Consider the following 106,519-nt stretch of genomic DNA (forward strand, 5'->3'; position numbering starts at 1 on the left):
ACTTGGAGACATTATGTAACGACCTAACTCTCTGGAGAAGGCTCTAATGCTGGGAAAAATGGAAAGAAGAAATGATGACTACCAGAAGCATGATGGTTGGAGTCAGTTATATTGGTAACAATATTGAAAGACCAGGTTAAGGAGAGATCATTATGGGGGAGAAAAGTGGTCTCCAAGAGTAAACACTGACTTGAGGACACATAATTAATCAATCAATCAATCTGTGAATCATCAAAGTTTTTCTTTTACACTACTACATGGAACATCCATAGTCGTAACAGTCACATTTATTTCTATTATATCATAGATATATCAACATCTTGGAACAATTGTTATTCCATACAAATTTTCATGGAAGTTGACAAACTGGATTATCGCATTGTGTTCAAGCACAGTTTGTTGAATCTTGTATCACAATAAACTGGGTTTACTAAATTTACTAAGCCAAATCATGGACTATACAACACAATGTCTGTCAGACTACACTTTTACATATTGCTGACGATGCTGTTAATCATGCCTAATATGTCTCAGCAATTCTGTGGACCAGCAGTATTGTATGGTTTATTTCACTTGTTTTATTTTCTGGCTGGTGTTAATTGGATATTGTTATAGCCACTGCGTTTTTTGGGCAGCCTCATTCCTTTTTACCATTGACCACTCTGAGCATAACTGACTTTTCCAGTGAATTTGATTACATGACATAGCTGAAATAAGACAGAATTTTGTGAGTTGGCCTTACTGTGAAATGTCTGGTTTTATACATCCTGTAACTTGGTTTGTCACCTTTGCTGTCCAAGGAATGCACAAGAGCCTTCTCCAACACAAATCAAATGAGTTGATTTTTCTCCTGTCTAGTTTTTTCATGATCCAATTCTTGCCCATGATCCAACCATAGGTAGCGATTGAAAAACATGGATTAATTGATGGGAATTAATAATCCTGATGAAAGCCACAATTACAACTATATGGAATATAATCATAATGTCACTCGGGTGGTTGTTTTTACTTTTATATATATATGAGGATATTCATTACTGATGGGGGCAGATGATGACTGAAGATTTTGAACAAACTGTTGCACCAGGATGCTATGTTACCCTATTATGGATGATGGACTCAACAATCCAGTGGAAAGACATCAAAGAAGATATTATATGGATTATAAATTTAAAGTCATTGTCTTTTTTTTTTTATATAACGGAATATGTATATATATATATATGTGTGTGTGTGTGTGTGTGTGTGTATTAGCAGAGTGGGCAGTGGATTAAAGATATTAAGAATTGTTGTGCATGGCAATTTTGTAGGAAAGTGGGTGGAAATAGGTTAGTTTATTGATTGATTAGTTTAAGAAAAGGGATGTTTAAGTGATATATTTAGGGGAGTGGAGGAAATGGATAGAGTTGAATAAATGTTAAATTAGGATTTATGGGGAAGGCTGCTTTGAAATGTTATATTAATATACACAAAAGATTAAATGTTAAAGTAGGATTTACTATATAGTTTTAAAGTGGAAGGTTGTTTTGAAATGTTGTAATAATATACAGATATAAAATGTTTATTATTTCTTGATAGGGAGGAGAAAAAGGGCAGATTATTGCTAAACTGGGAGTTATAATAATATTATGCTAAATTAGAAGTTATCATACAATGTTATAGTAGAATGCTTTTTTTGAAATGTATGGTAAAAGGGGGAAGTAACAATATTAATAATATTTTTAGTAAGTAAGGGTCAGTATTTAGAGGAGGGAGTAAGGGGATGGTAAAATATTATGTAATCTGTTATGAATTAGGCTTTTGTTGTGAAGAAGTCACAGGGGGGGATGGGTGGTGAGGGGGGGTTAGGGAGGAGGGGGGGAGAAAAAAGGGGGAAAAATTTGTATTTGAAAACTTTTTCAATAAAAAAAAAAAAAGAAAGAAAAACATGGATTAATCTACATTTAGTTTCCAGGCTGATGTCCTTCTTTTCCATGCTCAATTATTTCTGCTCAGCTGTGTGACCCAGTGTGATTTGATGCTTTATTTCTGGACTACATTCACAGCTTTGATCTTTCATTTGATTTCCTCATTGTCAGTTGTCATTTTGACATTTCCATTCCTCACAGAAATCACAGGCTTCATTTTTCTTTTGATATTTAAGAGGAGACCCAGTTTCTCACTTTCTTTTTTAATCTGTTTGATCAGATGTTTCAGGCCTTATTTGGATTCTGACAGGAAAGTTGTGTCATTAGAATATCAAAGATTGTTGACATTTCTTCCTCCAAATTTTACTAGCCAAAACAAATGCCATTTTAGGGCCTGGTTGAAAAATGCCCAAGCTTTTCAGGCCAGTGAGCAGCTTTTGACAGTATGCTTTCAGCACATTCATAAAATTATTACCATAATGGAATAGTTCTTCAGAAAATACACATTTTAATTAGAAAACAAAACAGTAAAATTGGTCCCCACAAATACTTGCTACCTTCCAGGATATCATTCTACCATTGAGCTTCTATAATTCATGCTTTTTCTAGGCAAGTAGATAGTCCTTCAAATACTACAGTGGTCTGGAATATCATTTTTTTTTCTAACTCCACTTCTGGGGTATATTCAGATACCATGAGCATTCTTAAAAATAAAGAGGATATTTGAGGTGGTGCTTCAGAATGCTAGCATTCATTTTAATTTACAACAGTGTTTTAAAAATTAGGAGATAGCCTGGGATTAGTTTAATGAGTACCTAAATAAGTCTAAAGAAGAATTTAGACTTTAACCTCATCTATAAGTTTATCTATGGCATTCTGAACTACAGTCAAAATACGTAAACACTGGAGGGCTTTGACTCTGGGATAATGTCACAACCTTCCCCTCAGCTGTCTTTGAAAACTGATACCAGAACATTCCTTACCTGGAGAAACAATGTCCCTGTGACTCTGGAGATACAGAAACAACAGAGCATGTAAGTCTTCATTGTCTGTACTTCAGAGACATTCATAATAGTCTCATTTTACCATTATCCATTAAATACCCAGAGTGCATAAAACCATGCTAGACCTTCCTGCTGCTTTCAGATATCAACCATGCTACAACATACCTTTGTTACTAGGTTCTGTGCAACACCACTTAAAATTTATTGGATTACTGTGCCATAAACTAGACTTAATAATCACTCAGTTTGACATACTAGAATGCTCTGTAATTTGATAAATATAATCTTCTGGGTGCTAATCTTTATATTCCCCTATATCCATCCAATGTTCCTATCCCACCTTTTAGATTTTTAGGCTTTTTTTATATATATATTTTAATATATTTTACTTCTTTTAGCTTTTCATAATTGTTATTTTTAGACTCCCATATATCTTCTATGCTTTTTAACTCACTGTACCCCATCCTTCTTATGCTGGTCTATGACCATAATAAAGATTTGATTTGATTAGGCTGATTATAAAATATTTTTCAAATTAATAACAAAGCTTCTTCTTGCTTAAGCTTTCACAGCGTCTATCTGCTTCTTCAGGTATATGAAACATTAGCCTTAGGAGGGATTTTTTTCATTCATCTAATGCTGTAGAAAGGGAGAATAATCAAAGAAGTTCACTGTTTAATTTTTAAGAAATTGTGTTAAGCTTCCAATCAATTCAGGTGGAGCAGTCTCGTGATAAAACAAATCTCTTTGTTCACAAATAAACACCTGAAGGACAATAACAGTTTGTACAATGATTACATATACATCTCTGGTGTTAAATTTGTGTGTATACTTTCATTCAACTCTGGCCAGTTTATCCTAAGCCAGTGATGGCTAACCTTTTTGCCGTTGTGTGCCAAAAGCGGGGGGAACGCGGGGAGGTCGCCCACGTGCCTGCCCCCACCCATAATTCAATGCACTATGAGCACATGCCCTCCCGCTTTTAGCATGCGATGGCCCAGTGGGCCTGGTAGGCTGGTTTTTCACCCTCCCCAGGTGCCAGAGGATTTCTAGGAGCCTGGGGAGGGCGAAAACAACCTTCCCCACCCTCCCAGAGGCCCTCCGGAGGCCAGAAATAGCCCATTTCCCAACTTCCAGTGGGACCGGAAGGCCCAAAAATCAGCTGGCCGGTGCACAGATGCACGCTGGAGCTGAGCTACTGCAACGCTCGTGTACCCACTGATATGGCTCTGTGTGCCACCTGTGGCACCCGTGCCATAGATTTGCCATCACGGTCCTAAGCAGAGTGGAATGTGGCAGGAAGATTATGGACTGCATTAAAATAGAAAATGACCTAATATATCAAGTCTTCTCTTGATGTAATAATGTTATTACATCCTGCTGCCAAGGTAGACATAGCAAGGGAGCTGTGTAATTTGAAGAACACATTCTTCAGTTCCAGATTTTATAATTTGAGCCAGCAAAATAATAATGATTAATTGGCAATTAAATCATTTATTTCATGATAATATATTGCATTCTCATGGTCATTACTGTATACTTGCTTCAGTAAGATGCTGTACAATCTAGAAGTACTGCTCTTCACCATAGGAATCTGTTTCTAACCATCGTGATCCCCAAATGATTATATATGCATCATGATCTTATAATTCAAGCTCTGCTGTTTTGTACTTGTGTCACCAAGTCAAAGTCAAATATTCAAGGAGTGGAATTTTTGCTGCAGTGTCTGGTTTGTCCTATGCCCATCCTTGCCCTTCTTCCATAGATGTCTATACAGTATTCTTTATTTAATTGAGGCCCGGCAGTAAGATAATTGACATGAGAGAATTTTGTATTATTTCTGAGATCCTCTTTCTGGAGCAGGAGGGTTGAGCATGGTTTGCAAAGCAGATTCAAAAAGGTGTTTTTGAAAATGTAATCCATTGCTCCCAAGCTTCACAAGCCCTACTTTTTTTTTTCTATAAATTAATAAACTGCAAGAAATTCAGAGAGATTATATTTTTTTTCATCACTTTGTTTTCACAGCAACTCTACAGTTAAGTTGCCCCAAGAGGTAGTGAGTTGCTTAAGACTTTCAGTCAATTTCAGAGTTGTGTACAAATGTCCCAGTCCTAATCTGATTCTCTAATATATGGTGTATAAATTCTGCTTGCAGGACCAGAAACATCCATAGACTTAGGTGGCTTTCTAAAGTCAAACAACAGTGATATTCAGACTGGCTGTCCACCCCGCTTCCCCTTTAGCAGCCTTATTCCGTGATTTATTCATTAGATCAGGAGTGTTCAAAAAGGAAGTGAATAGAGATCATTTATGCACTAGCTAACCAAGAACAATGCATTCTTTCTATTTCCTGCGAGAAAGTTGGAAAGAAAATCTCTTTTATGAGTAGCTAGACAATATTGATGGCTTGTGGAGAAAATTTAAATGCTCTTCATGTTGCTAAAAATTGTCTCCCAAACCCAGACTTTAGATTTTCAAAATTTGGAGATGACCAGGTTATTTAGCTTTTGCTTAAAAGAGGCCTGTGAGAAGAAGTCTAGTCATAATCAGATGGTCCACTGCAGCACCTTCAGAATTTCCTACAGGTAAAGCCCAGTTTTGTTTCAATATGTTAGAAACAGTGTCAGCAAAGATTTATTTTTAGAAAGCATTACAAAAATAATTGCTTTAAGTAGTTGATTTATCAGTAATTCTCATCCTTTTTTTCTTTTCTTTTTCCTTTCTCCAAACGTACATACTTAATGTAGCAAGGCTTTAGTCAGACAACTGTTTTGACCTAGGCTTGCCCAGCAGCACGAAGCCAAGTCCTCCTCCTGATAAACCCCTTTTATTTAATTTACAGTGAATTCCTCTCCAGCAAAGTCTTTCCTCTCCCACAGTCTTTCAAGATAGTTGACAATTATCGACCTTTATCAGGCTTGTAGAGTGGCCAGGCCGATATCTTTCAGACTCCACACTGTAACCGACAATACTTGGCAAGAATGCAGGAACAGATCTTCACTCAAATGAACTCCCCTCCCCTTCACTCAGCTTTATTCCCTATGGGAGGGGCCATTCACCATTCACCTGTGGCTTTACTCCTGAGTTGACCCTTGTTCCTTAGCTGTTCCCTTCTCCTGGCAATTCTGAGCATGTGCATACTGGGAACAGGATCCAGCTGTTCTTCTGCCTCACTGATGTCCGACTCCAAAAGCAGCTGACAACTGTCAGACGGCCCTGGTCCCATCTCTGCCTCCGATGCAGAGCCAAACTCCAGGACCGGCCCATGTTCCTGCTCAACCTCCTCACTGTCCAAATCTGCTGCCAGATCTGCTGGCTGCTGGCTGGCCACAACAACAGAAAAATTGAACAGGTTTGTCTGTTTAAGTTGTGGGTTTGTTTGTTTTTTACCATGTGGGCTCTAATCACATAGAGGATTTGTGTTTAGGCTATTTAACATTAAGAGTTTAAAGCATGGGAAAATACATATGCAAAATGTTACAATATGATTTGAGTGCCAGTTGGTTTCAAGACAGGATCTCATCTCTTTATTCCATTCTCAAATACCTAAGGAGGGCCAGGCCAGTTGCTATCTTGGCAGGAAACTACCAGAGACTGGGAAGTTGCAAAGAGGCGGTGGTGAGGCCTCTCCTCAAGAAGCGTCCCTGGATCCGGCAATATTGGCCAACTATCGTCCTGTCTCCAACCTTCGCTTTATGGCGAAGGTTGTTGAGAGTGTGGTCGCGCGACAGTTTCCGCAATTCCTGGAGGAAATATCTTATCTAGATCCGTTCCAGTCGGGTTTCAGGTCTGGACACAGCACGGAAACGGCATTGGTCGCGTTGGTTGATGATCTCTGGAGGACTCGGGACAGGGGTTGCTCCTCTGTTCTGGTCCTGTTAGACCTCTCAGCGGCTTTTGATACCATCGACCATGGTATCATGCTGCACCGGCTGGAAGAGTTGGGGGTGGGAGGCACCGTGTTACAGTGGTTCTCCTCCTTTCTCTCCGACCAGTCGCAGTTTGTGTTGGCAGGGGGGCAGAGGTCGACCTCGAGGCCTCTCATTTGTGGAGTGCCGCAGGGATCGGTCCTCTCGCCCCTTCTGTTCAACATTTATGTGAAGCCACTGGGTGAGATCATCCGTGCTTTTGGGGTGAGATACCACCAGTACACTGATGACACCCAGCTGTACATCTCCACCCCAGGCCACCCCAACAATGCCCTTGAAGTGATGTCCCAGCGCCTGGAGGCTGTGCGGGTCTGGATGGGGAGGAACAGGCTCAAGCTCAACCCTTCCAAGACTGAGTGGCTGTGGCTCCCGGCATCCCGATATAGTCAGTTGACTTCATCACTGACTATTGGGGGCAAGTCGTTGGCCCCCACAGAGTGGGCTCGCAATCTGGGAGTCCTCCTGGATATGCAGCTGTTCTTGGAGGAACATCTGACGGCTGTAACCAGGGGGACCTTTTGTCAGGTTCGCCTGATTCGCCAGTTGCAGCCCTTTCTTGATCGGGATTCCCTGTGCACAGTCACTCACACCCTCGTCACCTCTCGCCTTGACTACTGCAATGCTCTTTACATGGGGCTTCCCTTGAGGAGCACCCGGAGGCTCCAGCTGGTCCAGAACGCAGCAGCACGGGTAGTGACGGGAGCAGCATGGCGCTCCCATGTAACACCGCTCCTGCGCGAGCTGCACTGGCTTCCGGTGGTCTTCCGGGTGCGCTTCAAGGTGCTGGTTATCACCTTCAAAGCGCTCCATGGCATAGGGCCTAGCTATCTTCAAGACCGCCTGCTGCCACCGACGACCTCCCATCGACCCGTGCGCTCCCACAGAGAGGGCCTCCTCAGGGTGCCATCAGCCAAACAGTGTAGGCTGGTGACCCCCAGGGGGAGAGCCTTCTCTGTGGGGGCACCTACCCTCTGGAATCAGCTGCCCCCAGAGATAAGGAGAATCCAAGACCTCAGTGCCTTCCGTCGTGCCCTTAAAACCCATTTTTTCAAGCAAGCCGGGCTGGCTTAAGAAGAAATTTTTAAATGTTTTTAAATGTTTTAAATGTTTTAATTGGTAGTGAGTTTTAATTGGGCCAAATTTATATATCTTTTAATTGTTTTTTAATATCTGTACTGCATGTTTTTTAATTCTGGCTGTACACCGCCCTGAGTCCTCAGGGAGAAGGGCAGTATAGAAATTCAATAAATAAATAAATAAATAAATAAATAAATAAATAAATAAATAAATAAATAAATAAATAAAAAAAAATAAATACATACATACATACATACATACATACATACATACATACATACATACTTCAAATCATGTCCACATTTTTGCCAAAACTCCCTACATGGATGTCAAGCTCAGCTTAAAGAAGATTTGACCCATACTTTTTCAGGGCTACCTAATTTTGCTGCATCAAGGGACAGTACCAGGATGACCTTATCTGAAGCTAAGCAGGGCCAAATATGGTTGTTTTAATACATAGATTACCAACAAATCCCAGGCTAATTTAGGAATTTGAAATTATATTATAGAAAAATGCAATGGCAATTTTTTTTTCTTCCATTCAATCGTGCCCAGTTCTCCGAGATTGCCTGGACAAACTGCCTTGCAGGTTCCTTGGCAAGGTTTTCAGATGCGATTTGCCTCCATCCTAGGAGGCTGAGAGAAATTGACTTGCCTAAGATCATCTAGCTAGATTTGTGCCCAAGGCAGGACTAGAAGTCATGGTCTCCCAGTTTCTAAACACTACACCAGAGGTGGGTTTCAGCAGGTTCTGACCAGTTCTGGAGAACTGATAGCAGAAATTTTCAGTAGGTCGGAGAACCGGTAGTAAAAATTCTGACTGGCCCCGCCCCCATCTATTCACTGCCTACCAAGTCCCAGCTAATCGGGAGCGAATGGTGATTTTGCAGTAACCTTCCCCTGGAGTGGGGTGGGAATGGAGATTTTACAGTATCCTTCCCCTGCCATACCCACCAAGCCATGCCATGCCCACCAAGCCACACCCACAGAAGTGGTAGTAATTTTTTTTGAAAGCCACCACTGCACTACACCAAACTGACTTCTACATTATTACTTCTACTTTATGGCTAAAAATCCCTACTTGAACCTAACTGTGAATTCAGCTTAACTCAGAGGAGGTCTACTCTGTGACCGATTCCAAATGTCAAGATAACCAGAGTAGAGTGTGGTAAGAAACCATCCCCTTCCTCTGCCCCCTTCTGTATAGTCACAGGAAACAAGCTTTTGTTTTCAACCCCATATTAAACCAAAGCCTGTTGTCACCACAATGAAATATGACTTTGACCAGATTTCATTTGTTTGTTTGTTCATTTTAATAAAAATAACCACTGAAGACAAATTGCTACATGCCTCCTCCACCTCCTGAATAAACTACAGCAAAGAGAGATTTCTCCGGGACCAAATAGAAAGCATTACAGAGATGGTTCTTCCCAAGAGCTGTGGGAGGATTTAGAATTCCTGGAGAGCCTGCAAGGCCAAATGCACCACATACCATAAGGAAAAATGCATATGTCTAATACAACCTTTCCTTTATATCTGATTATTCCGTCAATATCTAAACTTAAAGGTAAAGGTTCCCCTCGCACATATGTGCTAGTCGTTCCCAACTCTAGGGTGTGGTGCTCATCTCCGTTTCAAAGCCAAAGAGCCAGCGCTGTCTGAAGATGTCTCCGTGGTCATGTGGCCAGCATGACTAAATGGCAAAGGCATACGGAACACTGTTACCTTCCCACCAAGGGGGTCCCTATTTTTCTACTTGCATTTTTTACGTGCTTTCAAATTGCTAGGTTGGCAGAAGCTGGGACAAGTAACAGGAGCTCACCCCGTTATGCGGCACTAGGGATTTGAACTGCTGAACAGTCGACCTTTTGATCGACAAGCTCAGCATCTTAGCCACTGAGCCACTGCATCCCAACTTATGATATACTAATGACATATGTCCATATAAACAAACCCAGAATTTGTCTAGTTGAAGGACCTGTTTTAGGCATCTCTCATATCTGCCAGGTAATAGCATTTGACTGATCTCAGAAACAGCTGGTTGGGGAATTCTGGGAGTTGAAGTCCTCCAGGCTTAAAGTTACCAAGATTGGAGACCCCTGCTCTAAAAGACCATAAATATACTTTGCTTTTAGGAGAACTTTTAAGACATTATTCTTCGCTGGGCTTTCAATCCTTGATGAGTTTTATTTATATCCATCTTATGGACTTCAGTTGCTTGATATTGTTTTTATTATTATTGGCTTTTTAAAAAATATATTTTAGATTAGTTCTATTGTTATATTTATAACAATAGATTAATTATAATTAATAGCCAGCTGGAGACAAAGCACTGACTGATTTGTGTACTCAGAATCCCAAAGTTATATGGCAGAAATCAATTTATATCCCACTTTAGATTGCTTTGGACAAATTGGGATGTGAAAGTTGTATTTTGTGGAAGTGTCTCATCCATTCTCACTGTAGATGATGGCTAAAAGAGGACACCTTTAAGGAGATGTATCAAATTTAGCAAAACAACAAAAAAACATAAAATCTTGAGTTAGTAACTCATAGAAACTTTGAACAGTAAGACTTATATAAAAGCTGTTAAATGTCTTTTTTTTTTTGGGACAGGTGAGTAATCTTGGAATGGAACGCAAGTACTGAGGTGAGATAAATATTGTAATAATACCTTGGCAGAATGTTTGGGTATTTTACTTCTATTCATGATTTTTTTAAAAAAAGGAATTAGCTTTTAAAGAAATAATTTGGCATGCCATGTGAGACATTAACATGACGGGATCTACAGGTAGGTTTCCTGCATCGAATAATTCCTGTTTATTTGACAGCCCTGTGAAAGTAAGTTGGTTACTCATGCCAGAACAAACATCCAGGAAATTATTTTGTGTCCCAAGGACACAAAACTAATGTTATTGTTAAACATTGGATCAAGCAGAACCTATCAGATATAGCACACATTAAGATAATGAGCTGCAAAGATAAACTCTTAATTTTTAAATACACACCCTTGTGTATAAAAGCTTTAATAAATCTTTTTTACACTTCTTCAAAATGTGTGTTTCTTTATCACCACCATAAATCATGACCAAAAAAATCATATAGAGCCATAAATGCTTGGCCTTCTCAAGACGTTTAGTATAAGGTGGTCACATTAACCTTTAATTACTGTTAATACTACTTTATAATGCCTTGGTAAGGCCACACTTGGAATACTGCATTCAGTTTTGGTCGCCATGATTTAAAAAAGATGTTGAGACTCTAGAAAGAGTGCAGACAAGAGCAACAAAGATGTTTAGGGGACTAGAGGCTAAAATATGAAGAATGGTTGCCGGAACTGGGTATGTCTAGTTTAATGAAAAGAAGGACTAAGGGAGACATGATAGCAGGTTTCCAATATCTCAGGGGCTGCCACAAAGAAGAGAGAGTCAAGCTATTCTCCAAAGCACCTGAGGGTAGGACAAGAAGCAATGGGTGGAAACTAATCAAGGAGAGAAGCAACTTAGAACTAAGGAGAAATTTCCTGACAATTAGAACAACGAATCAGTGGAACAACTTGCCTCCAGAAGTTGTGAATGCTCCAAAACTGGAAGTTTTTAAGAAGATGTTGGATAACCATTTGTCTGTAGTGGTGTAGGGTCTCCTGCCTAAGCAGGGGTTGGACTAGAAGACCTCCAAGGTCCCTTCCAACTCTGTTATTCTAATTAAATAATAGACAGGAACAGCTTCTTGGCATTATTATTTATTTTAAATATATACATAGATATCTCCACTGTTCCTTACATAATTCCAGATAAATTGTAATAGGTAGCAATATAGCTTTAGCCTAAATACAAAACATCAGCAGGATAACCTATCATTCCTGATGCTGTCTGTTGGTCTAGCTAGACCAGTCTCAACTTTTGACAGCTGAGGAGTGTAGACTTCAACTGCCAGAATTCCCCAGCCAGCCAAATGCTGGCTGAGGAATTCTAGAAATTGAAATCCAAACCTCTTCAAGTTTCTAAGATTGAGAAACACCAAAGCTTTATCCTTTGACAGCAGCTCTTCAAATCATATTTCTTGCCTGCAGTGATATTATTGGCAATGCTGAGTTTTTTCTAACCATTTCTTAATCTTAGCCCAGAATTTTTTTTTTGCAGCTGGACACGTCCACCAAAGATGGTAATATGTTCCGTAGCTCTTATTACATTTCCAACATACATTTCCGAGATTTATTTGGAAACATCTTCGCAAGTCTAGCCGGAGGTAGATGCCATCTATAGAACATCCTCAACTGGTTTTCCTTGCATGCCGCGGACATGGTTAATTTTGTATTTATTTGCCACATTGTTTCCCATCTCTCCAATTCTATTGTATGATTAAAAAATTTTGCAGGGTTTTTTTTCCATACTAAGAAGTAAAGTTCTGCCTTAGTTGATAACTTGGACATTACCAACCACACAACTATATATTTTCCAAAAAACACTCTGAAGGCATATATACCTCAGCTACATAGCCATTTATTTCTTTACAGACTACTTCAACCACCAGATTCTACACAGTGTATAACAAAGCCAGAAAAGCAGAAAATAATAGAAACAAATGATAATCCAAAAATGAAATGATCACAATTAATTGATTAGCACCAGTAGCACAGTGGAATAAGAATGTTTTCACCAGCTTGTGGAATTCAAGAAAAAAGCACTACATATACTTCTGGGGAAAGATTTTAGAGAGTATTGGGGCCACCATACACATCAAGTCTGCCATCTGATTTAGGTCTCATGTGCTTCTGTGAGCGAGAGGTCTCTTGGAAGACTCACTTGATGTATTTGGACCAGATGGATGAGATCAATTTGAATAACACAGATGTAATCCATTAATATGCTGCAATAGGTCTTTGTGGGCAATAATTTTGAATTGGACACAGAAGCTTATTAGAAACCAATGCAGGAATGAAATCAATGTTATCTTGCAATGGTGGAGTTGTGCGCCAGCTGTCTGGCTACCACAGCTTCCACATTGCCTTCAAAAGCTGCCTCATGTGCATTACAGTACATTTGTTTGATTGTTCATTTATTAAAAACATTTCCATGCTACCACAGTGAAAATGACTCTTGGTGGCTCACCTAGAAAATACTATTTACTATCAAACATATCCAATATAAAATAAAAGCACAACAACATGGTAACAATACACAGACAGAAGAAGCTAGAAAAGATGGCAACATCAAATCAAATCAAACCAAATCAGATTGTCTAAAATAGGTTGGGATTGGATTAGATTAAATTAAATTAGATTAGATTAACAGAATTGGAAGGGACATTTTGTAGGTCATCTAGTCCAACCCCCACCCAAGCAGGAGACCCTATACCATCCCCAACAAACGGCAGTGCAATCTCCCCTTGAAAGCCTCCAGTGATGACGCTTCCACAACTTCCAAAGGCAAGCTGTTCCATTGGTTGATTGTTCTTATTGTCAGAAGATTTCTCCTTATTTCTAGGTTGAATCTCTCCTTGGTCAGTTTCCATCCATTATTCCTTGTCTGGCCTTCAGGTGCCTTGGAAAATAGTTTGACCCCTTCCTCTCTGGGGTACCCCTCAAATATTGGAACACTGCTATTATGTCTCCCCTGGTCTTTCTCTTCACTAGAATAGCCATGTTCAGTTCCTGTAACTGTTCTTCATATGTTTTAGTCTCCAGTCCCCTAATCATCCTGGTTGCTCTTCTCTGCACTTTTTCTAGAGTCCTAACATCTTTTTTATAGTGTGGTGATCAAAACTGGATGTAGTATTCTAGGTGTGGTCTTACTAAATCTTTATAGAGTGGTATTAGTTTCCAAGAGGTTTTGAATGACCATCAGAGAGGAAGCTAACCTGATCAAGAGGAGGCCATTCCATAGTGTCCATGGCCAACAGAAAACCATTGCCTTCTTGCCTCAGCTCCCTGAATCTTCTGAAAGTGTAGGTTTTGCAGAAGCTTCTTCCTGGTAGATCTAATCAGGCCAAAACTGGTTAGTGAAGACAGTTGTGTAGTATCTGGGAACCAAGTCCTTTAAACTAGGCCCAGAAACTAATTGGTAACCAATGTAGGGTCAATAAAGCTGGTCTTAGATACTCTCAAAATCATGTTTCCAAAGCGGTATGAGCTACTTCATTTTGCACAACTGTAGTTTCTGAACAATATTTAAGGGCATCCCCATGTAAAGTGCCTTAAAGCAGTCTAGGCCGAGGTGAGGGTAATAATGGCATGGGTTTGCATGCCAAGAAAGAGCCTATCATGTAAGGAGCAAGCATATTTTTGGCCCTTTTGAATGTAATTTCATTTCCTCCTCAGCAGCTGTTGCTGATTTTAGGGAAGTTAAAAAAAATAATACAACACAACTGGAAAAGAGCAGAGAAAATGGACTGTAGAGCACGTTTAGGTTAATAATTTAAGAAAAATGTGAGGTTTTCCTGCTTTTTTTTACCATGTTCATATCAATTTTCCTTCTTATCTGTACGCAAGTGACATATGTATGGTGGTTGATCAAAAAATATCCTCTCATTGACCTTCACGGTGTTCTCCAGTTACTAAATATATTGCCTCTACTCCATGCAGGGAAATCTGTAGTTCAAAATTATTATTTTTTCTTAATAATTCACCCTAACAGAACAGTGAAATTCAACTCTTCCTCTGATTCTCTTGTATATTACCTTTTAGCCTCAATTTAATTGTCCAAATTAAATTAAGTCCATAGTCACAAAATCCCACCAATCCTGCAAAGATATCGGTACTTTGCAAACAACTCACAGCCTGCATAATGTTTTAATGCACGATTAATTTAATAGCTCCCCCCTGAAGAAATTAGAAACCAGCACTGCCGTTCAAGCAGCCATAATATCTCAATTATAAACAAGGCAAGCTGATAGAATGGTAGATGGAGGTGGCAGTTTCATTCAGTCATGGTTTAATGGTGCTCATAAATACTGTAATAAAGTCAATGTGTCTGGCTTTTATGTAAATTGCTGCCCAGGTTCTTTTCTGCCTTTAGCTTGAATTACATAACACTTTTTAGAAGTATGCTAGATTATTCTGCAAGAGCACATGGGAAATACCCTGTGGTTAATACTGCCCATGTCCCCCATTAAATATGAAGAATTAAGTGTGTCATCTGTCCAAGGAAATTTCCTGTAGAGATTTGCAAATTGTTTTTCCTGGCTCACAACAATTTCTCAACTGGTCTAGGGCAAGGGTAGAGTAGAGTAGAAAGACTTGAGCTGCCGCTGCAATATATTCATTTTTTGCCATGTATAAAATCTGTGACATTTCTGCTTCTTACTACATTTGTCTCCCTGTCACAATATGATTACACTCCTGTATGTTCCTGCATTGTTATAATGCAAAATTGTAACCTGGTGTCAGAATTTTGGATCTAAAGCAACATGATTCAACATTTGGCTCCACGCAATTCATAAAGTTCACCTATAATAATAATAATTTTTTTAAAAAAAAAAACTGCTTATTTAGCAGTCTGGAAAAAAAAGTCTAATCTTCCTTATTCTTGCAATTAATCTCAGCCTGATTTGGGGTTATTGAAAGGAATGAAGAAGCATCTGCTTGCCTAGAACCTTGCATATTTCTAGAGTTTTGACTGAAAGAACGTGTGTTACAGCAATGACTATTTACTTGTGATTATGGTAAAAAGAACACTTAAGAAACGTAAGCTCTTTAGAAATGTCAACTGAAGCCCGGCACAGCATTCAGCATGCTGAAGCCTATTCAGATCATGATTCTTAAGCTTAAATCTTAAAATATACAGTTGGGAACTATATGCCTGAGGAAATAGCCTCATTAGCAATTTTTAGAAAACCATTGCAGTTAATGTACATCTATTAGAATTAATGTTTCCAGAGTTATTGCTTCACTTAAATTGGGTATCCTTTTATATCAACGGGGCACGTTCACAAACCAATCCAAAACTATGAAAAATAAAACTTTTTTGGTTTTAGAAATTTTATCATAATTTTTTATTTTAAGTTGCTGTAAATGGAGTTTATTTCTTCAAACTTATATATCCTCTGTAGCAGCCTCTCTCTCTCTCTCTCTCTTTCATTTTTTCTTTTCTCCTTCTGAGAGAAAGGAAGAGAGACAAAGAAGGGAGAGACACAATATTCATGAGTGCCCAGCATTTCTTCTATATCCAAAATAACTATCTTGGGACTCCATGAAACCTTTTTCTTTGCCTCTTCCAAAGCCTCTCTATCTCATAGTGACTAAAAGTTGATGGCACTTTCTTCTGCCGTTTTGGGTATAAAATATCATTCTAAAAACAGTTCTAGGGACACGGTGGCTCAGTGGCTAAGACGCTGAGCTTGTCGATCAATAGGTTGGCAGTTCAGTGGTTCGAATCCCTAGTGCCGCATAATGGGGTGAGCTCCCATTACTTGTCCCAGCTTCTGCCAACCTACCAGTTCGAAAGCACGTAAAAAAATGCAAGTAGAAAAATAGGGACCATCTTTCCATTCCGTTCTGTGCATCTTTGGCATTCAGTCATGCTGACCACATGACCACGGAGATGTCTTTGGACAGCGCTGGCTCTTGGGCTTTGAAACGGGGATGAGCACCACTCCCTAGAGTCAGAAACGACTAGCACATATGTGCTAGGGCAATGGTTCTCAACCTGTGGGTCGCGACCCCTTTGGGGGTCGAACGACCCTTTCACAGAGGTCGCCTAAGACCATCGGAAAATACATATTTTCAATGGTTTTAGGAATAATTTTATGGTTGGGGGTCACCACAACATGAAGAACTGTATTAAAGGTCATGGAAGCTTGAGAACCACTGTGCTAGGGGAACCTTTACTTTTAAAAACAGTTTTACTAACCTTTAAAAAGACAAAAGTAATCCATCCTCAGTTCAACTCACTTTCCATCATTCTTCTTCTACTATCATCTTCATTTCAAAGCACAGTAACAAGAACCACATAATCTTCATTATCTTGGGCAAAGATAAAAGGAAAATCAAGCAAATGGGCCTGCAACTCTTACAGTAACTCTTTAAACAATAGTTGAGGAGGAAGAAAATAGTCTATGATAGAAATAAATGAATTTTAATTCAAAAGGTTTAAAAACTGGTTGAGCCATTAAAGAACTAACCTCCCATTACTGCAAGACAAAACTTAATCAAGAAGTACAATTTAAGAAATACTGTTGATTTTATGGTATCTTTCGGTTGTATCCTTCATCCAAAAATACCCAACATATAAAACAAGTGAAACTATGTTATGTTAAAGCCTTATTCCCACCAATAAAGGAAATAAGAACATCAGGACATTGATATTAATGTCAAAGTATTGGATAACCTAAAGAGAAGAAAGGTTGTGTGGCTATGTGCATGGGTGTTGGGTATTCTTTGAACTGATTCCATTTTTTAATACTCATATATAATCCAGATTTAACAGACATACTTAATACCTATCTACACCGTTTGCATATAGTGAGAAATTCTTAGTATACTGTTTTGTATAAAGTTCCTGTGTTAGTTCATGGTTTATGAATGCGTCTTGTGTATCTGAACAACTGAGTAAAACATAATTAGATTAAACAAGGATACCATATCATTTTAATAGGTTGTGGATATCAAAAAATGATTTTGACAATTATGAAGACAGTAATCAAAAGAAGAAAAGATAGATATGGTAAGTTATTATATAGATGCACCTAGGTGCCATTAATTAATCATGGACTTTAGGCATGTTTAAATACTAACATTTCTAAAAAAAAAAAAAGAATATATGCTAATTAAATATAGATGAAAGATTCAGATGTGCATCTTTTAGATATAGCTCGATTTGTTGCTCTGGAGCATTTTCTCACCTTCATAAATGATGATTTAAAAATCCATCTACTGCACGTAACATATCTTTCTAAGACCACATATACAGTGAGAGTCAGGTAGGTCTGTATAAATTATCATAAATATTGTGTAACACAACACCGTGTTCCTTAAACATATATGTATTCTACTTATTTGTATACCTCCACAAATATACCAACAACTTAGGAGTAATAGCTTACATGAAAATCCATTATTGCTGCTTTTATGAATTTGGAGCATAACAAATAATTTTAGAAATTGATGCATTAACCTGTCACAAGAAGTTTCCAGAAAATAATTCTCAACAGAAAATCTTTTGACAACTCAACAGACACTGAACCAAATATATCCATGTGACTTTAGCATCTGCTCTTCACATTGGTTTGATCATTCAAAGGGAAGGGCATTTCTCCAAACATTAAGTCCATTAGTTATCTTCGCATATGGTACTCATGTGATTCACTCAAGATTTACGAGTTCCTATTTTGCTATGATTCTATAAGCAGGACAACCAAATATGGAAGCAATTCATGCCTCTGTGAGTTACATTTTACTTTTTCAGAGGCCAATCTCTTTCAATTCATTGCTATTAGAAGCAGCAACCCATATCTTTATTGGGGAATTGTTTCCATCTAGAAAATAGTTAACAGTCTCTGCCTATTGAAAGAGGAGCCTGATATAGATGAGGTGTATCAGGGCTGAATCATAACACCTTCATCTTGAATTGCCTACATATTACAACACAAACATGACATTCCTAGCTGATCTTATATTTTATTCACTTCAATAGAAACCCATTAAGTGGAATTAAAATTGAGTAGATTCATTGAAAAGTCAAGGAATATATAAAAAAAGTATACATTCTTATTTAATTAAATAATTTCTAAGTCTGCACTACTATTAATCATCTCATCGTTCCTATCACCCATTTCCTTCCACTTATGACTGTATGACTGTAACCTTGTTGCTTGTACCCTTACGATTTATATTGACTGTTTCCTAATATGATATGATTGCTTATTTGTTCCCTATGACTATCATTAAGTGTTGTACCTTATGATTCTTGATGAATGTATCTTTTCTTTTATGTACACTGAGAGCATATGCACCAAGACTAATTCCTTGTGTGTCCAATCACACTTGGCCAATAAAGAATTCTATTCTATTCTATTCTATTCTATTCTATTCTATTCTATTCTATTCTATTCTATTCTATTCTATTCTATTCTATTCTATTCTTAGCTTTAGAAAATATAAACATGCATATAGTTTTCATATAGCATGATCAAGGCATAATTTAAAGAGGGTATTATTTAATACTGCCAGCATAATTCAGGAATAATATAGAAGTATTTGGCCAAATATGAAGCACTTCCTCATTCTATATCCAGATATCAAGTGAAGATTTCTTTCTCCATTGCTCTTGATAAAACCAATTCACTTAAAGAGGATTTTGGGCAGGGCTGTTCTCCTGTATCTTGCATTCCAAATCTATTTATTCTACAAAATGCTTCGTTTACTCCATTACAACTGTTATTACGTCAAAAATGTTAAGTTTTTGTAACATATTCAACGCTTTCAACTCTGTGAAAGAGGACAAAATTCTTACTTTTCCAGAGTCATAGTTGATTATCAGATATGTAAATCCACTGACACTGAGTACCACTAGTTTGATTCAGATTTGCATGTCTATCTTCTCTGCATTGTAGTGTGTAACAATAAATCTGTGGTCTCTGGAGCTTCTATAGAGCTGTACATGTGAAAAGGACTTTAAAAATCAGTTTCAGTTTATAAACATGTAGCTTTTGTTATTGTTTCATTTGATATAGAAATTTAAATTGATTTTTTCTTTTAATGACCCTTTAATCTCTTGCATCTGGTGGAGTATGGGTGACTCAACAGAGCTCAAGCATTTACTGGCCAGATGCCTTTCCTGACACCTACGTGGAGTTCACAGCAGACAATTATTTGTTGCACCCAGAGTGTGATGACCCAGGGCAGGGCACAGAGATAACACAAACAGCTGGCAGCTCCTTTACTGCTCCAAATCTCCCCAAATGCTCCCACATTACGGACAAGTCCTAAAGCAAAGTGAGAACAACACCCACACAAACCTCAAACAGCCTCTGGCTGCAATTAATCCAGCCTAGCGCTGTCTGCACCAAGGCTACACAACAATAAATCCCAAATGTATTTTGGCAAACCAAGAGCCAAGTAAGGAGTTCAGGGAGCAGAAGATCCAGATAATTAGTTCAGAACGCCAATAAGGAATGCAAGGACTCTTGGCAAGTTCAAAAGTTGGCACACAACACTTCAGGAACTCGGTGTTTGTTCCCGATAAATGCCCCTCCCCTTAAGTCTCCTTGTCTCATTTCCCAGGTGTTCCTGGTGAAGCTAGGTGGGGCACTCTCTTCGCATGTTGCCTTCTCTGCCTGCACTGATCCCGCCTTCTCTGCACTCTCCTAGCCCTTGCATCAGGAGGGAGTGGTTCTTGCTCCTCGTCTCTGTCTATCCTCCCTCCCTGCAGGCCTTGCTAATTCCGAACAGCCTTGCCTGGACTGACTCTGCCCTTCCCCAGTTTCCTCCAAGGCCAATGGAGCTGCCCTCTCACTCGCTATCAGTTTTTGTTCCAGCTCATCTTCCTCCACAGATTCAGACTCCGATGGGGGCATGACACACAGAGAGAAATATCTACCACTACCTAAGATCGAACACACAGCCTTCTGATTGTGAAGCAAGAGCTCCACCTCTAGGCTACCATGCCCTCATAAATTAAAATTGATTACAAGTAGTGTTTTACTATATTACTATTACAACTCTAACTCCAAAGGAAATCATTAGTTATATCTGTAGAGGGGTTCATTTATCATTTTTAAAGATTTACGCTTGATGGTCTTGTACTATGACAATATTGAAACATAACAATTTTACTTTTCTTAAAGTTTTAAAACAAAAATTCATTATTTGTCCAACTGAAAAAATACATTTAGGATATCAGTTTTTTCTTATTTAAAATAGCATCCTTTTGATCAGAGAAATGTAACTTGCCATATTGACATTCTACATGCCGTATTGTAGAAAGCCATACAATTAGAAGAAGAAAAATCTTGCCAATAGCTTGAGTAGGTCTAAGACAGGGGTGTCAAACTTGCGACGACAAATTGTCATCACGTGACGTATTGCCACATTTTCCCCCTTCGCTAAACTGGGGTGGGTGTGGCCAGCGCATGATGCACTGTGGGCCGTGAGTTTGATCCCCCTGGTCTAAGATATTTCTGCTAAAAACATTGGCTTGACTAAACAGGCAAATTGCAATTACAACTGGGGGGAAAAAACTGCTCAGCTCTTCCAACGACTGTAATGGAATGTATTAAAGATCATTGATTTACTTTTATAGTAGTTCTTTTCAAAGTAGTATGCCTTAATAAACTCTTTTTCTGTCAGAAATTATCATATCTATAAATGGTTTAGTCTGGATGTTGCGAACTTTTAATAAGTGTAAAATTTTAATGACTTTAACTCTTAAGATACCCTGCAATCTTATCCAAGAATGCCCCTGTGAACTAATTAGACTTTGATCCTTGAATATATTTTAGAAATAAATATATATAATTAATTGGGTGTGAGGGGTGGTTGAACAGCTTTTAGGGGCACCATATTGTTGACCTCTGGTGTATTGTGAGAAATACAGGAAGAAATCACATGTTAGTAAGAAGCAACTTCAGATATGGAATAAGTTGAGAAATAGAGCTAAATTATTTTGGACTTATAAAATGGGATAGGTTGGCCACCTGTTTTGTTTCTATCAAGCCACACTGGGAACAGCTGAAGATCTACTCATTTTGAGGCAACGAAAAAGAGGATTTTCCATGGCAGTCCCCACCACCTGGATAGCTTCTTGGGGAGATTAACATGCCAGCAATGCGATTGCCATCTGGATGCAAGGGGAGACTTTTTAAATTTTCCATTTTTGCAAATAAGAATTAAAAGATCCAAATTCTAAGTCATCGAAAGCTCTCTTTGGCTTTTCTACCTCATTCAACTGCATTTTTGTTGTGCGTTTTTCTCTATGCTATACTGTGCAAGACGGACTTTTAATCAATCTGAAACTGAGCCATATTGCAACCCTCCTGTTATGTTCAGGAAACAATTTTTCTTCCTTATGATGTGGATTAAATCATCTGCCCAGAAATAAAGACAACACCGTCTGAAAAGAGGACACAGTAGATAGAATTTATGCAATAATGTACAGGTAGTCCTCGACTTACGACCACAATTGAGCCCAAAGTTTCTGTTGCTAAGTGAAACTTTTGTTAAGTGAATTTTGCCCCAATTTAGGTCTTTTCTTGACACAATTGTTAAGTGAATCACTCCAGTTATTAAGTTGTTAAGTGAATCTGGCTTCCACATTGACTTTGCTTGTTAGGAGGTCGGAAAAGGTGACACTGCAACTGTCATAAATATGAGTCAGTGGCCAAGTATCCAAATTTTGTTCGGGGTTGCTGCAACACTTGTAAGTATGAAAAATGACCACGAGGCACTTCTTTCAATGCTGTTGTAACTTTGAACGCTCATTAAATGTACTGTTGTTAAGTTGAGGACTACCTATATAATTCTGGTTAATACATGACCAGTCATTCTGCGTTTCTTTGCTTATGAACCACAAAACCTATTTTGTTTCTTACTAGCATATGAATAAGAGAGGAAAAATTGCTATCTGAGAAACTTTCCTTGAATATATTAAAAAAATTAAAATCCATCAAGGCCAAGTTGAGCTGCTGATACCAGTCATGAATGCTTTTCTTTTCAGAACAGGATTGCTGAAGTCTAATTCTCCTGAATCTGGTAATGCTTACATTATATTCATTTTTGCAATCATGTAAAATATTCTACTGTTTGAGTTTAGAAAGGCAAGGAACATTGCCGGGTCTTATATATTTTAAAAAGAACTGGCTATTGGACTACCAGCCTGTTTTGCTGGTTTAACTGTAACGTGCGCAAATGCTATTTCATCTTACAACTAGAGTTTGCAAATATACAACATATATAAATACATTAATAATAATAATACATATTTATACAGAACACAGCACTACCTATATTAAGGATTGCAGTGCTACTCTTTAACTGCCTTTTGCAATAAGATAACGGGATAAATGTTATTTATACACACAGAGACACACAAAACACTCTACTTTAAAAATTGATGCAGTACAATAATAATGAGTGTAACTTCAGTTTGTGACACAAAATGAACCATAATCATCCAATGGAAAACACAAAGAAGACATGGATTCAGATGTTGACTCTTTTTGAGGACGTTTAGGCAGTCTTTTCTTCATAAAGGACATGTATATATCCTCCATTCAGAACCTCCTACAGCACAGGCAATGTTAACCAATGTTAATGGCTTCTTCTGTTTAAGCTTTCTTTGCTAATACAGAAAATCTGAATTATTTATATGGAGATCCACTGTGATTTCACAAAGACAAAGGAGAAGTTATAAATCATCCACATGTCTCAAATAATAGGCATGGACAACGAAAGTCTGTTCTCTTCACCCATCTGTACCACTAATGGTCCTGAGAACATCGGCCTTTTCTCAAACTTATATCATCCAAACCAATTTCCCCAGTTCTTCCTTTTCCTTTTTCGCCTTTAAAAATAACCTGAGAAAGGAAAAAAAATAATAATAAAACAGACATATGAGATTGATTGGGTTCATGTATCATGTTAAGCGGTTGCTTACTTAATAAGTAACAATGGCTTTAGCTATGAACCATGATTTATGAAACACAACAATTATGCTCACACTTATACTAAGCCACACTGAATTTTGGATAAGTGTAATGTGTGAACTTGGCAACTTTCAGTTTACAGACTTTTGTTCCTTTAGTTTGTTATATGATCTAGGATGTTTAGAGAAATATGGAATATAGCAGCCAAATACATTTGCATTTACTTATATATACATTTATTTAGGTTTAGCTCTAAATTAATCACAGATTATGAATGGATTTATAACAATAAGGGAGGTTTCTAAACCTTCTTTATAAAAAGATTAAACTAGGAAAGGTGTCTGGACCAGATGAATGATCAGGTTCTTATTATAAATTATTGGAGGATGAACTTTTACAACCTTTACAAAGCATGATTAATCTTACAGAGAGGAAAGATGCCAGAGAATTGGAAAGAGGCCAATAGAGCATTAACATCCAAAGAGGGACAACATTTGCCTTTAACGAGAAACTATAGGTCGATATCATTATTGAATAACAACTACAAGTTGTGTGCAATTATTTTGGTTGATAAAATAATTTTCAGTGATTCACTGAAATAATTTTCAGTGATTTTCAGTGATTCACTGAAAATAATTTTGCAATAATTTATTCATGGAGATCAACATGGGATTTTACTTGAAAGAGAGTTAAAGGACAATTTTAGAAAACAACCCACCAAATCTTTCCATATGCATGCGTGCACTAATTTTGCTGAGGTTTTCATATGCAAGGTTCCCTTAATTTTTTCCAAATATTGGTCCATTAGTCCCAAAAGAAAAACCTTTGGTCTCAAATGTATATTAATCTTTAAAATATTCTAAATCGGTTTATATACTTGAATCCACAATATTGTAGGTTTTTTTACATGTCCACCAAATACGATAAAATGTCTCTGCTGTTCATATTTCCAACATGTATTTGAAATGCTTTCACACATTTCTATACTTCTAGACAATTTTTCCACTATCATATACCAGCAGTACATAATTTTGTAAAAATTCTCTTTTAAGATTATAACATAATGTAAACTTCAATCCTTTCAACCACTTATTTATCCCATTGTTCCATGTATATAAATTACTCTCAAAAGTTTAACTCCCTGTATACAGTAATTCTTTTCATCATTCTTTCATTTGCTCTGTTTCAAATTTCAATTGAAGTGTATACATTTTAAAATTCCAAGTCCATCTTTTGTACACAATTCCATTTCAAACTCTGTCTTACAATATTCAAAAGAATTAACTCCTTTTTGTCTACTTTAAATATTTCTATCAACTGTAAATAAGAAAACCATTGGCAACTGTCTCTCTGTCACCGATTGCTCTTTTGATTTTATTTTGTATTCTCCTTGACAAGTTTCTAATTTTTCACTATAAGTTAGCCATTTATATTTGTTTATTTATTATTTCTTGTCTATCAAATGCTTCTTATGCTGAGAGCCACAGAAGTGTTTTCAGGTACTACCTGAATTTTTATCTATTCAATTTTCTCAATAGGGCACATCTAACATAATGATTTTTAAAATCCACATTAACCTTCCTTCTATCATACCACAAATAACCATGCTACCCGTAGCTCTGTAGCCACATGTGGCTCTTTTATCCCTCTGCTGTGGCTCCGTCACTGGTTGGTGCCGCAATTTAGAGAGGAGCTTCCGGTTAAGGGGAGGAAAGCATGACGTCCCAGGAGAAGACTCTATGGCCAGGGGTGAGTTTTCTGGTCGGCTCCACAATTGATAGGGCTTTTGGTTAGGACAAGTAGAAGAAAAAGGGCACCACACTAGGAGGAGACTCTATAGACTCTATAGTGGGGGACCCCAACTTCCGGTCGGCTCCAGAATTGAAAGGGGGGGTTCCTGTTAGGACCTTTGTGGCTCTTTGAAGGTTTAAGGTTGCCGACCCCTGCCCTATGACTATCATTAAGTGTTGTACCTTATGATTCTTGACGAATGTATATTTTCTTTTATGTACACCGAGAGCGTATGCACCAAGACAAATTCCTTGTGTGTCCAATCACACTTGGGCAATAAAGAATTCTATTCTATTCTATTCTATTCTATTCAGTGCAGATATTAGTTTGATAATTAACATTAAACAATCAAGACATTCATTGAAGAAATTGTAACACATATAGAGAATAGAAGGAAATGTAACTATTGAATATACTAAATATAAATAATATTGTTCTCTCCCCCCCTCTCTCTCTGTTTATTTTTTCCCTTAGATCCCAGAACTATACTCACACTTTTGATGCCAGGTCCTTTCAACGTTATATGCGTCTGACTCCAACCATGACCTCTGTTCCTTCCCCAAATTGCTGGCCCATGAATACCGGTCTTCCTTAGGAAGACTTGAAGCAAACCGGAGTGTAATCCAGACACTTTATGCCGAAAGGATAAGCACAGATCTTCGGAGCGAGCTAAATGGCCAAGTGGGAGAACCAAGCGGGCAAATCGACCTGCCTTCCCTTTGGGTTGAGAAATAGATAAATATTGTCCACCTGTTTAAAACAGAGTAGGAGGAGAAAACAAATTATTTCAACATGCCCTTGGAAAAAAAAGGAACGTGATAACAAGGAATTAAATTTGTGGCTGCCACAAATGGCTAATACTGACCACCCAGCTGTAACACTGTAAGTAATGTGAATGCAGCACTGATTTGATTGATTGATTTCAAATTATTTATACATTTCCAGGATATAGAAATAAAATAAAATAAAATAAAATAAAATAAAATAAAATAAAATAAAATTAAATTAAATTAAATAAAATAAAATAAAATAAAATAAAATAAAATAAAATAAAATAAAACAAACAAACAAATAAATAAATAAATAAATAAATAAATAAATATGGTCTACCCTAAAGTGTATGTGTATGTATGTATATACTCTTTTGGATGTATATATATATATCCAAAATATATACACATACATACATACATACCAGGGGTGAAATCCAGAAGGTTCTAACAGGTTCTGGAGAACTGGTAGCGGAAATTTTGAGTAGTTTGGAGAACCAGAAAATACCATCTCTGGCTGGCCCCAGAGTGGGGTGGGAATGGAGATTTTGCAATATCCTTCCCTCGCCACGCCCATCAAGCTACGTCCAAGAACCGGTAGGGAAAAAGTTTGAATTTTATACATACATACATACATACATACATACCAGAGGTGGGTTTCAACAGGTTCTGACAAGTTCTGGAGAACCGGTAGCGGAAATTTTGAGTAGTTCGGAGAACCAGTGACTGGCCCCGTCCCCATTCTCTGCCTCTCAAGTCCCAGCTGATTGGGAGGAAATGGGGATTTTGCAGTAACCTTCCCCTGGATTGGGAAGGGAATGGAGGTTTTACAGTATCCTTCCCCTGCCACGCCCACAAAGCCATGCCATGCCCACAAAGCCCCACCCACAGAACCGGTAGTAAAAAATTTTGAAATCCATCACTGGTACATATGTATACATATGCCCTGTTTCCCCCAAAATAAGACATCCCCTGATAATAAGCCCAATCGGGCTTTTGAGCGCATGGCAATAAGGCCAAGCGCTTATTTCAGGGTTCAAAAAAATATAAGACAGGGTCTTATTTGGGGGGAAACACAGTACATAAATTCAGTTAAAAATAATAGAAAAATTGACTCAGATATTAGAAAGCGTAAATAGAATACTGTATATATGAGTGCGATTATCTACGTTTTTCTATAATTTTGCAGAAGATATTTTATCCAATTCAGATAATTGGTAAATGATAAACACTTTTTTAAAAAAATCCAAGCTGTAATAACTGAATGTTGGGTCTTGAGAAACATTTTTTTTGCAAAAAAAAAAAAAAATTAAATAAACCTTTTCTCATCAATATTCTTTAATTATATTTGATCCTATGATTTTCCATTGATGGAAGGACATTTTGGGGATCATATTTCCCAAACAAAACTAGGGCTGCAACTAAAGAAATGATACCAAAGTATTAATAATCTGGACTCATTCAATGAACTTCCATTGTTTACTTTAGAATGTTCATACACCATTCTAAGAGGGAAGATAAGAGCTTTGCATTTGAAACTGTAATCTTAAAATATTTCTTGCTGGAACAATTCATGTTTCTGAGGAAGTTAAGAGTACAGAAAATCTTCCACTTTCTCTTTTGGATGTATGCAGGGTTGTATCCATAGATTTCAGATAACTTTAAAACACTGGTGGGTTTCAAAAAAATTTACTATCGGTTCTGTGGGTGTGGCTTGGTGGGCACGGCATGGCTTGGTGGGCGTGGCAGGGGAAGGATACTGTAAAATCTCCATTCCCACCCCACTCCAGGGGAAGGATACTGCAGAATCCCCATTTCCTCCTGATCAGCTGGGACTTGGTAGGCACAGAATAGATGGGGGTGGGGCCAGTCAGAATTTTTACTACCGGTATTTCCGCTACCGGTTTTCCAGAACTGGTCAGAACATGCTGAAACCCACCTCTGCTTTAAACGTGTCCATTTATGTAAACATCATCCCACTTCCTGTAAACATAGTATCTAGAGCCATAATTCCAGAAATAAACCTAACATTTGCCATTAGTTTCTCATCCATATACTTCTTCATGCCAGGATAAATAATAGGTTGTGCAAAAAGTATCAACTGGAAGACTGGAATGAGTCAAAAAGGTAGTAATTTATTTCACTGTCTTTTGAGAATTGAGAATTCAAAAGTCTATTAAAGTTGCCATGCCACATAAGCATGCTATCAATATAATATATGAATTTATTTTTTGAATGTATTTTTAATATTTCAAGTTAGAAAAGTTCTTCAAAGAATGTATACTTTTATACAAATGTGGTACTAACAAAACAAAGGCATATAATTAAAAGGCCTAACATCTTAACTAGCCTTCCATACAGTGTATACTGTACATACTGTACTTGTAGTGTGGCTATATTATTTAGTTGAAATGCCCAAAGTGATTCTTTTCCAAGCCCTATTCAAGTGATTTGAGATGTCTCAGTGCAATTAATTATATAAATCTGTATTCAGAATCACAAATTATTAGTAAGTAGTTTTCCAAAGCTTCAGCTTCATAATAGGCCATACATACAGTATTTAGATTTAGATATATAGCCCTCATCAAACACTGACAGTTACAAAGAAAAAAAGTAAATGTTAATATGATTTAGGAACAAAAATATGAATGAATATGCAAGAAAATTGCCTTAAGAGCAGTGGTGGAATTCAAATTTTTTTACTACTGGTTCTGTGGGCATGGCTTGGTGGGCGTGGTGTGGCTTGGTGGGCATGGCAGGGGAAGGATACTGCAAAATCTCCATTCCCACCCCACTCTGGGGGCAGCCAGAGGTGTTATTTGCTGGTTCTCCGAACTACTCAAAATTTCCGCTACCGGATCTCCAGAACCTGCTGAATAGTACCCCTGCTTAAGAGGTATTACCATGTTCACACACTGCTTTTCAAATGTTTTCCATTCAGGGAGCAGTCCAAAGAAAATGGCCCTTGAAAATTTACATACACAGGAAAGCTAAAACAAAACTTTACATTCTATCAGAACACTCCTCAACTCCAAATAAATATCAATTGCCAGAAACTATATGCCAATATTTTTTTTTCTTATCTCTGATTCTTTGCTTATCATATAGCACTATCTTAACTGGAAGGAAATCGAGCAATACCTGAGGAGTCTTTAACAGGTTCCCAGTGTAAATCATCATTTCTTTGTTTGATCCATCCACACAAACCACCATCAAAGTTGCAACTATTGATCAGAATACCTACAGAGATAAAAAAAAAAAAAAGGCCTTCAGACTTGAGACAGGTTAACTCACTCCTCTGTAAATATGCTGGAACTTTCATTCCAATACTTTGAAGGTCCTAGATTGGTAGAGGCTAAGCTGAGTGTGAGGTTATTTATGTGTAGTCACTTTTCACACAAATAATGTAAAAATATGTCAATCACATTTGCAAAAAGGAGAAGCTTTTATTAATCCATCAGTTGATGAAGACAAAGGAATTCTAAGCCATTTTCCTGCTGTGCTCTTCTCTTCATTTCTGCTTTTAGAAAAGTATGGGATACCCAATTTAGTTAAAATTTACCATATTGGTGCAAATTATAAAGTTGTGTAGATTTCATTAGATTTATCTTACTATTTTCATTCTATCATACCACAAATATCCATCCCACCCAAATTTTGTGCACAAAGAGGAAATGTTCGAGATTTTAAAATCACGAATTCTTGCAATTGATGTGAGGAACTTCAATTAGTGGACCAGAGGAATGCTGTCGATATAATTTACTTGGACTTCAGTAAAGCATTTGATAAAGTAGACCATAACCTACTACTAGATAAAGTAGAAAAATGTGGGTTAGACAGCATCACCACCAGATGGATTCATAACTGGCTGACCAAGCTGGCAGGAATAGCCAACATTCCAGAAGATAGGCTCAAGATACAGAAGGATCTTGACAGATCTGAACATTGGGCACTATCTAACAAAATGAAATTCAACAGTGAAAAAAGCAAGGTTCTACATTTAGGGAAGAAAAACAAAATGCACAGGTACCATATATGTAGTACCTTGCTCAATAGTAGTAATTGTGAGAGGGATCTTGGAGTCCTAGTGGACAACCATTTAGATATGAGCCAGCATTGTGCAGCAGCTGCCAAAAAAGCCAACACAGTTCTGGGCTGCATAAATAGAGGGATAGAATCAAGATCACGTGAAGTGTTAATACTGCTTTATAATGCCTTGGTAAGGCCACACTTGGAATATTGGATTCAGTTTTGGTCACCACAATGTAAAAAAGATGTTGAGACTCTAGAAAGAGTGCAGAGAAGAGCAACAAAGATGATTAGGGGACTGGAGGCTAAAACATATAAAGAATGGTTGCAGGAACTGGGTATGTCTAGTCTGATGAAAAGAAGGACTAGGGGAGACATGATAGCAGTGTTCCAATATCTCAGGGGTTGCCACAAAGAAGAGGGAGTCAAGCTATTCTTCAAAGCACCTGAGGGAAGAACAAAAAGCAATGGGTGAAAAGTAATCAAGGAGAGAAGCAATTTAGAACTAAGGAGAAATTTTCTGACAGTTAGAACAATTAATAAGTGGAACAACTTGCCTACAGAAGTTGTGAATGGTCCAACACTGGAAATTTTTAAGAAGATGTTGGATAACCATTTGTCTGAAGTGATGTAGGGTTTCCTGCCTGGGCAGGGGGTTGGACTAGAAGATCTCCAAGGTCCCTTCCAACTCTGTTATTCTATTCTATTCTAACTGCAATTTAAGTAGTGCTTTCAAATCTAATCAATACCTGAAGAAAAATGATTATTGTGGAAAGACCAATATTTTGAGGAATCTGGGGAAGAAGATATGTTTTATATGTTTCTTTTACTACTTTCCTCAGAATTCAAAGAATGGCTTTCAGTAAGTAGAGTTCTCATTTTATACTGCAAGCACACAAAAAGAGCCTTGGTACTACAGTGGTTTAAAGCACCCTGTTATTAACACAGCTGCCTGCAATTTACTGCTGGTTCGAATCTCTCCAAGGCTCAAGGTTGACTCAGCCTTCCATCCTTTCTAAGGTAGGTTAAATGAGGACCCAGTTTGTGGGGGCAATAAGCTGACTTTGTATAAATATACAAAAGTATGAAGGCTATTGCTTAACGCACTGTAAGCCGCCCTGAGTCTCCGGAGAAGGGCGGCATATAAATCAAATTAAAAAAAAAAAAACTGGTTTGTACACATTATTAAAGTACACATACTGTATGCTTGATGGTGCACATATTCTTAGGAATGTGGTACATAACAAACAGTAATGTTTTCCGCTTAACAGTGCTTTATAGAATGCTAGCTAGAATCCAAAGTGACAAAGTGCTTACCTGGATCATCATTTGCTTCATCCTCATTGGCACTTATCCCTTGTTCAATTTCAAATGTTTCTAAGAGATGATTGTTCACTCCAGGCTGGCGGGGAACTGGAAGAGGAAACCATCAAGACATTAAAGAAGAAACAATAAAACAGAGAAGGAAGTAAACCGGAGATTATTACATAGATTACCTACCAACCTATTGTCAAGCTTCACTGCAAAAGCCATTTGGGTGAGCTTGTAAGAAATACAAGGATTTCAGCTAAGTAATAATTATAGAGGCCACAACCAATTAGTATGACTCATGAAGAAGACTATAGAGCATGGGTGTCAAGCTTGCGGTATCATGTTGCCGTCATGTTATCGCGATGTTTTTCCCCTTCACGGAGCTGGGTGGGCATGGTCTGCATGTGATGCATCCGGCCTGTGGCCCGCCATTTTGACACCCCTGCTAGAGAAGAGAGCCATATTCAGGTCCTCTTGTATTTCCTTCCTAACAGCTTTTGAACAGGCTAGTTCACTTCAATCATTGTTTCTGCTTCCATTGTCTGCTCTGTTTTCATTTTTTTTTCTTAATATCCTACCACATTACAGATAATCAGCCATATTGCTAGAAATATTTTTATACAAGTGAGATGTGTCTTCTGATCTGTTTGATGCTTCAACAACTAAGATGACCTTTTCTCCCTCTGAAAGAGAAGCGATGATATGAACTCCCAATTTAAACAACACAATAGTGATGTTTTAATGAAATACTGAATATTGACGTAGACATTGCTTAAGAATTTTGAGCTTGTCAACACAAAGGAAGAAATTCTTGTACTTATGCCATTTTAATTTTCTGGAAAAACATAAATACTATAATTATAGTACAGTAATGATATAGAATTTATTTTTAGTGGCACATAGCATTATTTATTTCTTAGATATATGTGCTGTCAGCACAACCCACAAGGTAGTTTGCAATAAATATAATTGATACTAAAACCAGAAGTAAATAATAAAATCAACCTCTGGTATTTAAAATGATGGAAGATGTGAATCATTAAAAAAAAACCTGAATAAAATATCAGTAATTAGCCTGTCTTAAAAGCATTGTAGAAAAATATGTTTTTAAAGATCCTTTTTATTGGGGGAGAAAAAATCTGGAACATCTGCTGTTCTCACTGCTAAAAAGAAAAACTTGAAGGATGCCAAGGCCCAGATAATTCATGGAAACTGTTCTTTCACTAAGATAGTTTTGATTTTTAGTTGTAACTGTTCAGACACAGGCCTGATTGAGAGTAGTCTGCTTGAACATCTAATATGTGATAGGCTTTTATTTGGTATCTGGGTCAGGGGTGAAATCCAGCAGGTTCTGACAGGTTCTGGAGAACTGGTAGCGGAAATTTTGAGTAGTTCGGAGAACCGGTATGGGAAATTTTGAACAGTTCGGAGAACCGGTAGCGGAAATTTTGAGCAGTTCGGAGAACTGGCAAATATCACCTCTGGCTGACCCCAGAGCAGGGTGGGAATGGAGATTTTGCAATATCCTTCTCCCAGGAGTGGGGTGGGAACGGAGATTTTGCAGTATCCTTCCCCTGCCACGCCCACCAAGCCACGCCCATAGAACTGGTAGTAAAAAATGTGGATTTCAGCACTGATCTGGGTAAGAATTTTGCCCTTCAGTATCCCCCACTGTGATGTGATATGAGGCACAATAGTTTTATTTTCCATTATTTTGTATAGCATGCATTTATGTTTTAAAATTAAGACATGAAAGACAAAATGCACATCCAATGAGCCATTTTAAACGGCAAACTTGTTCTAGCAAAGGCTATCTGGTGAGCCATCACTGGAGAATCAGTTGCCTGTGGGCCTTCTCCCTTCCAGGACAATCCCTCCTCTCTAATGCTCCTTTCCAATTTTCAGGAAAAGGAGAGGGACTGTCATTGTTCCTACTCTACTCCATATGCAGGAATGATCAAATCCCAATCCTGCAGTATTCCTCAGAATTTCTCTTTAGTTTCTCCAATAACAATTAACAAATGGATTGTCTACAGGGAAAAGGAGAATGGGAGGGTAGCTACAGTGACCACTGCTACTTTTCTCTTTTGCCAGTAATGTCTTGAATCTTCTCTAGAGTAAAACTGTAGTTGGAGTTGGCAACCAGACATTTTGGAATTCAATTTATATCAGCTAGTACAAGTATCCTTGTCTTACAACCATTTGTTTAGATCCCTGGTAGCACAGTGGTTAGAATGTGATATTGAAGGCTAACTCTACCCACAGTCTGGAGTTCAATCCTGATGGGGCTCAAGGTTGACTCATCCTTCCATCCTTCCAATAAAATGAGGACCTAGATTGTTGGGGACAATATGTTGACACTATAAATCACTCAAAGAGTGCTGTAAAGCACTATGGAGTGGTATATAAGTCTATGTGCTATTTGTTTAGCAACCGTTCAAAGTTATGACACAGTTGAAAAAAATAATTTACAACCGATCCTCACACTATATGATTGTTGCAGTGTCCCTGTAATCATGTAATCAAAATTTAAGTGCCTGGCAACCAGCATGTATTTACAATGGTTTCAGCATTCTGGGTTCATGTGATTGCCATTTGAAACCTTTCCAATCAGTTTCTGACAAAGCTTTGCTTCTGATTCAAGGCTAAGTTAATGGAGGAAGCCAGTGTGGGTGCTCCATCACTGGAAGATTTTAAGAAGAGCTTGGATGGCCATTTGTATAGGGCAGTGATGGTTAACCTTTTTGGTGCCGAGTGCCCAAAGCCTCCTGCACCAATCTGGAAGCCAAAACGGGACTCGGGGGCATCGTGTGAGGCCCCCTGCGCCCCATTTTGGGCCTGAAAAGCCTCCTGCACCAACCTGCACCCCCCATGCATGCATCCCACCCCTCCATGCATGCACACGCGCGTCCCCGATGCACCCCGCCCCCCACGCAGCATAGACCCGCTGGTCAGTGGTGGAATTGGGCTGGGGCAACAGCTGGCATGCCCGCAGAGAGGGCTCTGCATGCCATAGGTTTGCCATCATGGGTATAGGGTCTCCTGCTTCAGCAGGGGGTTGGACTAGAAGATCCCCCAAGCTCCCTTCCAACTCTGTTATTATGTTATTTACTTAACAATTGTGTGATTCGTTTAACAACCAGGGCAGAAAGGTAACAAAAACTAGTGTGACCCACTTAATGCCTGTCTTGCTTAAAGACAGGAGTTCTGGTCCCAATTGTGGTTTTAAGCCAAGAATTACCTGTATAGAAAACCTAACCCTAACTGTATGTAACACATACCCTTATACATAGTCATCATAAAGTTTGTGACTTTGTTGGGAATCAAGATCTGTGTATGTACAAAGTATGCTTCCTAAGGCTACATTCTTGTTGACAATACAATAGAAGAGGCAAACAATATGCATACTAGAGGTAAGTAGAGAGAACATCTTTCCCAATTGAATCATTATGACATTTCTCTTTGAAAAAAAAATCTAATTCTTTGTAACAATAATAGCATCAATACACTTAAATTTAAAATTACCTTTCAATGACCACAACTTTTATCTCAAAGTCCCTTCTAATTTGGAGCTAGGCCTACAAAAAGATCCAAATCTTTTGAAAGAATAATGCCTTAGGGCCTTTGCCACATGAAAGCTTGACAAATTGATGTAATCCAAAACACGAAAGGAATTTCACGTGCAAACTGTAGAGCTGGGCCTTTGATTTCATGTATAACAACTAAAGAATAACATGCAATTATTATAGCTTTAGACTACTCATATCAATATCTCTAAAAGCCAAACTATTTGTGCTGTGTAACTAATATTTCCCAGACAAACCAGCAAAAACATGAGTGTTGAGCCCTTGATATTAAGGTTGTAATTCTTTCAGATTTACAGTCTGGATTTTTTAAACTTCTGAGCAGACATGCCGAGGATCTTACAAGATAGGGACAATAAGCCTATGCTGATATGTATATATAATGAAGCCTTTACAGAAAAAGGAAAAAAAAAACCTTTTCCTTTGGCTATAAAGGTAAAGGTTCCCCCGCACATGCATGCTAGTTGTTTCCGGCTCTAGGGGGCGATGTTCATTTCCGTTTCAAAGCCTAAGAGCCAGCGCTGTCCAAAGACGTCTCCGTGGTCATGTAGCCGGCATGACTAAATGCCAAAGGCACATGGAACACTGTTACCTTCCCACCAAAGGTGGTCCCTATTTTTCTACTTGAATTTTTTACGTGCTTTTGAACTGCTAGGTTGGCAGAAACTGGGACAAGTAACGGGAGCTCACCTCATTACGCGGCACTAGGAATTCGAACTGCTGAACTGCCAACCTTCTGATCAACAAGTTCAGCGTCTTAGCCACTGAGGAATTCACTATTCTACACTAAAAACCACAGTAGGTAAAGAGCACCTAGCTATATATAAAAAGGAGAAGACTGCAGAGTGAACTAATTTGAGTGATTTATTAGCTAACATTCTGTGGATTCATTAAAAGGGTTTCCTCAATTAATTAAGCATCCTTGCATCTCTAAGCAACTTAATGGATTTCTAAGTAGCAGGCCATCTCTTCTCCCTTCCCTCATTCCCCAAGCCCTGTTATTTCACCTCATTCTGGTAGTCAAGAATGACTAGTTTCTGGGGATATGAATGAAAAACACAAGGACTATATACCAAAAATAAAAGCTGGTATAAGAATTCACCTACAGTATAAAAGTCATCCCAGCTGCCTAGCTAAAGCAAGCAGGCAACCATATTGGACAGTAGCAATATGGGAAGATGAAGGAGGTATATGATCTTTTTAGAGACAACAGCAAATCTATTATTTGAATTGGTATGCTAAGAGTCACAAGGTGCATGATTCAGAGAAGAAGAAAAAAATCAGGATGGAAGAATGGTGAAATTCTGTATGGTAGAGATGTCAACATCCAAGATACTTTAGAAGATATTCCCTATTCACAAGGACCTGTACAAGATGAAAGATGAAATTTGACCGACATTTTTATTATTACAAAGTTGATGACGGGAAAGAACAGAATGATCAACATCAAGCTACATGGATATAATTACAACAGTGATAGGTATATTGCAGGGGTGAAATCCAGCAGGTTCTGACAGGTTCTGGAGAACTGGTAGCAGAAATTTTGAGCAGTTCGGAGAATCGGCAAATGCTACCTCTGTCTGGCCCCAGAGTGGGGTGGGAATGGAGATTTTGCAGTATCCTTCCCCTGCCATTTCCACCAAGCCATGCCCATCGAACCGGTAGTAAAAAAATTGGATTTCACCCTGGTATATTGTGAGGAAACCTGAAAAATTAGGATGGGAACAGATTATCTTGGTGGATGGCTACATGTGTGGTTATTAAGATTAGATGCTGACTTGAGGATGCATAATCAATTGATAAGTCAAAGCATTTCCAGTTCTTCCAAGCTCATCCTAGTCTGCCTGGCTAAACAGAAAGTGACGAACCTTAATGTTTATCCATTATGAAGCAGGAACATCTGTACACATGGAATTGGAAAGATAAACCACTGTCAATTGTAAGCACTTTCAAAAGCCAGAATATAGTTAATTTCACTGCCCTTCATTCTGAAGGAAAACATTTGCTTAGATTCATAAAAGTAGTCAGAAACTTAAATTGTGAGTTCCAAACCTGTTCCAACTTGATATGTTCTCAAAAACCTTTCCACAGGCTATAATATGTATTATATTGAGACAAAATGTGTGTGTGTGTGTGTGTGTGTGTGAATTATTTTTAACCCAATATAGTGCACGTATCTTCCTTTTTTTCCTGTTCACTTACGTCCAATTCTCAGAGACCACCTGGACACATCCCTGCAGTTTTCTTGGCAAGGTTTTTCAGAAGTGGTTTGCCATTGCCTCCTTCCTAGGGCTGAGGCAAACTGACTGGCTCAAGGTCACTCAGCTGGTATTGGGTCTAAGGCAGGACTAGAACTCATGGTCTCCCAGTTCTAGCCTGATGTCTTAACTACTACACCAAACTGGCTCTCTGTACCTATCCTGCCCAAAAAACATGATTTACAAACCAGTGGATATGTTTATACAGCATGGTAAATAGAAAATATATATATTGCAAACTCAGTCCTTGATTTTAATACATCACTTTATCATTTGAAGATAAGAAGCTATATATTAAATTCTGGAAAACTGAAAGAATGATTGCAAGATATGCACATGATGAAAGATTAGAGCAAGTAAATGAAATTGTGTACCTAGGTGGGATGCCTATTAAAAACAGGGAAATGGGTAGAGAAATTTTCGAAGATGTGTCCATATTGATAGAAAAGAATGGGTCGCAACAACAACTTATTTGATTTATTATTTATGTATCGTCCAAATTCAATATTGGACTAAAATAAAATAGTATTATTAGCATGTACTGTATGTATGCAAGTATAATTAAAGAGAAGGAGAAGAGGAGAAATATTGTGATGCTGTTGCATCAAATGATGACTTCAGCCTAGAAAATGTTTTATAGTCTTTAGATTTTAGCTTTACAGATAGATTTATGTCCGTCCATACGTCCATATGTCCATCCATCCATCCATCCATCCATCCATCCATCCATCCATCCATCGTTAACCATCCATCTCACAAGCAAGTGAACCTGAGTGGTATACAACAAAACTAAAAAAAACTTATCTAAAAACAATTTAAAAATACTAAAACCATTAAAGAACTGTAAAAACAGTAAAAACAAGACTGATAGATGCTGGGATGTTAATAGTAATGGAGGTACCTCATTAGTTCACCTGTCTCCTGCGGCCTTAGGCCTCCTGGCATAACTAGATCTTGAGGGACCTTCAGAATCTTAGATGTGATGAAGCCATCCTCACCTCAGGAGGGAGGGAGACAGCGTAGGGATTGTAAATATTCTAACAGATTTTCTGAACATTAGGTATTTTGTGAATGTGCCATATTGCCAATCATAGTTCAGATTTGTTGAATAGGGAGGATCTAGCCCAATAACTCTCGATGCAGATTAGTATTTGTTGAAATTTATTTTCAGCTTAAATATATCACAGGCTTAAACATACAAAGTAACTGACCTAAGTCATTTCCTTTCAGGTGTGTATCTAGAACTGCCTGATGTCCATGTGGCTGGTGCTTTTGTACCCAGAGGGAGGAGTTAAGGTAAGGTGGGATTGTGGGAGTTATGGGTTATGTGGTGATGTTAACCCTTGGTGAACCATGGAGTAGTGGGAATATGTATAGGTTAGACATTTTACGTGACAAGATTTTTTTTCTATCATAAATACAAAATAAGCATCCACTCGCATTGCATATTAGACAATATGAGCAATGCAGAACAAAACAATGATATCTGTGCAATTTACATATTATTCACTTTTTCATTCACTGGATTTATGTACAGTATTTATTTATTTATAAAATATATTTGCTGCCCATCTTGTATCCAACAACTCTGGGTGGCAGAGTCCTATCCTGAATGTTTGGTAACAATGTTTGCAAAATAATTTCTAAAGAACCCTTAATAATTCTTACAGAGGATTATGAAGTAATACATCTTTTCCCCCCGAAAACACTGAGTATTCTTAGATAATGCCTTCATCTTCCTCAAGCGGAACTGCTGCGTTTTCTGCCCCTAATTTATGAGGAGTTTATACCTATAATATATATTAAAGGTGGGAGATTCAAACAAACTGCTTTTTTGGGGGAGGAAGAAAACTGTCTTAAGAAAGTATTTTACTAGGAGTTGCTGAAATCCAGCCAAAATCACTCCCAAAGTTATTCAGGAATGCACTTGTCCATGCAAGATAACAAAATTCATATTCTATTAGCTATGCAATGTAACTGTTCTGGGCACCAAAGACTTTTCGAAATATACTACAAACTCTATAATTAACATCAGTTGAGATGCTAAAGATGAAACAGAGCACTGGAGTATTTCTTGGCATGCATTCCAAAACATGCAAGTCATCAAATGTAATTTGTGGCACGAAGCTGGCTTGGCATGAAAGTACTGTAATATTTGTAAGACATCTCTCTAAAATGATGCTCCCTAATGAAGGAGCACCTTTGGAACCACCTTGGGAAGCCTAAATGTCTCCCATTTGATGAGCAGATTTCATAAAGCAGAAATCAACAATTACCGGTAGATTTAACTTGACTTTACATTTGATTCTTGAGCAAGTAGCCACAAGATGGCTTTGAAAATTGTCATGAAACAAACATGTTTCTCAAAAACTAAATTAAACTTGGGTCCAAAATATTAACCCATTACATACTTGATATTGATTTTTTTTATTTAATTCATAGCCAAATTTCCCATATCACAGAATTCCATTCAATTTTCAAATGTCCATCTTATGATTGGACATGTTGAACTAGATTTTCCTAGAACAGACCACAAGCTACAAGTCCAGCATTCTATTTCCACAACAAACAAATGCCCAATGTCGGAGAGAAGTCAACATACAAACAAAACATGATGAAAGTAACAGCATCCCCCAACACGTGTCCCTTACCACATAATATTCACATTGCCTCTGATAGTGGAAGTATATAACTATCATGATTAGCTGCTATAGATTCTCTTATTCTCCATAAATTTGTCTACACTGTTTGTGGCAGTATGGGAAATCTTATTTTGAGCATCAGGAAAACATAAAGTTATACAAAATCTTGTGATAACAATATTCCAAATAGTAATTATGTGCTTTTAAAACCATCCTTCAGTGCATAATCCTGGTATGTACTAAGAGGGATAGAGAAAAGGTTTTTGCTACACCAGACATAAATATATTCATTTGTATTATTCCTTTCTTATTCACTCTTTAAAAGTAGTTTATAACAATAAGTGATAGTATAGAAATACCGTGAGACATAATTTAGAATTTTAGATTCTAAAATGTCACCTTGTGGATCAATATTAAAAACAGGTTGTTTAACCCCCACAAATAGTTTTGTCCTAACCCATAACTTTCTCCCTCTCTTCTATTCCTGCTCCTGACTGATGAATTTAGTCTAGTTAATAAACTAGATTTCACATGAACACATAAGAAAATCTAGCCTTACTTACTAAATACATCTCCTCGGGGTTTCTGTGGCTCAATTGGGATCCAATTGTCAACTGTAAATCCAGGTTGTGGTGTTGTTTCAGTAGGAAAAGGCAGAGGCTCCTCAGTTACTACTTGTGGCATTGATGTTGTTATTACAGGCTGAAATGGTACTGTGGGTTGTTGGGGAGGACTTGTCACTGGTGGAGATCTTGTCACTGGCCTGAAAACTGGTCTTGTCGTGGCAGGTTGTGTTGCCAATCTGGTATATGGTTTGTATGTTGGTTTCACAGTTGCTCTAGCTGTTGTCTTCACATAAGGCTTTGGTGTAATTACATATGGTATATATGGCAATTGGATGGGATATTTTGTACCACCAGATTCAGGTATTCTGTTGGTCATGCCACTGCTTCCTTTCAGAAAAGTTGAATTGCTTTTAAATACACTATAGGGGTTAGATGGATCAATCATAACTTTAGGAATCCCTGGAAAGAAAGAACCGAAAAATGTGCAAAGTTAAGAAATGATGCAGTGTTAACTCTAACAAAAGCAACAACAAAACAAAACAAGAAGCAGGATTTCTAGATTAATATCAATATTATGATCCTTGCTTATAGCTCTGTGGATATCATTTTCTATCTTTAATTCATGAGTACAATTTTCATATCTATATGGGATTATCAAATATTCAAAGGAATGCATTTTCCCCCGTAAATTGGATATGTAGTCTTCAAAATAAATAGGACATCTGTAGTTCCAACAAAACTAGATAGTACCAGTTCGTAGAATTTTCTTGAAAACTACTGCATTTTAATAGTAACAGAAATTATTCAGATGTATCCTTGTAAACATGAGGCTTCACAGTTTTAAACTTGTAAAATGTATAAGCAAATACACATGGACTTAAATCAGTGGTGGGTTGCCCCCGGTTCGCAAGAACTGGTAGTAAAACCGGTGGGAGGCTCTGCCCACTGACCCGGACGTCATCATAGGTGATCTGCACATGCGCAGAAGAGCACATGCGGGCGCCATGCGAACCGGTAGTAAAGGTAAGTAGAACCTACCCCTGGCTTAAATATTATGAAATATGAAATATTAAATGGTTGAGTTATTGGTTCAATAGAAGAAAGCACATTCTTCTTGGCGCATACATTGCTCAAAATACCTGATCACAGAACCTTAGTATTCCAGCCACTACAAACATCCTACCAACTTTGAAAAATATATTTTTACACCAGCCTTTTAATATGGCTACCAAAATGGTATAAATGTCCAGGTGGCCACCGGATAGTGGCAAAGATTTGGGAGTTTACAGTGTTTTCCTATGACCACCCAGTGGTTATCTGGATTTAGGTAGTCCAAATGTCATAGTCTAATATTAAGGCTCTTAAAACTTTCAGAATACTCTTCTTTTCTTTACCAGTGTTAGTGAAACTGAGATAACCACAAATGGATCTAAAAATTAGCTTCACAAAGAGGTCATGTCTAATTTGGATTCAGAATACAAGATTAAAAGGATCATTACATACTTATGCAGTTTAATCCATCACCTCTGTACCCTTCTTTGCATTTACATTTGTAAGACCCTAGTGTATTGTAACACTGGGAATAACCTCCACACTGATATTGGCCAAGAGAGCATTCATCTATGTCTGTAAACAGAAAAAAAAGAGATAAATTCCATTTTAATGATAACAATCACGCATTTGCATTTTCAAATTAACATTCTTTCTTGTAAAAAAAATTGAAATAAATCCCATTCAGTATTAAAATGCTGAAATGCTAACAGTGAAAATTAAGACAGTAGGCAAATTATTTGAAGAGCCTTGAATGAATCTGAAATTTTAAGAAGGTCTCAGGGGACTTATACAAGCAACAAAATAATAAAAGGTCAGAAGTTTTAGATAGTTGAGTTTTGACTTCTAAGCTTTTCTGTGATAATAGAATACTACAGGCTACAAAAAAGAACCACATATTACTGGATGGATTCACATTGCTTGAAATTAATGGCCATACTGTCTGGTGATCTTAAAAGTTGAATCCTAAATGTCTAGATTGCTGGGAAAAATTCTATGAACTATGGTTTACTAAGCATAGTGGCTGGGTTTCCAGTTGATGGTATGCAAAATTAAATATAACCACGCTTTATCTTTTTGAAATATTTGAATCCAGCCAAAATTACCTTATCCCCATCAGCCTGGTTCTAATAGGACTAGTTTTTAAGTTCCCCTTCACTTTCTCCATAATTCAGGTCTGTGAGATCTGGGCAGAAAAAGCCCATATAATCAGTAAAAGGTAAAGGTAAAGGTTCTCTTCGCATATATGTGCTAGTCGTTCTCAACTCTAGGGGGCGGTGCTCATCTCCGCTTCAAAGTCGAAGAGCCAGCGCTGTCCAAAGACGTCTCCGTGGTCATGTGGCCGGCATGACTAAACGCCAAAGGCGCACGAAACGCTGTTACCTTCCCACCAAAGGTGGTCCCTATTTTTCTACTTGCTTTTTTTACGTGCTTTTGAACTGCTAGGTTGGCAGAAGCTGGGACAAATAACGGGAGCTCACCTCATTACGGGACACTAGGGATTCCAACTGCTGAACTGTCGACCTTTCGATTGACAAGCTCAGCGTCTTAGCCACTGAGCCACTGCGTCTCCAGCATATAATCAGTAGATGATGGTAATGAATATAAGTCTTCTATAGCCCAAATGACTTTCATGAATTTTACAGAAGATAAGGAAGTTACCTCCTACAGCTCTCAATTTAGTTCTGGCATAGATAAATGTGAGTTCACTTTGATAATTCAAAATACTGGCTATAGTGGAGATCCAAAGAGCATAGATTCAGAATTCTACAGTTCCTGAAATGTGAAGTGAAGTTGCAAATGCATTTGGCTAAACATGGTTTCTGAATTTTTGTAGAAGAGATGTCTGATACAAAATAGGATGACAATATTCAGGCAAATACAGGTGCCAAATCCCTTCAGAGCTTCCCTGTTGCCCATGGCAGTTGAAGAAAGAGAGAGCAGAGCAATCCTGCTTCTCTTTCTGACTTATATTTTTCAAATGTGTGAAGTTGACTTTGGTGCAACAAATGTTTATAAATGGTTTTCTTTTATGAATGATTTTCATTACCATGGCATTGGTATCTGCCTCCAATGTACATCAAATCAAAGCCTTTATGACACTTGCAAATATAACTTCCAAAAGTGTTGACACATTTCCTGAATCGGGGACAGGTAACGCTTCCAGTGATGCATTCATCCACATCTACAAACAGAAGTCCATTAATAATCTGTAGCAATGAGTTTGATGTATTCAAATTCAAAAACACATTTATCTTGGATAATCTAAAAGGATAATAGTCTTCTGGGACATTACTTTTTAGTGCTGTGCAAAAATTACAGTTAAATTGTAAGATAAATATACGGATAACTCTACTTTTCCTCCATAAAACCCATCTTTTCAAATGGAATCTCTCACCCCTAATGTGGCATAACTTTATAAAAAGCAGGTTTAAATCCTGTGAAGAACAATTGTGTGCAAAACATTCTGAATGTTAGAAAAGGAGTGGTAAAGGAAGAAAAGGATCGTTGGTCTTACCTGATATGTTCCTTCTCGTTGAGTGGAGACAGCAGCCAGCGTGGGTAGTGCCCATCCAATCAGCTAGAAGGACTGAGCCTGCCAATTATTCTTAGTCCCACCTCTGTTGCAGGGCAGGCCAGCTTTGGCGAAGACTGAAGACAGACTCGGTGTGTGGGACCAAGAAGAAACCAAGATAGAAAGACAGAAACATGCCGAGTCCAGCTCAAAGACAAAAAGGGGAGGGTCTGGCTGCTGTCTCCACTCAACGAGAAGGAACGTATCAGGTAAGACCAACGATCCTTCTCCATTGAGAGTGGAGACAGCAGCCAGCGTGGGACATACCCAAGTTCACTGTCCCGATGTCAGGGGGGGGTCACGCTGGACCGCATTGTCCTCTCTGGCAACAACCCATTGTAGAACCCGGCGACCAAAGGAGGCTTCGGCCGACGCAAACTGGTCGAGTTTGTAGTGCCGGATGAAAGGGCTAGGAGAAGTCCACGTGGCTGCCCTACAAATTTCTAGCAAGGGAGCCTGAGTTGCCCAAGCTGCCGTCGTAGCTGCGCTTCGGGTGGAGTGAGCTGTCAAACCTGAAGGACGCGGAAGGGATCTAACGTCATAGGCTGTGGCAATCGTCTGGCGAATCCAACGGCCGATAGTTGAAGACGAGACCTTACTGCCTTGAGATGTAGGTAAGAAGGAGACAAAAAGCGACTCAAAACGACGGAAAGGGGCTGTCCTCTTTAGATAAATTCGCAGAGCCCGCCGGACATCAAGGGAGTGCCAACGACGTTTCCAAGGATGAGAAGGTCGGGGGCAGAAATTTGGCAGAACTAGCTCCTGTGCACGATGAAAGATGGAATTCACCTTTGGCACGAATGTCGGGTCCAAACGGAGTACCACTCGGTCTGTGTGGAAAACACAAAGGTCCGAACGAGTGGACAAAGCGGTGAGCTCGGATATGCGGCGAGCCGAAGTAATGGCCACTAGGAAGGCAACCTTGCAGGTGAGAAGTCTGAGACTGGTAGTCCGAAGTGGCTCGTACGGAGGACTCGTAAGAGACTGTAAGACCAGAGGGAGATCCCAGGTCGGGTAGCGATGCAGAACAGGGGGGCATAAGTTCTTTGCTCCCCGGAGAAAACGCCGGATCAAAGGGTGATGAGCCAGAGACGGCAAGGAGCCGCAGGTAAGTACTGAAGATAAAGCTGCAATGTGACGGCGGAGAGTGTTGGGGGAGAGACCTTGGAAGAGACCCTTCTGCAAAAACATCAGAACATGTATAATAGACGGTTGTAAGGGCGAGACACCAACCCGACTACACCAGCTGTAGAAACTCCGCCAGGTGGCAGAATAAATGCGTTCCGTAGAAGGCCGTCGGGAGGATAGTAAGGTATGCACAACATCTGCCGGAATTTGAACTTCCCTCAAAGTGCACCGCTCAACCTCCAAGCGGTTAGATTGAGCCAGGCCGGATCTGGGTGCTTCAGGGCGCCTTGCGAGAGAATATTGTCCGAGAGAGGGATGCGCCACGATGGGGTCACCGATAGGGACACGAGGTCCGCAAACCAGGGTCTCCGAGGCCAATGAGGAGCCACAAGGATCACTTCCGCTCGCTCGGATAGAATCTTGCGTATGACCCTGGGAAGGAGGGCCGTCGGGGGAAATGCGTACAGAAGGCCCGGCGGCCATGGAGTTCAAAGAGCGTCGACGCCGGCTGCTTGAGGATGAGGGTATCGCGAGAAGAACAGCGGAAGTTGGGAGTTCTCGTGAGTCGCGAACAGGTCGGTCACAGGATGGCCGAAGCGGAGAGACAGCTCCCGGAAGAGGAGCGGAAGGAGACGCCATTCCGCATTGTCTATCTGACGGCGACTCAACCAGTCCGCTTGAACATTCTGAGCCCCGGAGATGTGTTCCGCCCGAAGGGAACACAGGTGACGCTCTGACCAGATACCCAACCCGACTGCCAGGGTTAGAAGAGACTTCGATATGGTGCCCCCCAGTTTGTTCAAATGAGCCTTTGCGGCGACATTGTCCGTGAGGACGAGGACATGAGCTCCGGCGACCAGACTGCGGAACGACTTTAGAGCCAAGAAGACCGCCTTCAGTTCCAGCCAATTGATGGGATGTCGAGCTTCCGAGGGACTCCATGTCCCTTGAGCCAGTTGACCTTGGCAATGGGCTCCCCAGCCCAGGAGGCTGGCATCTGTCGTCACCACCACCCTCGCGGGCTCGAGGAAGAAGCAACCTGCTGAGAGAGCGGGGGAGCGCCACCACCGAAGGGATCTTCGTACCGCAGGAGGGAGAGGGATCGGCTTCGATGAAGTGCCTCTGCCGGCCTTCTGCAAGGGTAAGAGAAACCATTGGAGTTCCCTAGCGTGCAGTTGAGCCCAGGGAACAATAGCTATTGCAGATATCATCTTACCTAAGAGTTGAGACAAAACATAGGGGGAAACCACCCGACTCCCCTCAACCCGGGAAACCAACTGCCTTAGACTAGCTTGTCTGTCGGGAGAAAGAAAAACTTTGCCCTGAACAGAGTCAATCAGGGCACCCAAATGCACTAATCTAGTGGAGGGAGAGAGATGGCTCTTTTCCAAATTAACAGAAAATCCGTGAGCCACCAGAGTCTCAACCGTCAGACGAATATCTAAAACAGCTTGCTGTACAGAAGGGGACAACAAAAGAATATCATCTAAGTAACACAGGAGACGAACTGAACGGATATGGAGTTGAGCCGCCAAGGAAGCCAACACCTTCGTAAAGGTGCGGGGGGCCGAAGAAAGGCCAAATGGGAGAGCCCTATATTGGTAGTGAGCCCCGTCATAACAAAACCTTAAAAACCGTCTATGGGAAGGGAGGATAGGGATATGAAGGTAGGCCTCGGTTAGGTCAATGGAGGAGAGGAGATCGCCCCTCCGAACACCGTCCAGAATTGATTTTAATGATTGCATTTTAAATTTTCGGTACACAACGTATCTGTTTAAAAGTTTGAGGTCCAGAATGGGACGCCACCCCCCCGATGACTTAGGGACTAGAAACACCCTTGAATAGAATCCAGAACCCTCTTGACCGAGAGGCACAGGTTGGATAGCCCTGATGGTCAGGAGATGCTGAACCGATGAATCCATAAGGGACTTCTTGACTGGATTACGAGAAATCGGACAGCGGACAAAGGTGTGAGGGGGGGGCAACAAATTCAATGGCCAAGCCGGATCTTAAAGTGGCGTGGACCCACTTGTCCGAGGTGGATTCTTCCCAGATAGCGGCAAAGAGACCCAATCTACCGCCAATGGGAGGATCCAAAGGGCAATCGGGCGAAACGACCTCCTCCCCCTCGAAAGGGCCGCTTAAAGTTAAAGGGACGTCCTCTGAATGATCTATCGGAGGAACCCCTCTGCCTGCTGAAAGACCCATCTCTCCTAAAGGTGGGAAAGGGAGAAGAAGAGGAGGACCCCCCATCCGCACCTCTGGAGTAAGAACGAGAAGGGTAGGGTGAGAAACGGGGCGCTCCTCTCCGGAAAACAGCAGCTAAAACCTTCTTTTTGTCCCTGGTTTCTGTGAGGAAAGGATCTAAAGCATCCCCGAAAAGCTTCGTGCCTTTAAAGGGGACCGAGGCCAATCGCCACTTATGTCTGGCATCAGCCTGCCAGTGACGGAGATACAACAAACGCCTAGCCGTGACTGATGAAGCTAGGGATTTCGCTGAAAACCTGGCAGCGTTCAGAGTAGAATCAGCTGAAAATTGGACGGCAGCTACGATTTTATTCAAGTCTTGTCTGATACGAGCATCTCCGGGGGCAAGCTTATCTTGTAACTGACGCAGCCAAAGCAACGTTGTTCGATTAAAGAAGGATGCTGTAGTGGTAGCTTTAATCGCCCAGGAGGAGCTTTGAAAGGCCTTTTGAAGAACCTGATCAGATCTGCGTTCATCAGGACGGAGGCTTTCGTCCGGCTCGCCTGGAACATTGGAGTTAGGAAGAAGAGCTGCAACCGGGGCATCCACTGAAGGAATTTGAAGAAGCGCTTCCAGATCCGAGGAAACTTGAAAATTTCTCTTGTCATTAGCCGAAGGTAGGGGAGCAGAAGCCGGAGATTCCCACTGTCGTTTTACGACGTCCAGAAAGAGGGGAGGAGTAGGAACGGATGTTATAGGCCTAGCTGGTTCCGCGAACATCGGGTCCAGAGATCCAGAGGAAGACGAGGGAGGTACCGGATCCGCATTCGGAGAGGATAAACGGGCCGTATTGACAGCCTTGAAGAGCAACGATTTAAACAAGGCTTGAGGAAAGAGACCTGTGAAAGCCGGCTGATCCGGGGGAAGGTTCTCATCCTCCGACAGGTCGGAATCAGGATCTCCTTCATCGATGAAGGCTGAAGGATGGCTGTAATGGGAAGAAGTAGGAGAAGCGGAGCGAACAGACTGTGAACATCCTTCGTCACTGCGGCCAGCCGAACAGGGGGAAGTCTCTCTCACCGAACCATGTCGACTGGATAGGCCCGAACGGGCGGCCAAGGACCGTTGAACCGCCGCCTCGATCATTTGTTGCAGCTGATCTGGAAGAATGGAAGGATCCAAGGAGCGGGCAGGAACAGGGTCAGATGAAGGAGCCTCCTGTACTATTGCTGGATCAGGCACCGGCTGTTGAGAAACAGAGTCAGGACCCCACAAATTTTCCTCGGAAATAGTCACTGGACAATCTTGCAGGGAAAGCTGGTCAGGAGAAGGCGAATGAACGGCGACTGGAGGTTGATTAGAAGAGGCAGGAGGTTGAAGAGTGGATGGAGACAACTGGGCACATGCCTTGTCACATAACCTGGTCAAAACTTTGTCTCTACGTTTTTCCACTTTAGAAGAAGAGGATGACACGTCACGAGTGGACGACTTGTGATGAGAACGTGAGGATTGAGAAGTTCTAGAATGAGATCTGGAATCTTCCATGGCAGAATGCTGGGTAACAGACGTGGAGTCTGATTGGCCAACTTTACCTGCACTGGCCTTACGGCCGTGCTTAGACTTAGAAAGGGCCTTAGGCATGGAAGCCAATAAGATAGGTAACCCCTCACACACCAGACTGTGTCTCACTTATCAACTCTGAATAGATAAGAGGGAGCGAGAGGAACTCCACACGAGGAAGCTTCGAATAAGCTGTCAGTAATTATTATAAACCAAGGTCAGAGAGATCAGAAGGGAGCGTAGCAACTCCACGGCCTGGAAGGGTGTGGGAGGGGAGAGGGCCTGTAGAAGCGTCTCAGGAGGAAGAATATTAATCAATCCAGCCAATAGACCAATCAAGGCCACAATCTTGTGACCGTTATAAAACAAGAACACAAGCGGGGGCGTGAAGCTCCACTAGTCTGTTATGGCAGACAGCGCCCCAAACCACAATGGCTGCAATAAAGAGGGGGCGTAAAGCTCCACTGGGCAGAATTGAAGGCCTCCGGATCAGGGCCTCTGTAGTAACGAAGGGGGGGGGAGGGGGGCGCGAAGCCCCTCAGCTGCAGAGCGCAGCCAGCAATCCAATTAAATTGCGCAGAGTGGCCACGAGGTAATTTCAAATAAGCCGCAGAAGCCAGCCGCAGAAGCGCAGAGGTGGGGGCGCGAGGCTCCTCAGCAGAATAAATAGGCCCGCCACTCTTAAATCTTTAAAGTAATTCGGCCGCAAAAGGAGCGTTCCAGGAGGAAATGAGGCTAGCAGGCCGCAAAACTGGTGCTCTCCCCCCAACGGATTGAAATTTAGAAATCCAAAATGGCGGGCGCCACTGATTGAAAGCCCGCCGAAACTGCCGATCACAAAAAGGGGGCCAGGAACGGAATTAAACAAGGGAATGAGGAGATCCTAATAGGGAGACTGTCCCTCGAAGCTCAGATTACCGGACAAACAAGATCTTCCTTGAGAGGATAGAGGGAGAGGAATCCCACGCCCCTGGCAAGGCCAGGGGAGGCCGATGTTAACGAGGCCTATTATAGTACTCACAAAACCTTCAAGCTCGATGTCAGGACAGTCCAGGTCAGCCGAAGAATGCAGATAAAGCTCAAATCGAATCACCAGAGAATAGTCAAACAGTCCAAGTCAAGAAAACCAAAGAAAATCCAACACAAAAGAGGTAAAAGTAGATTTTTAGCAGAGAGCAGTCCCACACACCAGCCAGCGCTGAAGGACTGAGCCAAAAGCTGGCCTGCCCGGCAACAGAGGCGGGACTAAGAATAATTGGCAGGCTCAGTCCTTCTAGCTGATTGGATGGGCACTACCCACGCTGGCTGCTGTCTCCACTCTCAATGGAGAATAGGACACTGAAATGTTTAATTTAGGAAGAGGTAACTAAAATCTAGTATCCTTCAAAAGCACAATTTCTTCTGATTTATTATAATTTATCCTGTTGCACAAGTGAACTTTATTGGCAGATCTCCATGCTGAAAATAAAATTCAGCCAAGGACACTAAATGGCTATTGAAAAGAATTGGTTCAATCCAATCATTGGGAGGTTACATACCCAAACTATAATGCTTGTCAAAATCTTTATTAATTGTTTCTGGAAACCATTACAAAATGGAACTATGAATTCACATAATGATTTATAGAGAACATTTCCAAGACTCCATGCATACCAGATTCTAGGGATCAATATATGAAAAAGATACATTCATGATATATATATATATATATATATATATATATATATATATATATATATATATATATATATATATATATATATTTCACAACACTGAAAGCAGGGATTTTGGCTACTGAATTCAATTCCCTGCTTTATTATGAATCCAACTGAAAATATCTGCGATAGATCTTTATCCAGTTTCTGTCTGAGTACAATAATATTAACCCCATCAAGTGACAACATCTGACTATAAATCAGCTGTGGTGGTCCCCGTGGCTTTTGGCACACTGGGTGCTATAATAAATAATCTTAGATAGCACTTAGAAAATCAGTGTATTGACAAAATTTCCACCTGTCAATTACAAAAGGCCATACTCCTTGGATCCGTACATACAGTATACTGCCTCGATGCATTATGATATCCTAGGTTCTTGGAAAGAACTTGGTAAACCAATACCAACTAAAAAACTGGCAACTCTGATTTCACATTGCTGTGTATATAATATAATTTGGCTAACAGTGCGACCAACCACAATAATTTTTTTTTTAATTTGATTTATATGCCGCCCTTCTCCGGAGACTCAGGGCGGCTTACAATGTGCTCAGCAGTAGCCTTCATCCTTTGTATATTTTATACAAAGTCAGCTTATTGCCCCCACAACTGGGTCCTCTATTTACCTACCTTAGAAAGGATGGAAGGCTGAGTCAACCTTGAGCCTTGGCTCATACAATTTAACTTGTATGCCATCTGATTCTAAATGACTCTGGGCTGCTCATAACAGTCACACAAAGGAATTACAATAAAATCAATAAAAAATAAAGATATAAGAGGGCTAGAGCGATGAAAAGTGGGATTTCACTTTTCCTCACCAAAGAGTCCTCCACTCCTCTGTTCACAACAGAATACCTTATGCCACCAGGCTTGAAATTTTGGGCTTAGACAACTTAGAACTACGCCGCCTTCGGTCTGATCTAAGCTTATCAATTATCTGCTACAACGTCCTACCTGTCAATGACTACTTCAGCTTCAATCACAATAATACACAAGCACACAATAGATACAAACTTATGGTAAACTGCTCCAAACTCAATTGCAGATAATATGACTTTAGCAACAGAGTGGTCAATGCCTGGAATGCACTACCTGACTCTGTGGTTACTTCCCCAAACCCCCAAAACTTTAACCTTAGACTGTCTACTGTTGACCTCATCCCATTCCTAAGAGGTCTGTAAGGGGCGTGCATAAGTGCACCAACGTGCCTACCGTCCTTGTCCTACTGTCCTCATTTATTCATATCCATTTCCTCTACTCATAATCATGTTTATACTTATATCTGTTATCTTATACATGCTTGACAAATAATAAAAAAATAAAGAGTCATGTCTTCATGTCTCTATTAATCAAGAGCAGGTGGGGGTATCTTTGGAGGAACCTCATTCCAGAAAGCAGGGCAGCTACAAAGAAGGCACAACTCCAGGGTTCTAAGAGATGACTTCATTTAATTGAGGGAACCCACTGAATGGTTCCTTCAAAACTGGTCCATTATCAAACTGCCCTTAGCATCAAGTTTTTCCCAATTTTCAGTCAGAATCTGCCTTTCTGAAGTTTAAGTTCACATTGTAATTGTAAATGGCCATAGTAGGAAGCAATGAGGAGGAAGGTATAAAATGAACCATACAATCCCAAAGCAAACTCTGCTTCTTGCATACTACATCACAACACAAGTATAAAAAGGCAGCGATTTCGTCTTGATGATCCAACACACATTTCATCATTTTGGCATCATCATAGGAACAGATACCTATTTCTGTAATAGTTTCTAAAAACAGTTAAGTTTTACTTCCGATAAATATTGTGATATGGAGAAAGTACTTAAAATGATGTGATGATTTCCTATAATATTTAAAGTGAACAAATTCATTTCACTGGTCATGAGATGTTCTCCTTTATATTCTTTCAGTTGCAAAATGCTCTTTATTTCCAAAATCTATTTCTGAATGAGCTGTTGAAAATCCATGAAGATTCTTTACACCAAGAGCCTTGGTGGCACAGCAGACTAAAGTGCTGTTAAATAGCACCAGCTGCCTGCAATTACTGCAAGTTCAAATCTCACCAGGCTCAAGGTTGACTCAGCCTTCCATCCTTTTGAGGTAGGTAAAATGAGGACCCGGATTGTGGGGGCAATAAACTGACTTTGTATAAAAAAGAACACCACTTAGGGGGGGCCGAAAGCCCTACTAAGCAGGTATATACAAAAGTATGAAGGCTATTGCTTAACGCATTGTAAGCCGCCCTGAGTCTCCGGAGAAAGGGCGGCATATAAATCGAACCAATAAATAAATAATACTTCTTAAAAATCTTTCAGGTAATTTAACATTTTCAAGAACCGGAATGATTTTTTACTTCTCTCTTTTTCCGCCCCACATCATTATTGAATTTAAAACAAAAATGACACTTTTTTCCAATCTTTTTTCACTACAGATATCACTAACTCTAAGAATGTTAGTATGCTTTTTTTCCATTTTATTCTTCTATATTGTTTTAAAAGTTCAACATGCATAATAATTAACAGAATTCTAACGCCCAAGAATATTTAAAAAATCCCACTAGTATATAAGGAATAGAGAACTGTTGTTTCTAAGAATTTGACTTTGCTTGAATATTATTTTGACACAAGTGTGATTTGTGCTTAACGTTACCTAGTAAATATATTATTATAAAGGAGGGATATCCAACCTTGGCCACTTTAAAGTGTGTGAACTTCAACTCCCAAAATTCCCCAGCCATCATGTCTTAAAGTCGCCAAGCTTAGATACCCCTGTTATAAAGGCTTCTTTAGTTTCTAAAATTCCCTCCTTCAAACAAACTTTATACTGAAAGGCTGACCAGAATTCCCACATCTTGTGGAAGAGAGAAAAAAAAAAAATTTTTTTGACTCACCAATGCATGTTCTGCCATCTGGTGCTAGCTGTAACCCTGGTGAAGGACAGCGACAATGTATTTCCCCCTTAACCACATCACAGCCATACTGACAGTTTGCCATTGAACACGTGAGAGCATCTGTGGAGAAATTAATATGCTAATCAAATGCTTCAGAATGTTCCACACTGTCAAGTTATTTTTAAAATAGCGTTGCCATGCACTTTTCCAACAGAAAAAGCCAATGGAAATATTGCTGTGCTTAGTTTGCTGAGATCTTTCCTTCCTGATTGCAGACAAAACTCTGTTATTTTTCCCTGATGTACTAAAATATAGTAGTCAAATTTATTATTATTTTAATAATAGAAACATGGAACTTCCTTTCTACTATTAAGACTTGTAATGGTGCAGGGGTTAGAATGCAGTATTGCAGGCTAACTCTGCATTCCCACTTCCTGAACAGCTCAAGGTTGACTCAGCCTTCCATTCTTTTGAAGTCAGTAAAATGAGGATCCAGATTGTTGGGGGAAATATACCAGGACAAAATTTTCATGTCATACTGCATTGAGTACCAAATTTGATGAGTTTCAAAGCAGTTAAGTAACAAGGTACCAATGTATTCTGGGAGAAAGGAAAAATTAGAGTAGTATGTTATTTTAAACATTCAGCACAGGTGGGGCAAGCCTGAATATTTGGAAAAGCTACAAGGACACAGAACATTCTTGGCAGAAAGTAGAAATCAGCTCTTTTGGTAGATCTGTTTCTGATATCCTCTCAAGTCAAAATTACCTAATTGGTTGAGCTTTAAAGTTTTTAAACCTGATTTTGACTCTGATCAGGGTGAATAAAGATTGAGAAGAAGCAGGAAAAGAGAAATAATTGCAGAGAGAAATACAGGGAATGTTTCACCTGAGACTGAAAGTCAAATTACTGAAATGTGTGTAGTGGGGAGGAGAAAAATAGAGATGGAAGAAGGGGACAAAGGAAAATAGAGATGGAAGAAGGGGACAATCCCTCACAGCCAGAAAGAGGGACAGGGCGAGTATTTTGTGAGTCATACGGTGGTGGTGGGGAAGTCAGAGATAGGGAATAGATTTGAGGGTAGACAGTAGTTAGCGGTTTACGTGCCGAATATGTCAGTCATTATAATAGAATTCCTTGGGTTCAAGGCTACGAGCACTACATTAAGAGCCTATTAATTCTTGGGTTGGGCAGGAAGAAGAAATAAATTTATATTATTGAATGTATATACATAATTTGTGTAGTCTGACCAACAATGATTAACTATTTTGTATGGTTTCATTACTGTCTGCAATAAATATTTATACCTAGCGGAGATGTGTATCTACTGCCAAGATAAACTAAGAAGCCAATCTGTGTCAGAAGATTAATCAATTATTGTCAAGACCTGGCCATGGAATTCTGACAGCAATATTGCAACTTAACAAACATCATTAATTCTTGCTATGTTATTGCATTCCAAATATGGCAATTGTGAGTCACATCAAAAGTGACTCTTGTATCTTGTGAAAATAAACCAAATGGAATGCTATTTCTTCTTTTTGTTTTGTTTTATGGTCTCATTACTAGATCCTTTGCTTAAGGCAAATTAACTCCTGCTTCCAAGGAATTCCACTGTAAAAAAAAAATTGAAACTATAAGAAGTTAACCTACTAGAACAGGATCCATCAGGCATAAGCATGTACCCATTTAGACAATAACATTTGTAGCTTCCATAGGTATTCATACATCGATGTTTGCAAGGCCTTGGTTTCAATCCACATTCATTGAGATCTAAATAGGATATAGGGAGAGTGAGGAGGAAGAAATAAAAACAAAGAAAACATTAAATGTAAGCATTTTGAAGTTTTAGGAGTTTCAAAGTCAGTTCTTTTAGAAAAACGAGCCTGCATTACATAGTAGCTGAGGTTTTTTTTTTTTTTTTATGTATTTATAGTTTGTTGAATGGACCAGAGTGGGCTAGCTTGTACAGGATCTTAAGCAGTAAATGTTGGCTTGTTTAATACAGTAAATGTTTGCTTGTTTAATTTTATTTTTTATATATTGTTTTTATATTTTGAAGTTTTATTGTACACCGCCCAGAGTCCCTTCTTGAAGGAAATGGGCAGGTCAAAAATGTGAAAAATACATACATACATACATACATAGATACATACATACATATATAAACCAAGCAAGCCACATAGTATCTTAGAATGACATCATCTGAGCTAAGGCAGTGAATAGTTTTAAGCTTACTACCTTTGTCTAATATTCCCAATAACAAATGCTAATAAAATGTCTTTTATGGAAGTTTTTTTTTTTTTAATGTTTGTTTAATTTGATTTATATGCCGCCCTTCTCTGAAGACTCAGGGCGGCTTACAATGTGTTCAGCAATAGCCTTCATCCTTTTGTATATTTGTACAAAGTCAGCTTATTGCCCCCACAAACTGGGTCCTCATTTCACCTACCTTAGAAAGGATGGAAGGCTGAGTCAACCTTGAGCCTTGGCGAGATTCGAACCCTGCAATAATTGCAGGCAGCTGGTTTTAATAAGCTTAATAACAGGGTGCCTTAAACCCCTGTACTACCAAGGCTCTTATTTCTAGTTCTGTTATTTATTGTTAGAACCAAGCATACATTTTGATTTCCATGACTATGTCTAGTTAAACTGATGTAGTATGTTCTTTTTAGAAAAAAACTTCACTTTGGTTAAGTGGTTGTCATGAGGAATTTAATCATTACTGGACAACATAACCCAAATTTAGTAAATAGATATGAATATATACAATATATTGTAGGAAAAATGCAATAGTTTATTGAAACTTTTACACTTTTCAGATTCAGAAAGTGTAGATTATGACACAGTTTGCTACACATGGTTTGGTACATGAATGTAATGATTTTGGCAGTTTTAGGGCACAATGTTAAAATAAATCTTAATAGGGGAAATATATTAACACTATTTCATTAAGCTTTTTACTGCTTGCTTAATTTAATTAAACATTAACTGTATATTTTTGCTGACTTCATTCAGTAACTTTGAGAAGAAGTCGAAAGTTTGGATTTTATTGTTTTAAGGTTCAAATCTTGCAGACTGCACTGGAAATAGGACGTTCCACATCAGCTTCATTGTTTCTGTACTGGTATTCCATTCAAAGGCTAGAAGCATTGAATTAGGGTTCTCAATATAACTTCATTAAAGGGAGTGGTGTGGTGGCCTAGAGGTGGAGCTCTTGCCTCACAATCAGAAGGCTGTGAATTCGATCTTAGGTAGCGGCAGATATTTCTCTCTCTGGGCCAATGAGTAATTGTCTGCTGTGAACTCCACGTAGGTGTCAGGAAAGGCATCTGGCCAGTAAATGCTCGAGCTGTGTTTAGTCGTCCCTACTCCACCCGATGCAAGAGATTAAAGGGTCATTAAAAGAAAAAATCAATCACAGAGTGTGTGGGTTCAATCCTGGTAGAGGCAGATATTTCTTTCTCTGGGCAGAATGAGAATATATCTGCGCATTGGCGTCAGGAAGGCATCCGGCCAGTAAACACTCTGCTAGCTCCATTCAGTTGCCCCGACTCCACCCCGCAAGGGATTATAAGGTTGTTAAAAGAATATAATTTCATTAAAGAAAAAAAATCCTTTTTTTAAAAAACCCAACTGTTTTACTGTAACAACATCTCTAATAAACTGCCTTTCTGTTTACATTCTGTAACAGCTTTCTTAGATTGGATATATACAACAATATTTTTATCAGCAATATGGTATGATAATAATATGAATATCAAATGTTCCACTGCAAGGGATTTCTCAAGTAGAAACAATTGTCTATAAATGGGCCATAGACTTATTTTGAGCATTCGGAATATAATTTAAGGCCATTAAGGCAGGCATAAGGTCGCAAAGGGTTTTATACAATAACCAGAGGGCAACCTTTGCTCTGAGTTGTGTTTTTTTCAGTGACCTCAGTATCTTTGATCATTTACGTCAGAGGTCTTCAAACTTGGCAGCTTTAAGACTTGTGGACATCAACTCCCAGAATTCTCCGGCCAGCCAGTTGCTGGCTGGAGAATTCTGGAAGTTGATGTCCACAAGTCTTAAAGCTGCCAAGTTTGGGGACCCTGTTTTATGTGAACCATGCAGACAAAGCAACAGGAATGCACACATCTTCACCTGCCTTACAAATACACTGAATACACATTTTAGAAATACACAATCTTGTGCAGCGTTCCGATTACAAGCCAGCCACTCTCAGAACTAATTTTGAAGCCTGTCCAATCTACACTAGTTATAGTTGTTATCTACACCATATAACCCTGTTTTGTTTTGTTTTTAAACTCTATTCACGCACAAAACTGTAAGATATATCACATTCTTCTTCAATTCCAAGGTTTGCCTAAGATTGAAATAAGAATGATTAGGGCAAGATTAAACATTTTTATGATACAGTTTCATTTTCTTGTCCCCAAAGTTTCCAATTTTAGCTCACTGTTTTAGCCAGTGATGTTATACCAGTAGAGTGGAAACTATATAAAGGGAAGGACTAGTTAGAGCTAAACACGTCAGTAATTAGTTTAGCCAAAAAAGTGTTAGTATTTTAATAAACTGGCATACATGTTGCATTTTTCAAAACGATCAGAAAATGTGTTCCATAAACATATTGCTTAGAACACTCTATGAACTAAAAAGGGTAAATCTAGCAAGTTGGATCGAATGTAACAAAAAGTTACAAAAACATTAATTATCAAAACCTTTTTTAAAAATAATCCACTTCAGTCTTCCATATTTCTTTGCACTTTGAATACAATTTAATGAGAAGTGCTTTAGCAAGCTTTGTTTTTGTTGGTCGCTGACATTTTTCTTCATAACCAGAGGCTACAGATACACACAAAAAGGGTACCACTAAAATAATAACATAGGAATATTGTCATCATTACAACTATATATAGAGAAAGCTAGGGGTTGAAGCAGCCCTTTAAAAAAGCCAGTCTCAAAAGCGCAGGCTGCCAAGCTTAGCTACTGCATTATAGGAAAAGGAAATGGTTAATGCTTTTCTTACAAAGCAAAGGGCTTACATGTGCTATCATTGCAGAGCAGTTCCTAGCTAAAACATACAATGAAGACTTAACAGTTACATCTAACAATGAGATATAACAGTTGCCTCTAACAATGAAATATAAATCTGCTTTTCAGATTTCATAAAATCAAAACTTTTAATCACTTTCAGCTAGATGAAGTGAAACTGTGCTTCCAGGATGAGGCTTGGAGGCATCATAAGTGCTGAGATCCACCCACAGAGGTGTGGAAGGACATGGCAACTCTGCAATATTTAAATTCTTTTCAACTTCTCTTTGTTCTTGCCTGCCAATATTTCTGCACATGCTCCAAACAAAAGTTCAGCTAGGGACAAGACAGCCATCTTCCCAACCATCAAAGGGATCTAACTGTAGGGACCATTCTCCCACTGATAATTACAGACTGCAAGTGCAGCAGCGGAAAACAAAGGAGCTATTACCCTCAGTTCAGCAGGTAACAATAAAAATGTTTAAAGAACCTTAAGGACAATTTCCACACCGGAAGATGTGGTAAAATATTGATCCCGGGTTAATTATTTATAATTAATAACTAACATGGGTTATAACCTGAATCTTGTGAGAGTGATAGTTCCAGTCAATATAATAACCCTTAACAAGCCACACTGTCTGATAGTTTTCCTGTTGCAAAAGTCATATGTTCTGAATAAACTCTATCAAACATGCAGCATTATTCTAAATGAACTTGCTACTCTCAAGATATGATGGGACTCCAGAAAGCCCTACTGGATGGGATTTCTAGAAGTATAATCCTAACATCTATAGTAAGATAAAGGTAAAGGTTCCCCTCGCACATATGTGCTAGTCGTTCCCGACTCTAGGGGGCGGTGCTCATCTCAGTTTCAAAGCCAAAGAGCCAGTGCTGTCCAAAGACGTCTCTGTGGTCATGTGGCTGGCATGACTCAATGCCAGAGGTGCATGGAACGCTGTTACCTTCCCACCAAAGGTGGTCCCTATTTTTCTACTTGCATTTTTTACATGCTTTCGAACTGCTAGGTTGGCAGAAGCTGGGACAAGTAACGGAACCTCACCCTGTTATGCGGCACTAGGGATTTGAACCGCTGAACTGCCGACCTTTCGATCAACAAGATCAGCATCTTAGCCACTGAACCTCCGCGTCCCTAACATCTATAGAACTTCAGGCCTATAAGCATTCAGCCTCTGATTACTATTGTCCCATGTACATTGTGCTATCTGAAACAAAATGCACCAAGGACCTGCTCAATTGTCACAGCTAGCAGACTTCTGAGAATAATCTAATTATCTTCTTGAATAATATATTGCAAAGCGCTAAGAAGTCTGCTGTACCTCTTAATCAAATATATCAAAGATCAGATCTATCCATTCTTCCAGCTCAAGTTTTCCTATTCTGCGGCATCTTAGGGATACAATAGTTGTCTTTCTTATCTTTTGATATTTGCTAGGTCTGACATTATCCAGGTGTAGCACTTTCTACTTATGTTCTTCTCAATCTCTAGATGGAGCATCAAATCCTGGATTTTCTGCCAATCATAAGCCTTTTTCTTAAATGTGTCAAGAGATGTTTACAGTAAACCTTTAAAGCTTCAGGATTGCCTGTAAATTATATTATTATTGCCATTGCTCATACTATATTGTGCATGCATTTTACATGCTAATACTAGCACTACTGTTCCTGGAAGAGAGGCTGCCAGAGACATTAACAATTATTACAATTATGATGTTTACTTAATCTTATATAAGCAAGCAGCGTTTTATCAATTAAAAAAGAGTGTAGAAAAAGTAGCATACATCTCAAAAGCTCTGAGCAGGAGAACTACCACAGGAAGAAAGTTGCGGAAGAGAATTGTTTGGAAGGTAGGGTAACCGTCTTAAGGAAGTGTCAATGCTCAGTCTAATTGCATGCTGCCTATATTGCAGGCTTCCTTGTGGCAGCCAGGAGTTTGTTATCCTTTCAGCCTGTTTGCAAAAGAGGTTTCCATTGGTATTGAAGCCGTGCAGGTGGACCACCTGAAATAAAAGGATTGTCCTCACCCCTCCAAGGCAAATATGTGGCATGATCTTCCGCAGTGGTGAAAAAAGGTGATTCACTGGACCAGTGTGCAGAGGTTGCAAACAGGTGTGCAGCTTCACAATGAAGGAGAAGGCATAATAGAAGTCAAATGACATGGCACTTTATTAGATGAAATACCATTTTTGCATGTTACATTCAACTATCTCGGTTCTCTTTAAAAGAGGAGCAGCAGCAGTTTAGATTCAGGGGAAGAGATAATCTAGCTGAATTTGCAGCATTTGCCTAAAAAAGCTGAATGTTCAACTGAGGTATAGAGAAGTCGCTGCTATACAAACCTTGAGAAGGTGAATCTTCTTGTAAATCCAAAGTCAGAAATTATTTGAACAGATGAGCACATCTACTACTGGAGCACCCACCAATGATACACAGTGCAACAGTTCAGACTTAAATGAATTGAAAGCTTAAATTTAGAGAGAAACACAAGCTGAAGTGGTAGAGAGTACCTGCTACAGAAACAGTTTTGTGATAGGCCCCATTGCATGCACTCAGAATTTCCAAAGTTCTGGGAATTCCTTTAGCCCCAAACTTTTGGCAATTCTTACTTAGATTAGAAAGAAGGCTACAGTATAACATTAGTCATACTACCAAAAGTAGAAGGAAATATAACAATATGATGTATTATGGGAAGGGGAGAGGGAGGGGATAAGGCAGGGAAGAGGCTAGGACCGTGATGGCGAACCTATGGCACGCCAGAGGTGGCACGAAGCGCCCTCTCTGATGGTACATGAGCCGTTGCCCCAGTTCAGTTGGTCAGCTGGTCTTCGGGACTCTGCCGTGCATGCACAGGGGGCAGGGCATGTGCAGAGAGGCCGCATGTGCATGCAAGGGGGGCTGGGGTGCATGAGGGAGTTGCGCGTGCATTGGGGGGGGGCGGGTTGGGGGGCCACACATGCATGCAGGGAGAGCAGGGAGCTTGTAGGGGGCCATGCACACATTGCATTTTGGGGGTTTGGACATGCGTACACGCGCACTTTCGGCACTCGGTCCAGAAAAAGTTAGCCATCACTGGGCTAGGACAAAATGTGAGATCTCACAAGAATCTTTCAGGCAAAGTTTAATATATCTGAACAAGTAAGTTTTTAAAAACATTTAGAATTCACTAAGCTATGGAAAGTGGGAAACAATTCCCAGGAAACACATTTCCTGTTTCACCAACTTTCTCAAGCTGTCAGATATTCTAAAATGTTAATTTGATTTTCCATCAGTAGCTTCAGAAAGCTTTATTAGAATTCATGAGTGTAACTACACCTTTAAGCACTTGAAAACAGAGAATAAACAGGCATACGTGTCACTTGGTTGGACTTTTCTTCATTTGATGGAATGAATTTTATTTCTATTTAAATTATTTTAGCATATGGGTTTCTTTCCTTATTTTTTGAGAAAGGAGTCCTGATAATAGCAATTTGTGTTAAGTTCCCACAGCTTGCTTAAACTCTAAATATTTGTAAAGGATTGTGCTTGGCTGATCTCAGCAACAAAAATTTGAACAAATTTTTCTAAGAGATAATACAATTTCTCACTCAGTTCAAATTGGCCAAGGAGGAAAATAGTGTGGCCCATAAGCCACATATATCCTGCCAAAATCCCCCCTTTTCTGTCCCAAGATTACTAAAAAGTAGGTAGATTTCCCTTTAAAAAAATACCCCCTTTTTCTATTTGGGGTAATCAGGATATTTTAAATATAAATTACTTTTCCTTTATAATTCTGATAAGGACCAGGCAATAGCTATTAAACAAAGCAATTAACTGAAGTTTCATAAAGGAGTTTGAGTTTTATTTGTTTTTCTTTCCGTTTTTTTGTTTCCTTACCTTGGTTGCATATTTTCCCAGTGTATCCTGGATGACATTTGCATTTGTTTGGACCAATACATTCTCCATGCTTACATCCAGGTTGACAAACAGCTGTGAATACCCAAAAAGAAGGCTATTATTTTTCTTTCAAATCAAAATACACACAAAATTAAAAAAATATTAAATACATTTTCACTGGTCTTTGTAGCTGTTGTATTTTGTTACCTGCTTTTATTGTTCTTGTTGTTTTAACTTTGTATTATTTTGAGAAGTTAAAAAATAGAACAGCAAGTCTTCACTAATTGTTATAAAAATATATTCAATAGTAGCCTTTATTAGAGTTAGAGCAGTGAAGTAGTACAGCCTTCCAGTACTGTATGTTTCTACTACAAAACTCCACCGCTAGACACATTTTCCCAAAGGAAAAAAAAAATAAAGCTGAGTTATTTATATAACAAAAAATCATAAACAAAACTGGTCTCTTGCCAAAAAATGTTATCTTTTTGCCACAAAAAGGAAGCATCTTTTTGTGGTATATGTATTTAAATATGAAATCTTAGCTATATTTTGCCATGTAAAGAAATAAAAAAATTGTAACCAATGCAAGTTGATAATCAAGAGTGTCAGAATTAAGACTCCTTGAGTTGAGTGGGTGGGGGAGGCAGAGGCTGCTCCCAAGAAAATTACTATAAGGTTGCAGCCTTTAGTGCATAACTAATCCTTCTGCCATGGTGAATAAACAGAAACTGCAAGGAGACTGCTTTTAATTAAATGCAAAGTAAGCTTATCCTTCAACGCCACTTTGTTAGGCTCGCATTTTACAAGGTGGCAAGTTCTGTCAAAAACATCCCAATATATATGATACGAACAACAGAAAAAAATAGAATGCTGTGTAAATATGACTGTATGAAGAATCATACCTCCAGATTAAAGGATTACTGTAGTGTGGGAGCAATTTAAAGCAAGGACTGACCTCTGAAAACTAAATGTTCTTTCTAATTATGGAGCTACCTGATAATCTTTGCTTGCTGACAAGAAATACTAATATAACTAATAATAATTTGTTTTACTGATTACATTTTAAATGGAATGTATGACCTTATCAAGGGTATTCTTTATTCCAGATAAGTTTATTATCCCAAAATTACAATGGCTGGAAGTGCACATTTACAGTTTGTTAACATGCTTTCAGAAATCTTTACTGTAGGCAGGTGGTTTTTAATCTTTGAGCAGTTCAATATGCAATCTTTTCTTCTATCACCTTGGAATGACAGTGCCAAATGCAGGGAAAATAATATTCTGCCTATTTTAAATATAGCAGACATTAGAATTCCAGAGAGATTTTCAACTGGTTAAATCACTGCCACTTTAGATTAGAATTGTGTATGAACCAGTCACTGCAAATAATGCACTGCTTTACATTTTGAAAGTGTTATTTTCATGGACAAAAATACCTCCAATGCCCAGAAGTTAAGCTACTTGGATTTTTCATGTAATAGTACATCTATGCCGTAAATCAAGATAATATATGATGAACATTCCTTAGTGTAGTACATAATATTGGAATGCCTCCAGAAAGTTCAGTGGAATTATTCAGACAGTAATGTCTGAAGCAGATTCTCAAATACTATGGCAAGCAAACAAGTTGCCACAAGGGAGGTTGACACTGATTTGGAAATAAAGCCACCCATAATTTTGGCCTGAGAATTGGAAATATCCAGATAACTTAAAATCTAATTTTCTCTTGAAATATCTGGGCATGGACTTCAGCCCAGATAAGCCCTGGGCTGAAGTCCATTCTAGAATTCCTTGCTCTATTTTCTGCAACAACTAGAAGCTTGGGAGAAATCTCAAAATTATCAACATAGCCCATAAAGGAACAACATTATTCCTGTAGAGAATCCTCATTTAAACTTCTTTATTATGGTAAATATCAATGTAATTTTTTAAAGAATGATTATTATAGTAACATCCTATATAGGTGGAAGTATAGGGACTGGCATTCCACTCATAGGCAGTCTCCTGCCCCAGAAAATACTGGGTATTTTACATTCAGTCCAAATGGCACCCTTTGTGGTAGCAACCCTATTCTATACATAATTGTATGCTTGTAAGCCAAATTCCAATATTCACTTGGATGTATCAAAAGAATAGTATAAAGAATCTTTCACAGGAATATAACCCAGATATCAAATCTGTTGGATACCTTAATCTGAAGGAAACGTATTGAGAAGTAATTCTTTAGTGAGGTAAATGCCTAGATAGGTATTTGCCCAGGAACTCTTAAAGTGCTATTGTAATTACAAATATTCTTAACTCTTGTCAATTAGTTCTAATTGAATTAATAAATGTATTTCAGATTCTACAGCAGAGGATCTTGTCTTGAGTTATATACCTGTATTACATAAATCAAGGCACAGTGCAGCTAGATTAATTTTATGCGCACTGGGTTTTCTCACTGTGGTTCTTTCTAGGTGTGTTGGGACTGCAACTGCTAGAAATTCAATCCTAACAGATCTGGAAAGCCACTGGTTGAGCATAGCTATTGTGTGTTACTGGGCAGTTGCAGATGTCATAGGAATCAAGAGCTATTAGTTTGATGGCAGTGTGACTGCCACTGAAGGCCAACTGCGGGCAGATAGTGGCCTTTCCCATGTAGTTGGTTGGCAAGTGTGAGAAGAGTCTGCTGTACTAGATGGGCCAACGGTACAATCCAGCAGGACACCACATATGCTATGTTCTCCTCTGGATTTTGGACACCTAGATAGGACCTAGCCAGATACAATAAAAAATATTTATAAGGAAACATACATAGAGGTGCAGTGCAATCGTAACAAGATTTGCTCATAAAGAAGTCTCACAGTATTCCCAGGTAAGCATATACAACAGGGGTGTCAAACGCAAGGTCTGGGGTCCAGATTTGGCCCGCGGGGTGCTTAGATCTGGCCTGCGGGACCACCCTGGAAACAGCGAAGGACTCACCCACAGGCCCTCTGCCAGTGAAAACGGAATTTGGGAGGGTCCTCCTGAACTCCGTTTTCACTGGCAGAAGGTTGCAGGAGGCCGTTGCAGCTGAAAATGGACCTCGGCAGCCTGTTTTCACTGGCAGAGCACTCAGGCCAGCACCTGTACCCCCGACATGAGTGACGTCAAGCTGGGGATGCCTACCCTGGCCTCCTGAAGTCAAACACATCCTTGATGTGGCCCTGAATGAAATCAAGTTTGACACCCCTGATATACAACATTGCTAGCTTGGTCATTATTTCTGGCAGTGATTCATATAGATATCTGCATACAATAACACTGAAATAAACAACCATATTACAGTATAGCATTGTTTAAAATTATAAATTGATAAACAATGTAAAACAGATTTTCCCGATATCTTATCTATAAAACTGAAAATGATGCCACAATTGATTCATATTAGTTAGGAAATCCTCCACTGTATGGGAATGCTTCAAAAAAAAAGTGTTTCATTGTATTAAAATAATAAACAAAATAAATACATATTTCTCCTAAGTTTACATAAAACGTTATTTCCCGAAATTATTAGTTACAGCTTCAAAACACCGTTGTGCCAAAATTATTTTAAGAAATATGTTCCGCTAACCTTTGGGTTGGCACCTTATCCTGGCTATTCTCTGCCTTAAGATGTAGAAAGCTGCAAAACAAATTTCCATAAAAAGCAATTCAAGCTGTTTTTAAAAATTATTCCTGAAAGGAGGGTGAACTTGGATGGGATTTTATCAACTTGCTACATTCCTACAGACTTACACACACTGAACATTCTTTTTTTTTTTTCTGAAACAAAAAAATAAACAAACTGGGACACATGTAAAAAGAGAATACCTTATATGTCATTAATTTGCTATGAGAGTTTGCAATGAGATACATTTTGTATAAAAATTAACAAAAATAAATTGTCATGTGGTTCCTTTTTGACCTACCATGTTTCCCCGAAAATAAGACCTTGTCTTATATTTTTTGAACCCCGAAATAATTGCTTGGCCTTATTTTCGGGGATGTCTTATTACTTTGGGGCACGTGGAGCAAGATTGGGCTCCTCTTGGCGTCTTATCTGATTTCCAGGTCTGTCTCCCTAACCCTAACCAGAGGAAATGGCGGGGACCAGCTGCACATGTTTAAATATTTTCAGTGAGGGCTTATTTTCAGTGGAGGGGCTTACTTTTAGCGCATGTGCTCAAAAGCCCAATCGGGCTTATTATCAGGGGATGTCTTATTTCAGGGGAAACAGGGTAATAAACTCCAAAGGTAGTGAAATAGACTTCCTAATCTCACCACACAATACACTGTGGTAAAACAGTCTATTCCAAAATCCCAGTTCAAATGCAATTGAAATGTTCAGAATAATTTTTCTTTTAAAGAAACAGTATCCTTTTCTATCCAACTATAGCATCAATTTTTGGCCCAATTGACATCACTTACAAATTTAACAAAAAAAAATTTAGAATCTTTGGGCATCTTAGAGACTACAAGTGCACAAAAGCTCAAGACAACAAACTTAGTTACTACTAAGATGCCATAAATCCCTTGACAGTTTCTGCTGTAAAAGATTAACACAGCCATTCATTTAGGAATTTTGGTAGAATAGTTTATCAATTGTGAGGCAATTGATAATTAAACTCGTTGCATTTTTAATACTTTGGATTACAGCAGTTTATGGATTGGTTTTTTGTTTGTTTGGTGTTGGCTTGTGTGATATGTGAATTTAACCACTGTTGTTTGTAAACTATGATTTATGTTTTAGTATTTTTCCTGAACTAGGCTATTATGGCTTATTCAACAATTCATAACTTTGTCATAATTAAAAAGCCAAGAGTTAAGATGTTTGTCTAGAATTGGGAAGGTCCAGTATCAATTGATGCTAAGATGCCCATGAAAATTCACCTTTAGCTCCTAGAGATAAAGTAGGATAAAAATCAAAAAAATGTTAGCAGTAATGATAATAAGGCACTCCAAAGTCAAGGGGGTATGCAACCCAAAGTAGTTTAAAAGGCTGCAATAACTAATTTGCTGCAGTTGTAGCATTGCATGATTTTAGCCTTTCAAGCCATGATGTCCCAAAATTGAAATTAAACTGAAATGCTAGAGAAGAAACACAATAGCAACAGCGCTTGGATTTATATACCACTCCATAATGCTTTACAGTCCCCTCTAAGCAGTTACAGAATCAACATATTGCCCCCAACAATCTGGGTCCTCATTTTGCCCACCTCGGAAGGATGGAAGGCCGAGTCAACCTTGAACTGTGACAATCAAACCGCTGGCAGTCGGCAGAATGCAATATTGCATTCTAACCACTGCACCACCACAGCTCTGTAGCATTTCAGTTTAATTTCAATTTCAGTTATTAAAAATAATGTAATTCAAGATCTAGGGAAAAAAGAGTAAGTTCTGACCTAGACCTTGTTTAGGCAGAATAGCAAACCATGGTCCAATGTTATGTGAACCAGCAACGAAGAAAAGGCAGTTGCCTGTTCTCCCTCCCTCTCATGTATGAAGAGAGTTTGCTTGCTCTTTTTGTTTACTTGTGCATCATGAAAGTAAAACAGAAAAGTAAAATTCCTAATGAGAACAAATCTTGTCACAATGGATACTGTTTCCTTAAAAATGCAATGCATATTCCCTTTGAAATTTTTCCAAAGTACATCAGACTTTTTCAAAATATCATTATAGAGGAGGAAAAAAGAATTAACAGAATCTCATTCTTTTCTGTGCAAACAAAATAATGCAGTTCTGTATTAGTTCAGCATATAATATTTCAGATTCAGATTCATAAACAGATTTGTTCAGATTCAGATTCAGATTCATGAACTAAAACTTAAAGAGTGAAAATAATCACCACATATTGTACTTTTTTTTTTTTTTTTTGAAATGGAAAAGTTTTATACTCTGGAACAGACCATGAACAGAGCCAAAAAACCTGATTCTCAGAATAAGCTACCTTAAATTAATATACAGAATTGCATTAAAAAGCATAACAATTCTTCTCCCCACCAAAATAATGTTTTCCCCTTCCGTGATATCTTTTGGCAACACTCAAAAACAAATTCCACAGTTAATAATAAACATGCATTAAAAGGAACATTAATATTTCGAAAGGGCAGAATTTAGCAAGTAGTTTTAGCCCCAAAGCATAAAAAAGAAACAGTATTTTCTCAAGCATTGTTTTTTTTTCTGCAGCTGCAGCGAAAGGGCAGAAGCATGCAAAGGGTTAAGTTGTAATGTTTCCTGGGCTCTTTTTGATGAAGCTCCCTATAAAGTTTGTCTGCGTTTTAGTGAAGTAGTTAAGCAAAGTCAGTGTTTTGGAAGCATTTTCATGATCAAAGGGGTTTTCATAATGTTGGCTTAGGAAGTAATTTTAGGAACAGAAGTGGAAAATGAGCATTCTTTGAAGCTGAAAGCAGCTTTCTGACTGTGGCAAACTACTGTAGTCCTGCTATATATTGCCTTATATTTCTGGGCTGGCAATGAAGTCTTTAAATCTGATCGCAGGTAGTCTTCGCTTACCATCCACATGAGGGGCCGGCAACTCTATTATTAAGTAGCATAGTCATCAAGTGTGATATCACGTGACTGACTTGCAACTTTCTACTAGCTCCCCCATCAAATTTGCTTGTTGCAAAGTGGCTGTGAACCAGAGGTTGTATTCAGCCAGTTTGGACTGGTTCGGGCAAACCAGTAGCGCCGATCAGCTGGCTCCGCCCACCTGCCCTATCCTGTCCTTTATTTCCTTCTTTCTGGCTCAGCTGATTCGTACAGCACAGCTGATTTCTGTGCCTCCGCTGTTCTACTAACCAGGGCTGCCTTAGAACATAAGCAGCTGAACTTCAAATTGCTGTATTTTGAACGCTGCGCGCAAGTGCGTTAGGCACGCTCACTGAACCAGTTGTTAAACCAGTTGCATCCCACCACTGCTGTGAACATTGCAAATGGCGATCACATGACCACAAGATTCTACATGCATATTGTTGACAAGCATCTATATCAGGGGTGTCAAACTCACGGCCCGTGGGCTGGATGCATCCGACACTGGCCATGCCCACCCCCAGTTTAACAAGGGGGGAAAGTTGTGATATGTCACGTGACGACATGTCGTCACAAGTTTGACAGCCCTGATCTAAATCATGATCACTGTAAAAACCACAAGATCTTCTTTTAAGAACCGTTATAATTTCAAATGGTCACTGAAATTATGATTGGTAAAGCAAGGACTATCTGCAATGTCTGTGGACCTTAAAACATATGAAATGTTCTTAGGATACTTGTATTAATGTGAAATATGCTTGAAAAGCCAGAGAGTGTTTTTTTTGTGCTTTTACTACAAAGTGTGCATCATTAACCATGCAATCATAAACAGATTTGTTCAAAAGGAAGTTTTAACAATTAGATTCGCTTATCTTGGTTAGACTTGGTTTGTTAAGCGACGATTTGTTGAATAAGTCACAATTTGCTGAGTAGAGTATATACAATGTGTTAAAGTTAACCACATGGGTTACAACTTGTAATAGTTGGATTCATGCAAAACAGCAAGTCAAACCAATCAAACAAATGAACCATATTTGTGTTAGCACACTTTACTTCTTTATAATTCACATTTCAATAATATACATGCTTCACCAAAACAACTAAACCATATTCAGGCTTGGAATGTTCTATAACTGAAGCCACTTGTAGCTTCTTGTAGCTTGTAGCTTCTTCTCTAAGTGTTTAGCTAGATTGAAAAAAATATATGCAATTTTATTCTGCAGAAATGTAGATATTTCCAATAAGTGGAGTTTTATTCTAAAAAAGAAAAATATCCATAGAAGAATTTTTTTAAAAACATTAAAAAAAATTCAGAAACTAAACTCTGACTATTTCCTGTACATATTTGCTTTCCACAAATTACTTTAGCCAACTCACAGTTAGCTTTAAATCAGGCAGAGAATCACACTAAAGGTAGGATTGGTTGATTGACAAGTGTGGAAACTATACTGGAAAGCAATTCAGGATTTTATAATAAAGGGAGCAAAACTACATCCTATGATAACTCTTCATAGGAGGGGGTACAATGGGTCAGAGCTTATTAGGGAGCCATGGTGACGCAGTGGTTAGAATGCAGTATTGCAGGCTAACTCTACCCACTGCCAGCAGTTTGATTCTCACCAGCTCAAGGTTGATTCAGACTTCTATCCTTCTGAGGTTGGTAAAATGAGGACCCAGATTGTTGAGGGCAATATGCTGACTCTATATACAGCTTAGAGAGGGCTGCACTATGAAGCAGTATATACGTGCTAGTGCTCTTTCACTCTTTCTAAATTTTTGTAACCTTCTTGCTTATCTGAATGGAGTTGTACCTTTAAAATTATCACTTCTGCAAACTGAATGATCTGTCAGGCATCATAAAAGCCAAGTCCTGCCAATGTAATTTATTTATTTATTTTCATCCTGAGCTGGCTTTCATAATTGTGAGAACATCCTTCTCTAAAGAGTTTCTAATTTCCTTTCAAACCAATCAATGGTCTTTGACCAAGTTAACAAACATCACGGAGATCTTTGCACACATTCATAGGCACAAACTTGCTGCAAAAATAAACAATCTGCATGTAGCTGAATAACCCAGAAGGTAAGTTTGAAAAACACACTCCCAGCCACAAAAAAGACTTTTCCAGAGGTTATAATCACAGCCAACTACAAAGAACAGATGATACGGTAATTATCTTTAGATAAATTAGCCCCCAAACATAACTTAGATATTGTTCTCAGCCCCTTTGATCTTTTTGAAGTAATTTAAGCAAAGCTATCTTGTATTTTAAAATAACTGATTATGTATTTTTAAATTCCTAAATCAGAAGACTACCCTGTTATGCAGAAGTTTTAAAAAGGAGCATTTTACATCTCTGTTATTGCTGTACTTTCAGAGTCCATAGAGAAGATCGCATGTAATGCAGCTTAACATTTGTTTAAGATGGTATACATAAAAGAGCAGCAATCAAGTTTAATAAGAATATGTTGAGTGATACCCTGTTTCCCCGAAAATAACACCCAACCAGAAAATAAGCCCTACCATGATTTTTCAGGATGCTCGTAATATAAGCCCTACCCCCAAAATAAGCCTCAGTTAAGATCATCAGCCAGACAGAGGCGTTTACTACTGTATTTCCCCCCAAATAAAACCTAACCAAAAAATAAGCCATAATGCGTCTTTTGGAGCAAAAGTTAATATAAGACCCGATCTTATTTTGGGAAAAACACGGTACATCAAATATCTTTCTATGGGTTGTGGAATAAAGAATGGTGGAGGTCATGTACTTGGGATATATTCAAGTTATTTAATGACACACTGGGATTCTTTAAGAAAACATGGAGGGTGCCAATACTTTGGGTCACATCTTTACATACATAACATTGAAGCATAAAGGAAATTAAACCCAACACATATCATATTTAGGACACCTATTTACAGGTAATCCTCAACATAAGACCATATTTGAGCTCAAAATTTCTGCTGCTAAGCGAAAATTGAGTCTTGTCCCATTTTGCAACTGCAGTGAATCACTGTAGTTGTTAAGTTAGTAACATGACTGTAAAGTGAATCTGGCTTCCCCATTGACTTTCCTTGTCAGAAGGTTGCAAAAGTGGATCACATGACTCTGTGACACTGCAACTGTTGTAAATATGAGCCAGTTGCCAATCATCTAAATTTTGATCATATGACCATGGGGATGCTGCCATGGTCGTAAGTGTGAAAAACATGAAAAAATGTTTTAAGTCATAAATCACTTTTTTCAATGCCAATGGAACCTCAAATGTTCATCAAATGAATGGTTGTAGGTCAAGGACTACCTGTACTGATAAGTGATCCAGGGTATCTACCAGAGGTGGTATTCAGCAGGTTCTGACCAGTTCTGGAGAACTGGTAGTGGAAATTTTGAGTAGTTTGGAGAACTGGTAAATACTACCTCTGACTGGCCCCGCCCTCATCCATTCCCTGCCTCCCGAGTCCCAGCTGATCAGGAGGAAATGGGGATTTTGCAGTAATCTTGGAGTGCAAGATTGGGGGGGAGTGGGGAGGGAATGGAGATTTTATAGTACCCTTCCCCTGCCACGCCCCCCATGCCATGCCCACCAAGCCACGTCCACAGAACCGGTAGTAAAAAAATTTGAATCCTACCACCGGTCTCTACATTTCCCTAGTAATGATGTTTACCTAAAATACCTTATAATTGTTGATCTAACAATCAAGAGAAAGGTAAAAACTCAGAATAAAGTTGAAAGGTTGGAAAGGCATAAAAGGTACAGCAAATGCAGTTGCTGTAATCTAGATTTCACTGTATTTCTTTTCCTTTACTCAGTGTTTTTGATTTCTTCAATGCAATTAGTCATTACTTCATATCTGCACTTTCTATAGTGTTGTCCATCCCAAAAGAGAATATTGAAGTGTGATATAAATGTATGTATACTATTTCCTGCAAAAACAATGAAGCTAAATTAAATGCTTTTATTTACAGCCACCCAGTTAATAGTCCTGCCTTATACCATTAACTTCAAGATATATAATCCAAATTGCCAGCCTAACTATATTAGGAAAAGATGGCTGCTCCTTAGGAGTGATTTTGGCTGGGTTACCTCTACTTTAAAGAACCAAATTGGTTCCAAAATGGCATATGACCTAAATAACACCTGTTTATTACGCAGGAAACAACAACAATTTCAAAAAATATCCAGAAATGCAAGTTCACAAGTAGCCAGCCTTCTCCAACTTTCATAAAAGTCAAAATTTCAATTATATATTTAAAGATATAGAACTTCATCTTGCCAAGGTAAAGAATGGTACAGTATGTGCCTTAGGACTTTTCATATTAACCACATCAAATCTGCTACTTGAATTTTCTTTCATTTTAATAGAGCAGTGCTGGTTATTGTCAACTTTACTAGGTAGATTAGACAAGAGACACAACCTGATGAGCTAATTCTATTTTACCGTAAAGCTACATTAACAGAACTCTGTAAGTTTGAAAGTACAATTCCCCCATCTCCTTTACAGAAAAAGAAACTAGAGAGGGTCTCTTTTGAAACTCTTGCTTTAATCGCTATCTAGTTGCAGACTATGCCAGGGATCTGCAATCTTGGCAACTTTAAGCCTTTGCTTTGCTGGCTGGGGAATTCTGGGAGTTGAAGTCCCCCATGCTTAAAGTTACCAAGGTTGGAGACCCCCTGGTCTATGCTGGGTCTTATCCGGGCATTCCCTAGGTAGTGTCTCCAGGTCTAATTTTGCAAGATCTTTCCCATATTCTATTGGTTCCTTGCTTGCCACAGTTGTTAAGTGAACCACTGCAGATGTTAAGTGAGTAACACAGCTGTTAAGTGAACCTGGCTTTCCTATTGACTTTGCACATCACCTTTTGATCACAAAAGGTAATGTGATGACCCCCGGTACGCTCATTGGCATCCTTCAGTCTCAAGAGACTGTGGTATCATGCTCTGGAAAGAGGTCCTAATACAGCATCTAGTGAGACTAAAAAGGCCAATTTGAGAGTGGCCATCCCTTCCACACTGAGGGCAGATACATTCTGTCCCCTGCCCAGATTTCAGCCCCCAGATTTCGCTGGTTCCGGGACTGCCTCTTTGCCTCAGGCTGCCGAACAAGTGTCTCTTCGAATTGGAGAAGGCCATGCTGCGTCTTTAGCCTCCAAGCTGAACGATCGGAGGTCAAGGTTTCCCAGTTGTTAATGTCCATTCCCAGGGCCTTTAGATACACTGCAACCATCATAAATACGAGTCAGTTGCCAAGCATCCAAATTCTGATCACATGACTGTGGGGACCCTACAATGGTTGTGGTGTAAAAATTTTATTTATTTATTTATTTTTATTAGTTCAATTTATATGCCGCCCTCCTCCGAAGACTCAGGGCGGCTTACAATGCACTTATAGCAATAGCCTTCATTCTTTTGTATATACCTGCTTATTAGGGCTTTTGGCCCCACATAAGCGGTGTTTCTACAAAGTCAGCTTATTGCACCCACAATCCGGATCCTCAATTTACCTACCTCGGAAGGATGGAAGGCTGAGTCAACCTTGAGCCTGGTGAGATTTGAACTCGCACTAATTGCAGGCAGCTGGCAGCTAAGTGCTACATAACAGCACTTAGTCTGCTGCACCACCAAGGCTCTCATCAGTCACTTTTTTCAATGCTGTTGTAACTTTGAAAGTTCACTAAACGAACTGTTTTAAGTCGAGGTCTGCCTGTAATACGTACGGTTTAAAGTGAAATATTGTCTGCAAGGTTTTTGAACAGTTCTATTTTTTTTCCTGATGTCTGTCTACCTGATAGACCTGATATCTAGAGGTGTAGATAGTCTATCTACACCTCTATGGATTGCAACTCTCCTCTGGATGGAACTGTGATGAATTTCCCCCAAAGCTGCTTACAGATGTCATTTTGGGGGGTTCAGAGTCGCTTCTAGGAATCTCTGGAATTAATTAACCCTGAAAAACAGACACATCCTGTTTCCGGTGTGCCTATATTACAGAGTTACTACATAAATGCAGTGTCATAAACCCAAATTAAGCCTCTAGGATACAGGCTCCCAACCTGCAGCTGGCAAGGTTATTTCTTGAACTTTAGTGAAGTTACTATCAAGCAAATCTTTCTAGCCTTTCCAAAGAATATTTTTAAATCAGAGCAGGCTAGGCTGATATGGTATAAATAAACCAACCAGCCAAATACTGCAAAGTATGTCTATAAGAAGTAACTAAGAGTTGGTTGCTCAGGCTGTGATCTTATTCTGCAAATAAGCAGAATGATCCCTCCTTCCTTATGTTACATATCCAATGACTCTTTTCCAGAGTAATTTTCCTAGGCAGTTATATATGTACCAATAAAGGAGAATATTTGTAGCTCAGGGTTGAAATGAAAGGGTCCTTGGTGCTCTCTGAGCTTGCCTGTTTTCTTGCAAACATTTCAATACCCTAACTAGGTACTATTGAGCACTGATGATGTTACCTAATTAGGGTAATGAAATGTTTGCATAAGAAAACAAGCAAGCTCAGAGAGCACCAAGAAGCCCTCAGTTATATATGTACTTACACTCATATACAAAGAGAAATCCTCAACATGCCAGTCATTAACCTCTTTACCTCAGGGATGAAATGCTCCCTGTTCGGACTGGATCAGGCGTTCCGGTAACGATTTTGGCAGGAGGTTCGGAGAACCGGTAGTGATGGTGGCGTGAGGCTCCGCCCACCCACCTGGCTGTCGCTACTTCCTGGTTTTAACCAGAATGTAATGTGTTTATTACCCGCTGCGCATGCACAGGTTTTGTGCATGCACAGAGGGTCTGCGTGCGCATGTGACCCTCTGTCTGCGCATGTGACCAGCGTGGCGCATGCACTTCCGAACCGGCAAGGAAGGTAAGTAGATTTCAATCCGCTTTACCTTTAATTACCTTTAAAGGGAAAAGTTATTGCACATGAGAAAAACCCAGATTAATATCTTCCAACAATTAACAGAATAAAAATATATGTTTATATATTCAGAATCTCCCCAGCTACCCAATTCATCCACTGCTATGCTATGTTGCTTTACTATGAAGGAGAGTGTCCTGAGCTACCAATAAAATTAGTTAAAATCCCAAGATAGGTTTAGTACAGTTAGTCCTCAAGTTACGACCACATTTGAGCCCAAAATTTCTCTTGCTAAGTGAAACATTTGTTAAGTGAATTTCTCCCTATTTTTACAACCTTTCTAGCCTCAGTCATTAAGTGACCAATGTCAGCCTACAGTTGCCATTAAGACTGCATGCCACGGTACCCATCACCTGTTACTTTCTAGTGGTCACTGAAGAGGATGCTTCAAGTGCTACAGATTTGACTCCTAGGCCAAGCTCCTTCTTGGAACTGGAAGATCATATTGCACAAAGGGAGTATTTAATTCTTTGCATCTGTTGCATTGAAGTCAATGAAATCCTTTCTTCTCTTCCAGTCTTGGAAATCATAAGTAGACGTTTCAGTAGTATGAAGATAGGAGGGAAACTTTTTAAAACAGCTCCCATTTTTGATACCCATCCACTGTTCTGTTTCTACTGTTGTTATCTAGTTTGGATAATTAAACATCTGCAAGAAAACAACCAAATTCAGACAGCACCAAGGACACCTCTTTTTAACCCTAAGATACCAATATTTTCTATCAGTAAATACTCAGTATTTCCATATCTTTTAATTGGAAAAAAATGCTGGCTTCCTCTTGAGCTGTAAAGAATTAATTTTTTATATAAACTATGCTACTTATACAGAACTTGATACCTTAATCAGGGCTGTGGCCTTTTAATTTAAACACACACAAAGACCCAGAAAAAGATATGAAAAGACTATTTTCATATTAAACTGAAGTCAGGAAATCAGAATAGTTTTGTTTTTGTTTTATTTTGTTTCATTGTATTGAGAACTCTATCCTCCCTCACACATTATTGGAACTAAGCTGAATGGATAAAATCCAAATAGATTTTAAAAATGTTTTTTATTATAAATTTTAATGACTTTAATACTAGTAATTTGGCTTCTCACAGGAATTAAATGGGCTAGTGCTGGACCTGCAAATAGGTGCGAGATGAAGATAAGAGTGATTGCTGTTTCTGCTTTTAGCAGTGTCTCCTAAACTGCCATTCTGTGCTGACTGGAAAATGTGGAGATAGCTGAGCAGTTCTGAGAAGATAGGAGGGCTTGGAAAACTACATTCCTGTGGAAGTTAGGAGTTTCCTTCCTCTTTAGCTTTTCAGCTGCTGTGTTCTACTTACACTAACAAAGTAGCAGTGGGAAAAGCAGACAATCAAATGTGTGCAATTATGAGACCATAATTATATACATTTTGTGGTACAAATCCATGACTGGAATGAGCTTGAATCAGCTTCTGAACCTTGGCTCACCTCAAACCCTGATTGTTTTCTAATCAAACAGAAATAACTTACCGAATAATAAAACTCACGACATCTAGTTGAAATCTTGAAAAAACATTCAGAATTAAATTTCCAGCCAGGACAAAAGCAAAATAAATCTACATAAATATATGGAATTAATCAGAATTGTCTATCAGGATTTAGTGAGCTACTCTGCCGTTATTGTCTTCAGGATGATTAATGCACTGTATATAATACAGATGGATAATCTGTTCAGTAAAATTTAAAATTGGAACAATGCTAGAATTTTCACTCAGATTTGACTGTTATCATCAGCTTTCTGGAAAGACTAAGAAGAAAGTAGCCAATATAGAACTGAAAGTGAGGTGGAAACTATTCATACATGCATACAAGAAAATAAAGAGTACCCAGGATGAGGGGTCCTTGGTGCTCTCTGAGCTTGAGTGTTTTCTTGCAGACATTTTATTATCCAAACTAGGTAACATTTATTAATGCACTGATGATGAATTGGCCTTGAATTTTTGAATTTTCAGCAAACAGAATCCAGAGTGTTTCTAATGCTGGACAATATCATTTAATTAATTTTAGCTTAATCTGCTATGTTTCTGATTTTTTCCCCTTTTTCCTTAATTTGTCCTAAATTTCATTTATGACTTTCCAATTATTTGCTGCCTAACAACTGCCCTTTCTCCTTGTAGCAAGGCAACTCAGCTGAATGGAATTATTAAGAATATACTCTACCTGTACCAGAGTTCATAACAGTTTAATTCTTTCTCTCTCCATTGTAGTGCATTATTGTTCCAAGGTCATTCTTTTGAGCATATTTGTGAAAATTCAGAGGAATGGCAAGGGGTCAAAGAAACACGGAAAAAGCAAACATGCCAGTCCAAATGGCAGACTGATTACTGTGCAGACATGGCAAACTGGTAAATTTATTCAGGAACCGTTGTAAGGGAATACTTCAAAGCTTAGATCACAATCTCCTAAAATTTGTCTAGACATTGTGACAGATGTTGAGAGAAACCTAGCGTTGACCTTCTTGTGATAACCTGAAAGAGGATAATTAATCAAAAATATTAAATAATAGGATGGGATGCTGACTTATCCAGCTGTTCACAATATCTTCTACAACAGCTAATGCAAACATCTTTTAACTGAGTAGTCGCTAGCTATTAAGAAACAGTATTTCAGTCACCATCTTGTTGGTCCTGATATCTTCAATGACACTCACAATCACTAAGGTATCTGTGGACTTCTTTGGTGTCTTTCTTATCCCATTCTACTTTTCAATGTTTTAAAGTATTATTTTGATATTAAATAACTATTAAAAGGAATCGGTCAATCTGCAAAGCAAAGTGTGGCCCCAGAATTGGATCCTGTAGAGACTCCATAGGGCAGTTTTAGAAATTAAAAATGGTGAATGATGCTAGGACAGTACTGCATTTTTTTATAAAGTGACTACTGACTAGTAAATTGTTGACCATGATTATCCTGAAGAGATAGAGAGGACAACAGAGAACAACCTCACTAGCTTATCTTCAGAGGTGGTATTCAGCCGGTTCGGGGAAACCGGTAGGGGAGATCGCAGGTGGGCCCACCCACCTGCCTACCCACCCCTATTCCGTCCTATTTAGGCATATTTTCGAGGCCGTACGCATGTGCAGAAGGTGCGCGAGCAAGCAAAGCGCATGCACGGAAGGCCAGGCGCATGAATGGAAGGCGCGCAAGGCGAACCAGTGGTAAGAATATTGAAAACCTATCGCTGCTTGTCTTATGATAAATTGGTCTCCCCAGGATAGCTGGATCAGCTGTGATAATCATTTTGTGAATGGGTGTGTATTTGTGGCAACCATTTCCTCTGATGACAGAAGATAGCCTTAAAATGGTCAAATATAGAAAAAGATTACAGTACTCTGGTCCTTTTCGTGGAAAGATTAATATTAAGACTAGATGGATCTGTAATCTGGCTAAGTCAGTCATCACCCAACCTCCACCTATTAATTTACTTACTTAGTTAGCATTTTAAAGAGATATATAAGCAGACATAAGAAGAGATAAAAAATACAAATGCATAAATATGAGATACAAAATTATTCTAGACATTGAAGCGTTCTCTTGCAACTTAGCCTTTTGCCAAAGTGTTGGGGTTACTGGGTAGTTAGAAATTCTGGGAGCTTCAGTCCCAGTACATGAAGAAGTTAACCAAGTTGGAGAAGGATAGACTAAGAGCATTTTCACTTTTGGTAATGGATGGTTTTGAGGCAGTATTATGTGCCTCACTATATCCAGAAGAATCCTTGCAAAGATTTACACCACCTTTGTCAAATCTCACGTTCTGCTGTCAGAGATTACTTTTATAAAAATGGAGGTATTGATTCAATGAAACAGTTTAACCTCTACTAATTTCAATGGGATCTCAATAAGAAAGTAAAAGAATAGAGAGAAAAATCAAAAGAATACCTTGCTATTGTATAATAGCAATAACAAACCCACAGAATTTTGATGTACAACCCAATCCTTCAACTCGGCATTATCCCGGTATTATTTGAAAAGCACCTGAAAGAAAACTATGAATCTATGTAATTTGTTTAACACCCCACCTAAGAGACTGAAGTTCTCTTTCCATCCCACAGCACAATAGGTATTTTTCCTTATGGAGCTAAGGTTGCATATTAACTTTAAAGTGATATGCTATGTCTTAGCAGTCTATGCAAAATGCCAAAACATGCTGCTTGTTTGCTAAGATATTCTGCTTAGATATTCTGCTCTAAAGCTTAAAAAAACCAGTCATCTCCAATGTACGATAAGAAAAAATTATGCCCTCTGCCTTTGGTGTTATTGATTGAGCAAGTGATATAGAGATGCACATTTCATATCTGCTTCATGACTCATCCACCATGATGAGTGGGTCCCAATCTACTCTGGATATTTTGAATAGAATAGAATAGAATAGAATAGAATAGAATAGAATAGAATAGAATAGAATAGAATAGAATAGAATAGAATAGAATAGAATAGAATAGAATAACAGAGTTGGAAGGGACCTTGGAGGTCTTCTAGTCCAACCCCCTGCTTAGGCAGGAAACTCTACACCACTTCAGACAAATGGTTATCCAACATCTTCTTAAAAACTTCCAGCGTTGGAACATTTACAACTTCTGGAGACAAGTTGTTCCACTGATTAATTTTTCTAACTGCCAGGAAATTTCTCCTTAGTTCTAGTTGCTTCTCTCCTTGATTAGTTTCCACCCATTGCTTCTTGTCCTGCCCTCAGGTGTTTTGGAGAATAGCTTGACTCCCTCAATCATATAAAGAATAAGCAATCATATCCCCCGTCTACCTGTATATCTTGATACAGGCTACTTATTAAAAAATATAGTGAATTTTTGCCATTTTTTTCTGTTATAATATTATTTTGCCAAAATAATGCAAACTCTGTCACCTCTGTTCTATAGTAGTGCCCTTTATATCACCTGGAGCTACTTTTAAAAGTGGTTTGGAAATTGTAGCTGGTCAGAAGGAATTCCCAAGTTTATTGATGTGATTGAATGTTTTAATCACAGTGTATCCATAGAGTGTCAGATAAACAGTCTTCCAGCCTTTTCCCCACAGGTCTTAGTTTATAAAGCCCTGGACAACTTTAATGTATACGGAGAGTCCTCGACTTCATTTAGTGACCATTAAAAGTTATAACGGCACTAGAAAAAGTGACTTATGACTGTTTTTCACACTTATGACCGTTGTAGATCCCCATGGTCACATGATCAAAATTCAGATGCTTAGTGACTGATTCATATTTATAATGGTTGCAGTGTCCCAAGGTCATATGATCACTTTTCTGTAACCTTCTGATAAGCAAAGTGAATGGAGAAGCCAGATTCACTTAACTGTGTGACTAACTGAATAACTGCAGTAATTCACTTAACAACCGTGGCAAGAAAGGTTGCAAAATGGGGCAAAACTCATTTAACAAATGTCTCACTTAGCAACAGAAATTTTGGGCTCAATTGTGGTCGTAAGTCAAGGATTTATCTTGATTTACAAGGACTACCTGTAGTTGAAGAACTGCCTTCTCCATCTTTTCCTTCTTCCTAGCAAGCAAGCAAGCTAACCAGCCAGCCAGCGTTTCTGAATTTTAAGATCTTCTTTAAGGCCTCAATGTGCTAAATCATTGCGATCACAATTGGGACTGGAACTTGATTGTTATGTGAAATGGTTGCAAGTGAAACTACTATTATGTTTGAAATCCTATCTTAGCTTTCCTTTTACCTTACAGACTGCAAATGTCATAAATGTGAGAACTTGATGGAACTAATGAAAATTATCTTTTTATCACCATCATTATTGTACACTCTCACTGTCTGCGGCAATTGCTAAGCGAGGGCTATCTCTAAAGAGATATCTGACCATATGAAACAGGTGTTTGTGGGGTAGGCACCTGATCTGGTGAAATCATGTTTATTTATGAAGCCTCTTTAAATTATATCTTACTTGATTTTTTCCGTTGCATTAAATTGCAGCATCCTAAAAAGGCATATTTAATTTAAAATATTTTTATTTGTTTTCCCAGAGCCTAAATAACAGCTAGTATAGATGGTCTATATAAAATACAATATGCATATCATATGGCTTGAAAAATGAGACTTGTTCATGCTGGATTTTGAAAAAAGTACAAATTATTTCAATGAAATGCTACTGGATCAGATAGATGCATTCCAATTTATTTCTACTTAGTTCTCATCAGTTGCACCATTCTGCAATTATAAACAAGTCTAAACAGAAGTCAGCTTTAATTTACAGAAATTAATATTCAAGCAGCACCACAATTAGGAAAACATTTACAAAGACGCATACAAAAGGCAAGCGATCCCACCTTCTCATACTCTCAAATATATATATATATTGGTATGGGAAAAATAAGCAAATATTAATTTTGCTTTTTCTGAATCTTTTTGCTTCTTCTTAGTTCTTCCTCTTTTTTTCATTTAACTTTTCGTTCATTTTAAGAGGTTTATATTGCCAGATTTGCATGTAATTTAACTTGTAATTTGGAGAAGAGGCTAAGAATAAAAAGATGAAAAAAGATGAAAAAGGGGAAAGAAGAAAAAAGGCATTCAATGATTAAGTATTTAAAATTCAAATTGATTTCAGTAGATAATTAATCTTACATGCAGTTTGTTTCATTTAAAAATAACCCATGAGAGATGCAGTTCTGAAGTCTTGATTGCACTTATGTACATTTATAATTGGTGAATAACATTCTGATAAGGCAACTACCAAATGTTGGTCAACAAAAGAATATATTAATTTGGCCAAGAGAAAAACTGATTTCTGCCACATATGTAACTTATCTCAATGGGGACTAGCCCATCCCACACAGGCTGGCAGAGAGGACCTACTGGGGATCCTATCAGTCAAGGGATTTCAGCTGGGTTCAGGAGAAGGGCCTTCTTTGCTGTGGCTCCTGCCCTCTGGAACATCGTATCCTCAACGTGAGATTGAGTCCCACCCTCCTGACTTTTTGTAAGAGCTTTAAGACCTGACTCTGTCAGATGGCAGTGGGAGAGCTTCACACTGGAAGTGGTTGACTAATTAAAAGCTAATTCCCCCCTCTCCCTTCTCGTGTATCCGGTTCCCTCCTTTGCCATCTTGTGTTAATGAATTTAATTTATCTACCTTTTCATTTTATTTATATCTGGTGATTTTAATGTTTTTATGCTGTGAGCTACCCAGAATCGTTTGACACGAGATGGATGGCAAATTAATTAATTAATTAAATAAATAATTAAATAAATAATTAAATAAATAAATAAATAAAGTGTCACACTACTATACAAGCAGCTATTCAATATAATACTGAGGACAAATTGTGGTTCTAAGAAATATACGTTTAATGAGGATATTATTATTATTATACCCACATTAAAAACTACTGGTATATTTCTTAAAGCCACAATTTGTTCTCAATATTATTGAATAACTGTTTGTATAGTAGTGTGACACATCATCTTTTATTATTATTATTATTATTATTATTATTATTATTATTAATTATCATCATCATCATCATCATCATCATCATCATCATCATCATCGTATGGCATAGTTACAGTAACCAGGAGACCTCAATGCTATTGCAGAGTAGTAGTCTGGTTTTCCAAGGTACCAGCTCTGTTATCGGACAAACTTGTGTGCTTCCCAAGGTACACCACAGGAAGGCAAGCTGCCTTTGCACCACAGAGTGGTTCTTCCTGCAGCATCACCCAAGGCCCCGTCTCTTCCCGGAGCTGGCTTGCAAACGGGAGCTACAACTGGGAAGGTTCAGAGCCGTTGGGAATCTGACTGCCTGATCAAAGCACAGCTAATCTCCCCACCGATGTGGTACTTTCATAGAACATACTTTCAGACTGTTAGGTGGACAGAAGCTAAGGCAAGTGGCAGGAGTTCACCCTCCTCATAGTACCTGGGCTTGAACGGCCAGAGCTGAGACAAGCATCATGAAGTCACTGAGCTCCATGCCTCCTTTCATGAGGGTGAAAAAATTTACCTATAGATTACTAGATGATTATGACTGTCATATGCTTCATAATGTGGGGATCTATGAAGATCACATATCTAACTTTGCAACAATTTGTCAAAAGTATAAATATCTAACATATGTATTTGCTGTATGAAGACTATAGTGATTTAACAAGCTAACTGTCTTAATTCAATTAATAGCCAGCATTTTTGTATCTTTATCACTTCCATAGCTTCTAACATACCTTTTCAGAGTAGCAATTTATATGGTTGATAGAACAATGAAAAAGTGAGAAATGTTATTAATAAATTATCATTACAGGACACTGTCAGGATAAACAGAAAAATGAAAGATAAAAGATGAGCTGGATTGTTTTTGTTGTATTTTTTAAAAAAAATTAAGTAGGATATTTCCACAAAATTCCATTTAAAGAGCAATTGCTCATGCACAGTACATGTGAATTGAAAATTTGTTTCAAATAAAAATTAATTAGACAACTAAAGCTGATAGACCAAATTTAATACTCAGGTTAAAAAAAGAAAAACAGTTGATTCCGTTGTTTATTTCTGCCACTTACAGTACTGTTTGTATGAATACTTGGAGTTTACAATGGGCAGAGTTTTTAACCTGTCAGTGTCCCTCCAGAAAAAAGAAATAGCCAGTATGTATTGTAAGCCCTTCATCAGGTGAGTGTCCATGATTTCAGAAAAGCTATTACAGTATTAGAAATGTCCAAGCCCCATAAGGAATGGCTCAAAGCCCCAGCAGTAGTGATACTCACGTTGGCAGTGGCCCCAGGCGTGGCGAGCCCAGCCCCAGCAGCAATCCACTCTGCTCCCAAAACGACACAATCCAGTTGTGGAAAGGATCTGCCTGGGCCACCTGCACCAGCACGAAAAATAAGCTTTAAAGAGTAAGCCCAATGAATCAATTCGCATTAAGTTACAGATCAAGGGTGTCAAACTCAAGTTCGCGGGCCGGATCTGGCCTGTGAGGTCCTTAGCTCTGGCCCGTTGGGCTGACCTGGAAACAGTGAAGGACTGGCCCACGGTGCCTCTGCCAGAGAAAACAGAGCTTGGGAGGCCTGCATGCGGCCCTCCCGAGCTCTGTTTTCAGTGGCAGAGGAGGCTGTTGCAGCCAAAAATGGAGCTCGGAAGCCCATTTTCACTGGCAGAATGCTCGGGCCACCACAGGCACCCCCAACAAGAGTGATGTCAAGATGGCCATGCCCACCTCGCCATGCCCACCCCAGTCCCTGAAGTCGAATCCTGATGTGGCCCAAATTGAGTTTGACACCCCTGTTACAGTGGTGGTCCAGTGGTGCTGAACTGAATAAACCTCAATTGGCTGGGTTCACACAACGAACTTAGGATACTAGAAACCAAATGGCTGAGTTTACCCAATATGCCAAGCAGAACTATATGCACAACACTAAGTTTCGTATAATGTTTGGATCCAATTTTCACCCTGACTGAAAGGAAATGAGTGCACTGCAGATCTTTTGTTCAATTACATTACACCAATATTTTTGCCCAGGTTTTTTTTAGAAAGAAACAAATCACTGCATTTCTGTGTCCTTATTCTATTTTTGTGAGTTTTTCTTCTTGCAGAAGAGATATCTTGCTGTTGTGATGGCTAACCTTTTTCGGACTGAGTGCACATGCACACAAACCCCCAAAATGCAATGCGTGCATGGCCCCCCGCATGCTCCCCCACCATGCATGCAGCCCCCCACATGCCCCCTGCCCCCCGTGCTTGTGTACACGGCCACCCGGCACACACCCCATCCCCCACGCGCATGCGTGGCACAGACCTGATGACCAGTTGGCCAGTGGGAGGTGTGCGCACACATGCAAAGCTGAACTGGGGCAATGGCTCACGTGCCCACAGAGAGGGCGCTGCGTGTAACCTGTGGCATGCGTGCCATAGGTTCGCCATCACAGCCTTATATCTTGACAACTTTAAGAGGCATGGACTTTAACTCCCAGAATTCTCCTGTCAGCTCTGGGGAATTCTGGGAGTTGACATCCATGCCGCTTAAAGTTGCCATGGCTGAGGCACACTGCTCTACTGGATAACTGCAACATCAAGTAACAGTACATATATAGTATATGTTGGTTATTGCAGATGTTAATTCAATAGACAGAACTTTCAAACTATTTCATTGCATCCCAAATGCTGTATTTTTAATTGGAACTGGTTCAGACATTCAGCTGTCATTTATTAAATAATATTTTTAAGCTTCCAGATTTTATCATTATTTGGAAAGCATGTTTTTACTCTTCTTGTTATCTTGATAAGCCATCTTTAAACCATCTGTCATAAAGTTTTCATATGTTTTTGAACTACTGTTTCATTCCATCTTCAAATGGTCTGGGAAATTATTTTTCCTTCTTAGGCTAATTTTTTTTTTTTTTTTGTAGTTTCTCTTTCCTTCCATCTCTTATTAGCTCAACATATCCAATGCCATGTAGGCTTACTATGGGAATCAAATCTTTATGATGCTTTTTTGTAAAGATAACTTAACTACATAAGCCAAAGTTTGATAAGGGGTCTTAAAACTCAAGTTGCATGTAAATTCTTCAAGGTAATCAGCCTTCACTTCTAGCTATTCACCACAAAATCAACAGGAAGATATTGATATTACAGAAAGATCAGCTGGAAGATATTGATTTCTAGGCAATTCCCCAGATCTAAAACTAGGATAAGGTCAACATTCTGTGTACCATCCTGCATTCTAATTATATATTGGACATACAACACGCCAAAGATAAGATCAGACGTTCTATCTATGGAGTTGAGCTAGAAAACGTTTCTTCCAACATGCTAAAAGTTACAGCGGCAATACATATTCAAGATGAAGGCACTGTATCTCAGTAAAGGGATAAAGTTGGAGCAGCTACAAATACTTTACGATGATGTGTTGTTCCTTTGATTAGCTATAGCAATATCTCTTTGATTATTGCTAATGCTATTCAAAGTTGGCACACCTCTCTTGTTAAAGCCCAACACACTATAAATTAATAGTAAAGTGTGCTTTACGTGAGCAAATCAATTGACTCCATGGAATAAATAGCGATTATTCAACAAATGGTGAAAAGGATAGATAAAGGGTAAACTTTAAACTAAGATCCCATCCAGCATATTTTCTTCTAGTCTGCATGACTTATTCCCTAATTTGCATCAACATTTTTCATCAAATTTTGACACATTATAACTGTAGCAATTACATGCACATTCCTGCTTTTCAGCCCTCGCTTTCAGATTTCATTTATCTGCATTCATGTTTAAACTTGAGCTGCAAACTTGTCAGCATGCTATTTCATCAACTTTGTGCTCAAATCATTAACTTGTGACTTATTCAGCATTGAGGTTTTTTTTACTATTTGATAGACCTACTTGATAGCAGCAATAGGGATTACAAAGACAAGACATTTAAATGGTTCTTCCTGTAATATTTCTGCAATCTACGTGTGTTTGTGTGTGTGTGTGTGTGTGTGTGTGTGTGTGTGTTATACACACAATAAAGATCTGATGGCAGCAATTTAGCACCTTCCAGATGCTTTGCATTCTCATAGTCCTCACTTTTCTTTTTCCTGAACCATCATAGAATCTTTAATAAACTGCTTGTTTGAAATCAGAGGCAACAGAAAAGATTCATAATTGTCCATTTAACCTATATCGGCAAACAGATTTCTGGATGAGCATCTTATAGCTGTCAAAACCAAGAGCCAGAGGCATAAATTTGATGCTCATCCAAAGGTGGCATTTAAATTGTCAGAATGTTGAAGGAGTCTGATACAGAAGGTTCAACCAGTAAGTGTATTAAAAATTGGAAAGCCATATAAACAAACGAATTCTTTGTGTAACAGCATCCCAATATCTTCCCATGTAATATATATTAATAAAGGTAAAGGTATCCTCTGTCCAATTGTATCCGACTCTAGGGGGCAATGCCCATCTCTTGGACAAGGAAGTGAGAGTTGTCCGAAGACACTTTCGTGTTCATGTGGCCAGCATGTCCATATGCCGAGGTGCACAGAATGCTGTTACCTTCCCACCGAAGTGGTATCTATTTATCTACTCGCATTTGCCTGCTTTTGAACTGCTATGTGGGCAGGAGCTGGGGCAGGAATGGGAGCTCATCCCATTGGGCAGTGCTCAGGTCTCAAACCCAGGTTGTCAGCTTTTCAGCTGACAAGCTCAGTGTCTTTAACTGATGAGCCATCACACCCCCTTTTAATAGGCGGATTTAAATCCTGGGCCTTTTCCATTTGCCTTTTTAGGAACATGTCCCTTCTCCTCCCCACTCTGCTATGTGGGGAGCTATGAAGAAGGAATTATATTACTCCTTTCATTTCCATTTTTTTGTCAACTAGACCAGATAAAGCCTCTCCCACCGTTAACCTTCTGAACTCTTCCCCCACTCCTGGCCAAGGATCTCTGAAAGAATCAATCTCCAACTCCTTTTTTTAAGTGGAGTGGAAATGATTCTAATAATAAATAAACGATGGATTGGATTCTCTCCCTTTTGCTCTGTCAACTCTTTCAAGCTTCCCCTCCCTGAGATCTCTGGAGAAAGGGGAATGTCCATTACTTCTTCTGGAAAGAATTTCCCCCACACACGCATTCACTCTTGCACCCTCTTGTCAGGCACTTGTCTATTCCTGAATTCATCCCTCTGTTATAAGGGGGTTAATCAGCATAATTATATCTTCCCCGTCCCAAAATCAGCCCTCTTCTATCTCAAAATCAAAGCTGCTGGAATGCACCAAAGGTGAAGGATATAATCAATTAGGTCTGAACTGGTGAGGGCAATGTATTGATTATTATTTTGATAACTTAATTTAAATGCCTAATACTCCTTTCTACTCTTATTTTCCCCACAACAGCCTTGCACTGAGAGTTTGTGACTAGGCCAAAGTCAAACAGTCAGTGTTCATTGCTAAGGTGGGATTAGAACAGCGGTGGGTTTCACATATTCTTGCCATTGGTTCGCTCCATGCGCACATGCTCACTTCGCATGCACGTGCCTTCCGCGTATGCGCCCAGCCTTCCACGCATGTGCTTTGCTTGCGTATGTGCCTTCTGCGCATGTCCCCGACCTTGAAAATGTGGCTAAATAGGACAGCATTATGACGGGGCGGGTGGGCCCACCGGTTTGCCCGAACTGGCTGAATACCACCTCTGGACTAGAACTCAAAGTCTCCTGGTTTCTAGTATGATGCCTTAAGTACTGCACCAAATTACACTAAATCAAAGGAATGTCAAAGGAAGCAATCCTTGGCTATTTCCCAGGATATCTCTCTTCTATGTATCCTTTCCAATGGATCAAGTATTACAGAACTCTTCTCATGCATCAGGGATCTGAAAAAACGTCCACCTTGAATTCTTCATTCCTAGTTGCAAAGATGGAATAAGCACAATAGAACAATGATATAGAAGGCTGAGGTTCCAAAGCTCAAATGGCAGCAAACAGATGTATGTTCAGTGCAGCTTGAAGTTGCTGATAAAAGGCTGCAGGACTGGAACAGGAAAGGTGTCACATGAATGGTCATATGACAGAGAGAAATCTCTGTTAAGTCTCTCCCTTACTAGACAAGGGAGAGACTTCAGCAATGCAGGTGATGTCAGTTATCAGAACATTTGTTAGTGATCTTGGCTTGATACAACTGACCCTTGAGGAGATGTTGATCTGTCTGCTACTCTGGACAAAATAGAAGCTCTCAGGGAAAGGGGACAAGCAACAGTCATGGACAGTAACTGTGTATGATCTAAAATGGCAAACTAGTGTTGAGACATAAACTGATCTATTAAATGAGAACCAGTCCCAGGCAAAATATCAGTCCAATGATCTTGCTGGTGGTTAAGACAGCAATGGAGGAATTCCGTTTCATCATCTAAATATAGGTGACAGGCAGAAGATAGTTGGAACTGTACATCCAACAGATGAAACAAAACGAACTGTTGGCTTTTATCAGAAATTAAATGAATTCATAACATGTGGTTCTGGAAAATCTGCTTGAATGAGCCGATAATCTCTTTCCCGAGCAGAGGAAAGGCTCTAACAGGAAATGAAACGGGCCATTGTGGAGGGAAAATAAAATACCACTAGAATGGCATCCAGATCCTTGACATAAGGTCAGTCAATAATAAAAGCCAATGAAATGGTGTCTCAAGGCCCCTGAAAGAGACAAACAGTGCAGACAGCTTCTGGTAAGAGATTTGGCAAGTTGACAAGGTTAACAAAAAGAAATGTTGACTTTCATACATGCTATTCCAAGAAGCCAGAAAAAGCCACAGAGCCATAGAAAAGAAGATAAATTATTTTAAATAGAATGAAATGTCCAGAGCAACAAGATTTCTTCTCTCAAGGAAGAAGAATGTATTACTGATCATTGTGAAGCAATTCACCCCACTTGGAAGAAAACAGGAGATGACAGAGGCCCCCTTAAAGTCATCTATTTGAGCCTACATGCATTCGTGGTTCCTGCTATTGTGCAATTATGCATGAGGTCAGTTAGGGAAGGCATCTTCCATCATCCTCCAAGTCACTCACATAGGGCAGGGAAGATGCTAGATAGAAGGAGGGAAATTACATTTTTAGGAACCAAATGGATATGGTAAGAGGACTTTGGGGTTAATAAATAATTATGTGGCAGAAGATCAGACCACTTGTTTTGCAAGGTAGGTATATAAGAGATACATATAGAATGGGAAAGCAGAGACATCACCCTGCCAACAAAAGTGCGTATAGTCAAGACTATGGTTTTCCCAGTTGCAATGTATGGATGTGAAAGTTGGACCAGGGGTGAAATCCAGCAGGTTCTGGAGAACCGGTAGCAGAAATTTTGAGTAGTTCAGAGAACCGGCAAATACCACTTCTGGCTGGCCCCAGAGTGGGGTGGGAATGGAGATTTTGCAATATCCTTCCCTCAGGAGTGGGGAGGGAATGGGGATTTTGCAATATCCCTCCCTTGCCATGCCAACCAAGCCACACCACGCCCACCAAGCCACGCCCACAGAACCGGTAGTAAAAAAAATTGGATTTCACCACTGAGTTGGACCATAAGGAAGGCTGAGTGTCAAAGAATTGAGGCCTTTGAACTATGGTGCTGGAGAAGACTCCTGCGAGTCCCTTGGACTGCAAGGTGATCAAACCAGTCAGTCCTAGAGGAGATCAACCCTGACTGCCATGGACCTGACCCAGTTAGTTCAAGGCCCCACTCACATAGGAGGACACACTCTGGACTTGATTTTCATCTCTGGTCAGTGGTTGAATGATCTTGGTAGAGGGGACTTAGACATTAAACCCTTGTCATGGACAGATCATTTGCTCCTTCACTTGGACTTTCCTACCGCTTCCCCCTGCTGCAGGGAGACGGAACCGACTAAATGGTTCCGTCCCAGGTGCCTGATGGATCCAGAAAGGTTCCTGACGGAGCTTGGGCCGTTTCCTGAGACTCTGACACACGACTCGACTGAAGAGCCTGGGAGAGTGTGGCCGCCGGAGCTTTGGATTGTGTTGTGCCTTTGCGGCCTCTGACCCAATGCCGATCTCAATTGGCTCCTTGGTTCTCTGAGGAGCTGAGAGAGATGAAACGTCGGAAAAGACACCTAGAGAGCATTTGGAGGACTAGTCATTCTGATTCCGACCGGACACAGGTGAGGTCTTATATCAAGACCTACCTAGTGGCAATAAAGGCAGCGAAATCTAACCATTTTTCCACTCTTATCGCATCTGCAGAGAACCGCCCAGCCGCCCTGTTTAGGGTGACCCACTCCCTTCTTCGGGGGGGAGTGCGGGAGGATCCCTTGCAGGGTCGAGCTGAAGATTTTGTGCAATTCCTGCACGATAAAGTCGCTCGGATTCAGGAAGGCTTGGACTCCGACTGGGTGAGTCCGGGGGAGGAGACGAGGGTAGGTCTTGAGAATATTATCTGGGAGGAGTTTGACCCTGTGGCTCCCGAGGATGTGGACAGGGTTCTGGGTAGGATTAGTGCCGCCACATGTTTATTGGACCCGTGTCCCTCCTGGTTGGTACTGGCCTCCCAGGAGGTTACACGAGGCTGGCTCCAGGGGATTATAACTGCTTCTCTGAGTGAGGGTGCCTTTCCTGCCGCCTTGAAAGAGGCGGTGGTGAGGCCCCTCCTCAAGAAGCCTTTCCTGGACCCGGCTGAATTAGTTAACTACCGTCCTGTCTCCAACCTTCATTTTGTGGCGAAGGTTGTTGAGAGTGTGGTGGCACGACAACTGCCCAGGCACCTGGATGAAGCTATCTATCTAGACCCGTACCAGTCGGGCTTCAGGCAGGGGCACAGCACAGAAACGGCATTGGTCGCGTTGGTGGATGATCTCTGGAGGGCCCGGGACAGGGGTTGCTCCTCTGTCCTAGTCCTATTAGATCTCTCAGCGGCTTTTGATACCATCGACCATGGTATCATGCTGCAGCGGTTGAAGGCGTTAGGAGTAGGGGGCACCGTTTTGAGGTGGTTCTCTTCCTTCCTCTCCAGCCGCTCGCAGTTTGTGTTGGCAGGGGGGCAGAGGTCGACCTCGAGGCATCTCACATGGGGAGTGCCACAAGGGTCGGTCCTCTCGCCTCTTCTGTTCAACATTTATGTGAAGCCGCTGGGTGAGATCATCCGTGGTTTTGGGGTGAAGTGTCACCTGTACGTTGATGATACTCAGCTGTACATCTCCACCCCAGACCACCCCAACGATGCCCTTGATGTGATGTCTCGCTGCCTGGAGGCCATGCGGGTCTGGATGGGGAGGAACAGGCTCAGACTCAACCCATCCAAGACCGAGTGGCTGTGGCTACCGGCGTCCCGATATAGTCAGCAGGTGCTATCGCTGACTATTGGGGGTGAATCTTTGCCCCCCACAGAGAGAGCTCGCAATCTGGGTGTCCTCCTGGACGCACGGCTGTCTTTAGAAGAGCATATGACGGCCGTGGCCAGGGGGGCCTTTTATCAGGTTCACCTGATCCGCCAGTTGCAGCCCTTTCTGGACCGGGACGCCTTGCGCATGGTCACTCATGCCCTTGTCACCTCCCGGCTGGACTATTGTAATGCTCTATACATGGGGCACCCTTGAAGAGCACTCAGAGGCTCCAGCTGGTCCAGAATGCGGCCGCGCGGGTGGTTATGGGCGCAACTCGTTGTGCCCGTGTGACGCCCCTCCTGCGCGAGCTGCACTGGCTCCCAGTGGTCTTCCGGGTGCGATTCAAGGTGTTGGTTACCACCTTTAAAGCGCTCCATGGCATAGGACCCGAGTATCTTCGAGACCGTCTTCTGCCACCAATAGCTTCCCACCGACCAGTCCGTTCCCACAGAGGGAATAATAATAATAATAATTTTAAATTGGGATATTTTAATTTTTAGGGTTTTAAATCGGCCAAATCTATTTAATTATTTTAATTTTTAATTATTGTTGTGTCTTGTGTTTTTAAATTGGCTGTACACCGCCCTGAGTCCTTCGGGAGAAGGGCGGTATAGAAATAAAATTATTATTATTATTATTATTATTATTATTATTATTATTATTATTATTATTATTATTATTATTATTATTATTAGGCCAGATCCTGAAGGTGAAACTCAAATACTTTGGCCACCTAATGAGAAGGAAGGGCTCACTGGAGAAGAGCCTAATGCTGGGAAAGATTGAGGGCAAAAGAAGAAAGGGGCGACAGAGAACGAGGTGGCTGGATGGAGTCACTGAAGCAGTAGGCGTAGAGTTTACTTGGTAGATCTTAAATGGACTCCAGAGGATGGTAGAGGACAGGCCTGGAGGAATGTTGTCCATGGGGTCGCGATGGGTCGGACACGACTTCGCAACTAACAACAACATAGAATGGGAAAAAATTGTGTTCCCCTAATCTGCTTTTATTTATTTATATATTTATGTGTGTGTGCGTGTGTGTGTGTGTGTCTGTGAGAAGTTTGTAAATGTATCAGGTTCTTATGATCAATTTAAATCTCAATAGAATGTGTTGTGCCTTCAGATATGATAGCAATTCCAGTGTTGGAAATTATCCCTGGGAGCCAAAGGCTTCTTTTTAAAAGAAACTTCAGTTTGCTTGGCAGAAAAAGATTTGGGAAGAAAAATGTACAGCAAGCTCTCATTAAACTTTTAATCAGATTATAAAAGCACAGCACTCAAAGCAAAATCAGAGGTATCAAACTAAGCTATAGAGAGACATAAGGGATCTAGATAATGAAAGGTATATTGAGAAGTGAATGTTCATTTGAATAGACAAAAGCTCACCTTTCTTAGTAAAACACACAAGCAGTGCGTTTTGGCAGAAAATCTGCCAAAAATGTAAGATTAAAAAAATGACTAAGTCCATTACAGGTCGTCCTCGACTTACGACCACAATTGACCCCAAACTTTCTATTACTAAGTGAATTTTGCCTCATTTTATGACCTCTTTCTACATTTATTAAATGAATTACTGCAGTTGTTAAGTTAGTAACACTGTTTTTAAATAAATTTGGCTTCCCTATTGACTTTGCTTATCAGATGATCAAAAAAAGGGATCACATGACCCTGGGACACTGACACCATCATAAATATCAGCCAGTTGCCAAGTGTCTGGATTTTGATCACATGACCATGGAGAGGCTACAATGGTTGTAAGTGTGAAAAACGGTGATAAACCACATTTTTCAGTGATGTTTTAACTTCAAACAGTCATTAAACGAACTGTTGTAAGTTGAGGACTACCTGTAAAGGATTATGTATCTGTAAAGGATGGGAGATTTCCAAAATAGACTAAATTCATCTTTAACTGAATCCATCTGAATTCTCCTTGAGGAAATATAATAGTTTAGACCAGCAGTCACCAACTGGTGGTCCGTGGACCATTGGTGGTCCACGAGAAAATTTTGGTGGTTCCCAGAAAAATTATTTGCATTTTTTATATTGCACTAAATCAAGGGTCCTCAAACTATGGCCCCTGGGACAGATATCTGCAATGAACGTTTGTGTTGCTGCAGAGAGTCTCCCCCTTTGGGGTCTTTTTGTGCAGGTCGGGGGGGGGGCAGAAATTCCGACTTGGGATCTGCTTCAGCCTCCTGGTGCGGGGCTTTGGGTGAAGGCTGGGGGGAGGCGCCACTGGTGGAAAGGAGCCGGAGGGCCTTGTTCAAGTGGGACTGCATCATGGCCTGGAGCTGGCTGATCATCTCAGCCCACCGAGCCTCCAGACGCCAGTACCTGGCCTTGCACTCCCGCAGGTCTTCCCTCTGCTTGAAAGCCTATGCTCGTAGTCCTCAGTGAGGTGCTTCTGCTGAGCCTCCTTCTCGGTCAGATCCAATTTGAACTGAGCTGTTTTGCCAACTCTTTCTCATGGTGGCTGTTTAGCTCCAGCAACTGCTTCCTGTTGGGGTCCTAAGGAGCCCGGGTGGACAGGCAAGGAGTAGTGAGTAGAGGCTGGCAAGGCATCCCTCAACGTGAGTGACATCGAGTTGGCCACGTCCACCCAGTCACGAGACCATCTTGCCATGCCCACCCAGCTGGTCATTAGGCAGATCATATTAGTGGTCCACGGGATTTAAAATTATGAATTTAGCGGTCCCTGAGGTTTGAAAGGTTGGTGATCCCTGGCATAGACCAGGAGTGAAAAACTTGTTGCCCGTGGGCCGGATGCATCATGTACTGGCCATGTCCACCCCCAATTTAGCAAAGGGGAAAAAACTTGCGATACATCATGTGACAACAATGTGATGCCGCATGTTTGATACCCCTGGCTTAGACAGACAGATCAAAGACAGGCCCATTTCTTCAGCATAGTCTAGAGCAGAATTCTCCAACCTTTCCGGTTTTGGGGACCAGCGGGGGAAGGGGAGAGGGGATGATTCCGAACAAGTGGCGAGCAAGCGCACACACGCACATGGGTCCATTTGCACCAGCGGTGGGCATACACACACACTGCTCACGCGAATGGAGCGTGCTTGCTACTCATGCAAATGGAGTGTGCGCGCATGTACTTGCCCTCTGGCTCACGCAAGTGGGGATGCACATGCACTCCATACCCAGAGACCAAAGAGCTAGTATAATATTAAAGAAGGATTTGCTTTTTACAATGAGATATGCCTACCGGTATAGCCATAAGGTCTGTTATTCCTCACCATTCCTAAATGTCTCCATGAATTACTAAAACCAAGTAAGTCTGGAGACTTATATCAGTTCCAGTCAATAAACAGAGCAGGTGTGCATTCTTTTCATGGCTTCAAATCACAGGGAGAAATAAACACTTCCCATGTGCAGGATCCCATTTAGAGTTGTTCCTCCTGACTGTTTGCATTGCGATACCTAGTTAAAAAACAGCTCTGTATCTATTATTCGGTGCTCCAATGAAAATGACTTGATAAATGAGGTCAAAGTACTGTACTTATGATCTATTCAACAATTGCACAAAGATAATATATCTAATAGGTCTATCAGTTACAGAAGGGTTGCTGCAACTAAGCAATGTTTTTCAAAAGAAACCTGGACTGCCTAAACCTGTCAAGGCTTGCCTATCATGCATCTTTACACAACTGAAATATTTGTATTGAACGGTGGAATATAATTGTGCCCTTAATGTTACAGTTTGTCTGATTAATGTTTATTTTACATATGTGTTTAGAGATATCTAAGCATTCCTAGAAAACATAACAGATATAACAAGAAATTAAAAGTTTTACAAGATTATAAATAGTCCTTGGTTTACTGTCAACTGCATAATTGATAGTAGATAGCCATTCTTATCTCATGTCACCCCCCCAAACACTGAAGTTACACGGATGCTTAAACATAAGAGTTCTGGAGTCTGCAGTTACTTGGTATGACAATCCATATAATTATACATGAACAGCGGGGAAATCACTACTTCAGCAATTAAAGAATTTTGTTTTAAAGCTCTTTCTTCCATGTTTATCTTTTGTGAACATGTTATTTTCACAAAGTACAAGCAACAGAATATGATTAATATCCCTAGAATATAATCATGTTATATTTACCATCCCTACAGATGTAGTAACACAGCTCTCAGTAGCCTACCAATTAAAGTAGAACAATTTTTCTTGCTAGTATTCTTCCTGCACATTCAAATGCAGATCAGAATTCTTTCCATCTATGCTAATGTGCAAAACTCCCAACCCTATCAAAAATCTACTGTACTGTTGGTTTCTGTTACTAGCAAGGATGTTTAAAGTAAGAGACTAAGCTTGATAGGTTATTTACAGAAGATTGTAGACTTAAGCCCTGACATCTTCACCTAATAACAGAGAGTTCCTATCAGTCAGTTTAGACATTTAAAATAATCCAACTGTCCAATGATCTGTTTAGGACTATTACAGTTACCTGTGTCAAGAAAAAAATCAGTTCAGATTAGGACTCAGGGCTGTTCACATTTAATTAGAGAGAAGTTCCATTGGAAGGAATGAAATGACTTTCAAATAAATGCCAAGGTGCCAGCTGTAAGCCTTTCTAGTTTCAGATGGTTTCCTCCTCAATGAGAATCAGTGCAGTGCAGTGCAGCAGTTTAGAGACCAAGCTAGGAACCAGAAAACCTGGCGTTGAATTAGTTTCCCATTCACAAAGTGGCTTTTCCCCTGTGTTAGGAATTTGAAACTGACCAACTTCAAAGGATTGCTGGAATCCTTGTGACAATTCAAGGTTTATGATTTCCAGAGGGGGAATAGCCTTAAAATAGTGGAAAACGAAACCAAACCAAAAATGCTAAATAACAAACTGGAGTCTTCCTAGAACTTTAAAGAGGTGTATGGACTACTATATGGAAGTAAGGTGCCAATCATTATGTCACAAGTCTTTTAGGCATATGAACTGTTTCCTGCACCTAAAGGCTATGCTTTTTTATTACAAAAGAAAGGAGCACAAAAATAAAACCCCGTTTCCTTTATCTATTTAGGGTTATTATTATGGTCTTGTAAACTTCTAACTGCAGGTGCCTCGGCTACTGATACGTCCCAGCTCTGCTTCCTCCAGTAAGGGAAAACTTTTCACCGTTGTGTTTTGTGCAAAGTGCTCGATTTTGAACGGAGCGTCTATCTGATCCCCGTGCAAAGAAAACGGAGTGCAAGTCTGATTCCACCACCAACAGGTTTTCTGCAACCGCCTGAGCCACTCTTAGATGTTAGTGAGGGGAAAAACAGAAGAGCCGCGTCAAAGGTTGTGAACTGTTTCCTTCCCTTAGCAAATTGGACAATTTCTCCTTCTCCCCCAGCTCGGAAAAGAAACGGGGGCTTCGGGTTGCCGTCCTTTCTTTCGTTTCCACCCCACCCACCCACCCACCCACAACCTTTTCCTTCCAGGAAACCGACCGACTCACCTTCCGTCGAAGTCCCCTAAAGTCTCCAGGTAAAGCCAGGATAAAACGAGGACCCTCAAGGAGAAATCCATGGCGAGAAGGGAAGACAGACAGACACAGACAGAGGGGGAAAAAAGAAAAAAGAAAGAAAAGAAGAGGGAGAGGGAGAACAGCCCTGGGTCTCTCGACCACCGGCGGCAACGGCAGGTTGGGAAGAGATGCAGGAGGGGAAGGGAGGCGCCCTCAACTCAGCCCAACGCGCCGGGAACTGAACGCCAGCTGGGGCCTCCGGGGGCGCCCGGCTGCAGCTAATCCGAGTCCTCACAGGAGGCGAAGAGAAGAGGTCGGCAACGAGGCAAGCGGCAGGAGGGAGTCTCTCCCGCCCTCACTGCCCTCCCCCCCCCCGCGCGTCCCTGCCTGGCGCTCCCCTCCCCTCCCCTCCAGCTCGGAGGCGGTCACGCCGCCCGCCGCCGGGAAGAGTCTGGGGCGCAGGCGTGCGCGTCTCGGCTCGCCCTTCGGGGTAGCGTGGGAGAAACGCGGCGGAGACCCTTTGGCCGATCCCAGCGCTGGGGAAGAGAGAGCGACCGTTTCAGACGGCTTTCTTGGAAACCAGCGGAATAGGGGAGCAAAAGCGCGGGGCCGCGGATCGTGTTTACTGGTGGATGTCCTGAAGGAAGGTCACCTTTGATGGAGATTTCAATTGCCCGTGTCGGGATCTGTTTCTTTGGGGAGGGGGAGGGGATCAGCCCCGTTACACTTGATGGAGGAGCGTGAAGTAAGGTAAAATATAAAAGGTAAAGGTTCCCCTCGCACATATGTGCTAGTCGTTCCCGACTCTAGGGGGCGGTGGTCATGTGGCCGGCATGACTAAACGCACACGGAGCGCTGTTACCTTCCCACCAAGTGATCCCTATTTTTCTACTTGCATTTGTTGTACGTGTTAAGGTTATTGTTGTTGTGTTACCAACCAGCAGAGTAGATTGCACAGAGAAATGTTGCTGAGAGCAATGAATAAGAGATAAGCAAACTGGTTTATTAAAAGCTTACTTTATAGTGGAAAAACAGTTTCATAGTCTCTAAACAAATTCCAAGTCTTTGCCAGTAAATCAGTCCAGTAGTTACAGAATCTTCTTACCCAACAAACAGTAGTTGGTTAGAATAACAAACTCACTCTGGTTCACAAACCACGATGGTTGCAGATCCATCCAATGATAATTACAGATAGCACCTCCTCTCAATGATAGCTTATCATATCAGCTTCATCATCAACAGCAGCATCATAGCAGCAACCTCTCAACAGCATATCATAGCAGCAACTGAACACGTTGCAGTACCTTGCTTAAATATTCTTACAACCAGTAATTATGTGATTACAGCATGACTCAGCATTAAAGCCACATAATACATATACAGATAAAGTAACAGTACACTTATATTGCCTGGACAACATAGTTAGGCTCAAACCATATCCTAACAGTACGTGCTTTCGAACTGCTAGGTTGGCAGAAGGTGGGACAAGTAGGATTCGAACCGCTGAACTGCCAACCTTTTGATCGACAAGCTCAGCGTCTTGGCCACTGAGCCACTGCATCCCTGTTAAGCTAAAATATAATGGGAAGCAAATAATGGGTAACAATCACATTTTATTTCATGTACATCCCAACACTTCAGATGATCCCTCCCCCTCCCTCCCCATTTCTTTCCTGTCAGTTTCTGACTCCTGGTTAGGGTTAGGCTGAATTAGTCTCTGCGGGTTTTCCTGTCAAGATCAAGATTTAGGAAGTGATTTGACATTGCCTGCTTCCTAGGGCTGAGAAAATGTGAGTGGCGAAAAGTCATCTGGCTGTAAAAATAACTCAGGGTGTCCAAGTTTCTAGTCTGATGCTTTTAACCACTACTACACCAAACTGACTCTCTGGATGTCTTACCATGATGTAAAAACTAGAAGTGTAAATAAATATAACACAATCCAATCGTTAAAACAATTAACAATGAAAAGCTTGCTGAAGAGGTGCTTTGGGCTATCTTCCTAAAAGTTTTGAGTGTAGGAGTCAAGCTAGCTCAATAGGGAGTACATTCCATAAGTTCAGAGCAGCAGGAGATTCTTTCCCACAGGTCTACAGCAAAGGTTCAAGCAGGGTGAGAAGGCATCTTCAGAAGAATTCCAGCAGATTTCTGTAAGCAGGACATAAACTAATGAGGTCCTAAGCTACTTAGAGCTTTAAAGGTCCATACGAAGACCTTAAATTGTGCCCTATAAGTAATGGGCATTAGTCCAGATCATGCACCACAGGATCCATATTATAGTAGCTTGACCACAGAATCCACATTATGGATTCTGCTCAGACTTGCTTGTTCGGGTTGTATTTCAGTTGTAATTTCCAATCACTTTAAAGGGTAACCTACAAAAGGAGCTTCGCATTAATCAAGATGGGTTGTAACTGAGACATTGATCAGTGTTGTGTCAAAGCAGCTCAGGGAGTATTGCACTTGATGCACTGACTATAATTGTGCAAATGTGTTCCTTGGCAAAGCTGGCACTTACAAATCCAGAGTCAGCTGGAGATCAAAGAGCAATCCCAAACTGTGAGCCTGCTTTTTATGGGGAGATGCATTCCCACCCAGAACAAGCTTCACTTTGATCCCAAGTTTAGCACCTCGTTGTTTGCATTTTATTTTGGCAGCCCATCATTGAGACAGCATTCAAGGGTATGATTGTTCTTTTGGAGTTAAAAAGTAGGTAGAAGGATAGAATTGTCATTGGCATCCTGATACCATTTCTCCAAAATGGATAAACTTAGATATTAAACAGCATAGGAGACCTGAAAGAACCATGTAGCATTCCATAGGTCAATATCTAGTGGTCAAACAATATTCTTCCAGCACCACCTTCTGGACACATTCTGAAATAAAGTTTGGTGTCCCTCCAAAACCATGTCCCCAAGGCCCAACCCATTAGAAAGCCCGGAAGATAGAAAGCAGCCAAGAGGTCCAATAGAAGGTACACTTTCCTCCAGCTATGATCTCTAGAATAGATCATGTTTCCAGATGACAAAGGTGTCCTATTTTATCTTGGAAGGAACGCTACTGAAATGAGTATGATGCATCTGGAATTGTGATGCTATCACTTTATCAATACCTTATCCAAGAGTAGAATATTTAAGTAACCTATAATTTGAAGATTTTTCAAGAAAGGAGGTCTTTTTAAATAACGGTTTCTGCCTACATTTAGTATGCAGGTCACATTCCACACTCGGGAAAGAATTGATCACCTGCCTTAATTATGAAGTCTGTTGGAAAGTGGCTGTTTTATTCTGCTCTGAAGAATAAGGAATGAACAAGTAAGTGGTAGCTTTCATTGCCACACATCCTGTCCTTATCCTCAGATGAAAAGAATATGAGCATGACTTGTCTCAAGAGCAGAGTCCAAACTGAAGCAAATCTGATCAGTTTTATTTGTAGAAACAAAGCAAAGCGAAAATTCCTGAGCTGAATTCTGAATTTGGCACTCTCAAAATCCTGATGGACTTGCATTTTTTTTTGTACAGCAGAAGACTGTTCTGCACAGACATAATGGAGGGAGAGAGGCATGTCCTTATGGCAATTGCTGCTGCAGATATTATTTCAAGTATCTTAAGAGTGCAGCAGTCTAAAAATTAAGTGATAAATGGGCCTAAAAATACCCCTATGGTTCAGCCTGATTGCTCATTATATTTCCTCTGTTTGTTCTTTTGTTTGCTTAAATGTTTTCAGTTCTCTGATAATCAACATGTCAACTGACTTCTGCTGAAGAGAGGAGGGCATTTAGATGCTATAGTACCAACTATTTAGGCCGTTATTATATTCTACAGATCAGGATTTTGATAATAATAAAGACTGATTAGATGGGATATTCTCCAACTTCATCCCCCAAAAAAATTACATACAGATTTGTTTGAATTTTTAAACAAAGGTTTATAGCAGTTGCTATTCTAAATATGTTCGGAGAATAATCTGCCCATTAATCTGGAGTTACAGAATGATCCTCTAGCACAGGGGTGTCAAACTCGATTTCATTGAAGGCTGAATCAGGGTTGTGTTTGACCTCGGGGGCTGAGGTGGCTGTGGCCACCTTGACATCACTTGTGTCAGGGGCACCTGTGGTGGCCCAAGTGCTCTGACAGCAAAAACGGGCTCCCAATCTCGTTTTCAGCTGGGACGGCCTCCTGCAACCCTCTGCCAGCAAAAACGGAGATCGGGAGGGCCACACACGGATGCAGAGGCACCGTGGGCTGGTCTTTGCTGTTTCCAGGGTGGCTTGTGGGTCAGATCTAAGCACTGCATGGGCTGGATCCGGCCCGTGGGCCTTACATTTGACACCCCTGCTCTAGCAGATCATTAGCCAAACAGAATAGCCAAACATAAATCCACTGTGCATCCTGCTGGATATGCAGATTCAGATACTAAACAGGTCCATGAAATCCTAACCATTTCTCAGCAACATCAGCATGGATATTGGAATTCTCAGGATAAAAAAATATAAGTTATTCTAGAGCGATAACTATCATCCTGGCTAGAGTTTGTTGATCAATGGTGCACGGTATCCTGAGTGTATCTGTTGTGACTCCAACTCCCGAGCCTGTCCTCATGGAGGAAGAGGACTCAGAAGGTGAGGGGGAGGAACTGACAAGGCCTCCCTCTCCAGGACCCTCCTCTCTGGCAATGCCTCAGGTTCCATCCGAAGACCAGGAGGAACAGCTGGGATGGGCCAGGAGGAAGGCATTTTGGAGCACCCATTGATAGAGAGTGATAATGATGAATCCTGGCTTGATCCCAGGCAGCGTCGGAGGGAGAAGCGTGCACAGCAAAGGAAGAGGCGTGGGATTGAGTTGAGTCACTGAGCCACGCCCCACAAGGGATAAAAGGGGGCGTGATTGCTCGGCAGGCTTTGTGACGGACAAAAGTTTAAACTCTAAAGAGTCACATCGTGAATCCTGCACTTCGGCTCAGATATATTTTGGACTAAATTCTTGTGGATAATTTGTCGCTCTGGAAACGGACTGCAGATAAGGCCTCTCCTGCTTTTTGGGAATACTAATTGGACTTGGCAGGCGTTTTACAGTTAGCTGCCAGAACTCTCATCTGCCAGGAATTCTGGTCTGTTTATACAATAAATTATTGGCAGGGGTGTTTGATACTGCATTTGTCTGTGTGAGGATGGGGGACAGAACAGTATCCTTACATTTTCTCAGCTGCCTGAATGCAGTAGCAAATATAGAAAATTGGCAGACGTGTTAGATGGCGTTTGACCAATAAGATGAATATAGTTATTGCACCTGCTGGCACCTCTTTAAAGAGTCTATGTCTTCCTTTGATTTTGTCTGATAGCTGCATCATCCCAGGAAAATGTTTCCATTAAAGAAGTGTTAAAAAGGCACGTCTTTGCCACCACCTCCTTAACATTTCTTTAACTCAAACACATTCTTTCCTGATATCAGGAAAATGTGTAGCAAGCCATAACGACATCACTTCCAAAACATTTTTTTCTATTTTAGATCTGAATAGCTGCACAATCCTGTAAGATTCCCATAACATCTACTGTGATCAGATTAGCTTGGAAATAAGGACTTTTCTAAAACTCGTCATCCCTAAAAGACCTATTTTAAACTGTCTGGTGTTGATTGAAATTGCAGTCCTCAAACATCTGAAGGCACCAGATTGCCGCAGATAAAACAAATCTATCTTGCTGGCAAATTTCATATCTGCACATCTTTGGACCATACTTACAATTTCCCTCCTCTATTATTCATTTAAATTACTGTACTAACTATAATTTTCTATTGCTTTTCAGTTATCTGATATACAAAGCAGTTCGCATCAGTAAAGGGAAGACCACTGACATAAAGTAAGAATTATGCACATCTTGAACAACAGGAAATCAAGTCAAGAGGTGCAGCTGTCTTTTCCAGGAAGATAGAGATGGGTTGAGCAACTGCAGCAATGATGGTGTCACGGACAGAACTTGGAAAAGACAGCACCAAATCCTGCAGCTGCTTTTGACAGAATCCCTATCATTCATGCCATTTCTTACTCTGAAAATTTAGCAAACTCCATTAAACCTTCTTCAAGTTAAGCTCAACTTCTGAACAAACATCATCCACTTTTGTCACTGTCTTTTTCTTGGATGGTTTTTGACTTCCAGAGTAATTTATGGCTGGTATTTCTGGATCGGAGTGAAATCTACTTACCTTCCCTATCGGTTCGGAAGTGCATGTACCGCGTGTGTCATATGTGCGTGTGACTCTCTGCACATGTGCAGAGGGTAAAAAAACAGATTTAACCCTTTCTTTCCCCTTCTAAATACTTAATGAAAATTATTCTATAAAAGCACCATTTGAATTAAGAAAAAAAATATTCGTATCAATTGAAATTTTATCTAGGTAGAAACCCACATTTCAGCAGAGTAATTTTCATAAGGGTTGAGGGAAGGAATACTACATTCTCCATCTTTTCTGCTGAAATTTTGATAACTTGCTATCCCACAGCAATTATTTGCATATTAAAGGACATGCATGTTACATACAAAAATTAATTTAGTAAATTATTTGGATTCCATGTTAGAACTGAAGAGTTAAATATATAAATGCCATTGTGGCATTTATTTACAGTCCAGCCTGCCATAAAAATGCAAATATAAATTGTTGCACAATTATTGAAGAATAATTGGAAGATTAATTTTATACAGCTTTTTGTACTGATTAACCTAAAAATCTCTTCCAATACTGGAATTGGAATGAAGTAGCTGCACTTGTCTATTCAGCAACAATATTCTTAACAAATTCATCTTCTAGGAAGCTGATATATAAAGGACATCTAAGAAGCAAGTAAGTGAAGAATGTTCAGACCTCCCTCTTTCCTTATTGCATTACAATTCTTTGGTGTAATTTTTATTTAAAATTTGAGTAAATGAGTTGGTAAACTGAAAATCACTGCTTTTAATTAAAAAAAAACCCTTACCAATCCATCTGATAAAATGAAATACTAAACCAGGGGAGTCAAACTCAATTTTATTGAGGGCTACATCAGGGCTGTGTTTGACTTTGGGGGGCCGGGGTAGTGTTGGCATGGCCAGCTCGACATCACTTGTGTCGGGAGTGCCAGTGGTGGCCCGAGCACTCTGCCAGCAAAAATAGTCCAACGGACTCCCAAACTCCATTTTCGGCTGTGATGGCCTCCTGCAACCCTCTGCCAGCAAAAATAGAGATGAGGAGGGCTGCATATGGCCTTTCCAAGCTCCATTTTCACTGGCAGTGGCACCACGGGCAGGTCCTTCACCGTTTAAGCTTTAAGCACCCCATGGGCCAGGTCCATGAGTTTCACACTCCTGTATTAAACCATACTGTTGATATATGGGGCCGAGGGAAACTAATTTTAAAAACTAGTTAAATCTGCATGTACACATACAGCATTTAAAGTAACTGGGTTAGCAGGCCTAGTCAGTTCTGTGACTCTGTTATTTGGTCTTTATCAGATAAAACTGGCACGGTTGTCACATCGGTCTCTGTAACACATACTTGCACTACTAAACTTTATGCCAGCAAGAAAGTTAGAAGCTAAAAATAAAGCATGAAAAGTGTTGTGACCTTTTTGAAGAGGAAAAAAAAGAATGCATGAAAGCTGATTGCCAATTTGAAAACAATTTGGAATGCTTTGTTAATACACCCTAAACCATGACCCCATTTAGAACATTACAATCTTAAAGAATAAATTAGAAACCACAGTTGAGCAGATAAAATTACAAGTAGCATAGATTGGGAAACTATGTAATAATATATGCATCAGCTCTAGTTGTTGATACACAATGATGAACAAATGCCGAGTATCTCAGAGAGCTTCCAATAATAGTTTTGATTAGAGTAGAATAACTTATGGGCACCCTGAAAAGTTTGCGGCTTCAAACTGATTTTCATCTATTTATTTTGATAATATACAGCAGATGGTGATTACCAAACTATTACTTTTAGAGAAAATGTTTATTTCTACTCCCAAATGGCTCTCCCTAACCATTCAGACTGAAGTAAAGGGAAATTTATTTAGGCAGGAATCAGTGTAAAATAGAAACATATAAGGGAAGTTTTGTCGTCATAGGAAGAGGAGGTAATATTGGCAATATTCTTTTTTGGCTCCTCATTCACATATCAAATTAGATTTGTTTTTGCCCAGTTAAAAATAAGTTTAATACAGTAAAATAAAGTGTTTCTTGCCCAGAAACACTTATGATTGGGCAGGATTCTAATAGGTGATGGTAATCAAGTTCTGAT

General features: G+C 39.7%; 1 protein-coding gene and 1 long non-coding RNA gene across 5 annotated transcripts; one reads left to right on the plus strand and one right to left on the minus strand.

The window, feature by feature from the left end:
• Positions 1–17,031: 17,031 nt before the first annotated feature.
• NPNT (nephronectin) lies at positions 17,032–98,533 on the minus strand. Of its 3 annotated transcripts, XM_070948373.1 has the most exons (13): positions 98,241–98,533; positions 84,687–84,787; positions 66,077–66,127; positions 62,482–62,574; positions 55,204–55,323; positions 53,551–53,670; positions 43,548–43,682; positions 41,951–42,073; positions 40,445–40,906; positions 31,404–31,499; positions 29,199–29,297; positions 25,781–26,037; positions 17,032–23,427 (listed from the first exon to the last, which is right to left on the minus strand). In XM_070948373.1, exons 1-13 carry the CDS (start codon positions 98,309–98,311, stop codon positions 23,332–23,334), a joined length of 1,824 nt encoding a protein of 607 aa, XP_070804474.1. In that variant the 5' UTR covers positions 98,312–98,533; the 3' UTR covers positions 17,032–23,331. The 3 variants fall into 3 exon arrangements, with proteins under 3 accessions (XP_070804474.1, XP_070804476.1, XP_070804477.1); XM_070948375.1 differs by lacking the exon at positions 66,077–66,127; XM_070948376.1 differs by lacking the exons at positions 66,077–66,127; positions 84,687–84,787 and having other exon boundaries at positions 98,241–98,305.
• Positions 98,534–98,695: 162 nt separating this feature from the next.
• Positions 98,696–104,884, plus strand: LOC139320603 (uncharacterized). Of its 2 annotated transcripts, none has more exons than XR_011600707.1 (3): positions 98,696–99,013; positions 101,452–101,560; positions 104,050–104,884. It is a non-coding gene; the product is annotated as an uncharacterized lncRNA (long non-coding RNA). The 2 variants fall into 2 exon arrangements; XR_011600708.1 differs by having other exon boundaries at positions 98,696–98,999.
• The last annotated feature ends 1,635 nt before the right edge of the window (positions 104,885–106,519 follow it).

The sequence above is a fragment of the Pituophis catenifer genome, unplaced genomic scaffold (assembly GCF_029215685.1).
Source record: "Pituophis catenifer annectens isolate HBS135680 unplaced genomic scaffold, rPitCat1.0.hap2 SCAF_8, whole genome shotgun sequence".
Classification (NCBI taxonomy): Eukaryota; Metazoa; Chordata; class Lepidosauria; order Squamata; family Colubridae; genus Pituophis; species Pituophis catenifer.

Excerpts from the sequence above, each read along its gene's own strand:
- NPNT (XM_070948373.1), bottom strand. The coding sequence starts at position 98,311 with ATGGATTTCTCCTTGAGGGTCCTCGTTTTATCCTGGCTTTACCTGGAG. Across the intron at positions 66,128-84,686 it reads CGCCTGGGGCCACTGCCAAC|CTTTCTACATCTTAAGGCAG; the intron begins GTGAGTATCACT and ends TTTGTTTTGCAG. Across the intron at positions 23,428-25,780 it reads AAGGACCTGGCATCAAAAGT|GTTATTTTTAAAGGCGAAAA; the intron begins GTGAGTATAGTT and ends TTCCTTTCTCAG.